At 43.7% G+C, this 115,105-nt stretch overlaps 2 protein-coding genes across 2 annotated transcripts; one reads left to right on the top strand and one right to left on the bottom strand.

Moving 5' to 3' along the window:
- Nucleotides 1–7,226: 7,226 nt before the first annotated feature.
- On the bottom strand, nt 7,227–93,239 carry OTOP2 (otopetrin 2). The gene is made up of 8 exons (XM_054978878.1): nt 93,066–93,239; nt 27,055–27,246; nt 24,502–24,934; nt 22,968–23,104; nt 19,527–19,585; nt 15,418–15,530; nt 12,681–13,570; nt 7,227–9,853 (listed from the first exon to the last, which is right to left on the bottom strand). Exons 3-8 carry the CDS (start codon nt 24,908–24,910, stop codon nt 9,683–9,685), a joined length of 1,779 nt encoding a protein of 592 aa, XP_054834853.1. The 5' UTR covers nt 24,911–24,934; nt 27,055–27,246; nt 93,066–93,239; the 3' UTR covers nt 7,227–9,682.
- Nucleotides 30,787–50,169, top strand: USH1G (USH1 protein network component sans). The gene is made up of 2 exons (XM_054978879.1): nt 30,787–30,950; nt 48,924–50,169. The coding sequence occupies exons 1-2, from the start codon at nt 30,787–30,789 to the stop codon at nt 50,167–50,169; spliced, it is 1,410 nt and encodes a 469-aa protein (XP_054834854.1).
- Nucleotides 93,240–115,105: the final 21,866 nt, after the last annotated feature.

The raw sequence follows: 115,105 nt of genomic DNA, 5'->3' as shown, positions 1-115,105 counted from the left end.
TGCAGTCAGCTCAACTCCCAAATATTTCACCTTACTAGTTACTTCACAGTCCGTTGTTTCCATTAACAATTGTTGTTTCTGCTTAGTCATGTTTTTACAAAGTATCTTTGACTTCTTTTTATTAATGAAGAAACCTGCCAAGTCACCAAACTCCTTAATTTTATCTATCACTTTTGGCATGTTCTCCAATGGATCTTCTACAATTAACATTATGTCATCTGCAAATGCTCTAACCTTGTATGAATAGTCCTTTATTTTTATTCCTCGTATTTCCTCGTCTTGTCGTATTTGTATCATCAGAATCTCCAATACTAATATGAACAACAATGGAGATAACGGGCAACCTTGTCTTGTTCCTTTACTAATCGTCAATTTCTTGGTCAGTTCATCATTCACTACAATTGCTGCAGTCTGGTCCCTATATATTTCTTTAATTGCTCTGATGAATCTTTCTCCCAATTGTAGCTTTTCCATAGTGGCAAACAAAAAATCCCAGTTTAAATTGTCAAACGCTTTTTCAGCGTCTACAAAGAAGAAACCAACCTCTTTATCGCAACGCTTGTCATAGTATTCAATAGCATTGATCACTGTCCTTAAATTGTCTCTTATTTGTCTGTCCGGCAAAAAACCTGCTTGTTCTTCCTCTATAACTTCCGAGAGCCACCCCTTCAGTCTCTCCGCCAATATCTTTGCAAAAATTTTATAATCATTGTTAAGTAATGATATAGGCCTGTAATTTTTCACGCTAGTCAGATCTTGGCCCTCTTTTGGGATCAATGATATATTCGCTTCGCTCCAAGTGTCTGGAATTCTTTGATCCCTAAAAACTCCGTTCATCACCTCTTTTAGGAATGGTGCCAGTTCGTTGGCCATTGTCTTATAAAATTTAGCCGTAAGTCCATCTGGCCCTGGCGCCTTTCCTAGATTTGCGGATTGTATTGCCATACTTATTTCCTCGTCAGTTACTTCACTGTTCAACTTATTTCTCCAAGCTTCCGAAATCTCTGGAAGTTTGGTTTTCTCCAAATATGATGCTATTGATTCTTTGGTTACTTCTTTTTTATTATACAGCTTAGCGTAAAATTTATAAAAGGCTCTGCTAATGGTAGTCTGCTCCAAATACGTTTTGTTTTCTTCACAAATTTTATTTATTGTTTTCTTTTCCCTTTTCTTCTTTAATTGCCATGCCAAATATTTCCCAGGTTTATTAGCACCCTCAAAAACTTTTTGATTCAGTCTTTTAAGGTTCCACTCCAATTCTTTATTACTCATTGCTGTTAACTGTTCTTGAAGAATTTTGATTTCCTGATGTATTTTCTTTTTCCCTGGTCTCTTTTTTAACTGTACTTCTTTGGCCTTTATTTTCTCCTCAATCTCTTGTCTTTTCTCCTCTTTCTTTTTCCTTGCTCTACCATTTAAGTCCATTAGTATGCCCCTTACAACCGCCTTATACGCGTCCCAAACTTTACTGGTTGGTACTTCTTTATTCACGTTGTATTGTATAAAAAACTTAGTCTCTCTTCTCAATGTTTCCATATTCTCACTTTCCTGTAACAAGTCCTCATTTATTCTCCAGGCTTTCCTTTTTCTCCTTTTTCCAAATTTCCACATAATTGGGTTGTGATCTGAGCCTACCATCGGCATTATTTCTACCTCCTTAGTCCATAACGCTAAGTCCTTTGAGGCCCAGATCATATCAATTCTTGATAATGTAAGATGCCTTGCAGAATAAAAAGTAAACTGTCTGGTTTTAGGATATTCTCTCCTCCATACGTCTTCGAGAGTCTCTTGTTGAATCAACTCAAAAAAAAAGCTTTGGCAATAGTCCTCTTTTCTTTTGTGCTTTTGTAGTCTTTTTGTCTAGTTCCAAATCTGTCACTCCATTGAAATCTCCAGCAAGAATTATCTGGTCATATACAAGATCGTCTAAGTGCTTCCTTAAGTCCTCAAAGAAGCTTTCCTTTGCACCGTTAGGTGCATAAAGTCCGACTACCAACACTCTCTTTAAGTTCCAATTACATTCCACTGCTACAAATCTAGCTTCCACATCTCTCATAACAAATTTTGGCTGCAGCTCCTCTTTTATATACAACACCACTCCTCTTTTTTTCTTGTTGGAAGCCGCTACAAATTCTTTGCCCAATTTTCCAGATTTTAAATATTTTACATCCTGTTTTCTAATATGGGTCTCCTGCAAACAAACAATATCACATTTTTGTTTTAGTAGCCAATGAAAAATATTTTTTCTCTTATTCGGTGAGTTTAGTCCATTTACATTCCAAGATAATACTTTACACTCCATATTCATGGTTTTGTTGGTAAGTCTTTTTCATTGTCCTTAATAAATCTCTCCATCTCCCGCTCAGATCTGATACGCTTTTTTGCCCCTCCAAACTCAAAGGACACTCCTTCCGGTAACTCCCATCTGTACCTAATGTTCATGTCCTTCAAAGTCTGAATTAACACTCTATATTTTTTCCTGTCCAGTAACACTGATCTGGGCAATTCCTTCATTATGATAATCGTCTTGCCATCAATCTCCAATGGATCTTGAAATTGTTTTGTCACAATCCTCTCTTTCATATTTCTAGTTGTAAACTGCACGATCACATCCCTTGGTAGTTTCCTCTGGGTTGCAATTCTCGAGTTCACACGATACGCCACATCTAGGATAGCCACAATTTCCTCCTCCTCCTTCCCCAGGTATTCAGCCAACACCTCAGTCATCTGTTCTTGCGCTGACTTCCCTTCAACTTCTGGCAGACCACGAAAACGAAGCTGCTTCTCCATGTGTTTAGTTTCTGCAACTGACATCCTCCCCTTTACCAATCTCATCTCTGTTTGTTGCGTTTCTATTAAATTCTCCATCGCGTCTTCTACTGTTTTGACTCTCTGTTTCGTTCCTTGTAATTCACTGCTAATCGTTTCCACGCCTTTTTTCACTTCTGACAGCTCCGACTTTACTGTCTGTGTAACTTCTTTGACCTCTTTAATAAGCTCCAATTTCGTGTCCCTAAGTTCTTTCATCATGTCTATAAGTTTTTTGTCCAAATTTTCTATTGCCGATTGCCACTCTTTTTTTGACATCGTGGGGCTTGCTTTAGCTCGCTCCCACGAATCTGCTCTCTTCCTCAGCTCCGTGGCGTATAATTAAACGTTTTCCTTTTTTTCAAATGTCCCAATATTTGCCAAAATTAATTTTTTATATCCAAAATGTCGGGCGTCTTTTCTCTATGGTTTCTCTATGTTATTATAATCCAAGATGGCCTACTTCCTCTTCCGCTGAAGCCACGACCCTTCCACTTTCAAAAATGGCGATTCCCCACTTCCTGTCCCTTGGCAAGGGCCGCTTCCCTCCAGCCACTCTATTGTTGTTACGCACTTCCTGTCTCCCGTCTTCCCACAGCAGGTCTCGCGATGGTGTCTTTTTCCCACAGCTCCAAAACCACAGGTATTCAAAACAATAGTCCGATTTTTGTAATAACTTCTTTAAACTTAGTCTCTTTTAAAATACAACTCCTGCCGAGTCTTCACCTCCTTTTTACTAGTCTGTTGCAGTTTAAAAATCTACTTTCTTTCCTCTCTGTTTTTGTCAATCTGTCCCGTTTCAAGAGATAGCGATCTTTACCTTCTCTTCAACTTTCTCGGGTTGTAATCGCTGTTTCGATCTTAAATTCTCCTCTCGACTTCCCTCCCCGATCGAAGCTTGGGTATGTAGGTCTTATGCCAGCCGAATTGGCCCCAAAATTGCCGCAGAGATTATAGCCGACCCGTCGCAAGGTGGGACCTCAAGGATCGGGGGGGGAGACTCCTTGTGTAGAGCCCCCCCTCGTCCGAGATCTAGCTCACCCTAGGGTCTTGAGCGTTCTTTGCCTGCTCCCCGCCTGAGAACAGTCGGCCGCGGGTTATTTTCACCCCTCCGGCCGGTTAAAACGGCAATCCGGTCAGCTCCGCAAATGGAGCTGCGTTAGACCTCCATGAATCCCAAACCGGAAGTCCCGGGAGACGTGATTTTTTTAAAGGGGAATTTGAAATATACATAATACTTTACTACCAAACCTACACTTCTTTTACTCATTTTACAATATAAAATCCATCATTTATAACTTAGCATATAAATATGGCATATTTATAGAATTTAATATTATAAATATCTTCATTTTCTGTAAGAAAATTTGCAATACTCCAGTACTTGAGGAAGAGCTGCAAACTGCTGCACTCTGTTACCATAGAACATGTATCTTTAATTTTTAATTTTTGTCCTCTAAGAGATAGGGAAAAAATAAAGGTAAAGGTTAGACATGGGCATGGTCTGGGAAAAACCCATGGACCATTGGCCTGTGGTCCATCGCATTTCACGGACCATTCATGGACCTGTCCCGGTTCGTGAATCGGTTCATCAGTCCATGGTCTGTCATTTCCGGGGGTCCTGGGACTGCCTTCTTCACACTCAGAGATGCCAAACTCACAGCAGATCTTCAGCAGGCTCTCCTCCTGCCACCCTCCAAATTTGGCCACAATTGCATTTCAGAGGTCCGAGTTACAGACCCCCAAAGCAGCCACCCCCAGGAAATTTTCAGTAGATTGAATAGAAGCCGCAAACGCCAATTGACTTGCATTGGCTTGAAACACCAAAAGGTTGCAATGAAAACATGAGATAGAGTTGGAGAATCTTCCCTTGAGAATGGAATGACGCCCCCTAGACATGGGCTATGACGGTTCCTGGGAGCAGAAAACCTGCTCTGGGACTCGAATGGGGAGGGAGAGAAGCACTCTTTGAGGGGACAGTCAAGGAAGAATATTCTTTTAAAGGACATGAGGACAGAGACAATCTATGAGAGGAGGTTAAATTTGGGGAGAGGGAGTGAATGTTCTGTGCAGAGACAGTAATATCCCTGTACAGGAAAGAACAGAGGCAATCCATGAGGGAAGCTTAATCCTGGGGGGAAGGAGAGTCTCCTTGGGGGAATAGAAATCTCCCCATTGGGCTGGCCGAGGGCAGGCTGGAAGCACCGACTCTGGGAGGGAGAACAATCATCATGAGGAGGCAGACCTGGGCATTGGGAGACTAAAAGACAGAAGGACTCTTGAGGGGGCAGACGTCTTGAGGGAACAGATGTGGAAAGGAGGATGAAAGTGAGGATTGCTTGCATCCAGAGCCTTACTGCAGCTCTGAGACTGGGTTGGGGCAGCGCCCTAGACCACTACCACCCCACAAGCAAATAAGAGGGGGGGGAAATGAAACAGAAGAGCGAGCCCTCAAGGAGCACCAAAAGCTTGCCCCCAGAGCCTTACTGCAGCTCTGAGACTGGGTTGGGGCAGAGCCCTAGCCCACCATACCAAAAACAACTAAGAGGTAGGAAAAAAATCAAACGGAAGAGTGAGCCCTCAGCCAAGGAAAGCTAGTAAGTTTGCACCCAGAGCTTTATTGCAGCACAAGCCCCAAGTCTCCCTCTTGCGACACACAATGCAAAAAAACACCCTCCCCCAACAATCAGTTCCTCACTTGGTAACTGCCAGCTGGAAAGTGAAACTGCAGCTCAGTGATATGTCTTATATACTAAACGCTCACATAGAGCAGAATGGGAGCTCTCTGGTTGGCAGCCAGAGCTGCCTATCAAGGTTTTCAGGGCTAAGATTGGTGTGTTCCAAAGGCAGTAGAAGGTCTGCAGGTGACTCCCCTCTGTTGCCTACGGAACTGATAGCTCGGTGCCGGAATGTTTGCATTCACAGACCAACAGACTGGGCCCTAGACCCCCTTGCCATGGGGACTTAGAGCACGAGAGGGTGCACACAGTGTCAGGTCAAGAGTGTACTGGGGGGACTTGGCAATATCTGGGGGAGTTCTGTGCACTCGCTCAGGGGAAGAGAGTTGAGTCCAGAATGTCTAAGAACTACCACTGAAGTTCCCTTGGTTATCTAACTCCTGAGTTCTGGCTCGGGGAAGGCCAAGGGTGCAACAAGTAAGGAGATGCTGGGGAGGCAGTTGCCCTGGCTCGTTCATTCACACCAGCCGCCCCTCTCCCCTCACCTGCACCCCCCCAATGCTGGCCTCTGCAGTCGAGGATCGCCAGGGGGAAGCAGCCCATGCCTGCCATGGAGGCGGTTGCCTGGAAAGCTGCACTCAACACAGCTGTTTTGGGGGCCTTCCAGCAGCCCATGCTGGGGCTCCGCTCAGACGTTCTCGTCCGGGCTTGTTCTCGTAATTCCCCTGCAATGGTGGCAGCACAACCCCATGTTTGTGTCCCTCCTGCAGAGATTGCGGCCCACCTGTTGACTGCGCCATTTCTTTGCCCTTTGCATGTCTGTCAAGGAGCTGGCACAGCTGTCGGCAGGTGCTGACGGGGTTGTCAGGAGCATGGCAGAGTGGGTGCTCTCAGCGGTGGCCACTGGCCACACCCTGTCAGGCTTGGCTGCCGGTGTCTCTCTCCCACGGAAGTCATTAGGGAGCTGATGAACGGAAACTGCCTACTTCACCTATATGGTTGGCTACTATTAAATACACACAATTCCTGGATACGTTACAATCAACAACCAGCAACTTCAAAGGGCCAGGCTGCCTGATTCACATATTTACAATAGCATTCTATCAACAATTTCCTGGGAGTAAGAAGACCCACTGAATAGATCTGAGTAGCATTCTGAGTAGACCTGCTTAGGATTGCGCTTGGTTTTTTATGGCCCCTGACCTGCAGCAACCTGAAACCTGATTTTTCTTTCTGGGGAACTCAAAAACTTGCACATTCTTGTGTATTATTGGATTGGTCTTCATAAAAATATGACATGACTTGTGTTTCTGCCTTTATAGATTTTACAGCCCTTCTACCCAGCTGTTTCTACTTTAGATTTCTAGTGGAGAATTGCACCCCCTAGTGAAATTCACACCGACATCACAATTTACTACTAGTGAACAGGGCCTGCCAATGAAGATAAAGCATTTCCCAGAAGCGCATTCTTGCTGAGCCACTAGCAAGAACCGTCTATAAATATTATAGCTCTCTTCTCCCGGATTTTCTGCATTCACATCTAATGTTCTAGCCGTTGTGGCATGCTGCTTCTGGTTTTGTGGTTGGACTGCCAGATACTATACCAACTTGGTCCACCTTATCTGATTGCTGATTTTCTTTAGGGGCATAGAATTGTGCCAGTGAGTAAATCCTGTTCAACAAGAGGGTATGAATTTCAAGAGAAGAGAACAAAACCTGCAGGATGATGTGCCATGATTTTCTTTTATTCTTTCATTTGAGATGCTCAAGCTACCATGGGAAACAGTTTTGCAATCTATTGTCATCCCCCCACTCTTGGAATTTTCTAAACAACAAAATGACATTTCTTTCCATTGTACATACAATTTCATAAGAAAAAGCATCCACTAGGAGTGGTAGGGGTGTGATCATTAACTTTCACTTCTCACACCACACAGTCTGTAGAATTTCATTCAGATCTTCCCATGATTTAAACATAGCCCTTGCCGAGCTCTTCCAGATCTTTAAATGCTTTTTAGCCTCTCTCCACTGGAGATGCCACCAGCTATTGCCCAGAATGAACTTGGTGGCCACCTTGTGGTTCTGGTCACAGAATGCACTAGGGACTGTGGAATCCCAGAAGACATATCATGGGTTTGGGAGGGTATACCAAGACTAGAGTTTAATGTGCATGGGCAGAGACTTCCTACATGGTCATAATCCAGTGCTGCCATTCTGCCGTGCCATGTGCAGAAGCTTACATGGTCAGTGAAGCCCCTGAATCTACTACATGCTGTAATAACAGTTTATATTTTGCTATATTCCTTGCTGGAACTGGGACCTTCAAAACTGATACTGGAACAGTTAGAAATTTGGCAGACAACCACAACATATTTTTTTGGAGTGGAGCTGGATGATCCCAACCGTTTTTATCTTCCATCTTAATTTTGCAGCTGTAGTTTCCAACCACAGAACTCCATTATATCTTGCCATAGGATACATTTAAATCATAGCTGCACAGGGCTCTAACTCAACTACCTACAGGTTGACCGTCATCCCAAAATCACTTGAGGTGGAGTGGCCCAAAACACCACAATTCTTTTAAAAGATCAAACCCCTAATCCTTGATTTGTACCCTACCCATTGCATAGCATTTATGAGATAGTATAACAAGACGATCCAACCTAATAATGAAGAGTAGGGTTGCCAGGTTCCCCAATGGGGGCAGGGGATCCCTCGCTTCCACCCTCTGCCCCTAGCTGCCAATCACCCGGCTAGTGGAGGGGGAGGAAGACCCCGGAAAACCTCCCAGGCCAGTGTATGGTGGGCGCGTTCCCCCAGGTGACATCATCTCACCTGCCGGGACAGCACATGTGCTTTGTGTGCATGCAAGAAGATCAGGAAGGTAAGTGCCAGGTTCTCCCCCATTCCTGCGGAGAGGTTAAGGGGACCAGGCCACCCTAATGAAGAGTATCTCGAGACATCAGTGTTGCAAGTTATATTATCCCAAGTTTTGTATTAGCCAAAAAATTGTTGTGTATTTGTGTTTGTGAATACATAAGAGAAGGCTTTTATCTGTGAAGAACAGCTAGGCCTTGTTTGGGCTATCTTATGGGTTAGGGCTGCCCCAGGAGAAAATGAGAGATGGGACCTGGAGCGCTGGCCAGGTGCCAGCCAGTACATGTTCCTTCCCCCCACCAATTTCCTCCCGAGATGTTGGTGGGCAATGAGATGGGTCCTGTGGTGCTAACTACAGACGAGAGAAGATGATGTATTTGCAAAACCTCACACATCATTGGAAAGAGATCCTTCAGAGGTGTTTGAAGGGTTGAGGAGAAAGCTATCCCCATACAACTTCGGAGGTGTAAGTGCCCTCGCATCAGGTAAGGTGTCAACATCCTCTAGTCTCAGCTGCAATTTGAGCATTACCACTGTGCTGAGTTCATTGGTGTCTGCGTTATGGTTCTTTGAGTCAATTTTTTATTGTCATAATGAAAATCAATAAATATTTTTTTTTTTATAAAAATAGGCTCATTTAAAAAAATCATCAAGCTACTTTTAAAAATATATCTTCCATACCCCCTTGATAACAATTATCTATCAGCTTTCACAGTCTACAGGCCCCGATTCAGGACAGAAACTGAGTTCTGCTGAAATCTGTGAGACTTCACGTTTATACTTATGTACACTCAAGAGGATCATGTTCCTGCGTCTTGTGCGAGTCACTGGATTTTGATCTTCCTTAGAAGAAGAGACAAAGGAACTGAACAGGAACATGTGAAGCCATCCGGACTACAGAGGAGTAATGGATGCCCCAGTGGCTTCAATGGTCTTCAACATTTACTCAGTTCTTCTTTCAAGTTGAACTAACTACCCCAGATTGTTTAAACAGAGTCAAAGGGACCCTTAAAGCAATCAAGAATTAGGCCGGCTTCACATCAACATTTTTCAAGAAAAGTCATTGGAGTTGAAGACCCCTTATCAGCTGGATGAAGAAAAGGGGTAACTTGAATAAAACAAAAACACAGAAACAAATAAGCAACAACAGCCCCAAAACAATCTTTTCCTTTTTTTTGTCATGAGTATTATGGAGTAATGCCCACTAATCACTAGGACTTGACACCCCAGTAAATCTCAAATCCCCTCAGTTATTCAGGCTTTCAATCCTGAGAGATGAGAGAAATGTGGGTTCACATAGTAAATTCCTCATCTTCCTCTTAAGACATGACGTAGACCTCCAGCAGGCTGGCCACTGCATGCATCCTGTAGAAGATGCCAAAGGGAAGGCAGATGTCCACAATGGCAGCCCACATAGGGTAGCCATAGAAATTGCGCTCCCGGTCGTTATCAAACTGTGGACGGGCTCCAAAAGCTGGCATGATCCAGAGCTGTTTGGGGGAAAAAGGGAAAAAAGAACACAAGCTCAGCAAGCGGGAAACGATGAGAAAAGCACAATATGATTGTAAAGATTTTTTATGGGAAATAAGTGGGCCCCAATCCACAAAAGTCTTGGTGTGCACTCACATGATACTATCTATATTCACACACCCCAATGTACCAACACGTGTAGCTGAACTCCAGTAAGCTTTAGGCAAACCTGGAACCCAAATGCTCCGATGTGTTTCTACCATCAGAACTTCTTCCTTCTTGAATGTTCCTTGAGTGGCTGTTCTTTTAATCCCCTTTACAAAGTCAAAATTATGCAAAATCCCAATGATTGAATTTGGATTAAATTATTTTAAAAAACAGGCATATGATCTGCTCCTGCACTGAATGCTCTGCTTGCTGCTATCATACCTCTTCATCGTACAGAGGCCTTCACAGTCCACAATCCCCTTTAATGTCCTTTATCTAGTGTGGCTCAGTAAAAAACAATAATGAAAAAAAGCTCTTTAAAGGGTCGAGGGGAGAGGAAATGTGGTGCTTAGTTTCCCCATTTTCACGGTGGTGCTCAGTTTCACCGACTCCCCACGGTGGCTGCAGAGGAGTGTCCAAATGGATGGCTCCACCTGCAGCCACCCCCCAGTTGACCCTCTACTTTGGAGCATAAGAGGTTTACATTTTCTCCAGAGTAAAGGGGGAGAGCCAGGATAGCTACGTTCTAGGTCAAACCACATGAGACAAAATACACTTGAATAACACTTGAATTACACTCAAATACACTCGAGTTACAAAATACAATCGGATTACCCATGTAATTCGAGTGCATTTTGTCTCATGTGGTGAGACCCACATAGATCTGGCACAATGTCATCTCTAGGCTCCCCTTTACTGCAGGGGCTTCCTGCTGTCCAAGCAAGGAAAAATCATCATGTGGAAAAGAGCAAGAGTCCAGTAGCACCGATAAGACTAACAAAATTTGTGGTAGGGCATGAGCTTTTGTGAGCCACAGCTCACTTCTTCAGATACAGCTAGAATGGGAGTCCATCTGTCCTTATATCTTGGAGAGTGGAGTGATTGCAGAAGCTGAACAATAATAGCTGGTGAATGAAAATGGCAGGTGTGACTGAATAGGATAGGGTATGCAGAGTGGTAGTGGGTGTGAAGAAATTAGCATTGTTAGGAGACAGGAAGCCAATATCTCTATTCAATCAGGGCAGCCTCTCACTCATAATGCTTGGGCATTTTTATGCTTTTATAAATTTTCTGAAAGATATTCTCTGAGGTGCAAAGTGTCTAAAGTAGAAAAATAAAACTGGCTTCTCCTCAGATTATATACTAGAGTGCATTCAAACATACATGCAGATCAGCTGCAAATCAACCTCCGCTTCCCCCTCACCTTTACAATGTCAGCCCTGTACACAGGTATACAGGGCAACACAAATACCATGAGAGTGAGTACATTGGACCTATCACCCTCTCGTGACTGAACATGCTAGACCCACTCCATCCCATGCACATTCACCCAGACACATGCACATTGTACATACAAGCTGGACGCCCATAGGCTTTGTGATCAGGGACATGTGATCCCAATGTTCTTCACTACAGAGGGACAGCCAACACACATATAGCCTTTACGTACATACATTCTACTGTGCCCACATATGGCAACTTCACTTCAGAGCCAAGCTACAAGTGAGGAATGACACTTGAATGGCAAGTGAACAGACTCATGTGTATTCCTCCCTGTTCCTCCATGATCAAGTGGAGCGCAAGTGAACAGGGAGGAATACACGTGAGTCTGTTCACTTGCCATTCAAGTGTCGTTCCTCACTTGTAGCTTAGCTCTCAGAGAAGGCAGAGTCAGCATGTGTGTCACAAGTGAGCACCTGGACCTCCTGCAAGCCAGGCAGATGCTCTGCCATTGACCCACAGCCCCTATATGACTTCACATATAAGTACCTCTTTGTTCAAAAAGATTTATTGCCAAATATTATGTATAGTGTTGCATCCTTACAGTGCAGTCCTATGAAATCAATGGCCTTTGAGTGGAGTAATTCTGCACAAGATGGCACTGTTAAGTTGAAGTCCTAAGAATACTTTCTTGGGCATAAGCCTATTGAATCAAATAGGACTTCTTGTAAACCTGCTTTGGATAGCTCCCTTAATCATCAAGTGATACCCAACAGTTAAGAGGTCCGTTCATTTATTCATTCATTCCCACCTTCTGGGGGAAGTAGTTGTGAATTTCCTGTATTGTGCAGGGGGTTGGACTAGATGACCCTAGAGGTACCTTCCAACCGTATGATTCTATGATAGCACACGTATACTCCTCTTCTGCACATTGGCCCTGCACATCAGCATGTTTTGTGTACTAAGTTACATTAAAGAGATCTACTGGTCAGTAATCTAAACACCGAAGCACTAACCTGGCTTATCCTCTTCTTATGTCTGCCTTTTCAAAATGCAGTATGTACATTTATTCAGCTGAATGTATATTCATTCTCTGGGGCCAGGGGAGAGTTAAAGTTTATAAAGTGCTGCAAAACTGCATTAAGAAGAATAGGAAAGGTAGGCTCCATGCACAACGGGAAAGATTCCATTGAAGTTAACACATTCTAGGATGTGAAAATATTTTAGTTCGGTAACACTTTTGAAGCTCTGAATATAACTGAAGCCTTATATATCCTTTCCCCTCTAAGAGGAGTTAAATGCCTCTGCATGCTTTGATGCAAGGTAGTGAAAAAAAGAATACAGGTTATCTTTATAATGGGCCCTTGGCTGAATGATCCAGGGGGCTTAAGCAAGATGCTTTTTGTGTGATGTACTTACAATTATATTACACAGCAGCAGGAACGATGAGATCTCTTTCAGGAATCTCCTCCTCCAGTTCACTTCCTTGGAAAACTTTATGGAATTTATTACTTCAGAAGGTGCTTGAATCGCTATCGTTGGGGATGTGGCAGATGGCAAGGCACTTCCACTGTCAGGGACACGAAGGGATACAGCATTCATATTGACAAACGTGAGCCCGTAGATCTCCTTCTGCTGAGGATCAACTTTGTTTTCCTCTTCTGCAGGCTGCCGATGGAGGCCTTCTATGATAAAAATGTTCTGGAATGTGTGCTGAGCAATCATCAGCAAGGAATAGCTCAAGTTAAGAGCACTGATAGTATCCCTTGACATACTGGCCACTATGGCCACAATAGAGTAATAAGATATAGCATATTGTCCCAAGGCTGCGCCCATCAACAGGGCTACATCCAAAGTCCTAGTTGGATTTTTGTGACGGTCCATGTCTCTCTTGTCAAACCTGTAAACGATGGAGCCCCCAATAGAGGCAAGCGACGTCAGGCCCAGGCAAACAATGTTGAAGATGTAATACATCATGAGTGCCTGCTCCTTTTTCCCGACTGGGTTCTTGTTATTTACCTGAATTTCATAAACAATCAGGACCCCTATCCCAGTCACCAGTACCAAAAGCCCTAGGATGGTGCCCACAAAGAAAGTCTTTTTGAAAAGTTTGAACTTCAGGTGGTGCATAGGGTTTTCATGGTGGTCTATGAGGCGGCCAACATTCTTCCACATAACATAGACCATGGCGGAAGCAAAGAGGCTGTACTCAATGTTGAAGGGATACATCCAAAAATAGCCATCTTGGAAGACACGGCAGAGATTTCCATCGCAGCTACAGCTCTCTGAAGGGCTGCTCCTTATCTCATCTGCAGTGGAGGAAAGAGAATCATGTTGAACTTTCAGCAACCTGCACATTTCTTGACACAAGAGAACGTTGATGAGAAACGTACTCACAACATTTTTGAATGGCATTGAAATGAGGGTTGCTTCTTCTGAATCAACTCTATTCTCTTATACATTTCAGGCCTCTAAGGTTTTTTGAGGGTGTGGAGAATATTTTAGGACCTCATAGGGTTGCCAGCTCCAGATTGCGAAACTCCTGGAGATTTGGAAGTGGGACCTTGGAAACATGGAACTTGGGGAGGGGGAGAACCTCAGCAGGGAATAATGCCCCACAGTCCACCCTCCAAAACAGCCATTTTCTCCACGAGAACTGGTCCTTGTAGTCTGGAGGTTGGCATCCTTAGCTATTTGGCTATTACTAATGAGTTAGAAACTATAGATTTCACCATTATGTTGCCTTACATATTATCTGTTGTTTTAAATATGTCTTCCTGTATCCTACCTGTGCTTTATGTTGTTCAATGTAAGTCCTAGAATTGATTAGGTTCTGTTTCAGCAATTCCTCAACCCCATACTGGATCCTTGCTAATACTATATCTTTGTAAACTTATATTCTTTTACCCCATGACATTGTTTATGGAAATGTTCTTGAAACTGTATGGAAATGCCTGCCCTTGTCCTTGCCACTGATTGTACTAATCTCACACTATGTAATCTGCCCTGAGTCTCAGTGAGAAAGGCGGAATATAAATAAAATAAATAAATAAATAAATAAAGTCCAGGGGAAATATTGGGAGAAGCTACATCTGCAGAAACTCACACACTCTCTTCCCCATCTCTTTATTACAGGGGAAATAGAGAGATGGGACAGGAGAGCCTTCTGCAAAAGCATTCATTTTCCCTGGGACGAAGTAAATCCACTGCTTTAATAACTGGCATTTATTTCTCCCCAGGCTAAGAAAATCCAGAAATGAGAGATTTAAGAGCACGAAGCTGAGGAACATCTACGAACTCCTTAAAAGTATAATCCTGCTTAGGCATGCACACACCTTGAACAGCTATGCAGACATTCTGTTACAGGGCACCTCCCGCTGACAGCTCTGTAGCTAATTAGGATCTATTTGTTTAGACAAACTATTTGCAAAATCCAGGGCAAAATTCAGACTGGCAGCATCAACAAATAAACTAGTGCTTATTCTAGTTTGTCTTTGGGCCTATTTCCTCCAGCTTTAGCAGGAAGCAGCAATGGTTACTGCCAGGGCTTTTTTTCTGGGAAAAGAGGTGGCAGAACTCAGTTGGTTGCCCTTGGAGAAAAAGGTCACATGGCTGGTGGGCCCGCCCCCTGATCTCCAGACAGAGGGGAGTTTAGATTGCTCTCCGCACCGCTCCAGCGGCGCGGAAGGCACTCTAAACTCCCCTCTGTCTGGCGATCAGGGGGCGGGGCCACCAGCCATGTGACCATTTTCAAGAGGTTCCGGAACTCCGTTACCCCGCATTCCCCCTGAAAAAAAGCCCTGGTTACTGCCAGAAAACCAGTGTGTATATTACCCACTCACAGTGCTGGTAAGAAGCATGGTAGTATCAAAGCACACTGCTGAAAATTGTATCAAGGCACACTGCACAGTTGAGCAACAGACCAGAGGAGGAAAAATGGGCTCTCTCCCAGCCTTAAAGATCTTCAAGGAATAAGAAAGATATGGGGCTGATTGAGACTTTCAGCCTCTCTGTGTGGACATTTCCACTGAAATGAGTTCTTGAATAAATTGATCTTTTATATAAGCAAACTTCCATAAAACTGGCTCCCAAGTGAGTGTGGCTATATTAGTTTTTAATGTGATTCTAAATGGATTCTCTTTCATGTGTCACTTACACATTCTGTGTGTGCCATTTGGATTCTTTGTTTGGGCCTTATGCACCGACTCATCTGTTACTGCCGACATCCACACTGCTAAATTGGTGGTCAAGGTGACCATCAAACCACATCTGTAGAAGAGAAAGGAAAATGATGAAATTAAGATAAGGTTGATTACAAAGCAAACTATATTGGTCAACATCACAGGGCTCTTTTTCAGATTACCAAAACAATGTAAGATCTTCAAGTATAAAGATAAAGAAAGCATAAGTTATTCGGCTTGCATTTTCATTTTGTAGAATGCACTTCTGCCACCAGAAGGGATAATTTTGACTAATTCTGCCCCTGGGGAAAGGCAGGGAATGAAGGTAGAGAGAGGAAATCTACCGTCACGTAGACATAGTAAACGGCTGTGTTTAGCAGATCACACACTATATAGGCAGAACAACTAAACTAGCTTTATATGAGTATATGTAGTTATGGATTTAATATTGTGGAATAAGGGATAATCTGTAATATAATGCTTCTCTACTATAATGCTTTACCTTTCTAGAACTGAATCCAAATAGTCAGCAGATCTTGAATTTCTAAAATCTCATTTCTGTGATGATTTGATTTAATTCTACTGACAGTTACATCTGAACTGGCAAATGGTAGTTTGTCCTGCAAACCAGGATTCCAAATCAGGTTTAAGTTACTTTAAAGTCGTTTGGAAACCTGGTTTGCAGGAGAAGCACAAACAACTCTCTTGGCGAATGTGAATGGAGGAGGGAACGGAGAGTCATGTTTGCAGAAGTAAACTTGAAGCCTTTAGGGTTTGTTCCTGTAGTAGAATGTATAATGGAAGCCCAGAGTGCTCCCATCTTTTGGAACATCTTTTTAAATGGCCTACTGTGATCCTTTGGCCAAATACTTTCTGGATAAAATTTGTCATATGCATTCCGACAGAGAGCCAAGCTACAAGTGACGAATGACACTTGCCTGGCAAGTGGAGAGCAAGTGGAGCGCAAGTGAATGGCAAGTGAACAGGGAAGAATACACGTGAGTATGTTCACTTGCCAGGCAAGTGTCATTCGTCACTTGTAGCTTGGCTCTTAGACTCTACATTAGCAGTAGTAGATTGGATGGTCTCAGGTTACTGATTTGTCCGGTTGTGTGGGATACCTTTCAGTTTGTCCATTCTGAATACATGGACAGGATTCGAGGAAGTTTGAGACCTACTACCTGCTTGTATGACCCTTGCTCTTCCCAGCTGCTTAAATCAGTGAGGGGGATGCTGGCAGACTGGGTCCAGGGACAGTAAATGCCTCCCTGAGACAGGGGGTGGTTGCCCCTGCCCTGAAGCAGGCAATGTGCACCCACTCCTAAAGTAACTTACTCTAGACCCAGGAGAGTTGGATAACTACTGCCCACTCTCAAATGTATCATTCCTGAGCAAGATGACTGAACAAGTGGTGGCCGGGAAACTTCAGGGATTCCTGAACAAAGCAGATTGTTTGGATCCATTCCACTCTGTTTTCAGGCCTGGCCATGGGACTGAAATGCCCTTGGTTGTCCTAATGGATGGCATATACAGGGAGATGCAGACGTTACTTCTTCTGGGCCTCTCCATGGCTCTTGATACCATTGATCATGGTATACTTCTGGACTGCCTTTTGGGATTGGGATTGGAAGGCACTGTATTGCAGTTTCGGGAGGTCTCAGGGTGTGGTACTGGGGGACTGTCGCTCCACCCTTTGGCCTCTTGCCTATGGGGTTCCACAAGATGCTAGTTTATCCCCCAAGTTTTTTAAAATCTCTGTAAAGCAGCTGGGAGAAGTCATGTGGAGATTTGGGCTGTGTTGTCACCAATATGAGGTGATGCTTTGCTTTTTCTCACACTTCCAGCAGATCCCAGACAGGCTGTGAAAACCATGAAGAGGTGCCTGGAGGCTGTTTTGGAATGGATGAGGGCTGACAAACTGAAACTTAATCCAGAAAAAGACAGAGACACTACTGGTGGGAGAAAGATTTGATCCATAAATGGGGATATCTCTGGATAGGGTTGCATTCTGCCTAAAGAAGCATTGTAGCTTGGGGGTACTGCTGGACCTGGGTCTCATGTTAGATAAACAGGTGGCAGCAGTAACTCTGGCTGATGAGCCAGCTGCATCCCTTCCTGGGCAGGAAAGTTCTTGCTACTGTGGTACATGCCCTGATAACATCCAGATTATATTACTGTAATGCACTCTATGTGGGGCTGCCCTTGAAGACTGTCCAGAAGTTGAAATTGGTACAGAATGCTATGGCCAGAGTATTGACTGGAGTGGGTCATAAGGACCATATCATTCCAGTCTTGTTCCATTTGCACTGGCTCCCAATTTGCTCTGGGCCCCATTCAAGGTGTTGGTATTGACCTTTAAAATCCTATACGGCTTGGGGCTAGCCTACTTTAAGGACTGCCTTCTCACGTATGAACCTACCCATCAACTCAAGTCATCTTCTGGTGCTTTGCTTTGTGCGCCCCTGCCATCTGAGGCTAGACAGATGGCAACCTGAGAAAGGGCCTTTTTGGTTGTGGCACCAAAACTTTGGAACTTTCTTCCCAGGGACAGTCACCTTTCTCCTTCTGTTACTTTCCACCAGCAGGTGAAGACTTGTTCATTTGGTGTACCCCCAGTAACCTCTTATTGGCTTTCCTCCCTGGCTGTGTGTGTATATGTCTATATTTTTACTGTATTTATTACTGTATCTATATGTTTTTAAAATGTAATTTTAATATTTTAATGATCTGTTGTTTGCTCCTTGGGGATACTGCTTTTAGGTGGAATGATGGCATATAAATATTTTAAATAAAACAAAGAAAAATATATGTTGCAGTTCATGTTTTGATGTCATTGGAGACATTCTATTGAGAAGGAAAGTGATTTTAATAACAACATTCAATTTATATACCACCTTTCAGGACAACTTAATGCCCACTCAGAGCAGTTTACAAAGTATGTTATTATTATCCCCACAGCAACAAACACCCTGTGAGGTGGGTGGGGCTGAGAGAGCTCCAGAGAGCCATGACTAGCCCAAGGTCACCCAGCTGGCTTCAAGCGGAGAAGTGGGGAATCAAACCCAGTTCTCCAGATTAGAGTCCCGCGCTCTTAACCACTACACCAAACTGGTATATAGGCTGAAACCAAGAACATTATCTTTTCTTAACGGATTGTTTATTCTTGCCTAGTGGGTTTCTGCTATTCTATTATTTGATCATCAAAACGAAATATTTAAGTGAAGGTTGATTTTTTTTTAGCATTGCAACTGTCAAAAGTTTTTTTAAAAAATGTTTATGATTTGCTTCGGAATCTGCTGAACTGCTGCACTACATTATTAAAGTATGCTTTCTGGGTACAAAGGCTAATGGGCCAATACAGCTACCTTCATTTTATGTCTATTTGGACAAATTAAAAAGAAAATGCTTCAGATAATTTCCCTCGTAGTCCATGCACGTCAATATGATTAAGAACAGTGTTTATATACGCACTGGCTTGGGCTAGTAAAGCAGAAGCGTAGTAAATTATTTTCTGTGAATGGCTTGTTTTTCTCTATTTAATTTTTATCCTCCCTTTCCTCCATGAAGCTCGTCATAGCATGTATGGCGGCCTCCCCATTTATCCTCACAACAACAAACCTGTGAAGTAGGCTAGGCTGAGAGTATGTACTCATTTATTTAGAATATATCTCTGGTGCCTTTTCAGAGTTCTGTTCAAGGCCGCTTATAATTAAAAACCACAGTATTACCACCCTAAAAAAACCTGCCCCAGGGTTACCGGGCGAGCTTCCGTGGCAGAGTGGGGCTTCAAAGTTGGGTGCCCCAGATCCTAGAACATACCACCTCACCACCTCTTTCCCTTATTGTATACCTTGCATAGAATGAACTCAAAATAATGGATGTGTGGATGAGAGGAAGGAAAAGTTAAAATCCTTATAATACGATCTTCCAGTATTGTAATAATTGCAATTCAGTACTGCTGATATTGCAGCAGATATTAGACTGAGATTTGGATTTGGTTCCTCTTCAGCTGGGCAAAATCAGGCAAAATGGAAGAAAAGTACAGAAAGACTTCCCGTGGTGGTGGTGGTCTCTCGATACTCACCGGGTAACATCCAGGTGCACGTGTACACAGTCTTTGGCAGAAACCCAGAGAAAGTAAGTCTAGAGAAAAACAGAATATTATTGTATAATCTTGTTATAAGAGGGAAGGGAAAAATAATCGCAGAGATTTATATGATGTTGCTTACTGACCATTGGAAATTAAGTTTTTCAGTTCTGTAAAACTCTGGCCGTTTTCACACTACTAACCTGCTTCCGTAACGTTGTGCAACGTTGCGCAAAAACAGCGGAAGATAGCGTCTTCTCGCAAGAGTTTTGCGCAACATTGTGCAAAACTCTCGCGAGAAGATGCTATCTTCCGCGGTTTTTGCACAATGTTGTGGAAGCAGGTTAGTAGTGTGAAAACGGCCTCTATGTGCTGTTTCCTTTGATATGAATAAAAGAAATTTGAAACTAATATATTAAAAATGTCCTTTGGTGCTTTTCTCAAGAAACGTGAAATGAATTAATGGAAGGATAACAGAAGAGAGGCAAGGGGGGGGGGAAGAATTTTGAGGCAATTTCCGCTCTTTCATCCAGTTCACAGTTGGAAATACTTATTCTCCTTCAACTGAAACATTTTGGCAGGCAAACCTTATTGAGGTCTCAAAAGCCTGGCAGGTTTTCCTAGAAGACATCTTGTATCTCCCAGATACAGATTCTACAGATACATTTTTCATCTAGAAGTAGCTCTGTTCCCAGATGTTACATCTAAATCTCTTTTGCAGAACAGTATTGGGTGAAATTCCCCCCCAAATGTTTACTGTACAGCTGATAAAACAATAATATCAGTTTTCCATTGCAGCAAACAAACTAGAAGGCATTTTTAAAAGATAGTTTTCAGAGGCACAATGATTAAAATGCACATCAAAATGTAAATGTTAAGGTTAGGAATACACTTAATAAAGGATTGTCATAACTTTTCTGATTTTTTAAAAAACATTCAACTATCTTTGGAAGGAGAAAACCAAATCTTCTAAGGGCCAAGCTACACATGACGAATGACACTTGAACGGCAAGTGGATTGAGTGGAGGGCAAGTGGGCAGGGAGAAATACACTTGCTGTTCAAGTGTCATTCGTCATGTGTAGCTTGGCCCTGAGATATGTAAATAAAACTCTGTTGCATATGTGAAAAAGTAGAAACATAGTTTTTGAATGGACCAAAACATAAAAAAACCCTTTGAGATAACAAATGTGAGAATAATTTCGACTTTTCATGCATAGTGAGACCCCGTTTGGCTTCCTTCCCACCCATAAGCCACAGCATAGCTTCAGCTCACCTGTGCCTATTCCTTGCTTATGTGCCTGGTGCCTGGGTGCAACTGTAGGACCATCAGAGGTAATGCTTTCAAAGTACGATTCCAGTGAAGAGCAATCCCACCACCAGGATCTAATTCTTAGCTAGCTGCCTGTACAACTAATTTCTAAAGTTGTGTATAGTTGAATATATTACACACTGATGTAATCTATGCACATTTTAAGAGAGCTGTTTCCCTTTTTATTCCTGGCAGACCACATTCTTTTTTTATCTGCATATAAGAATGTTTCTTTAGCTGAGTGTTCATGTATCAGTAGAGGGATATGAACCATAGATTTTACTATGTGTTACTGTTTGATATCTGTTGCTTTTTATATGATCTTACTAGGTAGTTTTAGGTTGTTTTGTGTTGTTTAATGTATCATTCATCCACTGCTAATGTAGATCAAGCAGAGTTGAATCTACTTTTATAGTAACTTTTGTTTCCATGCTACAGGGTTTTTTTACAACCAATATTGGTCTTGAAGTTCTCTTTAATTGTACTGAATGCTCAGAAGTTAGTCCACATAAATTGGGAAAACAGGAACCATAGTGAGATTCAGTGGTTAGAATGTCAGCTATTGATCTGGAAGGACCCAAATTTAAATCCTCTGACTGTCACAAATTTTCATTGGGCTAGTCATAAACTTTTAGCAACCTACCACACAGGGGCCGTTTCCATACAAAGGGACAGCCCACTCACCGAACGCTGGCGGCTTTTCTCACTCACTCTGCACATCTCTGATTTCAAAGCAGAAGCAGGCTGTTTGGCTTCTGTTTTTTCAGCACCTTTTCTGAGAACAATTTCCCACACTTTCCTGCACCTCCGAAAAGATGCCGAAAAAATGGAAGCCAAACAGCTTGCCACCGCTTTGAAATCGGAGACGGGTGTAGTGAGTGAGAAAAGTGTTTGGTGAGTGTACCATCCCTTTAAGAGTGTGTGGAAACGGCCAGGGTTTCTGTGAAGATAAAATGAGGAAGAGACAACCAGATACACCATTCCATGTTCTTTGGAGAAAGAGTGGAGTAAAAAATGTGCTAGGCAGATAAAAAGCTAACTGTAACTGGCTATGATCAAGCGCCTATAGACCATGACCCTGAAGGGCTACAGCGTGATGGACCTCATCAGTGCTGGGTATTTCTGTACTGATCTAGAATTCTCCAGGACCACAAGACTTTCCAAGTCCAAATGCAGTGCCAAAAACAAGAGCAGAGGATTGCAGTAACTACCTAAGGACCAAACTAGACATGATGGTGCCCTTGTATCTGGGGACACCCACCTGCTCTGAGGAGGCCCCCACTATTTTAAAGTGATTTAAGGATGCTGTGAGGGCCCAATCCTGCGGTGCAGTGGGTTGAGGTGCTCTTGTCCCCCCCCCCCGCACATTTTCAAGTGCCAAACAATCTGCTGGGGGTGGGGACAGCCATTCTGGCAACTGATAAGGTGTGTGTGTGGGGGGGGAGGGGGTAAACAATCAGCCCACCATGAATGCAGACCTGATTCTCACAGCATTTTAAAATCACTTTAAAATGGTGGCTGCATCCCTGTGGTGGACATGAGAATGCTGTCACATCTAGTTTGGCCCAAAGTCTGGAAGCTGAGGCCAAATGAAAGAGAAAGGGGTAATCTTAGAAAGTGATTGGATCTCTTCTTAACAGACATGGCCCTTCTGATTCGGAATGAGGACAGATACAGTCCAGGAGCTCAAAGGACCAGCATCAATCTGATCTTCTTCTTCATCTCAGCTAAAAAGGTTTGGTGCGTGTGTGTTTCCACTAAGAAATACGGAACCCAGGTCTCCAGCTATAGTGGGAGATCAAACGGTATCTTCTTTCTTTGCCTGCTGGCATCTAGAGGAGGAAATGGGGCAGTGTACCTGCACTGTGCTGGTGCATTTATGTCACTTCTAGTAAAAAAAAAAAGTGGTAAAACTATGGAGTTTTTGCAAAATGCTACAGCATCCACTGTGTCACTTCTAGAAGTGATGTAAGCACACCGGGATCCATCCTCATCTCCACTGTGGGACTGCTGGCTATGGCCTGGCAACCAAGAAGCCAAAGCGAGGTCAGAAGAACTCCCTGTTGAATACCATTACCCCACAGATTGTTCCTTATATGCCTAGAACAACGAGGAGATCCACACTCACCTGCACGATTACAAATATAGCCTGCACAATTGGATAGATTATTTTGATGGCTGTCAGACACTGAGAGAAACTGGAATAATATCCCGTCTTAAATATATCCATCACCAGTGTGAGGACTGCAAACAAGACCAAACCTCCTGTTTTTGAAAGAAAAGTAATTACATCCTATGGCAAAATGCTCATTCCAGTCTCCAATAGTCACTATTTTTCTATTTATATGCAACATAAAATGTTAAAATTTTTAATAATAAATATAATATTCGATTTATATACCACCCTTAGGACAACTCAATGCCATACTCAGAGTGGTTTACAAAGTGTGTTGTTATTATCCTCACGACAATCACCCTGTGAGGTGGGTGTAGCTGAGAGAGCTGTATATAACATAACAATAAAGGCATTTCTCACCTATACTTACACTAGTTTAATTTCAAGTGCAGCCCAAATTTGAGAATTAATTGCATGGATCCACCTCCATCTCAGAGAAATGGAGTACAGCATTCCACAATCCTGTCTCAAGCATTTTTGGAATCCAATCTCAATTTTGGATTTTCTGAAAATGGAGCTTCAGTAGCCTCATCATGGGTTATATGCTCCGAGTTCAATGCTTTTGGGAAGCTGTATTTTTCCCCCTGCATCATGATATTTTTGTGTGCATCAGGTGGTTCTCCCAGCTTTCCCCCAATATTTCTCAAACCTGCTTTGCTCTGATGTTTTGAGAAAGAATGAAGCCTGGATGGCTGCTATGTGGGTGAGAAAATTCAGATTTTCTGGCCCGCATGGCAGCCATTTTCCCTGTTCCTGTGGCAGACATTTCCTTTCCATGCCACTTGCAGGCTCTTAATTCTCAAGAGGCCGAATTTTGTGGCTCACACTAAATTTTGTTCTTGTGAAATGCAACTGGAAAATTCTGACCTACAACCTCATTCTTCTTCCAAAGGCCACATTCATTTTATCCTTACAAAAACTCTGTGGGTCACTTCAGGCTGAGAAAATAGTAAAGAGTCCAGCAGCACCTTTAAGACTAACCAACTTTATTGTAGCAGAAGCTTTCAAGTACCACAGCTCTCTTCGTCAGAGAGTCATTCAGTGGCCCAAGGACACAAAGAAAGCTTCACAGCCCAAGCAGGACTTCAAGCCCAAGGATCCCTAATCCTATCCTTCTGACACTCCATTTACTATTCCACAGTAACTCTGAGAGCCAAGCTACAAGTGACGCCTGACACTTGTCAGCTTCCCTCAAGTTTTGATGGGAAATGTAGGCGTCCTGGTTTTCCATTACAGCTGCAAGATCAGGATGCCTACATTTCCCATCAAAACTTGAGGTAAGCTGACAAGTGTTCAACCTGTGTAAGGCGTCACTTATAGCTTGGCTCTCATACAGCTCTATAAAAAGAAGGCCTTGAGGTGTGTCTGTCTATCAAGAAGTGATTTTCTTGAAATGTCTCTTTTTCATATGTTTATCTTATGTGAACAGCTAATTGGCCATCTTGCCCTTTGCCCCTCCCATCAACCCACAGAACTAGTTCCTTACCTCTTAGCCAAATGGGTCCCGCATGGGCATCCTTGCAGAGGATGGCATCTCGATGTCTGGCAGTGCGGATGAGGTAGAAGAGCATCCAGATAATGGCTATCAGCATCACAATGGTGAGCATGAAAAAGACATCATAGTCGTGCAGTTTTATATCGTGGAAAGCCCCACCGCTGACCAAGGTGCAGGACAACAGCATCAAATTGATGGCCAGCAGAACAGAGAAGACACGCCCCCCTTTCTTCCAGATTTCCTTGGGGGTGTGTGTCAAGCCAGGTGGGAACTTATGATGGCCAAGAGAAGCGAGCTGCTCTGGTCCCAAGCTGTTCTTGTCGTCCCTATGACCGGAGCCCATGACTGAATCGTCACATCCAATTTCGTTGTCTTTCCAAATGGACACCCCGGTCATCATTTAACAGACACTGATATGTTACTCCTGGTGTAAAAAAAATGAAACAAAATGAACAAAGGATACCACCAGGAGAAAGTGTTTAATGCCAGTGACTCAGGTATTGTTCATACGGTGGAGACTGAAGTGAAAGGAGTGATTATATGAGGCAGACAAAGTAGTAATCAGAATCTTTAAAAAGTTGGGCTTCGAGCTGGGCTTCAGTACTTTTGACATTTTCTATCGAAAATTGGTTTGCTCACCATTTCTCAGGCTATTCTTTTGATGAAATGAGCTTTGATGTTTCCTAGCTGGGTCTTTTAGCATTTTTTGATGAAATCAATACAAGGGCTGATTCCACACACATTGGATGATGCACTTTCAATGCACTTTATCAATCGTTTGAGGTGGATTTTTTGTTCTGCACACAAAAAATCCGTTCCAAATGATCTATAAAGAGGATTGGAAGTGCATTATACAACATGTGCAGAATCACTCAAAGTACTGGCCATCACATATAAAGCCCTTCATGGCTTTGGACCATCATATCTGCAAGATCACCTGTCCTTTGCAGTTTGATGAGTTTCACTCATCTGAGCAGGGCCTTCTGCAGGCACCACCCTGCAAATGGGCAAGACCAACAACTTCCCGTACATGTGCAGCCTCGGTTGTGACCTCCACTTTGTGGAATAGCCCTACCCGAGCAAGTCAAGAAGCCTCCCACACTTCTGTTCTTTTGTAAGCTATATAAAGCTGAATTGTTCAGCATGGCATTTTTATAAAGGTATTTGGGCTACATTATAATGGAATGGTTCAAGAAGATGTTTTTATAAAGGGAAAAGGACTGTGGACTATCTCACCGGATGTTATACATTATCTATTTGCTGTATTATCCTGCTCTCAGTACATGGTTTTCGACTTTTGTAATACTATTTTCAGCACTGTTTGACATACCACATCTAAAAATTTTTGCTAGTTTTAAATTTTTGTAATCCTAGTACGACGGCATTGCTTATTAGATGTCTCCTCCTATTTTACACAGTGTAATCTGTCTTGAGTCTCAGTGAGAAAGGCAGACTATAAACAAAGAAAGATTGTTGTTTCCCATAGCTGGCTATAAGAGAGTAAGCATAGAAATAATAAACCACCTTGGGCACTAAATATGGTGGACAGGCGGCATACATACATACATACATACATACATACATACATACATACATACATACATACATACATACATACATACATACATACATACATACATACATACATACATACAAACAAACAAACAAAGCACCAACATCTTCATACACAGCTGTATACTGAGCCAGTTTAAATCCAATCTCTTAATTTAAAAACATTTCAGCCATTTCATTGACAGGTTCATTTTAGAGTAACTCCTTAGTAATGCCTTTTCTTGAGGGATGTGCTTTGTTTAGGTTCAGTTCTTAAAGCTGTACCCGGCCCGCCCACCTCACAGGCATTGCCAAGCCCTAACTCAGCTTCATCAGTATCTCTCAGACAGCTGTTGACACTGTCCCCAATCATCTGGGATTGTCTTTCAAATCCAAAGGCGGTCACAGTCCAATCCTTATGTCACCTACCAAGTCCAATGTGGCTCACCAGCCATGTGCAGCAACTCAAAAATGTGCTCTGCAAGCCTCCAGGTTTTATTACGTGTGTGAGACAGCAAAGCAAAACAAAAATAACAAAACCCAGCATCCGTGTAGGCGTGTGTTTTGTCAACAGGTAATATGAGTGGAGTAGGTCATAGGTTATGTAGTTATTCTCTAAAACTTGCACACTAAATCCCAGGCAAACAAACATGTTGAGATATCTCCCAATCACTTCTATCTTTGGCTGGACCTACTTCTGGTCTGAATCCCATCTTTAGGTCCTCGCTCTGTGAGATGAGCATTCTGCTAGCATCAATGCGCGCTCTTACATTAAGAAGGCAAAGATCAGTCAAGAGAATAACCCCAAAAGAGACACAACATACTTGGTGGTAATATTCTGCACTCCATACACTTCTCAACCATTTCATTTCCTCTCCCAAGTTCCCAAGAAAATCCACTTTAATCCAATTTGGTTCTTTATTAATCAGCATCTTTCCCTACAACTAGACATGTTTATCATGTAGACAGAAGTACAAAGACCATTCCACCAACCTGCTTTCGGCCAGCAAGCTGAGACTCCGTCCTCACCAATGCGTTTGCACGAGCTTCCTCTTTCTCCAGCTCACAACGGCCAGGGAATTTATATCTGTCCGGATGCCTCCGTGATTTACACCAGTGGTGGGGCTGACAGTGTTGCTTCATAAACTTCTCAGTAAAGCTGACATAATCCATTTTGTATATGAGCTGGTTTTAGGGAAGAAGAGAAGGCAAGAGAGATAGGATCAAGGACTCTTGATAACAAACAGGGGAAGAAGGTAGGACAATATCATAGGCCCACCTAAAGCAGTAGAACAAGGACATTACTTCCTGCTCAGGGCTGACAGGTGGGTTTGAAATACAGTCTCCATAATGTTCTGTTCCCCCAGGATATATGCTTTGTATCTTAGAGCTGCATTACAGGCAGCAATCAACAAGTGCAGCTTTGACTGTGGGCCAAACTACAAGTGACGAATGACACAGGTTGAACACTTGTCAGCTTCCCTCAAGTTTTGGTGGGAAATGTAGGCTGCTTGGCGGAATGTTGGACAAGTGACAGTTGAAAAGTCCATTGGACAGCAGTCGGAGAGCCAAGCTGCAAGACCAGGATGCCTACATTTCCCATCAAAACTTGAGGGAAGCTGACAAATGTCCAACCTGTGTTATTTGTCACTTGTAGCCTGGCCCACTGTGTCTGCTCCATGCAAAGAGAAGGCTTCTCCTTTGTTTCTATATGTTAGATAGCTATTAGGCACAGAATGTCTCCTCATAAAAATGTATCAGTCAGATTTGAGTATCCATCCACTCCAGAAATCCCCACGTCCCTATGACTTCCTATGGAGCTGCCCACCCTAGCACCTGGAATACCAATGAGTGCCCCAGACTGAGCTAATAATTTTTTTCAGGTACCCCTTTTTCAAGTTAACAACTTTCCCTCACATTTCTCCAGCTGGCCCACAAGCACAAGAAGACAACATTAGCAATAATCTAAGCACCCCCAAAAGCCCTCTGAAAAAGAACCATCTTCACCTGGCATCAGAAAACTAGCTGAGTGAACTAGGGTTGTCAACTCTGTGTTGGGAAATTCCTGGTGATGGGTGGGTGGGGGGATGCCTGGAAAAGGCAGGATTTGGAGACAGGAGGGACCTCAGTGAGGTATAATGCCATAGAGTCCACCATCCAAAGCAACCATTTTCTCTGGAGGATCTGATTTCTGTAGCCTGGAGGTCAGTTATAATTTTGAGAGATCTCCAGGCTCCACCTGGAGGCTGGCAGCCATAGAGTGACCCCTTCCTAGATGTTAGCCTGTAAGGGGTCACCGATATTCTGTTTTATTTTGCCTAGAAGGCGCATTCCAGTACCTTATTGCCACTGTAGACAGGGCCCGGTGCCATGTATCCATGAAGACTGAAATTAGAACAGGGTTCCGTCCTGAGGAAGATCTTTTAGTAGAAGAAGGGATCCTGGGCCCAGACTGATGAGCCAAAACAATGCCATCATCTGTCTTTTACATTTTTATCTCACTCTTTCTTCAAGGAACTCAGGATGGCTTATATAGACCTCCCTTCTCCACTGTTTCCTCAGAACAACTCTGTTCGGAGTTTATGCTGAGAGATGGTGACTTGCTCAACGTTAAACAGTGAGTTGAGTGTACACTCAATTAGTTTCATGGCTGAGCGGGGATTCAAAATGAGGTCCTCCTAGCCCAATACTCTAATGTGCAGTAGTAGTCTAGCACACTGACACTATTATTATACTGTAGACATGGAGCAATGGCAATGAGTTGTTGTGAGGCATTTATCTTTTTAAAATGGCAGGAAAACTCACTACGGTCTATTAAACTCAAGTCTGTAATATGCTGTAATTAATTCACAGCATTCATACTCTTGCACTCAAGCAATTAATCTACTGTAGCTGGACAAAAAGAAAAGCCTGATGCAGGGCTGTGTGTGAACTTCATTCTCTGAGCGACAGATGGCACCAAAGGACCACATATTCCGTAGAGAATGGCAGTGGAGGGGGAAGGGGGGAAACGGGGGATGCTCAAGTGAAAGATTCTCCACCCGTTCTCCCACTGTGGATACACATGCACTGCTAGGGAGACGGAGTACACTTGAATATAAGACCATACAGAAAGGAAGTCACTTGGGTGTCCCCATGTAAGATGTCTTGTGTAGAGACAATGTAGATGTTAAGACCTATTCACTCATTGCATTTTAAAGGAACATATAAAATATTAAAGTGTTTACATTAAAATGTAAAGTATGAATGCATCACACAAATTTGGAAGTGCATGCATCATCAAAGGACTATCTTCAGAGAGCCAGGACGGGTTGTGCCTCAATTCATGGCAAACCCAGGTTTGTTGCGGTGTAATATGTGAACCGATCCTGGGGGCAGGGGGAGCACTTCACGCACAACAGGTTTTTAAAAAATGCATATAACTACTATAAGGGGGGAAATGTATGCCAGTGTATATTCTTGCATCAACTTTGGCAGGTAATCACTTGGAAGCTGTGATCGATCGCAGATTCTCAAGAACTATATATCTGTATACACTATACTAACAACTACACATCTGAAATTGCAGCCCGATGCAGATGTCTGCCCAACTTGTATAGTTTCTGACCCACATCACATTGCAGATGCAGGCTTCAGTGCAAACATGACGGTCCAGCATACAGTTGCAGGGAGAATAGCAGCCTCACTGATTGGACAAGAGAAGATTCTGAGAGCCAAGCTACAAGTGACGAATGACACTTGAACACAAGTGAACAGACTCACATGTATTCCTTCCTGTTCACTTGCGCTCCACTTGCCCTCCACTTGTGGAGTGCAAGTGAACAGGGAGGAATACATGTGAGACTGTTCACTTGCTGTTCAAGTGTCATGCGTCACTTGTAGCTTGGCCCTGAGCCACTCACCACACATAGATCCCAGTGTCAATGTAGGCCCTGCCCTCTCCCTTTCCAGTATGTACAGAGTACGGAAAGAAGTCCTTCTGTTTCACTCTCTGTAGTCGAGAGGGGGACAGCTGCTAATCTTCTATAGGAGCCTGCTTTTACTTTGTTGCTTAACATCTGTGTCAATGGAAGTCAAATTTTCAAAAAGCAAAATCTGCAATTTTTGTAAACGGGGTCTCCCCAAAGCTGTCATTCATGGGCTGAAGGCGCCAAATCATTAAGGGAATAAAAGGAAACTCTTCTCACCGAGATAGCTGGCAATAAGGTGCAAGGTTCGTTACCTTGCACAGCAGTTTAGTGGAAGGGGGCTTTGAAGGACTGGAAGGGCATCGTGGTTATTATTGTGAAAGGACTGGGCTTTAAAAGCTTAGGAGGATGAATGTAAAAAGTGATAGGATCTTAATTTCCTTTAAGAATATGTCGATGAAAACAGCATCCTGGACAGCAAACGAAGTCTGATGGCGTTCCCAATACACTTAGTTGCTAGGAAGAGGTTGGCTGCGCTGGTGTCAGCCTGCAAGAGGTTTGTTAGGGTAAGAGCAGAAAGGCATCCTTAGGACCCAGGGGAATCCACAGAAAATCTTCTCATGCATTCAATATGAGGAGTTCCTTCCCTCACTGGTCAGGGATTCTCAGGTGTCCGGGTAACCAAGCTCCCTCCTCCTCCTCCTCCTCTTTTCCTCTCAGGCAGCTGCTTTCCTAGAACTCTCAACCCGCTCAATGTCCATCCTTTTACTATCCCATCTCCCTCCCCAATGAAATGGCCAGGGAATAACCTTCTACCATGAATGACCAATACCACCGAGCAGCCAGAGATGGCTACTTGGATCTGCTAAAGGAAGCTACCAAGAAGGAGCTCAACTCGCCCGATGAAGATGGCATGACCCCCACCCTATGGGCTGCCTACCATGGCAACCTGGACGCTTTAAGGCTGATAGTTAGCAGAGGGTAAGTCTTGCACTGCGTCCTGTTCGCTTTTGCTTTATTTCAGGGCTTGGTGCAGCCCCACACATTGTGTTTTATTTATAGGCCAGGTATGTGCTTATTAGCCGAGCCGGGGCTACAGCAACAGCCTCACAGCAGGGAGTCTGTGTCCTTAGGGAAATGGTTGGGAGATCCTGTACAAATCTGTGCACGTCAGAAATTCTTGATGAAATTTCTTTTCCCATATCGAGGCTTTAAAGCCACGCTGCCTGGCACAGTTTCCACTGCTCCTAATGCACTCTTCAAATCTGATGTGTGAAGTCTCGTCATGTTTCCTTTGTTATCATCCAGCAGCCTTAATCTTACCTATCTCCTTTTATTACTTTTTTGGGAACATCTATTGTTTTATATGGTTGGAGCCAGACAACACTTTAGAGAGTTTAGTTTAAGGGAGCCATTGCTTCTAGTAATGCATATAAACGTTACTTGTGGCTTACTCTTGCCTTTTGCCAAAAAGGAATTGTGCGTTTTTGAAATTACATAAAACCTGCTTACTTGAAGTGAAAGAGGAATCGCAACATCAGCAGAGATCCCTTTTTCAAACCGGTTTTATTTTCCCCACAGTATTATCACCTATTTCAAGCCTTACTCTTCAATAAGATTAGATTCCATGTCCCATTCTGCCTGTGCTAAAAAGATTGGGGATGACCTGCCAAACGGGATGCTGCAAATGCAGTCTGGATTTATTTGCGGACAGGGAGAAAACAAACTCTCTGCCTTCAGAATCACTGATGGTGTTAATTCTAGAAGGAGAGGAACTGCGAGAGGAAGAATCTGAGAGCGAGAGAGGAAACTGAAAGATTGGCTTCCCTTCTTAGATTTATACTGCCCGAGAGTGACCTTCTGTTCCCCACAAAAGCTAAATTATATCGGAGGAGACGAACAGTGATAACTGAGGCACAATCTTCAGAGACTGCTTTATATATTTGATAGCTCTTTCCTTTAGGACTGATACAGCACTCGGTTGCGAACAAAAATGATTTGAAGTGAAATGAGAGCCCATGATTCCTGTTTGAACAGAGGCTGAAAAATCTTGGTTTGCCTTAGGCCACCCGGTGAATCCACAGGACTAGTACCCTGAAAATTGTTCAGCCTCTAAGATGCCGTTGGACTTAAATCCTGTGTTCTATTGCAGACGAACACAGCTACCTACCATAGTAGATACTTTAAAAGCACAGCAGCAGTGCAAGAGTCTAGAATTTCTGGGGCCAGAGGCAGGCCAATACCTGACCCAAGGACTGGCATCGGGGGGTGAGCAAGGCGTAGGGCACAGCAGTGACTAGGCCCACTTGATCCATCCACTTGAACCAAGAAATGGGAGACTGCCCAGAAGCCCCTGCATTGTTTTCTCATTTCTTGATTATAGGTTTCCCAATTTCCAGGTGAGGCCTGGAGATCTACTGGAATTACAACTGATCTCCAGATTATGGAGATCAGTTCTCTTGGAAGAAATGGCTGCCTTGGAGGGTGGACTCTTAGGCTCCACCCCCAATCTCCAGGAATTCCCCACCTAGGGTTACCAGTCCCCCAGTGGTAGCAGGTGATTCCTTATTCCCATTCTCAGCCCTCTGCCACTACTCATCTGGCCAGCGGGAGGGGGAGCTGGGAAGAGGTGCTGGAATATGCTCCTGGGGTGGTGCAATGACATCACTTCCTGGTACTAATGTCATTGCGCTGCCCTGAAAGCGCTCCCATGCTTCACAGCAGGCTGATTTGGGCCCCAAACATACCAAATTGGGCCCATTTGAGGCCCAAATTGCCTGTGTGATGACATTGCCTGGAAGTGACATCACCGGAAGTGATGTCATCATTCAGGTGTGGGAGACACAAAGAAGGTGAGTACCAGGTACTCATCCTCCTGCCAAGAGGGTAACGGGACCTGGCAACCCTATGGAGCGAGCAACCCTACTTGACTGAGAAATGCACATGGGAGAGGCAGTGGACTATGGTTCTCTTGTGCAAGAACTGTGCCCATTTCATCCGATTCTCCCAGCAGGCAATGGGAGATCAACCCAGAGATCCTTATAAGGTCACAGTCTCTGGAGCAATTTCCAAGTTCCTGGTGCGAGACAGCAGAGCAAGAGGTCTCTTGAGCTCCCTTTATTCCTGCTGGCACTTACTGTAGAAAAGGAGGTAGGCAGATAGTGGGTGAGCAAAGCCAGGTGGAGTGAATGAGTGGCCCTGTATTTACTATAGGGGAGGAGGAAGACTGCCCAGTTCCCCCCAAAATCTGGAGCTGGCCCTGCCGATTTGACCCTTTTTCATAAAATCTCTTAAAATACTATTCACGAGACAAGTCATCATAAGGGCTGGCCTTAGACTGGGGCCCCTTGATCTTTATATTTAATAATGAGCACACATTCTTTAAGGTAGATGGTTTCTCCTGTTTCACATTCCATGCTTTTTAAATTCAGGGCAGCTATACCACTTTCTTGTGAGCAAGCTCTATTGAACTCAAGAGAATCTTCCTTCTAGTTAAATGCGCAGAGATCCATAATATCGGGCTGTGTATCACACTTCTTTCAATATGCAACAACTCCGATATGGTGAACTTTGGGCAGGGCTTTTTTTCAGCGGGAATACATAATTCTGCCAAGAGTCCTATAGTTCAAAGGCCCCCTTCAGCACCCACTTTTCTTTTGGGCTCAGACGCCCATAAGGCTTCGGCCACCGCGAAGGAGCTTAAAATGTAGATTTTCTGTTGCAAGGAGCTGTTTTTGATACAGGCAAACTGGAATATATGGTCCCAGCAGAAAATCTTCCTGGCATTCTGCCAAGTGTTTAATGAACTGAAAGATATGTGCTTGCTGTCATCTGGGGCATATAGGACAGACAAATGCTTGTGCCCTTTTGGTGACAAATGCTATTGGGAAAAGATACATGGGGCTGGGGCTATAGGAAGTGTTTTCATCACTCACCACTTTATCAGAGAGGGAAGAAAACTCATAAAGTGCATAATTAAAACAGCACAGAATTTGCAAGATGGGCTAGTTTTATGTACTCCGAGGAGCATCTTTATAGATGTTCAGTATCCGCTGGGATCATTTCATGTATTTGTAATGTCATTTTGTTTTTTAAATTAACTACAGTACAGTTCCTTGTTTTATTATAGCTGATGCTACTTGACTATAGAGATAAAATAGTTGGGGTATATAACGGCACAGAAATGCTCATGCTTTCTTAAAGATATTGATGTTGAAACTCCCACTGCTCAAATATACTGAATGTTCCTAAAAATTGCTGTCATTATGGGATTATTTATTTTGACACAGAACTTGTGCAATCCTTTATCTGGATCCCATTATAAAATATTCCAAACTTTAATTACTGCAGAGTGCTAACTATGTAGTCAGTGCTTAATACATACAAGGCAGTAATACTGAAGTAGCTACCCTCTGCTTTGATCATAAAAGCAGCAAACCAGGTTATACTCAAGTAACACTAAGGGCCAAACTACAAGTGACGCCTGACACAGGTTGGACACTTGTCAGCTTCCCTCAAGTTTTGATGGGAAATGTAGGCAGCTTGGCGGAATGTTGGACAAGTGACAGTTGAAAAGCCCATTGGACAGCAGTTGGAGAGCCAAGCTGCAAGACCAGAACGCCTACATTTCCCATCAAAACTTGAGGGAAGCTGACTAGTGTCCAACCTGTGTCAGGCGTCACTTGTAGCTTGGCTCTAAGAGTCTCTCTACACATTACTGAGTAGTACCTAGGGACACTCAAGTGAACCTCATTTCACGTGTTCCCCCTCCAACCTTCCATGCACTTGCTTGCACAGTTACACTTCAATTTGTTCCCTGTGAGTGCATTCACTTGTTTCATATCAGCCTCCTCAACTGCTGAAAGAATCCCAGTTCCCCCCACACCCATCCATTCATTCAAATGCAGATCTTGACACTTTCTCCCATCTTAAAGAAATGCAAATTGGCAAGTCAAAGGAGCCTACAGTTCTTGTTCTCACAGCGAAAACAGAGTTGAAATGGTACTCTGCACTCCAGAATCACTTGCAGATGCAATCACACAAAGGGAGCTCCCGTGAAAGCAGCATTCATGTGCACTGAGCAAGAACAGCCTGCATGTGTACTGAGGACTACATATACAATCCTGCACTTGAGCATCCCTAAGTACTTAGTAGTATAGAGAGACTCAGAGTAAGTTCACTATTTCAACAGTAAGAGACCTTTTTGTGCTCACTTTTCAGTGGCTTTTTATACAGAACGAAGCCGTGATAAGAATAAAAAACACATGGGATCATGGGCCAGCACAAGTATGCTGGACCCTTCCCAAGATCCAGCTATAGCTGTGGCTCTCCATAGCTAAAATGGGGGTGTTTAGCATGTTCCACCTGGTGTCTCAATGTCATCTGTGAACTGCTGTAGCACAGTGGTTAAGTGGTTCAGCTGCAAATCAGCACTCTTTTGGTTCGAATCCCACTACTGCCATGAGCTCAGTAGGCGGCCTTTGGTAAGCCCCTCCTCTCAGCCCCAGCTCCCCAGCTGTATTGTGGGGATAATAATAACACTAACTTGTTCACCACTCTGGGTGAGGCACTAATCTGTCTAGAAGGGCGGTATATAAGTGCAGTTATTATTATTATTATTATTATTATTATTATTATTATTATTATTATTCTGTCACCAGAAGATCTCGGAATAAGTCACTCCCGTCGCAAATGAGCCCTCATGACCACGAAAGGTCACTGAGGACACTTATACTGGTTCCTTTCATATACATAGCCTTGTTGTTCATAACGCCCACAATTTACAAAAGCTCCTGAGGGTGAGGGTGTGCGGTGTGCATATGTGTGTTTCAAATAAAAAAAACCACAAATGTCTGTATTACATCTCTGGCTCTGTTACAGACTGCATGTGCAATCACAGGCAAGTTGCTTCACCTCTTCACACTTCGGTTTTCCCACATCTGTAATATGGTATTTACCAGACTCTATCTACAGTACATCAAAGAGGTGCTATGATAAATTCATTAAAAGGTATCGGGTACTCAAGCCAATGTGGCCAGGAGTGAGAAAAATATTGGAGTAGGAAGGAGTAGGAATTATGTAGATGACACTGAACAGTATGTATAGAAACATTTGGAAAGTCCTAAGGAAAATTTTATCCTCTCAGAGCCAAGCTACAAGTGACGCCTGACACAGGTTGGACACTTGTCAGCTTCCCTCAAGTTTTGATGGGAAATGTAGGCATCCTGGTCTTGCAGTTGTAATGGAGAGCCAAGCTGTAAAACCAGGATGCCTACATTTCCCATTAAAACTTGAGGGAAGCTGACAAGTGTCCAACCTGTGTCAGGCGTCACTTGTAGCTTGGCTCTCAGTCTACTTGAAGGGAATAATGAAGCAATATTGTTGTCATACATGGAGGATTGTCGTGGATGTACATGCTTCAGTACACACCACATGTGTCTTTCACGCAGCTTGGATGAAGACAGGGTTGAGGGGAGGGCAGAAGGATTCAGTAGTGATCTGCCCCAGGGCTTTTTTTCTGGGAAAAGAGGTGGTGGAACTCAGCAGGTTGCCCTCAGAGAAAATGGTCACATGGCTGGTGGCCCCGCCCCCTGATCTCCAGACAGAGGGGAGTTTAGATTGCCCTCCGCGCCACTCAATGGCGTGGAGGGCAATCTCAACTCCCCTCTGTCTAGAGATCAGGGGGCGGGGCCACCAGCCATGTGACCATTTTCCAGAGGTTCCGGAACTCCGTTCCCCCGCGTTCCCCCTGAAAAAAAGCCCTGATCTGCCCTATTCATTAGTCAGACAGAAAGCCTCTTTCATCCTTCTGGCTGCGCTCTAATGAGGGAAAGGAACACAATTAATGTAACAGCTGAGAAAAGGAGGCAAGTTGGCATTTAGTGCCACAGCCTAAGAGACAATCATTCTTCAGTTGGAGTTTGACAACCCCTTCAGCCTGGGCGCCCAAGACAGGAGGTGGGCCAGTTTACGATTAGCTGGGAAGAACAATGAAAGAGTTCAGGAGATGAGAGGGGGAAAGGGATCTTCTTCTAATAGAGTGGCAGTGTGCTGTTTTGGGGACAATGGTCTCTTGTAAAGAACAGTGATTCTCTTCTCATTGCTTTATTCTTGTGTGGTTGCAAAACATGTAGCCCAGAGGGAACATAATTGAGCATAATCCCATTGCGCCTTCATGGCAGCTTCACTCAGGGTCTCCTGCAGGTGCCCCCCTGCACATCGGCAAAATCAACAGTAGCCTGTACACGGGCTTTCTCCATGGTGGCCCCCACCCTGTGGAATGGCCTGCCTGAGGAGGTCAAAACGGAATTATTCAAAAAGGCTTTTTCCTCAGATAGGAGGGCTGTATTGCAGGGAGGGGATCTCAGATGATCCGCTCATGAGTTAGGAACCACAGACCCCACCACTATGTTTTATTGAATTCCTACTAATGCTATGTCTTTGCGAACTTGTATCTATTTACCGTATGGCATCGTTTATGGAAATGTTCCTGATTTAACTGTACTAATCTCACACTGTGTAATCCTTAGGGTTGCCAGGTTCCCCCGACCTCCCCAGCGGGAGACTGAAGGCCTGGCACCTACCTTTCCTTCTTCCCTTTTGTGCTTGCGTGCACAGTATATGCGTGCTCCCAGGCCTGCACAATGACATCACTTCCAGGAAATGACATCATCACGCAGGCCATGGCCACACAGGGAGCGCTCTTGTGCTCCGTGGGGGGCCTGATCCAGGCCAAATCAGGCCTGAAATGGTTTGGATCAGGCCTGAAACGGCCTGGATCGGGCTGCTGCCAGGCAGGGGAGTGCTCCCCACCTGGCAGCGGCCCAATCCAGGTTGTTTCAGGCCTGAAACAGGCCCCAAATGGCTGAAACGGTCCCATTTAGGGCTGCGGGTGTGTGCGGTGCCACCCGGAGCGTGCTGTGCACCTGGGAGTGCACCCGTGAGGCCTGTGCTTCCCCTGCCGGCCAGGTAAGTGGGGGTGGGGGTAGGAGATGGGAGCGGGGGATCCCTTGCCCCCAGCGGGAGAATGGCAACCCTAGTAATCTGCCTTGAGTCTCAGTGAGAAAAGCAGACTATAAATGACATAAATAAATAATAAATAAATAATAATTCAGGGGCACACTGAACATAGCAAGGAGCTAACGTTAAGATTAACTATACTTCTTTCTCTGAATTTGAATTGCTATGGCTTGGGCTTTGTCCTGCTTTTTTTGTAGGAAACAAAAACTTCATGCCATAGTAACTGCAATTCTGTCTTCTACATCTCAGGGAAAAGGAAGAAGGCATCCATATCCAGATATGCGTGGCATAGTTGTAAGAGGTGCTAAAGGGACTCAAGTAAAAGATACAAATGTAACTTGTGTGCTTAAATCACTCTGTGGAGAGGGAGGATTATAAGAAAGCATCCAGGTGTAGTTAAGACTAATTGGCATGGAAGTTGAACTGCTTTCACATGCGGCATTTCTGCAAATGGGGATAGTCTAGCCGTATTCGCATACATTCCATGGAGACTAAGCACACTTGGATGGGGGGGGGAGTGACATTGCAAGAACAAGTTCCACCCTTGATGCACAAGCTTCATCTGAAGGTGTGTAAAATGCAGTACTGTGTCGAGGTGTTCTTAGTGATTCTGGAGTCCTGGGCAAAGGTTGAGGATGGACTCCTTTTTATTCCCACGCAAACCATTCTGAGCAAGAATACAGGAAGTCCCCAATTTATGAACACACTTGAGTTGTGAGTTGCTTGCTCTTGCTGTGGTGGCAGGTGCGGGACAGTGCAAGGATGGGTGCTGTGCAGGCCATGGGCAAGAAGGAGCATGGGATGCGCTTGCCTGCATGTGCAGCCTTTCCCCCTCGTAGCCTGGCATGCTGGCCAGACAGCGATGGCAGCTGGCTACGGAGATGCGAAACTTCTCTGCTAGCAAAGATGCAGGACTGGGACATAGAGAGCAAGGGGGTGCCACACAACACAGTGCTCCATCTCACTCTGCTCCCTAAGTCAACCCAGTGGTTGTGCAGCAGGGGCAGGGCAGCTGCATGGTAGCTGGGGGGGCAGACTTTGCCCCTCACTTCTGCGGTGGGGGTACTGCAGCTGCGGCAGCAGTAGAAAGGGCAGGGCAGGGACAGCTAGGGCAGCTGCTTAGTCTTGGGGCCTCAGCAGCAGGGAGTCCATGACTGCCCCATAGCTAGGATCACCAGTATGTAATATGTACCAGTTTGTGCAATCAGAACCTTGAGGTTTTCGGATTGTAGGGAAAATAGCTTACGGATATACAGTCAGACAAGTGTGGGACCCTTCTAAGTGCCACCCCCAATGCTACTGCTCTTCTCCCCACATGCATTTAATCTCCATGGAATTATGGGTAAAAAGGGCTTGCGTGAGGTATCATTTTTTTCCTGAAATAACACGTGCTTGATAATAAAATGCAATAAAGTTATGTCTGTGTAGGAAGTGTGGCCCGGTGGCTATAGTGAGAAGGTAGGAGGGGAGACCCAGTTTCAAGGGAGTCTCTCAATCCTGGCTCGCTTGACAGCTGGGAAGACGTCACAAGCTTTCAACTTTAATTCACCATCTGTAAAATGGAATTCTAATGATTGCTTTAGGAATGATATATTCTTGGACGGCCTGTGAGTGCTAAATGAAAGAATAAAGATAATGGCGCCCTTAGTAATAGTTATCATGTATTACTAAGTGTTGCACCAAACACTAGAGAGCCCTATGTGGAAGCGTTGACTAAGGATGGGTAAATTTTTGCATAAATTGACTGACAGCTGATATCGGAGGCAGTGCAGGAAGGTCCACACGTGGTTTTGCAGAACTGCACAAAATTGCTTGATCTCAACCCAACGCACTCTCTTCTTCTACAGCTACAGCTCTTAGGGTTACCAACTCCGGGTTGGGAAATTCCTGGAGATTTGGCTGTGCAGCATGAGGAGGTTGGGGTTTGGGGAAGGGAGGGAGGTATAACGCAGGCTTGCTAAGATCCTGCTGACAGTGAGAGATTCTCCACTATCCGCATGTGCTTCCCAGTCTTAGCTGGCTGCCAGGGGGAGGAAAAGGCAGGACATGGGGGGGCATTAGCAGCACCCCAATGTGCTAATGTGCCCTCTGAAGTAACATCAGCATGTTGCCAGGGGATGCTCTGGTATTGGGGTAAAACATCTTTGGTGACTCAATGGAGCCACTCTTGGGCACACAGAAGAGACACTAGCGCATCACCAGTGATGTAATGGATGTTTCTGGCAAGTCCTCCCAAGCCCCCACCAGTTGCTAGGGTAAACCTGGCAACCTTACTACAATGCCATAGTGTCCCCCCCCCCTCTCCAAAGCAGCAATTTTCTCCAGGATAGATGATCTCTGTAATCTGGAGATCAGTTGTAACTCCAGGAAAATTCCAGTCTCTGCCTGGAGGTTAGCAATACTAACTGTCCCCTTTCCCTAATTTAATTCTATGGTCACTCAGGGCCAAGCTACAAGTGACAAATGACACTTGCCTGGGAAGTGAACAGACTCATGTGTATTCCTCCCTGTTCACTTGCCATTCACTTGCGCTCCACTTGATCAAGTCGAGAGCCAAGCTACAAGTGATGAATTACACTTGCCTGGCAAGTGAACAGACTCATGTGTATTCCTCCCTGTTCACTTGCCATTCACTTGCGCAAGTGAATGGCAAGTGAACAGGGAGGAATACACGTGAGTCTGTTCACTTGCCTGCCAAGTGTCATTCGTCACTTGTAGCTTGGCCCTCAGCTTCTCTCCATGCCTACCTTGTTTGTGTGTACATGTCCTCCCATCACCTGGCCCGTACCACATAATTTCTCTTCCCACCTTCTACTGTTGTACTGCAGGGAGTGTGTAATAGATATCAGATGTCATGAGGCTATATGGTTCCTTAGATGTTCTAAGAAATTTGCTTAGTTCAGCTTGTATATTGGTAGTTGTCTTTGCAAAAGTCAGGCCTAAGATGACTTTTCAGTCCTATGGCAATAATAATGCAGTGATTTAAATTAACTCCATAAAGGCATGTAAGCTGATGGTGGGGATTGCAAACATGCAAATAGGACTGAAAAGAAAGGACTAGTTTTCTGGCTATTGATTTCAAAAAGGTAGTCAACCAGGCATACAAGTTCCTTGTTGGAGGCCATTTTCACATGGCCACGTGCCCGGAAGATCGTGGAAAACTCATGACATAAAAGTGTCTTCCTAGCGCGATTTCCTGGCACGATCCTGTTTAATGGCACTGATGTCATCGGGCCATTAAAAGGGATCGTGCTGGGAGATCATGCTAGGAAGACGCTTAATGCCATGAGTTTGTGCAATCTCCTGGGGCGCATGTGAAAACGGCCAGAGTTTCATCTCCACAGCTCTCTCCTTCATGAAAGGTGGAGGTTTCCCCAAATGTTAGCATTACATCCCCCACATTTTTAGTTTTCTAATTGCACTTTTCCTACCTGGGCTAGCAAAGCAGTTCAGGAGGAAATGTTATATGCACAGAGAGACAAAGACAGAGATGGAGATGCGCCGATAGAAGAATACTGTTTCTTTGCTCCAAAGAAATTTGGTTACTTACAAACGTGCTGGATAGAGTGGATAAAAAAATCAAGGGCATGTAGAAAGGACATACCAACTAAGGCAACCTACTAGTTACATATAACTCACAATACAGCTATGGCTAATTTCCTATAATGTACCACAGTTGTAACACTTACTCATAGGGATGACTGCACAATGGCTCCTGTAGACCTTAATAATCAAATAACTCAAAAGCATCAAAAAACTAATTAAAAGTAAGTCTTTGACATAGTAGGTAATTTTTTTCAGTCACTCCAACAGTCCAAAAGCCTTCTAGAAAGGAAGGTGTTGTGAGGGAGACCCTTAAGTTGCCATCTTTTATTCTGACAGGGATTTTGACAGAAAGGATGTTCTCACACATCATCACCAGTGGACTGGGAAAAACAACACCAACTACATTTCTGCTTGTAATTGTGGCTGCAAAAGCATAGGAGCCCTGTCAGAAAAAGGGGGCAACGCCAAATAAATGTATGCAAATAATTTGGGGCCAAGCTTATTGTTGTTGAGTCACAATCTGTGGCAACAAATGGAAGGGGCGATGAGATAATATGGTGACACAGCATGAGCCGCCACTGGAGTGATGTACTTGTGTTTTAAAATGAGGTGCAATAACACTGTTTACTCAGCAGAGCTGCGAAATGTTTTCAAGTTAGAATGTGAAACAACATGTAGAAATGTATGCAAGAATTATGGTCTGTTAAATTATTATGACTACCTATTATTAATTGGTGTTCTCATTGACTGCAGCTTGCTAGAAACCTGCCCTATGCACTGCCTGTAATGCCAGCCGAAACTGGCATTAGCCAGTAGGTACTTCCATAGGTACTTCCCAAGATTTCCCCAGTACTTGCTGACTCTGGCTTCAGTTAATTTTGCAATTGCAAATAATAATTACATATAACTATGTTTTTCCTGTTTGGATGTGGTTTGTTGAGTTTACCAGATCCTTGCTAGGATCAATGATCTCAGTCCTATCCAGACTAGCCATTTAGTCTGTAATTTCACAATTCACTCCCTCCCTCCCTTTATTTTTTTAAGTGTACAGTCTGGATGACATTCTGCACAACTTGTTACATTTCTATATTTTTAGTGTTGCTCTTCTACGGCTTTTTCCAGAACTGTTTTGTGGTGAAGGGAGTACCTATATAGGGTTTTGTATGGTTAAAGGCTTACTCTTCTGCTATTTCAACTAAGGCGCCAACAGCACTTGTGTTATAGTTGCCTTAAAATCTGGAAGTGTGTTCTAGGATTGCCAGTAGACATGGGTGCGAACCGCATTACGAACCAAAAAACCCCTCCATGGCCAACGAACCAGCATTTGTTGGAAGCCCAGTTCGTTGCGTTCGCCCGTGGTTCGTGAAGCCAGACATCAATCAATTCCCTTGGAAATGGAGCTGGGGGAATGCCTGAATTCTGTCTGTACTCGTTCGGTCACCCTGGAAACCCGAATTGAAGCCCAGCTTACCTTGATTGGCAGGTTTTCCTTTTTCCTTCCAACCATGGAGCTGCAAATTGGTTTCATGGGAGAAGACACCCAGGGGGAGGGAGGGAGAAGGGGGGTGTTCTGTAGCCATGGGCACTCCAATCTCATCCCTGCAAACCCTGATAGGCAGTTCTGACAGCCAACCCCTTGTACACTGGGCCAACGTCAACTGGTGGCTCTAATTGTATCAAGTGGGAGTTTCCTGGGGGCCTTGGATTGGAGAGGGTATAACTCCAAGATCCCTATTGCAATCTTGACCAAACTTGGGTGCTGGCTGGAGGAGAGCCTGCTAAACTCTCCCTGTGAATATGGGCTCTCTAAGTGCAACGGGGGCCATTACGATGCCCACGAACCGTTAACTGATTCGGTAATGGGAAATGTTTGTTATGGGTCATTTGTTCGAGTTCGTCAGCAGCACCGAACCATGAACCGCAGGTTCATTAATTTTTTTTGGTTTATGCCCATGTCTAGTTGCCAGGTTCCCCTGTCCTCCCGCTGGGAGGTGGGGGACCTGGCACCTACCTTCCCTGTTGTCTGTTGCGTGTGCACTCTCAGGCCTGTGACATCATCACATGGGAAGTGACTTCATTGCACGGGCCATGGCGACCCCCAGGAGTGCTCCCTCACTCCACAGGGGGCCAAACCGGCCTGATTCAGTCCTGAATCAGGCTGGATTTGGCTTGAATTGGGCCGCTGTGGAGCACAGCAGTGCTCCCATGCTCTGCAATGTCCCGATCCACTCTCTTGCTTAACTCATTCCTGTTCTCCACCCCCCCGTTTCTCTCATGGCATCCATGAATAAACGGTTACTTATCAGCACTTGGGGGGAGGTTAAATATGTTTAAGCAAGCCACAATCACAGCACATGTTTAAAATTTGTATTGCTTTGGTACAAAGCTGAAAAACGATTCTTAACCCCCCAGCAAGAATTGATAAGTATCCATTTATTTACCAGTGCATGGAGAATAAGGGCCAGGCAGCAGAGATCTGGAAGTAATTAATTCAGATGAATGATGAAGGTTAATGCTGAAAAAGAGAGTAGACCTGGGAAACCTCAATAGCACTTTGACTCTCCACTCAGAACATGCTGGTGGTGCAATTGCGTGTTAAGTTTAGAAACATGGAACACCACAGAAAATACAGAACCACAACCAGTTGACAACAATATCATCTGGATTATCCCCAAATAAATGGCTCACTGAAACAGGTACCTTGGTAGCAACAGACAGACCAGACAGCATAGCCATGAGCCATAACCTGAGAGTGCTTTTGGTACAAATCAGTCTGAAATAAGTTGTTGGCAGCCACATTGGTCTACAGTAAAATCCAAATACAAGAACCCAATTCAATTTTTATTAGGACCAACCAAAACAGTGTGCAAGCTTTTGAATTCCTTGTAAGCTTGCACACCATTTTGTGTCATTTTGGTTTGTCCTAATAAAACGTATTACATAGACCTTGCTGTTGTTTTTGGTAAGAAATCGTTTACTAGGAATAAGCAGGCTTTCAGCAGGAGAAAAAAAAGTTAGTTGCCCTATGTTCCTACTCTCCCTGCTGCACACACAGGCCTGCATGCCCAATTCCAACACGTGTTCATTCAGAACAAACATAAACAATACCTTGCACACCCTCCACTCAGCATCAGCATTTACAGTTTCGTTGGCTCTTTAACCAAACACTATCAATAATTTATTCCTCTCTTGCAATTCATCAAATATTTATCTTTCCCCTGAATTCCCCAGTCCTGATAGGCCAGTATCAAGGTGAAGGGAAAAGGGCTGGGCTAGCTAAGGAGTCAGACTAAACCTGTTGCCAGCTCCTGGAGAGTTCCAAGGCCACAAAGCAAGAGAAAACCTCACTCTGGCTTCTGGCTTACTTTGTCAGCTGACAGGACCATTTTTCGGTGTATGTAGTGGTGGGGAATGCCACTGAAGGTTATGAGTCATCAGGGTTGGTTGCCAGTGGCTTAAAAAACACCACTCAGCCACTTCGGCACTTTGCTATGTTGGGAGATTGTGATAAGTCACGATCTTTTCAATCTTAATTTTTTTTTTAAGTATCTCTTCCCTTTGCTTATATCGACTGAGGTGGTGAACAACTGTTACAAAAACCCCTTTGTACGCTTCAATTTAAAACCAGGTGGTCATGATTCCAATGCCGTCATTGGAATTACTTAAGAGAGAGGATCAGTCATAAGGTTTCCTTTTCTTGATAACTGTCCCTAGCCCTCCTTTGTTAAAGCCTTTCTTGCGTGGAGGACTTGTGAATTGATACTATAGCACCAATATACCCTTTCAGCAAGATACTTTGTAAATTTACCTGCTAGCAAAAGCAAAGGACCTCACAATCCCACAGCCCAACCAGTTTGCACTAATCCCTCTGTTTATTGTACACAAGTAAAAGATATTCTCTAAGATAAACTTGGGAGAAATAAATAGAAGGGGGCCAGTATTGAAAAGTTAAATTTTAAAGGTATTAAAACTACAAGTATAATGTGTGCAAAGATATAATAGGTGTTGTGGAGGAAAATGAAATATGTATTGTTTTCCCCAGGGTTTTTATACTAGAGTTGGTTTTACCAACAATGACCATTATGCAAACAACCAGAAACCCATCGGTGTCCACCCTGCTGGGGAAAGAGTAGACTTCAATACAAATTTAGATAGTGATACTGGCGGAGGCTGTGGCTCCAAGGGAGGAGAGTGAGCTCATGTGTGTTCTTCCAAGAAGCCAGATTCTTGTATGTGCTACTAGTTAACTTGCCCTCGATTCTGGAACTGAAAACCAAATATGGGGTGTGTGGGGTGGGGAAGAACGGCCTCTTATTCACTTGCACAATACTTTCTGTGCTATTGAGAAGCAGGGATTCAGGTTGCTTGTTGTCTGTGTGAAAGATCAAGAATGCAAATGTGGCGTGGTCCAATATCAATGCGTGATAGTGGTTGCAAATAATGATGGCTCATGCTGTATGGCATGTCAGGATGCCACCCCCGTATTGATTACAACCTGGATACTGACACCCCACCCTCTTCTATCTGAATTCTGAACCCACTGGAGGAAATGATGTTGACGCTCAAAATGCCAAGTGGCAATAGGGTACTACACTACAGTCACATTCCAAATCTTAGCACCAGACCCAGGGGGAAACGGCAGCTCGTTGTCTGAGCTGACAAGTATACATCTGAACTCGTTCAAAAGGAGCATTGGTAATTGGGAAAGGGAAAAAAGGCAATGCACCAGAGGTATTCCTTCAGAGACCAGACAAGGGTTTGCTGATAAGAGGTGCTATTATGGGTTCGATCTTTGTCACACTTGACAAATCCCCCCTTCCCTTTCCTTAAGGAATCTGTGGAAAGTTGGGGAAAGAGGCCAATAGAAGCCCTTAACAAAGGCAATATGGTTTTCATCAATCCCCCAAAGCCTTATGATCACAGTCCTTTTTAGAAGCTTTGTCCATATGTATTGGGCTGCTACCAACTGTGCATACTGGCAGTGCACTGCTCCTGATACGCATGGTCACCATGTTGTCTGAAGGGGATATCACATCTTTTGCATATGTGTACAGCTTCAGCATACATGAACTGGATTTTCCAGGGGTCTTGATCATACCAAAGCTGTATGAATGCAAAATCTGCATGGTGCGCCTGCTCAGACAACATGGTGACTGTGTGCTCCTGATATGCATGGCTGTCAGCCTCCTGGCATACATGGGCATAATGTCTGAATAGGGCTCATGTTGTTTCCTTAACCTGATTTAGGTAGGAGACTTTTCTCACTCCATTCCTCAGACTCCTGCAAGCAGAGAAATCAAAAATCATTTTGGAACCATAAGGACTTTGGTTTCACCCCTGTGAGGAGCATATATTCCCTTGATGGAGCCAAGGCAACTTTTCCTTATAGAAGAAAAAGATCACAGAGCCAATACAGGCACATCGCTCAGTTGAGTCTGAACAGAAGAAAAAGGCACTGGGTTATTTGGCCAGTGGAAACTGGAATTTGAATAGACGTATGGTGTTCTGAATAAGGGCAGGGCTTTTTTTCAGCTAGAACATGGTGGAACAGAGTTCCAGCACCTCTTGAAAATGGTCACATGGCCGGTGGCCCTGCCCCCTAATCTCCAGACAGAGGGGAGTTTATCTAAAGAGACAATCTAAACTCCCCTCTGTCTGGAGATCGGGGAGGGGCCACCAGCCATGTGACCATTTTTGCCGAGGGCAATTTAAATTTTAAAAAACTTCCCCCTTGTTCCAGCTGACCCAAAGTGATGTCATTGTGCGGTCCCGAGTTCCACCACTGAATTTCACCACCTCTTTTCCCAGAAAAAAAGCCCTGAATAAGGATATGGTGTTTTGCATGAAGAAGGAACCAAGAAGGAACCAGCAATACAGCTGATTATATATGCAGAAGTCTCATTTCTGTCTCTGTTGGTTTATATATTTTGGCAACGGTAGCAGTATTAAACAGTCGTATGAGATTTTGTTTTTGTGAAACCAGCACTCCTCTTGAGAGTCGGCCCACATAACACACCTAAGACCAACACATGTACGATTTTTAACAATCCCCACTATTATTGATGCTGCTCCACATAACCTGAACTGCTCTGATGAAAGATTGGGAACCGGTGAGAAACACTTGGTATGCCACTCGGAAAAGAGAATCGTACAAAAAGTATATGGTCTCCTCTTCCCAGCAACACACCAGATCAATAAGTTAGTTACAACCCTCTGTTAAGGGCTGGCCATTTGTTAATTCAGCCAGTATTAAGAAAGCGATTTCATAGGTCGTTCCTTATTATTATTACCTGGAGTCCTTAATCCTGTAGTATCAACTGCCCTATCCGTCTAGTCACCAAAGTGTCCCCCTTAATTATATAATCGCTGCAATACGTGTTGCAGAGGAATGGCTATGGCTAAATGACAAACCATGCAGTAATGAAACATGAAGGCATATTGTGACTCTCTGTTTAGGTAATCGAATGCTCTTCAGCTCAGATTATTGTGCAGTGAATGGCAGGCAATGCATGTAAGGAGAGGCCCACAATGGTAGGCTTCATAGAAACAGAAAATCCTATATAGAGATAGAGAGCTGGTGTAGTCAAGTGACTAAAGAGCTGGACTTGACTGGGGAAAACCACCTTGCACAGTCATGAAAATCACCGGGTGACCTTGGTCTAATCACTGTGTTTCATCCTCACTTAAAAGGTAAAGGTAGTCCCCTGTGCAAGCACCGAGTCATTACTGACCCATGGGGGATGTTGCATCACAACATTTTCTTGGCAGACTTTTTACAGGGTGGTTTGCCATTGCCTTCCCCAGTCTTCTACACTTTACCCCTAGGAAACTGGGTACTCATTTTACCAACCTTGGAAGGATGGAAGGCTGAGTCAACCTTGAGCTGGGTATCCGAACCCGGCTTCCGCCAGGATTGAACTCAGGTTGTGAGCAAAGTTTGGGATGCAGTACTGCAGCTTACTACTCTGTGCTAACTTACCTGACAGAATTGTTTTAAAGTGGAGGGTGGGAATCCTGTGTGTGCCACCCTGAGCTATTTAGAGATATAGCTAGAGATAAAAATGGGGTTTATCATATCCGTTTTCCCACTTGATCTCTTCCCTGTGGCCATTGTCACATGTGGCTTGTGTCCACACGGAACCTTTCTCTTGGGAGATCAAAATGGTGCCTCCTTTCACTTTCACATGTCAAAAATGATAATAGGATACAACCTACTGATTTGTAAGCTGGCATTCTTCAAAGCGTGCTTGAGATGAGACCCATATTGAAAGTTCAGGTAGGGGATAGAAAATAAACCAACTGTTTTTTGCTCAAGTCCTGATAAGATTCTTCAGAGGAGAAAAGCAGGTCTTGCTGAACACTAATTCTTTCTTTCGCCGACTGTTTTAGGGGTGATCCAGACAAATGTGATATCTGGGGGAACACGCCTCTTCATCTGGCAGCCGCCAACGGCCATCTGAATTGCCTTTCCTTCTTGGTGTCTTTTGGGGCCAACATTTGGTGCCTGGACAATGATTACCACACGCCGCTGGACATGGCTGCCATGAAGGGCCACATGGAGTGTGTGAGATATTTGGACTCCATTGCTGCCAAGCAGAGCAGCCTCAACCCAAAGCTGGTGGGCAAACTGAAGGACAAGGCCTTCAAAGATGCGGAGAGGCGCATTAAGGACTGTGTGAAACTGCAGAAAAAGCACCACGAGCGGATGGAGAAGAGGTACAAGAAGGAGATGTCCGATCATTCTGACACAATGAGTTTTTCCAGCTATGCCAGCAGCACTTTGAGCAGGAGATTCCAGCACATGTCCATGATGACTTCCTTGCCATATTCTCAGGCCACCATACACGGCACTGCCAAGGGCAAAACAAAAATTCAGAAAAAGCTGGAGAAAAAGAAGCAGGTCGATGGGACATTCAAGATCTATGAGGATGGGAGGAAAAGTGTGAGATCCTTGTCTGGTTTACAGTTGGGCAATGATGTTATGTTTGTGAAGCAGGGCACCTATGCTAGTCCAAAGGAGTGGACCCGGCGCAACATTAGGGACATGTTTCTGACCGATGAAGATACCGTCTCCCGTGCCATAAGTGACCCAGGTTTGCACATGGACTCAGCCCACTCTGAGGTCAGCACTGATTCTGGCCATGATTCCTTATTCAACCGCCCTGGACTTGGCACTATGGTTTTCCGGAGGAACTATGTCAGCAGTGGACTGTTTGGAATCGGTCAGGAGGACCCCGGTATTCTGGGAGAAAATAACATGGATAGATTAGGTGTTAAACTGCACAACCGCCTGCAGCGCTCGCCAAGTTTCAATGACAGCATCGGCAGTGCCAACAGCCTGCAGGAGAGGAATGAAGAGGAGCTACCGTGGGATGATGTAGAATTGGGCTTGGATGATGATATTGAACCCGACACCACCCCTCTGGAAACCTTCCTGGCTTCCTTGCATATGTTTGAATTCATTTCCATCCTCAAGAAAGAAAAAATTGATCTGGAAGCCCTTATGTTGTGTTCAGACAATGATCTGAAGAGCATCAACATTCCACTGGGGCCCAGGAAAAAGATTCTGGATGCTGTCCAGAGAAGAAAACAGACTTTGGAGGACCCTGATGTCATAGAAGACACAGATCTGTAAGCAATAGGGCCCCTTCTTCATATTCAAGGATACATGCAGTTCTTTGGAATGTAATAGCAGAGCTTATTTATAGATACATATTGTGTATATTGTGTATTTGAAGACTAGGAGTCCCTGTAGAATCAGGGTTTCAGGAAAATCTCTAAATATTACAAAAACTTGTTAGTTAATATGATTAATTGACAATAAGAAAGTTATACAAATGTTTCAGTAGTTGCAAGATGGGCTCGTAAGAGTGGACGTGCTCACTTTCTTGATGTAACTTACTGGCAAATTCTTAGATCAGATCTATTATCAGTACCTAGGCTATGGTATTTTGGGTATCATTACAATTCTTGCTTTAGCAGGAGCCCTACTGTTGAAGATGATGGAAGCACTGAACTATTTAAGAGTTCTTGGCCAAACAGACAAAAGCAGAGACTTATGGGACAAACCCCCACATTTCTCCAAAGCATTTCATAGGAAAAGTATTATGATAGTCTCCTATGTTAGTGCCACCCACTCCTTTGACTTTATGCAGGGCTTTTTTTCAGCTGGAACGTGGTGGAACGGAGTTCCGGAACCTCTTAAAAATGGTCACATGGCTGGTGGCCCCGCCCCCTGACCTCTAGACAGAGGGGAGTTGAGATTGCCCTCTGCGCCACTGGAGCGGCGTGGAGGGCAATCTCAACTCCCCTCTGTCTGGAGATCAGGGGGCGGGGCCACCAGCCATGTGACCATTTTTTCCTAGGGCAACCCACTGAGTTCCAGCACCTCTTTTCCCAGAAAAAAAAGCCCTGACTTTATGCAGTATGCTTACTCTCTTCTGCTATCACATTATCAGAAAGCTGTCAACTGTTTTAATACTTCAGACTGCAAGTGGCAACTCATGTAACTGAACGCTCTTCCATACAAAAGATTCCTTGTATGGAGTAAACCAGCTTTTTGGAAAAAGGCTGCGCTACAAATCTTCTCCTTTATGGCTACTTTTCTATATACAGGGCTTTTTATTGGAAGGAGTTATAAAAGCCTCCAGGTGCATGTCATATGGGAGATCACTGGCCAGATCTCCCAACATTAACACTAAAAATCAACTGGCTCCCCTTAAATTGAATGAAGGCCACGATAATGGGGAATTGGTGGGCAGTTAGGGGTGTGAGGTCAGTAATACTGAAACAGCTTTTACCCAGAAAGCCTCCAATGCATCTAGAAAAGGATGGTTTGGAGATAATAAGGGGCTGCCACCACTAAGCAACAGCAGAGAGAGGAGCCCAGCATCTTTACTAGAGGAAGAAGCAACTAAACCAGCAAGGAGGTCTCTGTCAACACCAAGCAGGTGTGGCAGATACTGATAAGCCAGCTGTGTCCTTCATGGTCTGATGACATCAGGTCCCTGTCAACTGTAAGACACCTGCATGATGTTGAGAAAACCACCATTTGGCCTGTCTGCTTCCTTGTCTTTCCCTCTTGCAAATATATTAGTGCCCCCCCCGCCCCGGCTTGCCTATTGCTCAGTTGCAGCAACCTCCTATCCCAAAGTTTGCTGGCTACGTAAAAAGTAGGTAACGCTCAGACCACCTCAGTTACCTCTAGACCAAGGAGTAAAGGAGGTCGCACTAACTTTATAACTAGAGATGGGCACAAACTGAAATACGAACCAAAATTAAGCACGAACCAGGCAGGTTCGTGGTTCGCAAACCATGGTTCATCAGATCCCATTTCTGATGAACCACCATGAACTTTTAGGTTGGTTCATTTGGTTCATTTTTTGATTTGTCACTGCAGACAGCCTGGTGCCAATCAATCATTTTCCTAGGCAACAGGGGATGGACTTCCTGCAGACCTTCTGCTGGCCTGGAGATGATTTTCTGACCTGGATGTGCCATTTTCATGAACCAAATGAACCGGTTCGTGATCTAGGGGCAGGTTCGTGAAAGTTCATGGTTCGTGAAATTTGACGAACCACGAACCACATGGTTCAGTTTTTTTCTTGTTCATGCCCATCTCTATTTATAACCCATCACAAAGTGCCAATATATAGCAGCTTCTGCCTCAATCCACTTGATAGCCTGTTGATGGAGACAGAGGTATCTCACTGTGGCAGGAATATGCATAAGTAACGTGTGTAGGAAGTAAATCTGGCCTTGTATATTGGCTCTTATTCATTTCACTCCTCTACCTGTGACTGTAATCAGACACATTAGCTGGCTAGATGGCAGCATAAGGGCCTTCAGATATTCACACAGCACTGAGACGATCCCTGTAAAACTGGAAGACACAGTTTAAATATTTTAAATCCAGTGCCTCTACTTCAGAATGTTCATGCCTATTATCCAGTTCTTATTCCCAACCTTAGGTTTGATTCAATAGTATAGGTGGGCATTTGTGAAGTGGCTCTGAAAATTAAAATGTATGTCTTTTCTATTATGATGTATGAGAAATTGGAACAGTTATTTTCATAGTTTTGGAAAAAATGACTTTGTGGAATCAGACGCTGGATATGTAATAGAACGTACCTCAGCTTCTCATGTACAATAATTTTGTTGCTTTATGCCTTGGTATCCCTTAACCACCTGCTCAGTATTTGTTCCTTAGTCTTGTTTTATATTAACAACCTTTTTCTTCTCCTTTACAGATAGCAGTTTTAGAGGACCAAACAACAAACAAAAAAAGTTCTAAGTTGCCAGAAAACACCTCCCAGTGACTCTAACAGTGGGAAACCCGAACGCCACAACAAAAACCCAGTTCTAACTCACTTTTCAGCTTCCTTGTTCTGCTTTCCTGCCAGATAGCAACCTGATGCTAAAGATAATTTTAGAGACAAGAGGAGAGCTAGGATACATCCTCAAGAGCCCAGAATGCTGGTTATTTACCCCTTAACATGCCCAAACAACCGTACATGTTAATCAGAAAGTGGTCATCACTCATCAGTAACTTAGATTGGGGTACGCCGTCTGGGGAGGGTGGAGCTTGGGGAGGGGAAAGAGCTCAGAGAGGATATGATGTCATAGCCTCCACCTTCTGATGCTGCCATTTACTTCAGCGGAACTGATCTTTATAGCCTGGAGAACTCTGGAAAAACCCCAGGCTTCACTTGGAGGATGCAACCCTAGAGCAGACCCATTGGTTAAAATTTAAAGCTGGGGAGGAAGCATGATTTCAAATGGAGATGTGGCACTCCTCACCTCCTTCCAACTCCCCCACCCGGCTCCCAGCTGGGCATATTTCTGGCCTCAGAGCTGCACTAAGAGAAAAGTGAGATTGTGGAAAGAAAATCAGTGGGTAGAGGAAGGGTTCTCTGCCACCACCTGCCCTATTTGTACCTTTTTGAGCAGAAATTACCCTCCCTTGCCTGACTTTACATGCCTTTGCTGCAATCTGCATTTGAAGCGATAAGCCTGCTGCCATCAAAGCTATAATTTTTCCTTCAGTTCCCCTTTCTTTGTGTTGCAGTCCATATATTGTGCTGGATTTAATTCTCACAGTTCCTGGCATATCCTTTTCTGGAATAAAAAGGGGACATTCCTCCCTTGTGCATCAGCAGAAAAGATGACAGGATCCAACCTACTATTTCTTATAATACATCTCCTGCAAAACTCAATTGCTAACTGGAGAATATTGCCAGGAATTTGCCAATCACATGGTTAAAAAAAAAAAATCAAGAGCGACAGAAGTGGATTAACCTTTGGGGTTCTCTTCTTTCTGCTTTGGCTCTCTGAAATGTTATGTTTGACCCCAATTTTTCTACAAATGTTAATGGTGAAAAGCATCTGGTTTTGGCTTTTGGGAATGAAAATTTAAGAATGACTGAATTCTGGGTACAATCCACTGGGAACTTCTTCTGTGCAAGCCTTATTGATATGAATGGGAGGTGCCCGGGGCAAGAAAGAGGGTAAAGCTTTTATACCTTTAAAAATTATATTGGCTATATAAAAAAGAGTCCAGTAGCACCTTTAAGACTAACCAACTTTACTGTAGCATAAGATTTCAAGAACCACAGTTCTCTTTGTCAGATGCAAGAGAACTGTGGTTCTCGAAAGCTTATGCTACACTAAAGTTGGTTAGTCTTAAAGGTGCTACTGGACTCTTTTCTATTTTGCTACTGCAGACTAAGAGTCGAACCACACGATACGAATTACACGCAACCGAGCGAGTGTCAGGAATCCTGTCTTACCCCAAATGTCTGTGTCCAGCATTCTATCGATAAGCATGTGTCCTGGTCCAGGCACGCATTCAAAATTTTCTGCTCCAGTGTAGCCGCGACGGTGCGTGTACACGGTCACGATCAGTAAGTCGGCAATGCAGAGCATCCTTATTTCCTATATCTTCTACTTCCTATCTGTGCAAAGTGGAGATGCATGTTGGGATGTCTTGGAAGTACACAGAGAAAACCCGTGCCACCACGAACACGGGTTCGATGGAGGTTCTGCAGTCCTGGCACATGTAGTCGAAAATAACGTTGGAACACATGTAAGTAAGCTTTCGTGTCATTCGCGTGTAATTCGTATCGTGTGGTTCGGCTCTAACACGGCTAACTCCTCTGGACCTATATTGGCTATGGTGTGGCTTATCTCAGCCTGCAGGACTCTGGCTTGACAAACACTATCTGCCAAAATTCCACCTCTTATTCCAGTAGTAATGGTATAGGAAATCTGGTCTATTTTATATGAGATCACCTGATATGTGTATTCCTTTCACCCGTCAAGGAGGGCATTAGATTCATTTCCTCCCTCTACCCAGCATGGTATATACCTGTTATCCAAAACTTCATAGCTCTGTAAATGATCACCAAGAACTACCATGTGAGTGGAATTCCACCAGAATTATTGCTTTTGTCCAGGCTTGTCTACATTATAGATCTATCATGTTTCAAAGTAGAGTTGAAGCTGAGCCAAGCAGCAGCTCACTATAAATCAAATATAATGAAGATTCCTGGCAATCAACGTAGGCTTTATTTGAAGATGGTGTGAACAGTTTTGACTGCACTACTTTAAAGGAAGGCAATACAATGCAATAAGGTACAAACATGTAAGGAGATGAACATTTAGTTAACCCACATCTATCCTCCATGTTTGTTCAGTTTGTGTAGAGCTTGTAGTCAGATACAAGCTCTCCTTTCCTCCCCAGCCTTGTTATGATTTTGGCACTCTCATCTTGTGTAGTTGGAAAGTGCGCTACCCACATTCCTCCCATTTTGTGTGTATAGGGCAACACACATTTTTTTCCAGCGGTGGTGTGCATGATTATATAACCTAAGAAGTCTGGGTTTCTGATTGTGTATCCCAAACCTGAAAACCTCCCACACAATGTCTTGTTTGCACAAAATGGAAACTGTGCATATCAAAAGGGGAGATTTCACTATTCACAATCCTCGCGTGCAGTGGGAGTGCCAAAAATTGTAACAGGCTTCTCCTGTCTTAGATTGTTCCAACAGGAACAAAAATATCACACAAAGCCTGTTTTCTATTGAGTGAATGGATTTATTGGTGGGTGGGTAGTTCCATTCTATTGTACTTTCCTCTCCGATGTTTTTTGCAAGGTTTTTAATAAATGTTGAGAACTGAACAAGTAAAGCCATACCAAAAAAACAGGTGAAGAAAACTGTACTGACAAAATACGGGTACTGCCCTTTTAGCACCAGATATCCCCACTTCCCACTAAACCCATTATCTGGTTATCATTGATAGCATTAAGAGAGAAGAGCAGCATAAAAATGCAGGGCTTGTCTAGGAACCAATGTGGGACAAATATGAACTTTGATAAATTGTGCAGACAAGCTCTTTGTTTATATTAGCCATTAAAATGAGGACTCAGTACTGGGTGAGATTCTCATGCCACTCATATTCAGAGGGCTTGCTCTAGAGTAAGTGCTCTATGGCTTGCAACCATTGTGAAATTGTAGGTCTGCTTCTCTTATGTCTCTCTTGCACCAGGCCATTTCTGCATCACTCGTCTTTCTGTTCTTCAAACATTTATGCACAGAAAACCTCTACCTTTTGCAGATGCTTGTTATATATTCATTGTATGTATGCACATCCTACTTGTAAAAGGACTTTGTCACCGCGCATTTATTAGAATATGTACATTCTCTTACATGCCACTGTCTGACTACAATATTTTTAATGAAAAGAGCTTCCTGTGTTTTCTTTTTTCTTTTAAACTCTGGCTTAATGTATGGTTGTCATGGGAGAAGAGGTTGGTAGCAGGGCCGTTTTCACATGCGCGCGTATCCTCATGGCATGAAGCGTCTTCCTAGTGCGATTTCCCTGCACAGTCCCTAAAGGGATCATCCTCACAGCTCCTTTAAGAAAAATTCTAATAGACCAACATGGCTGCAAAGACTAAGCCGATTAACTTAGTTTTCTTTCTCTGCCCTTTTTCATTGCAAAATCATGAAGTAGCCCCCCCAAAGCCATTTTCTCTTGCAAGTTCACATTCAATAGACGAGATAGCTAGGTAGCTTAACCTTTCTTGTCCCATTGTAGAACACTTTCAGATTTTGATGTGCTAGCTTCTTTCAACTTATTCCAGTCACTGGTAGCATGCAACAGGCTTGCCAGATGCTCACTTAGGGCAGGTAAACTCCCAGCATTTAAAGCCTCTGCCCACTGATTCTCAGCTGATCGGTGGGAGGAGACAGGCTGGAAAATGAAGGGGGCATAATCCTTGTCTCCGCACAATAATGTCACTCCCAGTGTGACCTGGAAATGAAACTATTGTGCCAGGGCTGATTCTTTAGCAGTCGGCTAAAAATATAATGTTAAAACATAGTGTTAAACCATTGGTCCCAGCATGACACCATCACTTCTGGAGCATGCTGGATGTGATGTCATCGTGCAGAGATGAGGATTGCACCCCTTCTCTTCCAGTAAGTTCCTGCCATTACTCACCTCCCATTGATTGCCATGGGACCTGGAACCCTAGTGTACAATAGGGGTTCCATTCCCTCACCCGGGGTGGGGGGATCCCCTGCTCCCACCCTTCCTCCTGCCCCCACTTATTTGGCCCGCACCCATAGCAGCCCAATTCAGGTCGAATCATGCCCCGCAGCAGGCCAATTCAGCCCCTTGATGAATGCGGGAGTGCTCCCAGGCTGCCCTTTGACCCGTATGAAGATGTCACTTCCAGGAAGCGATGTCATTGCACAAGCTGGGAGCATTTCTTTTTGTTCCCTTTCTTTTACCTCTATGTTTCTGGCTGCCTAGTTTGTATTTATATACATCACCAGACGTGGCAGCATGGAGTGTGTCTTTTTGTGACACTATGGGCCAAGCTAGAAGTAGTGATTGAGTGGTATGCAAGTGGAGCGCAAGTGAACAGGGAGGAATACATGTGAGTCTGTTCACTTGCCATTCAAGTGTAACTTGTCACTTCTAGCTTGGCCCTGAGTGAATTAAACACTTATATTTTGAGCCTGCAAATCATAAATTGCCCCCTGTCAGCCAGGGCCATTTCTACACGTCTTACCTTGTTCCAGAAAACAGTGAAATCTTGTGCAAAATCGCGTGAGAAGATGCTGTTATCGCATCTTCTCGCACGATTTCGCGCAATAACAGTGTCTTCTCGCGAGATTTCACTGTTTTCTGGAACAAGGTAAGCCATGTGGAAACGGCCCAGGTGATCAGGGGTGGTGGTGGAGGGTGGGAGTAGAGGATCCCCTGCCCCCCCCCAGGGGGGAGGAATGGCAACTCTACCAGGAGGCCCAGCAGTTCTGAATGTGGCTTAAAATTGCTGCTACAACACTGCTTCTGATTGATTCCAGCAATTTTCATAAGATTTTAACAATAAATACACAGATACAAAGAAATGTTTCTATAAATAAACTCAGACATTATCAACAGCCTATCCTCAATGTTTTCCTCATGGTAATAGGGAAGGGACTGTCGTCTGGGCTGGGTCCTAGTAAAGTGTACCCCCTCTCTCATGTGGAGGCTGTGCTCCTAGAAGAAATCTGTGATTTTATTAAGTATGAGGTTATGGCTGCTTTTAATAATTGCAGCAGTGTGTACACAAATTTTGTAGAATGTCAAGCAATGAATCTGCAGCTGCTAGAGGCAGCTGGGAATCCTGGCTGTTGTATCAGTATGGTAATTTCCAAAGCAAAAGCCTGAAGATAAAGATGGATAAAAAGCAGGAGCCCCCCCACTTCCAATGGCATTAACCTTAGCTACTCTAACGAATACACTACAAATCCCAATCCCTTCCAAAAGCATTCAGACTGCAGTTTCTGCAAACCAGCCAGCCAGCCATTTTTTTTAAAAAAAAGTATATGATAGGGTTGCCAGTTCCAGGTTGGGAAATTCCTGGAGATTTTGGAGGTGGAGCCTGGAGAGGGGCTTTAGTGAGGTATAGTGCCATAGAGTTCACCTGTCATAGCAGCCATTTTCTTCAGGGGAACTGATCTCTGTTGCTTGGAGATCAGTCGTAATTCTGGGAGATCTCCATCTACCACCTGGAGGCTGGCAAGTCTAGTATATGATGAATCACCATTGGTGATAGTTGCTCAAATTCACAATTGTGCATACACAGAATCCCACTGATTGCAAATGAATGTACAAGTGAGAAGCGGATGAAATTTTACAAATGCTGAAACTACAAAGCAAAGCAAAGGGCTTCCCTTCCCCCGAATACTAGAACTGGCCCCAGTTTGAATCTCCTGCATTGTGCAGGGGGTTGGACTCAATGACTCTAGAGGTCCCTTCCAAACTTATGATTCTATACAAGTGGTCTGAGCTAACTGCACTTTCCCCTCCATGCAACACATAGTTATGATGTCTGTGCGTTCAACCAGAAATAAATATGGAGACCTGAAAGTCCAGAGGGGAACGGAAGCCTGGAATGTGATGGGTAGCGGCTTTCCCAGAAAGATTTCATCTACCCTACAAGAAGCTTTCAGCATTGCCCCAAATTCTGGCGTTAAAATCCTTCTTGAGGACTCCAAGGCTTACACATAAACCAACAGATTAAAACACACAAACACACATACTTTGCTTCCCACCTATTATTCTGCTGTTTGCATATCATCGAAGAACATACTCAGTCATCAAGCTTTGCACTAACAGTGTTGTGCTGAAGCCCCTGCTCAATGATTGGACATTGCCACCATTGAGGCCAGACCAGATCAGAGATTCCTCTGTATTTGACTGTGTTCCACTTATACGGTAGCCCCTGAGAAAGCTCATACTGCAAAACAGATTTTGCTAGTGGTTTGTCGGGCAGAAGTATTTGTCACGTACAAACTAACTATCCGGAGTAAGCAATATATTACCAAAGTATCAAACTTTTAATAATCAGTATAAAGCGCAAAAGTGCCCAGTGAAAATAGTCAATATCCCATTTCTGGAGCAGCTCTTGTGGTTGTTGGGCAGAAGTATTTGCCAGCAGCTCCCACGCCCTTTTGGATTTCTGCGTGAAGGACCAGAGGCCACACTACAGATTCTGGTGGTGAGAATAGCTGGCTGGTTTCAGAACTTTGTGGACTATTTTGAATAGACATTGAATAGACATTGTTATTGTGGTACCTTATATTACCATTTTGTGTTATGCAATGCTTGTTTACTATGCATTCTGACTGGACTCTGGTTGTTATTGACTAATCATACAAGATATTTTGGTCTGTCATTTATGGTATATTTACTGACTGATTGTTTTGTATACTTATAGTATTGTTGTAATTAGTATTTAGTGATTATATTTATGACTTACTGCACTTTATTCACTACTTGCACTTTATTAAAACTGTGTAAATCCTTATACTGTAGAGTGATAGTATAGAAGGGAATTGTTGGTTTTTACCCCTGCTCCCCAAGCCAGGCCACTCAAATAAAGAAGACATAGATTAGTAATGCAATTACCCCCCCTACTGGAGAAAAATTAGTCCTCCTAAACGGTGAGGTCCATAGATCGTACATCTCATTTAATAAAATTAAATCTTTACTTTTTCGCTCTAAATGCATTGTTTACAGGTCAAGTGAAACTCCACCTCACTTTCACTGAAGCAACATGCAAATATTCTCATGTCCTGCTCAACAGTAATATAAGAGACGGGCATCTCTTCACACGGCAGATAAGATCTGTAACAGCCAGTGTATCATGTGAAGAATTTGTGAAGGGAGCATCATGCAAGGATATTAATTGACTCACGCCAGGCTTGATCACGAACGCAAGATAACAGAAGGAAAACAAAAGGCTGGATTTGCCAGCATCATGGGTCAAGAACACATGCTGGAAAATATATCATTGATCCGGTACGCCGCAGTATCGTTGAAGATTTTTACATGAACAGAGGCACTCTCCGTAAAGCAATACAGTTGCGTCACCACAAACAGTAATTTGGGAAACAGCATAAAATCAAAGAAGGTGCTGCAAAAAATTGTCAGAATAATCTCCAGGCAAGAATTGGCCTCTTGAATGTTTGCAGTTTCTTGCAGCAAAATATTGCAGAAAATGTAATTTGATATGAACATATTAAACAATGCAGAAACTCCAAGTAGGAGCATATTTACACCAACATCTAGTACCCTAGAGTCTACAGGCCCTGTCCCTTTACTAAGACATCCATCCATCCATCCATCCATCCATCCATCCATCCATCCATCCATCCATCCATCCATCCATCCATCCATCCATCCATCCATCCATCCATCCATCCATCCATCCATCCATCCATCCATCCATCCATCCATCCATCCATCCATCCATCGTTTTTATTCAGTACTGCTGTGAGAACCTGGGATCAAATAAATAGAAAGCATTTTTTGGATACATATCTGCATCTAAGAGAATGAATAATATTAGTTCTTATAGCAAAGCGGATGGCCAATCATTTAAAACCATCAGAGAATCAACATTCAACGTTATTCATGTACAGTGCCATCCTAAGGAAGTCTACTCAGAATGCTACTCAGGTCTACTTAATGAAGCTTACTCCTAGAAAAGCGTCCTTAGGCTTGCACTGTTATTCTGCTGTGAATGTGAGAAAATATACCTGTTACTGTGTTACTTGCTCTGGAAACAGGCCTGGCCCATGGGTTTTGGTGTCTAGGCAGGCCATGACTTTGGTGCCCCCTTCGCCACCATGACTGGGCACACAGAGAGCTGCCAAAGCCCAGGGGCATGCAGAGTCAGGCAGGCAAGGAACCACAGCTACCGCTTTATCTTTCTTGATACAATCGGCATTTGTCAGGATGGCCTATTCAGTCAGGGTTGCCTGTTCCTCCCTCCCTCCTTCAGGGAGGCGAGCACACCCTGTGCCGCTGATCATGTGGTAGACCTGGTTGGTGGTGCTGGGGCTGGTGGCACCAGCAGAGGTGTCCACTTGTGGTTGATCGGGCTCAGTCTAGGACCTGTCCTAAGCCTCTTTCCCCATCTCCCCTGCCTCAATGCCCTAAGCAATACTTTCAGTCTACCTAATAATGTACATGTCTCTCTGGTACAGAAGTTCAGATAGTGCATCTTTGAGGGATGCTTTTTGCTAGATTTGAGAAGGAAGGTTGTCTGCTGCCATCAACTTTGGGAAGACCACATTCATATCTCACCAAAGTCTATTACAGAGCATTCATTTGGAAAAATTCAATGAAAGTACTACCGTTCCTTCTAACAATGTACTCTGACAGTTGGTAGGTTCAATCTACTGGGTCTGATGTACGGTGCAAATGCCCCAGCTCCACAGGTCCTATTCGAACTGTGAAGACAAAGTTGCAAAATGTTCTGCAGTTGTAAGTGCAACGACCTGTATTACACTGAAGTCTGGATGGAGATGGAGAAGCCGTTGTTACAACTGCTGCTTCAATATTTGGCTTGACCCAGTTTCCGATATAAAGTAATGATCAGTCATCTCTCATCTGTGATTCTTGAGTAATGTACAAAATAAATAGAGGGAACAAATCTATTTTGGGATTGTGAATTATAGTTTTTTTGTGCCTTTGACTTGAAATCTGAATAAAGTACATGCTCCTTACTAATTTGTTTGTGTCATCTCAACCTATTCATTATATTTTGCATGTACATTATTTCATGAATGATGTATTTCATTATATTCATTATATTTTGCACGTACATTATTTCATGAATGATGTATTTCATGCTTGAATGACTTAAGTTTGATTTAGGAGTGGTTGTCATAGGCAATGGAAGGAACGATGAAAATATAATCTGAATCCCTCCCTGCTAAAGTTGTCCACCACCTTATCATGTCGAGTTGTATCTTCTGCGATCGATTGCCACCCTCTATCATTATTGAACTAAAACACTTGTGCTTATTCTTATAAGTATACTGGCATTGCATTAATTTGCATCAGGAAGGAGAATTAAATATTTTTGTATCCAAATATCGGTAGCCATTCCTTATTATAATAACTTCAGCTGACTGAAGTACAAATACATATTAAGTTATTCAGTGGAGTGGTTCTTTAGAAGACTCAGAAGTGCACCATTCTTTGTGTCATTCGCTGTGTGCATATTATGAAGCTCCTCCAAGAATCTCTGCTCTTACCAAATTTGTTGCATATTGCCTCTCCCTCTCTGCACCTCTCCCATTCTAAGTTCATACAAGTGAGGTGAAACCAAAACTCAATGTTTACTTACACCCAGTGGGAGTGTCTTCAACTGAGGAAGCTTTTAAAGATCTTAACTGAAAGGCTGGGATAATAAATGGCATAATGAGGTGGTGCTGCTGAACAAAAAGAAACGGTGCCCATTTCACACAGCATTTGTAAAGCTCTGGAGGCGAGAGTGGTTGTTGTCATGAGTCAACTTCTGACACCTAAAAGGGACAGCAGACATTCAGACAGAATTATCTGGAAATCTCTTGTGGTTAACCATCTGCAGGCAAGCGCTGAAATTCCCCTCAAATTACAACTAATTTTAGAGTTGTCAACTCCAGATGGGCAAATTCCTGGAGATTTGGGGGCAGTGCTTGGGGCAGGCAGAGTTCATGGAGGGGAGGGAGCCCAGAATCCATGTGATGCCATAGAGTCCACCCTCAAAAGATGCCATTTCAGGGGAACTTATCTATATAGTTTGGAGATGAGTTGTAATTCCAAGAGTGCTCTAGGCCCCATCTGGAGGCTGACAATGCTAACGGATCTCCAGCCTACAGAAATTAGTTCCTCCTTAGCAGGGGTCATTTTGTAGAAAAAGAGCTAGAGGAACTTATTAGCATAACTCATTAGCACAGCTCATTAGCATATGCCATGTCCCCTGACATCACCTATCCTGGCTGTTTTGGACCCAATCCTGGCCATTCAGGACTGAAATTGGGCCCAAAATGGTCAGGATCGGGCCGCTGCTGAGCGGGAGAGTGATCCACCACCTGTCAGAGGACCGATCTGGGCCGTTTCGGCCCCAATCCAGGCTGAAACGGGCCCAAATGGCTGAGAGTCAGATGGGCAGGGCCACCTGACATGTGACTTCTTTGGGGAATTGCCGGAATTGCATTCCGGCGTGTTCCCCCTCAAAATGAGCCCTGTTCCTTAGAAACTGACATCACTGGAGACTGAACTCATCCCTACTGAGCTCTGCCCCCTCCCCAAAATGCCACCTGCCCCAGACACTGCTGCAAATCTCCAGGAATTTCTCAGGCCAGAGTTGGCAACCTGCATGCTCCTATATGAAACTATCTATCCACTTGGGTCATCTTTGACTGTCTATCCGAGGCAAGATGAGTAGCAGCAACCTGAGAACATACGGGAATATTGCCAGGAGGTAGCAACATACAGCAGATGTAAATATATTCTGCTATCTCAGTTTTGTCGTTTCAGACATCATGATTTCCACATGCTCTGCAAAAGTATCAGTGTTTGTGCTCCTTCTGTAATGAGTCTTATACCACTGGGTAAAAGAAATTCTAGTGACGTACGTGCCTACAAAAGTCAACAGTTATTCTGGAGTACGCTCGATTTCACTGAAGGCGAATCAGTTCTTAGTCATAAAATGCGACTGCATTCTAGACATCTAAATCAGCCCTTTGCCAGGGCCTTTTAAACTGGGCATAATTTAGGGGAGAGGTCCCCAATCTTTTTGAGCCTGCAGGCACCTTTGGAATTCTGATAGAAAAGAGTGGGCAAACCTCCAAAATGCTGCTGTTTTTAAATTTAAAAACGCTTCTAGTGGCATTTAAGTTAAGTCAAAAAGGAAGGGGAGGGGTGTCATACCTACACAAAGCTTCTTGCTAGTTACACAACAAAGATCCTTGCACTGTGGTGGCAGCTACGGCCAAAGCAAAATTTTGAAACTTCTGCACCGCCACTCAGATTTCCAGTAGCCAATCAGAAGTCCTGCTGGGCAAAAGCCACTTCTTCTCACCCATTTTCTAAAAACACTTGGCAGGTACCATGGTGCCCAGCCAATGAGTGCCATCATGTTGAGAACCCCTCAAATCTCCAGGAATTCCCCAAACGGGAATTATTAACTGAACTTTGGGGTTCTGCCCAAATTAAGCAATTCCTACCTGCCTATTTGATTGTCGTTGCAGTTCCACTATAAAATTATTTCCTCAAATGTTGCATAACCTTGCAATGTGTTAACCGAGTTCACTGGTATTCCTTTCCCCAATTTGACTACATATCAATAGTAGGGGAAATTATCCCTGTGTATGCAGATCATTTCTGGGGGGATTTCCTGACTGCAAATGTATTGTGATATTATTAATGGATTAGAACATATAATACACGAATAATATGTTTTAAGCCCTGACAGATGATTAAATTGCCGACATGACAACAGTTTTCAAAAATTGTAATGATTACTATGATAAAGTTGTTCTCTGTCATCACAAGACACGGCTGGTTTGAAATTCAGCTGCACAAATGCAAATACAGGGTACTTTCATGGGTTCAGAGTGCAGAATAGCTTCAACTGGACGGTGTGAAAGTTTAAAATGAGAAGTGTGTGGAACCACTTATCAAGAATGTTCTCAAGGGAAGAGCTGGGCAGCAATTTGCTAGAAGTACTTTAGCTATATGTTATATTTAATAATAACATTCGATTCATAATAACATTCCTCTCAAGGGAAGAGCTGGGCAGCCATTTGCTAGAAGTACTTTAGCTATATGTTATATTTAATAACAACATTTGATTCATAATAACATTTGATTTATATACCGCCCTTCAGGATGACTTAATACCCACTCAGAGTGGTTTACAAAGTATGTCATTATTATCTCCACAACAAAACACCCTGTGAGGTGGGTGGGGCTGATAGAACTAGAAGCTGGGGCTTGCTCCAGGTCACCCAGCTGGCTTCAAGTGGAGGAGTGAGGAATCAAACCCGGTTCTCCAGATTAGAGTCCCGCACTCTTAACCACTACACCTAACTGGCTCTCTTTAGAAGAAAAAGTGTGCATTAGTTTAATGGCTTTCAGACTGCGGTCCCTTGGAAGTTTATTAAGAATTCTTCCTCAATGAAAGAATCAATAACAGTTGATAAGCTTCTCTGAAAGATAATGTATCCACTAGTCTTAATCTTCTGCTGCAAGCAACGTGTAGATGGAGGGGAGAACTGTAAGTGCTCTTCTCCATAGGGGTCAATGTGAAGACCAATAGCCATGGCCTTTACCCAGCAAGTATAACATGCCTCTAAAACATTCCCTACAGAGCTGGGACAGGCAAACCTTTGACCCAAGTGCCCCCCAAATGAAATGTCTACCTGTGCTGGTGTGCTGGCAAACAAAAGGGAAGGAGGAGGAGATGCAGGGTATACTTGGGTGAATATTGTGTGTATGTTCTCTCTACACAGAGATCTATTTTATTTTTGGTTAGGAGTAAGGGACTAGAATAATTAGAAATTTTCATATGAAACACCAGAGGTGTTGCTTTTGACACACACACAAACACTTAAGAACGTGATTGCAATGGAAGAAATCAATACCTGCTGGTCCTAAAATATGCTTTGTGAGCAGGGTTCTACTAGGGCGTGGCAGCACCAGTAGGAGAGTTTATTGTCAGAACTACCAGACAGACTCCAAATTATAATTTTAAACAACTGCTGCTATGTTGGAGGAGCAGGATGCTGCTGGCTTCCAGCCTGCCTTTTCATCTCTCAGCTGTGACTTGAATCCAGGGCCGGATCGAGGGGGGGCAGGGGGGGTAGTCTGCCCCTGGCGCTGCCAGGAAAGGAGCACTGGGAGCAGCTTCCAGCAGCATGTGGGCGGCAGCATGGGCAGCCTCCCAGCTCCCCGCACTGCCTTTTGCCTGCCCTGCAGGACAGGGGGCGGCCAGCCACCCTCTGTCCTGTGGGGAGGCGAATGGTACAGGCAGCTTCCCAGCCCTGCACACTGCCTCTGCCAGTGCACTGTGCAGGTGGCATGCTCCGCCTTGCGTGATGATGTCACAGAAGTGATGTCATCACGCAGTGCCGGGAGCACGTGTGCTGCGTTCACATGCAAGGGGTCAGACTAGGGTTGCCCTGGGCGCCAGCAACCCTAGATCCAGCCCTGCTTGAGTCTGGTCTTGGGTTTCTTCTTTTCCTGACACTCTCCCACTAGGCCTCTCTTTTAGTTGTGTGAAGCCTGGTCAGGAAAGAGGACCAGGAAAGAAGATGAGAAAAGGTTCTAAAAGGGTCCTGCTTTGTGGAGGTTGGGGAAACTGGTCACCTTTTCTCCAGTCGTCCAGCTGAATTGACAGCAACAGCAATGAGCCACAGTGCTTGAGGAATGGCAAACAATCTCCTGGTACCAGGCTGGGTCCAACCATCCCCACCATCTACAGAAGTGGCACAACCTGAGGGAAGGGGAGGGGCTGTAGCCGCAGCTTCTGTTCCTCAGAGAGGCCATAGCATTGAACATGCAACCTTCAATCTGAGAGCGCTAAACAGCAACATTGTGCCGAATGAAGTAAAGCCCCAATCATGGGGGGCTTTACTACATTAGAAGTAAAAAGCCAGTTGATGACATCACTGCTTCAGGTCCAAAAAAAAAGAAGTGTTAGAGTGGGTATCTAACCCGTCCCTCTTAAGCTAAGCCTCTACTTTTGGAGTGGAGCATGGAGCCACCTTGCTAGGCAAAATTATCTGGCTTGCTGCCATTTGGGCTCACAAGCTGGGGATTAGCTATTACTGTCCTAGAGTCCGCTGAAATAAACAGGTGTTCTTTGGCAGATGGATGGATGAGGAAGTGTTTCCTGAGAATAGACAACATACTGTGATCAGATAATCTATTCAGTCTCCTTCCAAAAAACTTATATTTTTCTGAGTAGAATGAACACTCGGAAGCTACAATTATTTTTGTTTTTGTATGCTGTCACTATGGCCTTTTCATTTCAATCCTTGGCATTACTGGTGTTCCAAGTTATGTAATTTATATAATATTGCTGTTATGTAATTTATATGGGATTGCTGCAGAAACAGGCACCGATTTTAACATAACAATTCTACCAAATTCATTAGGGAAACAAAAATGGCTACAGTTTCATCCAAAGTGTGGAGATGAAAGCTATATAAAAACTGGAATATCTGAATTGCAACAGCATGTTAAGGAAATTTGGTACCTTCCACCAACCTATGAGAACTGAAATCTCCTGGGATCCCATACTATTTTAGATAAGCGTAAAAAACATTGAGGGCCACATAAAATACCGGAGAAAGTTCTCATGGTTCCCACCAGGAGAAAGAAGAGCTCTAGATGTTTTTTTATAACATCAGTGTGCCTAACCAGTTTAGAAGAGGGATGAGTCATCACATCTACGTGATAATAAGCTCTTCTGGGGGCAGTGGCTGCTATTTAATTGATTACCTGAAATTGTCTTGCACAATGTGGCAAACATCAAGCTTGTAGGTGCTACTGAACCATCAAGAGTGCAATAATAACTGTGATAAAGGTTCAAGTCCGGTGTACATGTCATTCTCGATGAGCCAGTTTGTTGAAACTGTGTCTATCACGTTGTCTATCTTTGCCTAAGACAAGAGGTAGTGCTTGTAGAGCTGGAGTGCAACCATAAGAAAGGGACGGCATCTATCAAAAAAGCTCAAAGGACTGCGGGAGAAACGAGATCAATAATTTTGCATTATAAAGATGTGGTTTGGAGGGAATCAAAGACTGTATTCCAGAATGATTAAAGAAGTGGAAGGGTGAAAAGAGTTGGAGCTGTATAGAATAGTACAAATGAATTCTAAAGGAGGTAATGTTGCTGCAGTAAGGAGTTCACATATGTGGGCATACATAGGTAGCACATTTTCTAGGAAGCATATGAAATTCACAGAGATACAATTCAAGTGTGGATCTTCATATACGATATTACAACACTTTATTTTTTCAATTTCAATTTGTTTGCTTTCAGCCAACTGAAAACCACTGCCAAGCAGCAACTTATTATCTCTACTACATCATCAGGGGCTTTGGATAACGAGATATAGAGCAGGATATCATCTGCATATTGATGACATATTGATTCCATAGCTACGAATTAGTTCTCCTAAAGGCTTTACATAGAGGTGGTTGAATAATATGGGGGATAAGATTGCACTTTGTGGAACCCCACAAGATAATTCTCACACTGAGGATAACTGGTCTCCAATAACAATCCTTTGAGTCCATCCTACGAGGAATGATTTCAACCAGACCAAGCGGACCCTGATACCTACGTCTGCCTCCAACTGCCTAAACAGGATGGTATGGTCTACTGTATTAAAAGCAGCAGATAGATCCTGGAGAAGCAACAATGAACCATGGACTTCGTCTCCATTCAGAAGTAGGTCATCAACTAGAGCCACCAGGGCTGCCTCTGTCCTTTAACCTGGCCTTAAACCAGACTGAAAAGGGTCTAGGGCATGTGGGTTATCAAAGAAGGCCTGGAGTTGGTCAGCTACTGCTCTCAGCCACTTTGCCCAGAAAGGGTAGGTTAGAGAATGGGTGATAATTGGCTACATCATTTTTGTTTTAGGCTGTGCAATCTGTCACAATTTGATTGAGGCCTAGGGCTGCCAAGGAAGCTACGAAGTCTGGGGCGGACCTGACATGGAGCATTCAGCATGGAGGTTGAAGTCACCCAGAACAATCAGTCTAGGGCCCTTTTCACACTACTTACTTGCTTCCGGAACATCGCGAAATGTAGTGCAAAAACCGCAGAAGATAGCGTCTTCTCGCAAGAGTTTTGCGCGATGTCGTGCAAAACTCTCGTGAGAAGACGCTATCTTCCACGTTTTTTGCGCTACATTTTGCGATGTTCCGGAAGCAAGTAAGTAGTGTGAAAAGGGCCTAGGTGTCTGAGAACACCTCTGCCAGCTGAAAGACAGCACTTGTTGGGGAACTAAGTGGCCAGTAGATTAGCCGAATACCCAATCTATCCTTAATTCCCAGTGTAAGGAGCATATAGTCAATGCCTGCTATACAAGGAGTACAAGGAGTCTGCAGAAGTTCAAAGTCTCATGGAGGACAATAGCAATAACACCTCCCCTGCTGACTGTGTGGTGTTGGAGGAGGACCGCATAATCAGGTGGAGTTAGCTGAGACAGGGAAACCTAGGGAATCTCAGGTCCCCTGATGCGAGTAAGGGATCCCCTGCTCCAGCCCTCTACCCCCACTCACCTGGCCCCCACTCATGTCCACTCACCTGAGGGAAAGGTGCAGGAACGGGCCCCCTGGGTGCACTCCTGATGCAGTGTGACAACATCACTCCTGGGAGCAGCGTCATTGCGATGGCCTGGGAGTGTTCCTGTGCTTCATAGTGATTCAATTTGGGCCCTAAACGGGATGAATTGGGCCTGTTTATGACCTAAATCAGCCTGTTGTGAAGCACGGGAGAACTCCTGGCCCCTCCCGCACTTCGCAGTAGGCTGTTTTCGGCCCCAAATAGGCTGAGATTGGCCCCACTGAGAAGCACAGGAGCACTTCCACCCTACATAATGATGTCACTTCCAGGAGGTGATGTCACTGTGTGGCCCCAGGATTACATGCGCAAAGGTGAGTGCCAGGTCCCCCCTCCCACCGGGAGGGTAAGAGGACGTGGCAACCCTAGGGACACCACATTATTTTATTCCAACTATGTCTCAGTTATGCAAACCAGGTCAATTCCCTCCTCCTGCAGCAATGTGGTCAGGTGGGCAGATTTGTCCCCCACTGATCTGGCATTGCATAGAATTAGAGAGAAGGTGGGGGAAGAATAAGACCTTGCATCATCATTTCTAGGGATGCTGCAGAGGTTGGTCAAGCACTGGGTAACCCGGCCTGATACTGGTCATCTTTAATAAAACCCACTCCTGTAACTGCCAGCTCCCATCTGTAACGGATTTCAGAAACAATTGAAGTTCAAAGTAAAATATGAGCATAAAGGCAATATAATTAGAGGCCTTCTCGTAGGTTAGAAACCAGAAGAAGTCCTCTCGCCACTTTCTAGAGAGAAGTTCTAGAAGAGATGCCTTATTGTTGTTTCAGGCACCATGAGGGTGTTCTTCCTGAACAATTCTAAACAACTCATTGGCCGTCGCGCAAAACTTGCGCGAGAAAAAGCGATATTTCGCGTTTCCCCCGGCACAATCCGAAACATGGCGTGACGTCCCGGGTGCAGGTAAGCCATCTGGAAACAGCCATTGTCCTCCAAGCCAGCCTACAGTATGTCAGAAACATATGGCATGCAGCGATCACATATATTTGATTATCATGTATGCATCCCTTAAGGAAAATTTAATATGGAGTATTTTGCCCAGGAGGTTGGATGAAACAATTGCCTATTTTATTTCAGCTGTGATTCTTTGCTTCTTGTGCTAGGCAACTCCTGTTTCATTGTCTGCAATGACCACTGGCTTAAGACAGTAACATCATTTTTATTCATGGCATTTTTACACACCTTTCTTCCAAAAAGGATTCAAAGCAGGTTACAATATGAATTGAAGTCAATAAAAACAAAACAATACCTTGCCGTACAGCATGAAAACCAACTCAGCACAATAGCTCAAAACTGCAAAAGTGATTGATTAGCAAAATAGTTGATATTATATTTTGTATAAGTAACAGGAGAGGGAAGGAGATTTACCATACAACTAAGTTTTATCAGTTGAATTCAGTTTTAAATGTAGTGCTTGTTCGTTATAATTTAATTACAAAGATATTATCGGGGCCGTTTCCACACAGCTTACCTCATTCTGCAAAATAGCGAAATCTCACGCGAAATCTCGCGAGAAGACGCACGAGATTTCGTGCGGGATTTCGCTATTTTACAGAATAAGGTAAGCCGTGTGGAAATGGCCCTGTTTAAGTTAGTATAAGACTCAAATTAATTTCAACTACTGCCTGTATAAGCTTTATTATGCACTTTCTATTGTTATGTCCAATCTTTTCTTTTAAATAACAATTTCAAAAAAACCCTGCGAAAGTGCAATAGATGGTCCCCCATGCTGGCTTGCAGAAGTGAAGTGAGATATGCAGCAACTAGATGGAGCTTCTATCAGCAATGGAGGTAAAGACCACTGAAAGTGCAAACCCAAGCAATGCATTGCTGGTGGAGGCAGTAACGTACCAATTTGCTTTGGGTGCCACCCAGGAGGAAGGGAAAGGGGCAGCATCACTGAGCAAAGACGTGGGATGGTTGTGGGCAGGGGTCATTTCATAGAAAAAGAGCTGGAGGAACTCATTAGCATAACTCATTAGCATAGCCCATTAGCATATGCCATGCCCCTTGACATCACCAGAAGTGTGTCATTGGCATAACTGATTTGCATACGCCACACCCCCTGACATCACCTATCCTGGCTGTTTTGGACCCAATCCTGGCCATTCAGGGCCGAAATTGGGCCCAAAATGGCAAAAAGGGGCTGAAAATGGCCGAAAAGGGGCCCAAAATGGTCAGGATCGGGCTGCTGCTGAGTGGGAGAGTGATCCACCACCCGTCAGAGATCTGATCCAGGCCTTTTCAGCCCCAATCCAGGCTGAAACGGGCCCAAACTGACCGAGAGTCAGGTGGGTGGGGCCACCTGACATGTGACCTCTTTGGGGAACTGCCAGAACTGCGTTCCTGTGTGTTCCCCCTTGAAATGAGCCCTGGTTGTGGGTCTTTTCCAACTTCCTGGGAGCCTAAAGGAATGAGGCTTGTGATTCTGCTCTTTCACACCCATCCGTAAAATGGTTTTCCAAAATGTGTTTTTAATGCTAAATGTTGTATCATATATGTAGGTTTATCTGAATGGACCTCTTATTTACAGGCATATCACTTACAGTGTATTCCTAAATTACTCCAATCTAACTCTTCTTAGGATTGCATTGTTAGTGCAACTTGTAAAAACATAGACTAGCTTTGCTCCTTAGCTGAATAGAGTGTTCTCTGATGCTGCCATCCTTTTACACCTCAGCTCTGTCCACAGGCACAAGTTACCCACTATGTGATGCCTCTGGCCGTGCCCTTGGATTGGTGGGGTGTGACTCCAGACCTTGCCCGATTTGTGCCTTCCAAGAGACGGCAACCCTAGGAAGGATCTATGCCATAAATGACTTTACAGGAAATAATTAGCTCCTTGAGTTGAACCTGGAAACAAGCAGGCAGCCAATCAAGAGTTCTCGACACAGGTTTAAGATTGCAGCTACTTTCAGATAACAAATGATATGCAACGTTTTGCACCAACTGAAGTTTCTTAGTTGTCTTCAGGAGCCACCCCAAGTGACATGTTAACAATAGTCCACTATTAGTTTATAGTCATACTTTGGCATAGATTAATGTGGTCAGATTGGCTCAGTCCAGGCAGAGGAACAATTTCTCTGTTAGGTGGACGTGGGAAGAAGCACTTTTTGCTATCAAATGGATATGTTTCTCCATCAACAACACAGAATCTAGCACAACTGCTTATTGAATCAGAAGAGACCACCATACCCTCTCCACTGTGGCAAGCACAATGCCCAACAAGACATCAGACGCACCAAGCTGGCATCACCTTTGTCTTCTGTGTTCAGCTTTAGAATAATATGAATGTGGTCAACCTGGATTCCCGGTTTGACAATGATAAGCTAACAATCAGAAAGTAGCCCAACCTTCCCAAGAGCTGCAGTATCACAAATACATGTCTCAACTGGGAGACCAGAGAAATGTTGCAACCAACCCACTGAAAACAGAAGCCCTTTGAAGTAAAGTAAGCAGGAGAAAGCTGTGGCCGGGGTGGGGGGGCAGGGGGTGGGGGGAGTTCCTGGAGGGAAGGCGGGGAGAAAAGCAAGGAAAGGCAGCGATCGCTAAAGTATTCTGGAGCAGGTATCTCAAACTAACTCAACAAGTGAATTGTGTAAGCCAATGTCTACTCTTTTCTGTTATGTTTCATATTCATAAGCTGCCAGAGATTGATGAAACTGCAATGGTGACTTGAATATCTATATAGCGCATTTTGAGAAGATATATTTTCAGAGGTATAGAAGCAGGACAGTTAGCATCCTAGGTTCCTAGCAGCCTGAATGCTACCATGGGGGCTTGTCCCTAGCCAGACTGCATCTTCGTGGAGAAAGTATGTCAAATTGGCCATTTATAGACCAATTGCATGGATAGATCAGAGTCTGTGAACCACAATTTGAGAAAATGCCAGACACGTTTACTGAAAGAATCCCATTTATTTCAGTGGGATTTACTACAAAATAAATGCACATAGGATTACAGCTTTTGGCTCATATTGCAAGGGCAAATTGAATTCCACAGAGGCAGGGCCGGATCGAGGGAGGGCAGGGGGGTATGCCCCCGACACCACCAGGGAGGGGGTGCCGGGAGCAGCTGCCAGCTGCCGGGTGCACACGGGAGCCTCCCACGCTGCCTTTCGCCTGCCCCACAGGACAGGGGGCTGCCAGCTTGCCGCGCACCCCCTGTCCTGCAGGGCAGGCAAAAGGCAGTGCGGCTGCCTGTGTCATTTGTCTGCCCCACAGGACAGGGGGCGGCCAGCCACCCCTGTCCTGCAGGGCAGGCAAAAGGCAGCACGGCCGCCCATGCCATTCGCCTGCCCCGCAGGACAGGGGTGGCTGGGCACCCCCTGTCCTGAGGGGCAGGTGAATGGCGCGGGCAGTCTCGCAGCCCCCCGCGCTGCCTTTTGCCTGCCCTGCAGGACAGGGTGCGAGCGGCAAGCCGGCCACCCCCTGTCCTGCAGAGCAGGCGAAAGGCAGTGCGGGCGGCCCTGCACGGTGCCTCCGCTGCTCTGCCCTGTGTGATGACATCACCAAAATGACATCATCACGCAGCGTTGGGAATGTGCGTGCATGGTCAGACTAGGGTTGCCCTGGCCGCCGGCAACCCTAGATCCGGCTCTGCACAGAGGTAGTGGTTACAGTGTTGGGATAAAATCTGGGAGACCTGTCATATACACACTCAGCCTAACTTACACTACAGCTGTTGTGAAGATAAAATTGGACAGAGGAAAATGATGTCTACTGCATTGGGTCCCCACTGAGAAAAAAAGTGGGATATAACTGAAGCATATAAAATAAAAAATTACTCAGACCTTACTCTTTGTATTTCGAGAGGCTACATAAATTGATATCCACTACTACAAGACCATATTACAATTAAAAGAAATTAGGGCCGTTTCCACACGTCCCAGCATAGCGCTAAACAAAAGCAACGAGGGTGTCTTCCTTCCACGATTTCTGACATCATCACACCACAAAAACAGGATCGTGGTGCGATGATGTCAGAAATCGCGCCAGGAAGACAGCCTCGTTGCGTTTGTTTAGCGCTACGCCGGGACGTGTGGAAATGACCTGGGCCGATTCCAGACGGCCCCCCGCCTCGCGAAATGTCGCACGTCGTCGCGCAGAAAACGCGAAATATTGTGTTTTCTCACGTGAGTTTTGCGCGATGTCGCGCAAAACTCGCGCGAGAAAACGCGATATTTCACGTTTTCTGCACGACGACGCGCGACGTTTCGCGAGGCGGGGGGCCGTCTGGAATCGGCCCTTGTCTCACCCTGATCTGTGACTGGAAAGACACAAAGCTGAATCTCATCACAATTCCACTGGCAGAGGCAGAGCTTCCCCCCGTCTTTCCCTTTCCCAGCAGCTTCCTGTGACATCCCCAAAATATTACAGGGGAAAGGGGGGGCCCTTACAGAGAAAACATCACACAGGTCAAGGTGGCTGCAGCAAGAAGGCAAATAGGACAAGATCATCTGCAGCACACCAGAGAAAAAGAACAACTGTTTATGAGTTTCAGGTAAGAAGCTCTGAGCCTTCTGAGAGGAGCAACATAAAGTGTAATAAGTAAATATATACATAAAGTTATAAAATTGTACAGAGTGAAAGTACTGTATACCTGGCTTTGCAAATCAGGAGTTAAATTTTCATTCTTCTGCAGCACTGGGAGAAAGCCTAAATGTGTTTACTGATGACCAGTGACTAGTTCATTGGGGGCTTTGAGGATATTATCATTGCTTTTAAGAGAGCCATTGACTAAGCTTTCTATTCATTTTCCCTGGGATGAAAGCACAGGTCAGCTTGCCATGACCGGCACAGGAGGAAGTTATAAAACCAGAACTGGATAGCACTCAGCAGTCAGTCTGCAAGAGTCGTAAAATGGACAGCTGAGATCTTTTTCTCCCTTTACTCAAACTAGACAGACCTGTTTTGGAAGAATCAGTCTCTTCAAAATTGGCAGTGGCTCAATGTGCCTCACCTAGAAGCAATACTAGACAGAGGAAGAAGAGTGACTGGGTCTCCAAAAGGCTTCGGTGCAATCAGTTTTTATTCTCCTGCGTAAGTGCAGCCCCCAAGATGGCAAATAATGCCCCCATGTCCAGTTTGGCTTGGGAAAATGGCATGGGGGAGGGGAGAGAAGGCAGAAGCTCTTCTTCCCTCCTGCGTTCCCAAAACAAATGAGATCCTGCAGCAGTTGAAAAAAGAAGTTTCCCCCCAACTGCTGTGGCCATATGTGTTGCACTAACACTGCAATCCTAAAATGAGTTACTCCAGTGTAAGCCCATTAGACTGGAGTACCTCTTCTTAGGATTACCCTGTACGAGTAGTCTCTCAAGCGGCTTTTCATATAAGGAAAACATACAATAATGAACGCGATACTTATGATGGAAATAGGCTACTGCAGTCGCTCGCAAGTCACCTGATGAATTCTAAAGTCACCCAGGGTTAAACTACTACAGGACGAACATAGCCAGGCTTAAGATTTACTAGGTTAAACCTATTTTACTTATTTACAATCTGTTCTAAATTCTTCCCTTCTCAAAAAATGGTAGAGTCAGTCATGGATATCTTGTTTTCCTGTCTAGTTTAGCTTTGACAGATTTACTGTGGTGTAAGATTTGTGAACTACAGCCCATCATCAGATGCACAAAATATACCCTCGACAGGAAAATAATAAAATAAATGTAAATTGGGGAGGGGGGGGACTGCTTCAGCTTTTACAGTCTTTTCTCCATACTCAAGTATGTATATATCTGACCGCTTGAGGATATACGTGATAATGAAACTTGCTAGAAAACATCTTGCTTAAAAGTAAGATTGTGTGGCTTTGCTTGTTCTTTAAGTCTGGATGTTCTTTGTCCCAATCGCAACCCACCAAACACAACAAACTCTTGAGTTCCTCCCCTTCCATTGTTCAAGAGTCTTAGGAGGATACAGAAAGGTTTCCTTTCTTAATCTTACCCTCTCTCCTTTCATAGACCACAGAGAAAATAAAACCCTTTAGGAAAAACTCCAGATGCAGAGGAAATCAAAGCAATCTTATTTTCAGTTCTTTAAAAGGATTCATATTATGGTGATGTGGCTCCTAGAATATATCAGAACAGAACGCTGAGTCATCAGTAGAAAACAGACACAGTGGCAGGTTAACACTCTTTATACCCCACCCAGTAGTGGATTTCTTAAACAGCGGCCATTTTCACTCTAACATCGCGCAAAACTCATGGAATGAGGGCGTCTTCATGGTGCGATTTCTGACGTCATCATGTCATGAAAATGGAATCATGATGGGGTGACACCAGAAATTGTGCCATGAAGACGCCCTCGTTCCGTGAGTTTTGGGTGATGTTAAAGAGTGTGAAAACGGCCAGCATTTACAATTTCTGACTAGAGTTTTTTTACATTCCTCCCTGTAGAGAAGAATTCAAACCTGTTCTTAGGTCTTTTCAGTAGTCACTGCTGTCCTGTTGAATGGCCACCTCAAGTGTGCCAGGTGAGCCCCTTGTTGCTATAACTCCCAGGGGTCCGTAAGGCCAAATCTTTTCAGAGGGCCTTCCACTCTTGTGGAGAGTAGCGGCAGCAGTATGTTGATTTTGGAAGATGAATCCACATATTAGTCTATTGATTGCAGTAATCTGTTATCCTGTTAGGTTACAAGATTTTTAATAATATGTGTAAAATGTGGTTGTGGTTTTTTTTGTCATTTGACACTGTAAGTCACTTTGATTCTACACTGAATGGAGAAAAGTGGATTTAAAACACTATAAATAAGTGGTTTCCCCACAAACTGGACTAGGCTTGCTCTTTCTTGATCTCTCCGTTGTACCTGTACAACAAAAAGGTCAACTCTTTCCTTCATCTTTCAGTCTGCATATTAAAACAACAGCCCTGTTCCTCAGAGTTCATATGCCTGTGTTATAATAAAGAACTAGGATTGTCACCTCGCCATAATTTTCCTAACCCTTTTCTTTTTCCCAGGTCTTTCCCCTAACCTCATTTGGAGGCTGTATGATGTTATCTCAGTTCATAGTTACATTGAACACATATGCATACATCCTGTACATGCATACCTCTGTTAGTAAGAAAGAATCCATCCACTTTGCGAATGAAACCAAGGACCAGAACTTGGGTAAAATGTGGAGTTTGTTGTACATGTGGTGAAAGCAACATGAGAATTACTCAGTGCACATATAAAGAAAACTCAAGCGTACACTGTACGGATTGAATATGTGTTCACTGTAAGTTGTGGACACAGCTAAAAAGTAAGCACACGAATGTGCGTGCATCACGTAAGCACACATGACAGTTGGATAGAACAGATCCCCAATTCCTGTCTCTAGAAACCCTGTTGTTATGTTATAGTGAATGCATGTATATTTGTTTTGTAAGAAAGAGCCTACATGCTTTATAGATGAAATGGGGGGCCAGTACCTGAATGAATGTGGAATTTCAGTCACATGCTCCAGCTGTACATTTGTTGACTTCACTATAACATGAGAATCTGATTGACAATCTGATGGTTGGACACTGGGTGAGGCAAATCTTCCTTCCAAGACAGCCATGCTTCTCTAGTCATCGAGATAAGATTAGATAAAGACCTATCTCCTCTCGGTCGTTTGCCTCAGATAGGATCAGAAACCTTTTTACTGACCCGATACAAATAGAGGAAAGAAGCTGGTCCCAACACCAGTGTGATGGGCATGAATGAAACGGGGGCTTCTCTGCAACAGAGAAGCAGCTATAAAATACATCAACAGACTAATAAAACTAAAACTGGTCATTGAAACATTAAACCTGATATTAAAATGTGGAAGGAGTAAAAACTGAGTGATCCAAAATGACAATCAAAATCAAGTTAGGAATTCAGAAGAGGGGGGAATATAAATCTGAAAACAAATAGTTATTTTAAGCTATTCCTCATTCAGGTACTCATCATATGTAGACCCCTAAACCTACTGTTTTATTTATTTATTTCTTATATAAAGAAAAAAGATGACGCAGTAGACTTGAATATAAAATCTGAGCTTTATACACAGTGTTGATAGTATTATGGTTGATGTAAACGTGTTTGAAATAATGAGAAATATACTATATTTTGTATTTTTCTAATAAAAATTCAGTTCAGCCGACCTTTGCAGACTCAGTTAAGAGCCTGAGAGTTATACTCAGTTCAGTGCTGCTGCTAGAAAAGCAAGTTAATGCAGTTAACTTCACAACCTTGGCCCCTCATATCTATAAGCGCATGTAATCATTTTGTTTAAATGCCTGGGACCTTTATTACAGCTCACATTACCTTAAACTTTTACCTCAGGATGGCCCTAGTCACAACAACCAACACTTTCCCCCCCATACACACAAAGATTCGGGTGTTCTCTACTTTAACCAGGTTTATACTTCAAGAACAACTCTCTGGCATTTGAATCCCACCATTAACACCATCTGTGGCATTTTGCCCTCTTTTTATGACTTAAAAAAAATTATCAAACGGTAAAACATAACAACAACAAAAAACACAAATGTATTATAGATCCACGAATAAGGTGTAGAGGGATCATTATATAAAAACGTATTGAAACTTCCAGCAGCCAGGATTTTCAAAAATGTAGAAGATCTTTGTAAATAACTGTAGGAGGGATTATACTATTCTCTGAGAGATGTTGCAGAATTGGGTACCAGGTGATATGAAATTTAGTGCTCTAGTCACCGTTAGTGAGTTGTATCATGCTGTCCGCTAACTTATCCATCACAAAATGATCCCTGACTTTTTTTATACCACTGCTCTATGCCAGGAGCTTTAGGATTTTTCCAAAAAGCAGCCACCAATAGTTGAGCAGTTGCAATGAGGATGGTAATGGTTTCCACTTTATCTTTCCACAGTTGTAAATCCGGCCAATATGTCAATAGGAATGATTCTGGAAGAAATGGTAGATCTATTCCTGTGATATATAAAATCAGGGAGTGAATCTAGCACCAGAAGGATTCGATCGCTGGACATTCCCACCAACAATGTGAACCAAGGGCACTGCATCCTTTCCAGCAAAGGGTGGAGTTGCACTTACGAGATAGGGGAAATCCATTTTGGTGTAAGATACCATCTCGTATACAGCTTAAAACATTGCATTCTGATAGAGTGTACTTTGGAACAATTGCTTGGGGTTTTCCAAATATCACCTCAATGATTTTCTTCCACCCTGCCAACAGGGCAGGTTGCTGCCTCCCTGATTTCTTCAGTGTTCCCCAAAGAGTTTCAGTTTAACTGGTATTATATAAAGGCTTACTTATAGATGATAGTATGACAGAACGGTCAACATGTAGGGGGTGGCTATGAGGTAAAAAAAAAGGGGGATCTTTTTTGCTTAACCAAAAGTAGAATTAATTTATAAGAAGATGAGCATGATAGTTGCAGAGTCAGAATATTGGTTTCAGAATAGTTCTTATGCTTGGTGGTTTCAAAAATAGTTATATCTTTTTAAGGGTATATTCACAGACCCAGTCACAAAGACTAATTGTCCATGCAGATCCTCACTAGCAGAACAAACACTCATGTCATCCACACAGACATAGAACCAAAGCTTGTCTGACCTAGGCAGAATAACCTCTCTCTGAGATATACACAGACTCAACCAGGCTCACATATATTGCATGACCGAATTACGCAAAACTACACATAGACTCACTGAACGTGGCAGAATGAACAATTTTTCTCAGCACCAATCACAGCACACTCCATTCACCCATTCAGTCCCCGTTCTTTCCTCAGTGGCCTGCCTTTAAACGCACAGTAACAAATATTAAGAACTCCACATTAACAAGCAGAAACAAAACACAAAAACTTATTTACACGCAAAACATTACAGAGCGCCTGTGTTCCTGTGCTCCATTTCAACAACTCTGTCCATCTGAATAGGGCCTTCTGCAGTTGCCACCTGAAAATGGGCAAAATTGACAGCTGCTCATATCTGCACATTCTCTGTATCCCCCCCCCCCCCGACGCCATCTTATAGAATGGGCTGCCTGAAGAGGTCAGGAAAGCTCCGCCTCTCCTGGCTTTCTGAAAACTATGCAAAACTGAATTATTCAGGAGGACTTTCATACACAGGTAATAGGGCTATACTGTAAGGAAATAGAAAAGAGTCCAGTAGCACCTTTTAGACTAACCAACTTTACTGTAGCATAAGCTTTCGAGAACCACAGGTCTCGAGTTCAAGACAAATTGGAACAGTTCTCGAGTTCAAGATGAACTGGAACTATAAGGACATGGTTCAAAGAGATACTTCAATAAAGGCTCATAGATCCAGAGGAGTTAACCGTGTTAGTCTGTAGTAGCAAAATACTAAAGAGTCCAGTAGTATCTTTAAGACTAACCAACTTTACTGTAGCATAAGCTTTCGAGAACCACAGTTCTCTTTGTCAGATGCATCAATATTCAATAAAGGCTATTACTGTCATTTGTTTTGTCTTGGTCAAATTGCTTATGTTTTGTTTCACTGTTGTCTTCAAATTTCTGCAATCTATACCCTATAGTATTGTTTATTGAATGTTCCAGCCATTGATCGTATGTATTAGTCTGTGTAATCTGCCTTGACTCTCAGTGAGAAAAGTGGACCATAAATAATTTAAATAAATAAAATTCTTTAGCAGTATGAAGTAATGCAGTGCAGGTATATATTCCATTGCTCTTCCTAACCTCTTCAAGTCAAGCATTCCTGAAATACAGTGAAGCTAAAAAAGCACGTGGATGATAAGTAATTTAAAGTGCATTGAACTAGTAGTACAGATGAGTTTTTAATTTTGTGACTTAAATTTAACTGGACTGGAAAATTGATCCTTGTGTCTTTTGTAGATGACAGAGTATCTAGTCTCCCACAACCTATACTGGCCTGTGTTTTTTTGAGATTTTCATGCCGCCTCTTCCTGGTTCTCCTCTAGAAGACTTACAAATATAACCATGAACTTTCATAAATTATCAAGAACAGAATAAGCCCTTTAAAATCAAGTCAGGCACATAAGAGGCAGCATAAAAAATATTCATAAAAAGATCTCAGAAAAGAAGTAGACCATGAAACAACTATAAAGATAAAATCTCTTAAAAGCCTGGGTAAAAAAGAAACGTTTGGGCCTGGCCCTTAAAAGATGGTATGTTAGTGTTGCAAATATGTGGATTCTACCTGGTGCGACTAGCCAATAATCACAACAGGCTTGTTGATCCAAGACCAGGCTGTAACTTTATTCATGAAACAGAAGACCAGGGTTCTGTCAGTGGACAAGTCCCCGAACTTAATAGGTTGGTGTAAGAGCAGGATATTTATACACTGGAACCAGGGCTTTTTTTTTCTGGGAAAAGAGGTGGTGGAACTCAGTGGGTTGCCCTCAGAGAAAATGGTCACATGGCTGGTGGCCCCGCCCCCTGATCTCCAGACAGAGGGGAGTTTAGATTGCCCTCTGCGGCACGGAGGGCAAGCTAAACTCCCCTCTGTCTGGAGATCAGGGGGTGGGGCCACCAGCCATGTGACCATTTTCAAGAGGTTCTGGAACTCCGTTCCACCGTGTTCCAGATGAAAAAAAGCCCTGACTGGAACAAACAACTTCTTTAGCATATGCTCACACTGCTTAGTTGGGAGTAATTTTCCACTTCTACTGGACTTCGCAGCTACGTTTGCACTTGCACCAAGCTCCTGCTTTTTACCAGTTTTAACCAGTTCATTCTGCCTTTACGGTTTCTAAGCAAGCTGGGCCGCATCAAGTTTAAGAATGATCTGCCTATGTCCAAATTTGTTGACACTAGAGCAAGGTGAGCCTCAAGGGTTTCATTATTACTGTTTATTTAATTAGGACATTTATATGTCTGCACCTCTCCCAAATAGCAGAGACCTATGGTGGGTGACAACAATAAAAACAATAAAGTCAAAAAAATAACATTAAAACATTTATCAGAAAAACAACAACAACATTCAAGGCACCCATCAAGCAATCATCCTGAGGAACCAAAGGCTCTGCTAAGGGGTTTGATTGTAAATACCCTCCAAAACAGCAAGCAACACCTATCTTCTAAGCTATTTATTTATTATTTATTTATTTACTTAGATTTATAGTCTGCCGTCCCCAACCAAGTGGGCTCAGGGCGGATTACAACAATTTAAAACACAGTACACAATACATCAGCAATAGCCATTTAAAATATAAATAATACAAATCATTCATTTAAAACATTGGCACCATATAAATACAGCTCCTCTGGAAGGCTGTTCCATAACATTTGAGGAGTCGCAGAAAAGCAAGTAATGGGCAGTAGTGAAATATACCCTCCTAGGGGTCAGAAAAACAAGGTAATTTTAGATTGATGAAGAACTTTAGAGTTTATTTGTGGCGCTTGTGCCATGTCTAATAGAAGATACCACCATAAGTTCACTTTTTGTGCCTTGAGTGGAGGTTGTGTTAGAGTGGTTAAGATCATTCTGTTAGCACCAGTGGAGTTCCTGTTGGGTTCAGCTGGTTGTCAAGGAGCCTTATTGGTATGATCTGGGCTTTTTTCCAGCAGGAATGTGGTAGAATGGAGTTCCAGAACCTCTTGAAAATGGTCACATGGACAGAGGGGCGCTGAGCGGCGCAGAGGGCAATCTAAACTCCCCTCTGCCTGGAGATCAGGGGGTGGGGCCACCAGCCATGTGACCATTTTCTCCGAGGGCAACCCACTGAGTTCTACCACCTCTTTTCCCAGAAAAAAAGCCCTGGGTATGATGAACCATCTCACACTGCAGCTGAAGATTACTACTACTTCAAGCTGGGTGACTTGCTCTTTTTATCTCTAGGAAAGTAGAGGAAAAAGACTGTGTGGGGAAAAAAAGAGGGGTTGATGGGCTCTGGAGTTTTTGCAAGCTGTGTGTTATGCTTCTCAATATAGACTGTAGGAATAAGAAGCAAACCTACCTGGTATGATAGACCTTTCTGAAACAGACTCACTGCATAGGGCACATTCATCGCTTCACTGCCTGGTAGCAAATACTGAAAGCCACAGGCACAACAGTCACCTCCTTGGAATTCTACCTGTTACCATCTCACAGGTGGGTGGTTCAGACACAGAGGTGGAGCCCAGAAACTCTGGCTGCATTTCCCGACTTCTTGCCACATTTCCTGTATGGGCTGGCTTGGTTCGTAGTTCTCTTACTTATAAAATGAGTAAGAGGACTAAGAAACACAGAGACAGGTGCTGGTGTGAATCTATCAACTGTCTAGATGTTGCAGTCATAGGAACCAGTGTTGCCACCACCACTGAGCTATTGCTTATGGCACCACTATTTATTGTAAGGGGAGGAATGCCCACATCTCAAAACTGAAGTAAAAGCAAATTCTAGTGGACTGTACTTTTCTTTTGTAGGGCAGTGTAAGCAAGACAGATAGCAGGGCCGGATCTAGGGTTGCCAGTGCCCAGGGCAACCCAAGTCCAGCCCCTTGTGTGTGCGCGCACAGAGCATGTGTGCTCCTGACGCCATGTGATGATGTCACGGAAGTGACATTATCACGCAGGGCAGAGCGTGTCGCCTGCGCAGCAAGCTGAGTGCCCCGGCGCACCGCAGAGTTGGCGAAGGCAGCACGGGGGGCTGGGAAGCCACCCATGCCATTCGCCTGCAAATGGTGCAGGCAGCCTCCCAGCCCCCCTGCGCTGCCTTTTGCCTACCCTGCAGGAAAGGGGGCGCACAGCAAGCCGGCCGCCCCCGTCCTGTGGGGCAGGTGAAAGGCAGCAAGGGGGGCTGGGAGGCTGCCCGTGCTACCACCCGTACACTCCCAGTGGCTGGCAGCTGTGCCTGGCGCCCCCTCCTTCACAGCGCCGGAGGCAGACTACCCCCCTGCCCCCCCTCAATCTGGCCCTGACAGATAGTTATTGTCCTGTGGTAATTTGACTTTATTTATCATACTATTGCTCCTACCTTTTGCCCCCTGCCAGCGAGGGGAAAGACAGAGAACAGGCTTCTCGGGCGTGTTCCTGGGGTCCAGATTGTGCTGCTCCACGAGCGCTCCTGAGCTTTGCAGTGGGCCAGTTTGGGCCTCAATCGGGCTGCCCTGGGAGCCCGTTTGGGGCCCAAATCAGCCCACAGCGAAGCACAGACATGCTCCCCAGCTTTGGGGGGTGAGATCATTGCATCAGTACAAGACTGCATGCAGGCTTTCCTTGTGAGCAAAGAGCTTCCCGGAGAACCAGGAAGGTAAGCACTGGGTCCCTCCTCCTGCCGGGAGGGTAAGGGGACTCAGAAACCCTCGTTTGGACCCTGATGAACACAAAAACATAAAACTGCTTTGTACAGAATCACACCATTGGTCCATCACGGTCAATATCATCTGCTCTGACTGGCAGTGGCTCTTGAAGGTATCAGGTAGAGGTCCTGCACATTGCTTTCTACTTTTTTTTATGTAGAGCAGCAGGGAATTGAAGTGCAGACCTTCCGTGTACAAAATTGTATCCCTGTTTCCCCATGGAATCTCGTCATGTTAGATCATTATTAAGCAGTCCAGTTCCTGGCCGGCATAATGAAAAGGTCACATACAAATGGAATTCTTAGCTCAACAGCAAGTTCTCCAAATCTTGGTGTAAGCATTTGGCAAAGCACCAGGTCACAAACCTCGCTATTTTTGCAACGCCTCCTCCCCAGTTCCTCAAAGAGAATTGCTGGGAGGCTACAGTGGGAAGGCTCCGAAAGGAGTAGTGGCTCAGTGGTAGAACATCTATATCATCATTTCTCAGATCAAATGAAACCTGGGCCCTCTCAATTATTCTCCATCTACACCCTAAAGACACATGAAAGTATGGGCGGAAGGTGGGTCCTTGCCTTTGCTATTTGCAAGTTTGGAATGGCAATTTAAATGGGGGAAGAGGAAAGGGCTAAACATCTTCTCAATGTTAAAATGAGCTACCCATGACTGCTAATTAGCTATTAAAAACTGTGTGGAAGATAATAACGGATTGTTTTGTGGATTGTATCATGTCTCTTTTGACCTTTAAGCATACAGAGGGCTTTCCCATTGCTGTCCTGCAATTATGTAACCCTGTTTCCATGAAATTCCTTGCTCAATCCCAAGCCTGAGTATCTTTTTAAAATAGTGTCAAGCCCCCCCCCCCCAAGATGTATGAAGTGAAGGACTTTACACTGACCGTTTTCTCAGGTTACAGAAGAGGATATACTAGAGAGACAGAGAGGTAGAGAGGACAGGGTATGTGCATCCCATCTTCCTAATCTTCTGGGGCTATCCTTTTGATCTGTAGATTGCTAGTCTCAGGAATTTCCTTCCTTCCACCTTCTTCTCCATCTTGCAACCATGGAGGATGCAGGACTTGCCTCCCACATCCACCAACATTCTAGTTTAGATAGTTTAGACTCTCTCCCGTCTCTTTACTATCTGGAGTTCCTGAATAAAGAACTCTTACTTTCTTTACTAAAGTAAACAGGATCCGTGTGAGTTTGTCTCATCAGCAGGCAGTTCCATGCCTAGCTACGCTGACCGTATGACTGTGCTAACAAATTCCAAGCCTGAATATCTTTTGAAAATAGTGTAACCCCACCCCCTACCCGCCCGCCAAATGAGCTGGCGTTTGATGAGCCAATTTGCACTGAATCCTATGGTTCTATGGTGCAGTTCTGTGGTGGAATTGCTGAATCCACAGGCCTCTGCCTGACCCATTTGTTGATACTGAAACTCAGAGTCAAGCTACAAGTGACGTCTGACACAGGTTGGACACTTGTCAGCTTCCCTCAAGTTTTGATGGGAAATGTAGGCGTCCTGGTCTTGCAGCTTCGCTCTCTGACTGCTGCCCAATGGATTTTTCAACTGTCACTTGTCCAACATTCCACCAAGCTGCCTACATTTCCCATCAAAACTTGAGGGAAGCTGACAAGCGTCCAACCTGTGTCAGGCGTCACTTGTAGTTTGGCTCTTAGAATGTACAGCAAATCATGTCATATTTTTCTCATTGAGGTTATGTTCAATAGAATGGTGATAAAGGTATGGAGTTGATTTGTATGAGAATATTACACATTCCCAGTCCACAAACTCAATGAAAATCTATTTCAGATTTGCATCATGTACAATTAGGGTTGCCAGACCCCTCAACCCTCCCAGTGGGAGGGGGAGACAAGCTGGTACTTAGCAGGAGGATCTGGCTCGAGCTCCCAGCACAGATGTGATGACATCACTCCTGGAAGTGACATTATCGTGTCGTTGGTGGACATGCTTCCACATTTTGCCCTTTGGGGGCAAAAATTGGCCCCCATGAAGAGCGGAAGCATACTCGCCACCAGTGCAATGACGTCACTTGAGGAAGTAATTTTGTCATGCCCTGCTGGGAGCTTGCTTGCAACATGCTTGCCCTGGAGGTTTTTTGCACCTCACCCTCCAGGTGAGAGGTGGCGGAGGCTGGGAGTGGGGGATCCCCCAATCCCACCAGGGGACTAGGATCCCTAGGTACAATCTTTGCCACCTCATTACACTTTGTAACTTACCTTCTTTTTTCAAAGCAGCATTTGCGAGCCATACCATTAAGCAGCAAAAATAAGTATTATATTTTTATTTCACACTTAGGGGATTAAGTGGATTGCCATGCCAAGGTAACGATTAAGGTTGCCAACCTCCAGGGTGAACTGTATGGAAATATCCCACTGAGGTCCTTCTGCTCCTCAAACTCTGCCCTCTCCAGGCTCTACCCCGAAAATCTCCAGGAATTTCCCAACTTGGAGCTGGCAACCTTCGTAACATTTCAGAATGATGCCATAGAACAGAACAGCGCTTGTACCTCCAAACACCTATTGCTCCATGTCATTTGAAAAAAGGTACTCAGATAGATAGAGCATTAGTCTGAAAAACTAATCTCATATAATTGTGGCTTTCCCCAAACTTTATATTCTGTATTCCTCCATCCAGTTGTCATTGTGCCTACGGTGAGATGATCAGATTTTGATAATGGGAGTCAAGCAAACAGCTAGAAGACTTATGATAGATAAGCAGGCTTGATATGTCAACTCTGGGAGTTAACACTAGATGTTCCTAGACCCAAACCCAGATTATAGTATTCTCACAACAGGAGAGATGGGTGAAATTATGACAGATGCTAAATGTATGATGGGGAACAATTTATGCAAGAAATAACTGAGCTGGAAAACACTAGGAAGGGCAACTAGCACATCCTTTTGCCAGTTAAAGTATATATGCTCCAGCTGCCAAGTCTGGAAAACTGTCTACCTTGGCCACCCATGACTCCTTCCGGAGAGACTGAGAGCGGGACCACAAGTGACGCCTGACGCAGGTTGGACACTTGCCAGCTTCCCTCAAGTTTTGATGGGAAATGTAGGCAGCTTGGAGGAATGTTGGACAAGTGACAGTTGAAAAGTCCATTGGACAGCAGTCAGAGAGTCAAGCTGCAAGACCAGAATGCCTACATTTCCCATCAAAACTTGAGGGAAGCTGACTAGTGTCCAACCTGTGTCAGGCATTACTTGTGGTCCCACTCTGAGAGCCAAGCTACAAGTGACGCCTGACACAGGTTGGACACTTGTCAGCTTCCCTCAAGTTTTGATGGGAATGTAGGTGTCCTGGTCTTGCAGTTTGGCTCTCCATTTAATTGAAGTTTACAGAGCGGCAGTCTATGGGAGGAAGAGCATGCAGTCAGGAGGGGAGTGTAGGCGTCAGGCTCTTGCCAGACGCTCCCCTTCCCCTTTGCTGTGTGTGTGTGTGTGTTCTGTAAACTTCAATTAAATGGAACAGGACGCCTACATTTCTCATCAAAACTTGAGATAAGCTGACAAGCGTCCAACCTGTGTCAGGCATCACTTGTAGCTTGGCTCTCAGAGCCAAGCTACAAGAGATGAATTACAAGAGGAGAAGCACATGAAGGGAGTCACGATATTAACTGGGAAGCTGATTGGAAAGCTTTGTCAATTTCTCTACAGAGCTAGGGAGATCTGCTCAGAGGGTTTGTTAATTTCCTTTTTGCCTCTGGCAGGCTCTGTCAGGTTCACCTCCCCTTCTAGGAGGCAAAGAGGAAATTAACAAATCTTCTAAGCAGATCTCCCTGGCTCTGTAGAGAGGGGAAATTGACATCTCTTTTAAAACTCGGGACTCCTGGCTAACATTGCAGCTCCCTTTACGTGCACGTCCTTGTGTAATTTGTCTCTTGTAGTTTGGATCTGACACACTTAAGGCTGCAAACTTAGCCTCTGCTGTTGTTGTTGATCAGCTGCAGCTTGGGTGGCACTGATAGATACATGTCAACTCACTTATACCAGTGAGACTAGAGTGTAAAAAGAGTACAAAAACAAGCCTCAGAACAAACAATACCATTCTGAAGTAATAGCAACTCTGTCCCCTTCAAGGAAACTCAGCTGCCTGAACCATTTAATGCGCTCTTCCCATCCCAGCTGGTGTTACTACATGTGCTCATCCTAGTCATTTCGGTGTTGCCTCCCTCTGATTCAGCCCTCACTGATAGCCAGCAACAGCGAGTGCTACAAGTTAATTACACACAATGCAACTGAAAATATTTGCAGCACGCTGAAGACACTGAAAGAGTTCTTTCGGTCATAAAGAAATTCCGGCATTACTGCAAACCACTCCCCTCCACTTTTGTTCCCAGGCTCAGCTTCACGTGGCAGTCGAGGTGGCGGGAAACTGCTCAGATGCGCTCACACACGCTGAGCTCATAACCTCTTAATTTCCTTTAGTCCTCACTAAGAAATGGGTTGAACTGAAGATGAAGTTGGATAAACCACTTCCCTTCAGCTATCAGAGTAGCTAAATAAGATAGGCTTGGCTTAATTCATTCTAACCTCATAGTGGGAAATTCTATGGAGACCATGGCCGATAACCCTCTGAAGATTCATTCTTGAGATAAGGTAGGTAGAAGAGACTTGATTTCTTTGAGTTTCAATCTAGAATTGCATGCCTGATAAATAGTTAGACATCCTTGTATCCCTGATAAATTGCATGCCCTGAAATAGTCAGATATCCTTGTATCCCTGGCTCTTTTCCAAAATGTGGTAAAACAGGAAATGTACAACACATATCCATACTTTCACCTGTGAGAACAGTGGCAGGAATGGCTACCTTACCACAGGTATTTCTCCTGTTTCCCAGCACAGACTCGGTTTCCTGCTCCTCCTATTTCCCAACACACAGCCAGGACATTCGATATCTGAAAGATATCATTGGGTTTGTCATCCTTGTTATGAGAGGACTAGAGAATATCATACCTCTTGGATCAATCAACTGATGAGAAATTATGCAAGAGGAGGTTAGCCTAAAATATAGCTTTCTTAGAAGACAAATGCTCATAAGAACAAAACCAACAGCCCAGATTTGCAATGTCAACAAATGTCTGGTAGGGATGCCTTGATTTCCTTACAAGGACAGCATGACATACTTTGCTCTTACCTTGGCATTGTAAGCAAACAAAAGTTTAGTATTGTAACTTCATGCCTACATATCAGGATCAAAATTTAAAATCAAATGTTTCGGGTTTGTGTTTGTTCAAGTTTGCTCTCCTTAATGATTGGAAAGCAAAGTTGCTTATCTATCATTCTGTTCTTCAATACAATTGTAATCAAAATCTTATCACCCCAAGACTATATGGTCACTGAAAAGATATCTAGAAATGCCTTGACTTAGTGTTCATAACAAATGTACAGAGTGGATCTAGTTTAAGGTCCTTCCTTATCACTAACAGTGCCATCCTAAGTGGAGTTACACGCTTCTAGGTCCATTGACTGCAACAGTGCAATTCTATACATGTTAACTCAGAAGCAAGTTAATTTGTGTTAAATGGAGACTACTCTCCAAAAAGCACGTATAAGATTGTAGCCTTAGTCTAACTGAAGGCACATTTACTTGGGAGTAAGCTCTTTTGAACACAAAAGGACTTACTTGCAAGTAAACTTGCATAAGATTGCATACCTAAGCACACTTATTGTGCTTAGGTATGCAATCTTTATTGGAGTAAATTCACTACACTCCATAGGGATTACTTTTGAGTGGACAAGCCCAGGACCAAGCTGCAAGCCTATAATCCTCAAAACCTTAGCGGGTAGTTAGGATCAAAGATAACTAGATGAAGACTTGCGGCATTAGTTCTACTTAAATGAAAACCACAGGTCTATGCCCCACTGCCTTTCCAAAAGAATTAGGCTCCTACCTAATCAGATATGTGCCATAAGCAAATAAGACTTACGTTTTGACACAAAAAACATCTAACGCAAAGTTCTGTCCTTAGAATTTCATGACTCTTGCAGCAAGCAAATCCCTTTCACTTACTTAGAGCTGCCCCATCCGACTTTTCTTCAGTAAGAAACTCAACGTGCAGGTCTAGGTGCTATTTAAATATTTTTGTCCTAGATCTATACAGTTTCCAACTTCCCTCATTTTTCTTTCTCTGCAAGAAAAATGAGGTCACCACCACCGCTCCTTTCTAGGCTTCCCTATCACCAATGGTAAAATGTTTCTCTCTTCTTTGGACTCATTGCACTCTTTAGTAACTTGCACATGGCTTTGTTGCTCCTCGATTATCTGTTTTGTAAGGCTCAGACCAATCCACGCATTGCAGAATACATAGGCTGGGTTTGGGGCCCCTACCCTGTGTAACAGTCAGATATCAGTTGACGGTTTCTCTCAGTTCCCATGACTGGCATGCACGGAGAAGGGGTTTTCGCGTTGCCAACAAACTGGAGAAAAAATGCCCTGCCCCTTTAACAGAGACTTAATAAGATGTTATTTACCAGGTGATGTTGTTTAGCTTTGTGCCATGAAAAGCTCCAACTCACAATTTCCACACATTAAGCTTCTTAAGGAGCAAGACATTTTTTTGTCCAAACTGTTGGCAACTCTGTGCTTCAGCCTTCTCTCTGTGGCACTTTTTGTACCCAAATAGTTTGCCAAATAGTGCCCCTGGGGGCTATTTGAGGGCAAGAGGCTGAAGCCCTCTCTCCATACATACTGTGGTCCCAGTTTGAACCAGGCATTGCACGTTGGGGAATTGAGAAGAATTCTCCATTCATATCAGACTCTTACAAAGGGTGGGAACTCCGACCCAGGAAGAAAACATACCGGCGGCAATATTTAAGAATGCTCCTTTTCCATTGCCATAAATGAGTTCTAAAGAAAACTCACAAAACCATAAAAGGTAGAACAAAGAGGAATTAGGCATGCAGATCCAATGGCTGGACTGCAAATACACCACCTTTGATGTCCGTTCTAGAAGAACTTGATACAACTGTGCAATTTATAAAGGAAACAGGAGGGCAAAGGATAGCATCACCTCAGCAACCTTGCCTTGCTGCGTAAACATTGAAAGATTTGTAAATATATCTAGATTAGAATCTGAGAATGACCTAAATTCTACATATGCTTCAGAGATTAACAAAAAGTGGTGGCCGTGGAATCAGTAGCTTTCTGTTTCAAAGAGTATTTCTGTTATTACAAGATGGGATTCTGGCTTGATAGATTTTTCAAGCTGGAGAGAATCAATAGATCTTTTCAAAAGACTGAAGGTGGCATGAAATAGAGCCTTTGTGGATTAATGGCAGTGTACGCATAATTATTTTGTTCCTCTATCATCCTTGGTCAAACAGGCTTAGCAGGTTTTTTTGCAGCACTAAAATCTGCACAACTTGCCTGACCAGAAATAAATAGTGGTATGGTATGTGTGTGTACATACACGTGGACAATAATGGCTCTGTCCTATCATCTTCAACCACCAGCTGATGTTTCAACTTTTCTAAGAAGAAATCAAGCGAGTACCCAATATGTGCGTCTTGAATGTGTCCGACTGCTCCATCGGATACAGCTGGAACCATTTCCAACCCAAAAAGAGACAAGCTCCAGCACACATTCTTGCAAGCTACAAACCAAATCTCTCCATGTGACAAGACAGTTTGATGACTGTTCTGTTGTGTGTCCACCATTAATGCGCATTGATCTTGACTAGTGGCCAGTGCATCATGCCAATCACCTCTAGGGCTCAGAGGGAGAAGGAACAAAGCATGGGGAGTCTTCAAATCAAAAGGACAACAACTGTGAGGAGGAATGTACAGCCACTTTGTCAACAAGGCAAATCCAGACTCTGGAGCTTAACACTTTATCCTTATTCAAAGTCTAGGCTTTCAATCAATCATCAGCCAGATGTAAACCAGGAAAAGCTCCTTAAAAGCACAAGCACTCATACCAATACTGTTATTTAAATTAATCCTTTTAAAATGCTTCCTTCTGTCAGAATGCTAGCCAACGCTCCGTCCTTTACCACTGATCCTGTATATTCCCAGGCTCCATTTTAAGAAAAGGGCTAAAGACGCGTCGCTTTTTTTCACTGACCTTGCTCCATCACTCGCTTCTCCGGTGTGTGGCAACTTGAATGGCTATTATTACTGCAGAAATGGTGCACTGAAATGTATTGCTTGTAGTTGGTTTCTGTCAGACACTCAGAAGTCTGTCTTCATTCCAGGCTGCCTAGAAGATCCAGGAAGCTGCTTGAAGAGTAGTGATGAAGCACCTGGCAGGTTCAACAGAGACACTCAGAGCAGAATGACTCGGGCAGGTGTTTCTATAGCATTCTTGGTCCTCACTACATTCCCTGCCTCCTTCTGAGCTGTGGCCCCACCCCTTCCAGTTGCTGCAGCAGTTCTACTGGCAAACACTACTGCTTTTCAGCTTGGGTTGTGTTGGGTAAGACCTGTAAACTCCTTTTGCCACCTTCATGCAACAGAAATGGCACAAATTCAAACTCATCTCTCTGAGAGTGGTGTGATCAGCTTAGGGCATGATGTCTCTCTTATTAAATGGCCAAGTAAAAATTCTACCCTTAGTTAGGCTAATGAAACTCTGCTGGGCTTTACACTATAAACGAGAGTAGAAATTAGCCCTTAAAAAGACAGAGGCTGTACCAATTTTTGTAGTGAAAGTAGGCAAATGAAAGAGTTGCATCCCAGTAAGGCACAGAAGAAAACCAACATAATGAGATCAAAGCAGATTTAATGTAGAATATGTTGTTAAATATCCCAATGTATTTTGACTTGTAGCTCTTCAGTGGGAGAGAATTCTACAAACTAATTTACAACAACCACGTTGTTACATAGTCTAATAACTACTTACGAGAGAGAAAATGTTTGGAGCCAATGTTAATATTTCTTGCAACATTGATGTTTATTGTATGCTATAGATTAGCACCGCTCCCATGAGATGATTTTGGAATTCAAGCTTGTAAAATTGAAACATTCTTCATTTATCCTATCATGATTAAATCAAAGGTTTCTCTTATACATATTTCAGATAGGAAGGAGGGCAGTCAAACAAAAACGGCCCTTTTCCTCTTGCTCGCAGGGCATACATTTTGAGCAGCAAGTGGCAAAATGCATACCTGGGATACGATAGGGCCATCCCAAGAGCAGTTCCGTTCTCTACTTTGCAATTTATACATAGGGAGCTGGGCAATGCGTTGAATTGGTTTGGGAGGAAGTCCACAAACAGTGCATGACGACAAAAGCCATCGCCTCCCTGCAATTAGGATTAGTAGCACACAACCTCTGAAGATGGAATTTCCATTTAGTTATTGCGGCTACTAACTATTGACCTATCTTCCATGGATTTGGCTACTTCCCTGTTAAAACCATCTAAGTTCACGGCCATCACCACATCTTGAGGCTGCAAGTTAATTACGCCATATGTGTGAAGTTGTAAAATCCATTGAAGGCTTGTTTCCAGGGCTTCCTTGATACTTGCTGGCTCTTACCACTAGAGGTCAGTAGGGAGCTTAATCTGGACCCAGGCTTGCCTCTCCAGCATTTAGCCCCAGAACATGTTTGGAGAACAGGGCTGACTGAGGGCCAAGCTACAAGTGACGAATGACACTTGAATGGCAAGTGGATTGAGTGGAGCGCAAGTGGAGGGCAAGTGAACAGGGAGAAATACACTTGCCATTCAAGTGTCATTCGTCACTTGTAGCTTGGCCCTCAGAGTCTCTCTACCTGAGACAGCTTACACGGGGACGCTCAAGTGTAGGGAGACACAATGTTAGCTGGGAAGCGTAGTTTATGTCGATTTCACCTCTCTACATGACTGTAAAAAGACAGAGCCAGCAGAGATGGATCCTCAGAGGGTTTGTTAATTTCATTTTAGCCTCCCTGCTGCAGGCTGGGTTTTTAAAAAATACCTCTGTAGAAAGGTGAAATCGACAGAGCCTTTGGCTCTTATCTTTTAAAACTATGTTTCCTGGGTAACACTGCATCTCTCTACACTTGAGCGCTCCCCTGTAAGATGTCTCAGGTAGAGAGAGACTTTTCAGAAATAATAAAAAAGCACTCCAGGGTCAGTGTCTGGATGTTCATTCGTCTGCTGGATCCTCTGAGAGTGCTACAGGCTTGTCCCATCTACCACCAGGAAACAGGGCCATATTAATCCATGGCCAGGCCTCTAGGCTTTCAGATATTTTGGGCCCTCTCTGGCACTTCAATCTTTCATCCCACTACAGCTGACAGCCCGACCCTGGTATGGTAGGTACTAGACCACAGTATATAGCCCTATATCCATTTTGAGGGTCTCCTGAAGAATTTTATTCACAATTTTAAAAATATTTTTCTTGCATGAGTAGAACTCTTCAGAAAAGTACATTTGGGGGGGGGGTATAATTGTTCAATACTGTAATATTTTGAAGTGAATAAAATTATTATTTATTAAAAATATATAATTTATGAACAATTGTTTAATATAAGAGGCAATTTGTTTCATTTCAATAAGGAAGCAGTTAATTATCTTATTAATAGAGGTTATATAAGAGAATCAGTTAATTGTAATTTATGTGAGGGTGTGCCTCAGCAAAAAAAAAATTGACGGGCCCCTAGCCCCTGTGGGGCCCCTAGGCTTCGGCCTACTTAGTCTTATGAATAATATGGACCTGCCAGGAAATGCCAACAGATCCCAGGAGATGTGTGTTACAGATCTCACCCCAGATCCCATTAGGTTTTCTGTACAGATTTTTTGTGTGTTACAGATTCCCCCCCAGGCCTCTCTCTATTCTCAATTGGAGGAATGCCTAGGACCCAAGGGGAAGCACAGAGCAGGTTCTCTCATGGTCTGCTGCTGCTAGTCCCTCTCCCAAAGACTCTTACGATATCACATGGACCTGTGGAGTAATCAGTTTCCCAGTGGGAGAAATGATGGCGGAGTGACACTCTTGTACATATGAGGGACCAAGGTCATGAATGGCTTTGTATGTGACAGCCAAAACCTTGAAGTGAACCCGGTAAGTGGCAGCCAATGGAGTGACTGCAGAATGGGAGTCATTTGCATGCTGCTCTGCCTGGCTCTTGATAATAAATGAGCTGTGGGATTCTGTACCAACTGGAGTCTCCGAGTGGACTTTGAGGGAAGACCTATGGGGTGAGCATTACAGTAGCCAAGTCTCAGTGTTAACCATTGGGAAGCAGAGAAAAGAGGTTTGTCTTTCTGCACTACCTTCAGCAAGTTGTGAAATTATACACAGGGAGCTTCAGTTTCTAGAAAACCCCCCACAGAATGGTATGCAAACACAAAGGAGTAGAAGGCTTGTTGTGTGTTCGAAGTGATGCATATACATTATTTTAGACATCCAGCCTTGCGCGAACGAAGTCAGTAGATCTATACTGCAGACAGGAAGGATAAGGCTGAAGGAGCAGGGGTTTCCCTAAGGTCACCTAGTAGGTTCAGGACTGAGGTGAGAATTGAACGGGTAATTTCTCATCTCTCACACTTAGTCATTATGCTACATCATTCTGCTACCTGGAAGTCACAGCTTCTGATTTGGAAATCCACTTCTCCCAGATAAACAAGTACTGGTAGTTACTCACAGGTGAGGGAAAGGTATTCTGTATATGCTTACAGTCACTTTGCTCCGGAGCTGAAAATAAATCTGGGTGTTAAGTCTTGGCTCAAATTAAGCCTTAGGTGTAACAAAATGAATGCTGAATCCAGATAAAAGGAGATGATGCTAGTGGAGATGTCTGTTCTGGAAGGAACAGGCCTTTCTATTTGAGGGCCAAGCTACAAGTGACAAAAGGCACAGGTTGGACACTTGTCAGCTTCCCTCAAGTTTTGATGGGAAAGGTAGGCGCCCTGGTCTTGCAGCTTGGCTCTCCGACTGCTGTCCAATGGACTTTTCAACGGTCACTTGTCCAACATTCCACCAAGCTGCCTACATTTCCCATCAAAACTTGAGGGGAGCTGACAAGTGTCCAACCTGTGTCATTCATCACTTGTAGTTTGGCCCTCAAATAGAGTTTGTATGACCAGGGCCCTTTTCACGCTACATATCTGCTTCCAGAACATTGCGAAATGCAGCGCAAAAAACTTGGAAGATAGTGTCTTCTTGCGCGAATTTTGTGCGACATCGCGCAAAACTCTTGCAAGAAGACGCTACCTTCCACGTTTTTTGCGCTGTGTTTCACAATGTTCTGGAAGCAGATATGTAGTGTGAAAAGGGCCCTTGTCTGATAAAGTTAAAAGCCCAGGAACACGCCTCGATCTAGGTGGGCTTTTTGAGAAGTAGTGGGGCTGTGGTCATCATGAGCATCTTTTCCATTTGCACCTTGTATAAAGGTTTGTTTTCATTCTAGACCCGTCTGACATTGCTACATGACCTACCCATCAGTAACACCCAAGCTTGATTGCTGTGATGCATTCTGCTAGGTGCTGCCTTTGGAGACAATCTGCAGGCTTCATCTGTTGTGGAATGCAGTGCCCTGCCATTTGTCTGACATGATTATACTCAGCTAGTCCTGTGTTATCTGCCCTGACTACCAGTTTGCTTCCAGGCTTAAGTTAATGAATTTAACCTTTAAAACCCCAGGACTTACATTTCAATAGGACTATCTATTCCTGTAAGAATATACCAATGCCAGCTAAGACCTAGCCAACACACTACTGGTGATACTTTCTGTCCTCCAGGTAAGATATAAGAAGGTTTGGGGCTTCATGTGAGTGGCCCTGGTTCTCTGGAATAGCTTTCAGACAGGGTTACCAGCTTCTAGGTGGGGCTGGAGAGCTCCTGGAATTACAGCTGATCTCCAGATTACAGGGACCGGTTCCTCTAGAGAAAATGGGCCGCTGTGGAGGGTGAACTCTATGGCATTATACCCTGCTGAGGTCCGCCCCTCTGCAAACGCGGCTGTCCTCAGGCTCCGCTCACAACTCTCCAGGATATATTGTCGAAGGCTTTCATGGCCGGAGAACGATGGTTGTTGTGGATTTTCCGGTCTGTATCGCCGTTGTCTTGGCATTGTAGATCAGTTGAGAGATCTCTGTCTTTCGGTGCTACACCTCTGAAGATGCCAGTCACAGCTGCTGGCGAAACGTCAGGAACTACAATGCCAAGACCACAGCGATACAGACTGGAAAATCCACAACAACCAACTCTCCCGGAATTTCTCAACCTGGAATTGGCAAACCTACTTCCAGAGGAGGCAATAAAGCAAAATTCTTAATGGGTTTTTATAAGATCTGTCTTTTTCAGTTTGCATTGGGTATGATTCTGAGCTGGTTTTATTGTGATCATTTGTAGTTTTGAACACTGATTCATGGCGAGGGTTGCCAGCTCTGGGATGGGAAATTCCACATACGCGGCCAGGCACAGTCTTGGTAATACCAGCTGTATCGAGATAATTCCATATGTTCTTTTCTATTGTCCTTTTTATGTCAATAATCGTTTTAAACATTTAAGCTCTATTTTAGCTAATCCGACAGGTTTTTCTGATTCCCCCAAGGTTTACTGTCTTTTAAATGATTTCTCCTCTGATATAACTGAGAAGGTAGCAAAAGTTTTTACAACTTGCTATAGAACTTGGTCAAGAGAAGTTTCAGAAATAACTGTTGAGATCACTCAACGGTTTTATATTATATTTTTGGGGGGTGCTCTGTACCATCCTGTTTTGTTTGTTATATGCCAATAAAGGCTGATTGAATTGAATTAAGTAGTTGTATGGTTTTTTATTAAATGTTTTATCCATGATTTTTCCATAGGCTCTTGAAGAAAGGAAAGTAGGATATAGAATTGTTCAAATAAATAAGATAGAACTGGAGACTATACCTATGAGAGTTAGGCAGACCATACTGCAGCAGCAGAGCTTCTCCCTCATCGTTGCTACTGACTAGACATGGGCACAAACAGAAAAAAAAAGAACATGGTGTTCGTTGTTCGTTGCCATCCACGAACAATGAACACTGACAAACATGATCCTGTCACAAACATGTTAGTTGTTTGTTGTTCATGGGGTCCAGCAGGCTCTCCTCCAGCCATCAAGATCCCTACTGCACCACTCCCAGAAACCCTACCTGAGCAGGCAGCAGGAAATGTACCAATAATAAATAATAGCTTGGCCCCAGAGCCTGGCAGCAGCCCTGGAACCTGAAGAGGTAGATCCCTATCCCACCACACACAAAGAAAATTCAAGCTCCAATGCACTCACCCTGTCTCTCTAACAGCAGCTCTCTCTCCCTGAAAGCCGGAGCTGGGAGCCCCCCTCCCCCCTGTTCTTTTCCTCTTGTAACAAATTTGGAGATCCAGTCCACACTTGGAAGGAAGACTTGCCTATCAAGCTAAATTGGGCTTAGATTGGGGTTTCCAGGGTCTTCCTCTTTTCCTACAGCCTTCAACATCTCCTAGCATTATTGACATTCCAGTCAGTCTTGTCTTCTCATGACATGACAAAAGTATGATCGCCTCAGCTTAGTCATTTTAGCTTCTCGGGAGAATTCAGGTTTGATTTGATCTTGAGCCCACTTACTTGTTTTTTTCGCAGCCCATGGTATCCACGAAACTTTCCTCCAGCACCACATTTCAAATGAATCAGTCTTCCTGTCAACTTTCCTGACGGTCTAACTTTAACATCTATATATAGTAATAGGAAATACCATATTTATTTGTTTATTTACATTATTTATAGTCCACGTTCCTCACTGAGACTCAAGGCAGATTACACAGAGTAAGTCAATATGATCAACTGCAGGGACTTTCAATAAACAATGCAACAGGATAGGTGGATGCAAAACAAGCAGATATCTGATACAGAGCTGATGCAGAGCATAAGCAATTCTAAATCTGACATATTAAACAATGCAGAATGTAACTACCCAGTAGGATCATACTTATAGCAACAGACAGTATGTAGTAGTATAGTCTTCAGTCTCTACCCCTTTATCAATACATCTCTTAGAAAACAGTTACTTACAGTACAGCCCTTTTATGTATTAAAAGGAAGAGCCATAAGCTGGCCCCAGAAACCTATTTAAAGGAATTCATAGTTAGGCCTGTAGCAGACTACTATTGATCGCAGAGTAAGCGTGAGTAAGCTAGAGCTTGTGTGTTGGCTGATGTGAGTTTGTGAGAGAAAATAACAAGCTTGCACTTGTTTTATATTTAGAAAGGAAATAAGAGTTCTTTATTGTAGGAGCTCCATACTCCAATAGGAAAGGAGGAGAGATTCCTATCTAACTTGAATTGTTGATATATGCCACTAAAGGCTAATTTGAACTTTAAAAAAACTTGATAGATTCCCATCTACCTATCTAGTCAAATGATGGACATGGATGGCAGGACAAGTCCTGCACCCATGGGTGCAAGATGGAGAGAAAAGAGAAGTGTGACAAAACCAGGAAGAAAAGAAGTCCTGAGAATAGCCATCTACACATCAAAGGGTAGTCAGAGCAGTAAACAGTAAACAGATGCCCTGACCATTCTACCTTTCAAACACTATAGTTTCCTCAGAAACCTGAGGAAAAGGACAGCAACAAGTCCTCCTAACACTATGTATAAAAAAGCCTTCCTGAATAATTTAGTTTTGCGTAGTTTGCAGAAAGCCAGGAGAGCTGGAGTCCTCCTAACCTCATCAGGCAGATTAAGGTGGAAGCCACATGATCGTGGCCTCCAGTGACAATTCTTTACACTTAAGGAACTTTGCTCATTTCCTTCATGGCTGCCCTTCCAAGTGTCAATCTCCAGTTTGGTGTAGTGGTTAAGAGTGTGGGACTCTAATCTGGAGAACTGGGTTTGGTTCCCCACTCCTCCGCCTGAAGCCAGCTAGATGACCATGGGTCAGTCACAGCTTCTAGGAGCTGTATGATAACATACTTTGTAAACCACTCTGAGTGGGTGTTAAGTCATCCTGAAGGGCGGTATATAGATCGAATGTTATTATTATTCTGATTTTTTGGTTGCAGTCTCTTTTTTGGTTGATAATTGAAACAAGGTATAGAAAATCGTTAACAATTTCAGTTTCTTAATTGTCTGCCTTAAAGTCTTGGTAATCCCTTGGCAGTCATTACTTTTGTTTTATGTCCAGATGTGAAATTTTAGAGAAAGATGTAATTTTAGAAATTTCAGTATTTTAGAACTGTAAATATGTTTTTAACTTGTAAAGGCCTATGGCCACATACAAGAAACTTGTCTGTCTGTAATTACTTTTGTTTTCTTGATCTTCAGCTGTAATCCTGCTTTGGCACGTTCTTCTTTAACCTTCATTAGTAGTCATTTCAAGACTTCATTATTTTTCCCCAGAAAAGAATCCATAGGTGCAGGAAAACAAAGAGTTTATTCCACTTTTTATTTCAAAATATTCAACACACATTTTAAAACAATTTACTTTTTAAAAAGATTAATAGGCTTCTTGTCCACTGGAAAGTCCTCAACATCGTGTGCAAGTAAAACCAAAGAAGTTTAAAATCTTATCAATTACGCAATTAAGAATAAATAATTAAAGAATAATAATTAAGTGCTGTCAAATTCCGACTAATTTATAGCAAAATCAAAAAGAGTCCAGTAGCACCTTTAAGACTAACCAATTTTATTGTAGCATAAGCTTTCGAGAATCAAGTTCTCTTCGTCAGATGCATGGTACAGAAACTGGTCAAATATAGAAGAGGAGGGGAGAGGAGGGGAGGAGAGAGAAGATGCAATTAGTGGGGGAGAGGGAGGATGCAACCAAAACATTCCTTTGCTAGTAAATGTAAACATCTCCTTTGGTTTTGCATCAGCCACACTGTTAATCAAATAGACTCAGTCTGCTAATACACAAAAAGAATGCTAATCAAATAGTTTTCTAAGCCCACAAACGAGAAAAAAAGAATTCATAAGAATTTGGGAGTCTGAATGTTGACATATTTGGTGAATGACGCTTACTTACGTGTACAATCTTAAAAGTAGAGTAACTTTGCAGACGATTGCACTGTAAAGGTCAAGAAACCAGTACTTTGGGAGTAAAAAAAGTGCTGGTTTCTTGGTCTTTGAATAACTGGCGCAACAGGATTCAATCTAACCTCCATATTCCAGACAAGTTGGAGTTTCCAGATAGTTTTTACGGGTGACCCCCAAGTACAATGTACTGCAGTGATCTAGTCTGGATTTTATAAATTCATGGGTAGCTGTGGCCAAATTCTTTCTGTCCAGATGCCATAGCTGCTGAAAAGTGCTTCTTGTTGCAACAGATGCCGTTTGAGTCTCCATAGTAAGGACTGGTTCTAATAGCACCTCCCAAGCTATGAACCTGCTCTTTAAGAAGTGCAACATCATCCAGGCGAGGCTGAATATCATCTCCCAGTAACAATATGATCTTGTCTTGATTGAGCATCTCAATCCACCCCATTACTGATTCCAAACACTTATTAGATACTTCGATACCACTCCTGGTTCAGATGTAATGAAGAAGAACTGGGTATCATTATCAGAATACCAGTGGCACTACACACCAGATCACCAGATCACCCAGCCATTCCATGTATATGCCATCCTACAGAAATCTGAAGGATGCCATAGGAAACATAATATACCATAACCTTCTGGATTTTGCCTACCATGGTACGAGTAGAATTAGCAAAGCATGGTGCCTCCTGTCTTCATGCTAGAGAGGCATGGTTGGTGGTATTAAAGTTGCTGAGAGGTCCAGGAGCGTGAGTAGGGTCTTATTGCCCAGGTTTTGTGCATAGTGCGTGCAGTTTCAATACCGAGACTGAGCTAGTGAGAAGCCTGAAAATTGGCCTAGATATTATGTTCAAGCTATGTCTTTGAGCAGAAAAAAAATGGTAGATTAAATTTGACTTCTTTTGGATAATTACTTCAAGACTGTGTATTTAGGCCTAGCTCTCACAAATCACAGATAAGGAAGTAAACCTGTGTCTTGTCTGTGTGTCTTAAGGCTGCAAGTAGGAAAGCACAAAATTCTCCTCTTCTAATCCTTGAACTCAGAAAATTACATGGATGTCAGTGAGCAGCTAGCATTCTTCACCCCCTTTTTGTTTTTTATTATCAGGAATTATAGTTTGCATGGAAGAACCTTGAACCAATAGCACCTCTACGGGCAAGATGAAGTACTACACTCACAAACAAGATTCCTATTCTGCGGTTTGTGGGAACCGCAGATTCCTAATCTGCGGTTTTTGGAAACTAGACCCAAATTCAGTTGCCAGTCACGTCCTCATTCACCATCAGCCACACTGTTAATCAAATAGACTCAGTCTGCTAATCCACAAAAAGAATGCTAATCAAATAGTTTGCTAAGCCCACAAACGAGAAAAAAAGAATTCATAAGAATTTGGGAGTCTGAATGTTGACATATTTGGTGAATGACGTTTACTTACGTGTACAATCTTAAAAGTCATTTCCTAGAAGATAAGCTTAAATAGGCATTTTACCTGTTTTAAATTTTCCTGGAAGATCATAGGTTGAAATAAGCAAATATAGGAGTTTGTTTAAACAGAAAAGTATAACTTTCCCCCTTGCGTCTCTGGATTGTTTCCCCCGTTTTGTGCTTCAAAAAGATTGTTTTCCACAACTTCATGTTGTCCATGGTGGACAGAAAAGAAAAACCATGAAGGATTGAAAATAAATTCCCTAAAGAGATCATATGAACCAGTCTTGGGAAGTTAAAATTTGAAGATGGGGGTTTGAAAGGTTATATGCAACTTTCTGTAAAAATTGAGAAATGTAAAAGTAACTAGATGTGTAGGCTATGAAAGAACGAGAAGAATGAGGAACACGGAATAGAGCAAGGCAAAGAGGGATCTTTTGTCCAGTATCAGTAGAGCACATTTGGGAAATCACACACAAGGAAGATGAGGTGACTACACAGAAAAGAATTCCCCTGATGTGTCGTTAATAATTTCTTCTTTTATTTATCTTCATTCGTAGACAGTGTTCTTTCCTTACATCATTTTCATATAATAAGCAAAGGTGTAAGAGCTAATGACGAATCCAGCATTTATTAAAGACTCCTGAGCTCATATTGGTGTTATGTCATAAGAAACCTTCTCCTATTCATGTTGCCTCAGAGCTAAGTCCCAATGTAGTCAGTGGGACCTACTCTGAGGTAAGTGAAGGAGATGTTTCCTGTCAAAATCTGTGGGATTTAAAAAGTACTCGGTTTTGACTGTATAGATTGAAAGCCTGTGGGATGTCTCATTTTTAATTTTGGATGCTGTCTAGTGCTTTTTACAGGGTTTAGAAAGACAATAAAGGGAGATGCAGTGTTTATTACTAGACATAGGCACGAACTGAAAAAAACCCGAACCACCCGATTTGTGATTTGTTACTATTCCACAAACCAGGAACCACGAACTTCCATGAACTTTTACCAGTTCACGAATCTGTTTGTGATTCGTAGTTCGTGGAATTCAAACACCCCGCACTGGCTTCTGAAGCCAGTGCGGGGTGTTTGAAACTGACAGCCCCCTTCTCCTTTCGCCCCGAAGCAGCAGGAGAAGTCTGTCAGTTTCAAAACACCCCATGCAGGCTTCATCCGATCGAGTGAAGCCAGCGCGGGACATTTGAAACTGACAGCCCTGTTCTCTTGCCCCCCGAGTGGCAGGAGAACAGGGCTGTCAGCATCACTCACCCTGCACCAGCTTCAGCCCATTGGCTGAACCCAGTGTGGGGTGAGTGAAACTGACAGCCCTGTTCTGCCGCCTGAGTGGGAGGAGAATGAGAGCTGTCAGTTTGACAGACCCCACGCCGGATTCAGCCCATGGGCTGAGGCCAGTGTGGGGTCTGTCAAACTGACAGCTCCCATTCTCCTGCCACTCGGGGGACAAGAGAACAGGGCTGTCAGTTTCACTCACCCTGGGCTGGGTTCAGCCCATAGGCTGAAGCAGGCGTGGGGTCTGTCAAACTGACAACCCCTGTTCTCCTGCTGCCCAGGGCAGCTGGAAAGGGGGAGAGTTTGAAGGGAAGAAGGTTCCCTGCGCCGCTTGCAAGCGGCTGAACCTGGTGCAGGGTCTATCAAACTGATAGTCCCCATTCTCCTTCCATCCAGGGCTGTAAAGCAGAGAGATGTTCTATACATGCTGAAGAGATGTAAAGTTTGCAGCTTAAGATTGAATTGTCGGTGGTGGTTCTGACGAGGGACTCCTGATGAAGCAAAGGGAAACAAGTTGGACATCAGCCAGCCCCTTGTTGAGTCCACGCCAGACATGGGCTTTGATATCTTCTCAGCCACCTGAAACATACAACAGGACTTTATGAATAGCCTTGTGTACACCAGCAAAAATTATTAGCCTTGTGTGCACTAGCAAATATTATGCTGCATTCTCTTAGGACCTATACCCCATTGATGAGACTTTTGTACATCGAAGAGGGGAGGTTGAGCTGTTAAAAATATTTAATTTTGGAGCTGTTGCTACTATAGCTGTGTAAGAATTGTTTTTGTGAAAATTACTAATATATGTATTATTCACTGTATGGAATGTAAATTATTGTTCTGCATTTGGGATTAGATTGTTTAATATTTATATTGAGGTTCACTGAGCACAGAATATAAGAACAAAGATTTACTTTATTGTTGTCATTATTTATTTGGACCCTCCGGTGTGGTTTCCACTGTTGGTTTGCTGCTTTAATGGAGGTTGGCTTGTTTACTGTGTAGTCACTTTTTATCCTGGCATATGTATGGCCCTCTGGAGGCCCTGAAGAGGCTATAATGATGATGGAGTAGGCTGGCACAGCAGCACAGCCTTTCAAAAGCCCTGCAGTGGCCACAGAGGTGGCAGGGAGACCTGGCATAGTGGTGCAGCCCTCCCAAGGCCCCACAGCAGCTGTGGAGGCAATGGGGAGGCCTGGCGTGACAGTGGGGCCCTCACAAAGAGCCTCACAGTTTTCTAGAACCCATTGTATTTTTTCATACAACAGGTTTTGTTGCTACTTTCTCATATTGAAGAATATGAATAATAGAAATGTGGAGCACAGTCCTACCAAAATGAAGTACATCTGAGCACCATTAATTTAAGTGCATGCTTCATTATGTGGATTGTGAATATTTTTTAAATATGTCATGGCTATATCCATGTTTTTTTAGATATTTATTGTAGCCTGTATTGCTTACGTTACCGGTTTTTGTATTTTTGTACTGTTTTCTATATTGCTTTTTAGATATATGTATATGGTTTTAACATATAATATATGATGTATTCTTTGTTGTTAGCCGCCCTGAGCCCATGCATGGGGAGGGTGGGGTATAAATCTAATAAAAGAAATAAATCTAGTATGTAATTTAAAACTGTTAATTTACACACCCACACTTAACATTGCATGGAATGTAAACCATAAAAATCCACAGGAGATGCAATCCTTGTAAACAATCATAAGCTAAACGTTTAATGAAATCAGTCAGGCTGTAGTACTTGGAAGAGGTTACTCTACTGGTTGCTTATCAGATGACATTTTCATCAGTATTGCAAATTCAACTGGAAGAAAGCAGAGGAATGTGGAGTGGAGGGAGGGAGTATACATTGTTATGAATGCCTTATTTCTCCAAACAATAATAAATTTCAAGGCTGCCTAGTGTTTGCCCACCACTGGCAGGCACTCCAGAACATACACGGCATGTGCATTACTGGCAGACATGACAACATCACTCAGTTGTCGTGTCAGCCGCAGGAATGCTCCCATGCTTCAATTTGGTGCTGATTTTGGCCCCAAAGGGGCCAATTTTGCAAGAACTGGCCCTGGGTGGAGTATGGGAGGGCACCCATGGGCAATGTGACATGGCGCCGGGAGCGTGCCTGGAAAGCGTACATGAAGAGGAACTTCCTGATAAGTACCGGGTCATCCCCCCGCCGGGAGAGGATAAGGACCTGGGAACCCTAGTGGTGTATAATGCCATAGAATCTACTTTCCAAAACAGTAATTTTCTTCAGAGCAAATGATTTTTATGGCGTGGAGATCAGTTGTAATCCTGGGTATCTCCAGCCATCACTAGGAGGTTCTCTCCCAAAAACGGCACTTGCTGCTATAAATAACAGACAGTTACTATATAATTAACAAAAATTCCTTTCTCTTTAAAGTGCTCAGTGACAAGATGTGCTTTACACAATAATTTACGGAAAATTCAAAATCCAAGTATCAAACATGAATATAACAACGTCCCTTTAAGGTAGTCTCATAGAGCTATCAAAGTCCTTCCATTAGCGTATATTCTTGCTTGAAGAGCTCAAGACTCCCTTAAGTTGATATGCAGTTGATTCAAAATGCAAGTCTAATGAGGCACGGGAACCCGATGTGTACCAGGAGGGTTCCCAAGCAGAAAACTTCTGGTAAGTACGGCGTTGTAGCCAGAAGGAAATTGACTGCTAATGTTAAATTCTTTTTGTCTCCAGATGCAGGTGGAAGTCAAGAAGGAGAAAAGAGGGGAAAACCCCACAGGGGGTTCCCTTGGCCCTACAAGCTGCCGGCTTGTTCTTTCAGCTTGTTTCATGAAATATCCACTTCATCAGGGGGCACTCTTGTACCACCAAAACAGTCACAAAGTTCTACAAGCAAAACGATAATGTCAATTACAAGTTACCAATATTCTTATAAATAAAGGTTTGCTGTTAGAGACTTGCTCTTTGTGTTGTCTTAATCACTCACCCACAATAGGTTCAAAATTATTCATGTGCGAAAATTCGATACACTGTAGAGACAGTCTAGGGGGATCCTCCCCAGTCCCAATAAATACTAACGCGCAACTGCATCACAAATTACTTAAAGGTACAGTGCTCCTGTATCCGACGTTCATAGGTAACCATTCCACATTATACCATAAACAATTAGGCAAATTATTTACAGAAAACAAGACAAATTATTCTTCAGATTCAAATCCCCTGGTTTTAACGAGCCTAGACCATGAATCCATTCAGCCTCCCGCCTTAGTAAATCTCTTTGGATGTTAGATTGACCCTTGAGTGTGGAGACATATAGAACAGAGAAGCTGAACTCATCTTCCGCTGTATGGTGCAGTGTAAAGTGTTCCACCAATGGGGCATCAGGCACGCGATTTTTAATGCGTGACATATGCTCTAAAATTCGAGTGCGGACCAGGCGCGTTGTGCTGCCCACATACAGTTTATTGCATGTACAAACTATAACGTACACCACCGCTTTAGTTTGACCTGTTGAGAAGTGCTTAAGCGTCACTCTCAACGGAGATCGTTCCACCTGAAAGCTATTCCCAGTTAGGACTAGTGGGCAAATCCTGCAACACCCGCATCTAAAATGCCCTTGTGGGTATCGTCTAGTCAGTGTAATAGCTTCAGGACAGCCAAATCGCTTAAGACAGCTCCTTTCTTTCTTTGAATGGGACAATAGCAAGCTGCAATTTTAATCAGGGGAAAAGAGCTATGAATGTGTATGAGTTTACTTCTCCAACATTCATATGAGTAGGCCATTTGTGTAAGTAGTTATTTGTAGAGATTAGTTGGCTGCAGTGTTGTTGGCATCTGTTCCATGACTAATGAGACATTGGTATTTACACTAGTTGGCTGTTTGGAGTAGTTATTGAAAAGCAACAGTCTTACCTGAAGTGAAGTCTCTATAACAGTACTGAAGCTGTTACCACAGATCCTGACACATTCACTTTTGCTGAGTCAGGAAAGGTAAATTCTAATATTACAAAACTGTAATGAAATGCTACACTTAGACTGAAGACAGATTTAAAAGGGGATATCAAGATGCTGTAAGTGTGATGTCAGGTTTTTTTAGGGTTGCTGACCTCCAGGTGGTACCTTCAAATCTCCTGGAATTACAGTGATCTCCAGATGACAGAGATCTGTTCCCCTGGAGAAAATGGCTGCTTTGGAGGGCAGGATCTATGGTATTTTATTTTGCTGAGGTCCCTTCCCTCCTCAGGCTCCACCCCCAAGTATCCAGAAATTTCACAACCGGGAGTTGGCACTGCTAGTACATTTATAGATATTAAACATCTCGGATTTATCAGATGCTGGTATGTCATTCTGGCCTAACCGTAACTGCTTCTCATTCCTCTTTGTCCAACTGGTCAACAGTGTCGTGCCTTTGATCTCTTGTCTCTTGTCTCTTATCTCTTGTCTCACAGACCTAGCACCAGTGATATTAGTAATGACTGGGCAAGGAGATAGAGTGAAGACTGGTTAATAGCGGCATATCAGCATCCAGGTAGTATGCAGACATTAATCGGAAATATGATGTTTATAACTAATCCTTTATTATAATTTGGGGGGAAATAGAATTTACAAGACAAAATGCTGAATCATTTAATACTGGTCTGAATGACTTAAAAGTCCTAATGGGTAGAAATACTAAAAAAAATTAAAAGAGAAGAGCCACCAAAACAGGAAAATGTTTCCATCTGTCTCTTTTTTGATGAGCATGGGGATCAAAATTTTGCAAAATATGTTACACTACTTTGATTCCTTTGACTATATATTGATATCAAAAACCTTTTAAAAAGGTCACACAGACCTGTGACTTTCCTTTTATATTACCTTTGTCTTAAACCATAAGGCCCTAACAACATTCTTTCCCTACTTCCTTTTAAGATTACATCTCCAACAAGCACTACTCCATGTCAAGCAGCGAGCCAAGAATAACGGACTTCTGCTTGAGAGAAAGGGGGAGGGGCAAGAGGGTATAACTGGCTTCCTGGGCTTTGCTCTAGGTTTTCCTGGCAATGGCTCTGTACTGTGCTCTAGAATGGTAGAAATCCTTTAATAAAGACCTTTAACTCAACCATCCTGGCCTGACAGAGTGAAGCAATCTGACAAGACCCCCCTAGCAGAGCCTTGACATTCCAAACCCATTAGATTATAGGTAATATTTGAAGAGCACCATTTAGCTTCTGAATGGCAGCAATTAGGGTTGCCAGCTCCAAGTTGGGAAATTCCTGGAGATCTGGGGGGTGAAACCTGGAGAAACCTGGAGAAAGTGGGGGTTGGGGAGGGGAAGGACCTTGGCATGGCATAATTCCATAGAGTCCACCCCTCAAAGTAGCTGTTCTCTCCAAGTGAACTGATCTCTGTGGCCTGGAGACTACTTGTAATTCCGGGAGATCTCCAGCCACCACCTGGAGGCTGGCAACCCTAGTTTAATGCCATAGAGTCGACCTTCCCAGGCAGCCATTTTCTCCAGGGGAGCTGATCTCTGTCACCTGGAGATCAGTTGTAATTCCGGGAGATCTCTAGCCACCACCTGGAGAATGGGAACTCTAGCAGCAATTATCTTCCCTTGTACCCTCAAAGCTTGACATTTCTGATGCAACCCATCACTTATTAGAGATATACCTCAATTCTACGCTTTTGATTCTTCTGCACTGGTCGGTGTGTCTTTCTTTTCAGCAAGCTACGCCGTCCTCAGGCACCCACTACACATGATGCTTAAATGCATGATACTTTCCCCCAGATTTGTTGTTGTCTGTTTCAAGGCCAGGTAGTGACCTTGGAGGCTACAATCTGGAGCAGGAAGGATTGAAGAAGAATGGATGGGAAGGGGCTGCTTATTCATTTGGCTTCCAGAAATGGTTTGTCTGCTCAGAATAACACACTTGCCAAATTGCTTTCCCATATACACTTATCTTCACAGTTGAAAAAAGGAAAGGGTTAAATGACCCACACGTCCCCTGCTACTGTTCCTGCTCTCCACTGTGACTTCGGAGGATGCTTTTGTGTTTAGAGTGTCACCCTACACATTCTAAGAGCCGAGTTACAAGTAACACCTTACACAGGTTGGACACTTGTCAGCTTCCCTCAAGTTTTGATGGGAAATGTAGGCATCCTGGTTTTACAGCTTGGCTCTCCATTACAGCTGCAAGACCAGGATGCCTACATTTCCCATCAAAACTTGAGGGAAGCTGACAAGTGTCCAACCTGTGTCAGGCGTCACTTGTAGCTTGGCTCTGAGAAGAGCAGCGTGAGACTATAGACTACAGTGATGATTTGCAGAGATTCTACCTTCAGGGAATAATTCTCAGACCCTTCACCAGACCCCTGACAAGCTTCCAAGAAAAATCAGTGGTCTACTGCTTTCTGCGTCTCCTGTAATCAGATCTAATATTAAGCCTAATAATGTGAAGATCTTGGGATCATGTAGGGGGGGGGTGTTCATTTGAGGGGGCATTTTTTTAGTTTTTGCAGTGGAGAAAACAGAAAGTATAGAATATGCTGTCTTAAAATGATGAGTGAAACTCGTCTAAAGGCAAGGATTTAAAGTATTGCTTTGGCTGCCTTCGATTACTTTAAAATGCTTTCTAATAAAGATGCCATTAATAACTATGAATCAATAGGTAATACTGTAAGATAGGAGAAGTACCAAAGAATATGTGCACAGTGTGGGACTCTATGGTAACCTAAGGGCTAATTTCCTGCTCTGAAAGAGATGTGGGAAGCTGTTGTGGGTGGAATTGCTAATTATTCATATTGTGTTCCTACCTGATGACTGTGTTTGCTCTGTGTTGTAAATACTCCCTGTAAACTAGGCCCAGCTTACAGTAGAAGTAATGCCTCTCTTGAACCACTTGCAACTTGGGTTGCCTGGTATCTGGCTTTCACCCAGACAGTCTGGTATTTGGGGAGACTGTCCAGGGAAAATATTTCCTCCAAATCAGATACCTGGTCCTTCCCCCCTCTCCTCCAGCTGCACAGTGTAGCCCAGGAAAGCAGGCAGTCAGCCCAGATGCCCAGGTAGCCTCCTGTGGCTGCACAGCTCTGTCCAGGAGCAGCCATCAGCCTGGTGGCCTGGACAGCCTCCTGCGGCCACACGGAGCCACCTAGGAGTGGTGCCCAGAAGTGGGGGAACAGTGTGATGACATCATTTCCTGTAGCGATGTCATCATGCCATCCCAGGAGTGCTCACACACTGCACGTGTGCACATTTTATCCAAAAAAGTAAGTTCCTTCCCCCACCTCTCCCCAGGGTCCAATATTAGTCTGGACTCCATCTGGCAAACCTACTTGAAATACTATTAAAAATCGAATGTTGGGGGGGGGGTCTAGAACTTGGCAAAAACTCTATGGTTTAATCATAGAGTTTTTGTGAATCCTAGAGTCCCATCCAATGTCATGATATTAGGGTATATTGGTACTATTGCTTTAAAGATGACTCCCGGAAGCCCTCCAAAAGGAGAGATCCTGGTCTTGTGATCATCAGGATTAGAGTAGTAAAGGCCTAGGTTTCGCCTATTCAGTTAGTTGCCTGTGTGTGTTCCGATAATTGTGGTTTTTGCACCCATTGCTGCCTCTGCTACAGATGTCACTTCTGTTTAGGATTACCAGGTTGCCCAGAGCCCAAACTGAGGGATGGAGGGATGGGCGCATGTGCATTGTTAACCAAGCTTGTATAGATACTTTCCAATAGACAAGTTAGGATGAGACTCATGCAAAGTTACATGGGCAAGGTCTTTCTCCACATCAATGTGAAATGTAAATCAGGCTTACGATATGGTCAATGCATGGAGGAGAATGAGGTGATGAAGCAGCTAGTTTGGTGTAGTGGTTAAGAGCGACAGGACTCTAATTTGGAGAACTGGGTTTGATTCCCCACTCCTCCACTTGTGGAAGCTGAGTGACCTTGGGTCAATCACAGCTCTCTGGAGCTCTCTGAGCCCCACCCACCTCACAGGGTGATTGTTGTGGGGATAATAATAACATACTTTGCAAAGTGCTCTGGGTGGATGTTAAGTTGTCCTGAAGGGTGATATATAAATCGAATGTTATTATAACTGTAGAATGTCCAATAAACGCCTTGTTGGCAGCTTTCCTGTTTCAGAAAGCGGAGGAAAGAACAAGAGAACTGGCTGTTCTTGACTTGATCGTAACTAATAAGAAAGATTTGGTTGAAGAGGTACAAGTAGCAGGAGAAACTGACCTCATAATGCAGGAATTCTTATGGAATTATCACGGGAAGCTAAAAATGTAATCAGACAAGTAAGTACCTTGTATTTCAAGGACATTGATTTGAATAAACTTAGATAAATGCTAGGCAGGATTTTATTGCTTGACAATCTTTCAGAGAAAGATGAAAATCACAGGACTGCTGTGACTGTAATATATCTTGATTTCAGCAAAACATTTGACAAACTTCTTTGAGATGTTTTGGTTAGCAAGCTAGTTAAATGTGGGCTAGATAATTGTAGCATTAGATCGATTCATCCCTGGTTGGAGAACTGCACTCAAAGAATGATGAAGTACCACTGATGAGCCAAAAACCAAGGCTGACTGTAGAGTTCCAGTGGGTATCTCCATATTGGGCGAGTGGGCAACAATATGGCAAGTGATGTTCAGTGTTAGGTAAGCATGAGGTGATATATACTGGAACAAAAAACTCCAGCTTTAAGTATATGCTGATGGAGTCTGAACTTGCCGAAACTGAGAGAGAAAGAGACCTTGGGATCATAGTGGACAGCTCAAAGAAAATGTCAACCCAGTGTGCCACAGTAGTGAAAAAAGGCAAACTCTGTGTCTTATTAGGAAAGGGATTGAAAATGAAATGGCCAGTATTATAATACCCTTGTACAGATCTATGGTGTGGCCTCATATGGAACACTGTGTACCGTTTTGGTTGTCGTGTCTCAAAAAGGACTTTGCAGAGCTGGAAAAAAGACCAAAGGGAGCAACTAAGATGACTAAAGGGTTAGAGCACCTTTCCTATGGGGCAAGGCCAGGGCTCATTTCAAGGGGGAATGTGCCGGAACACAGTTCCGGCAGTTCCCCAAAGAGGTCACATGTCAGGTGGCCCCGGCCACCTGACTCTCGGCCATTTTGGGCCCATTTCATTCTGGATTGGGGCTGAAACTGCCTGGATCGGGCCTCTGATGGGTGGTGGATCACTCTCCTGCTCAGCAGTGGCCCCTTTTTGGCCATTTTCAGCCCCCTTTTGCCATTTTGGGCCCAATTTCGGCCCTGAATGGCCAGGATTGGTTCCAAAACAGCCAGGATAGGTGAAGTCAAGGGGTGTGGCATATGCAAATTAGTCATGCCAATGACATATTTCCAGCAATGTCAAGGGGCGTGGCATATGCTATGAGTTTTGCTAATGAGTTATGCTAATGAATTCCTCCCGCTCTTTTTCTACAAAATGATCCCTGGGCAAGGCTAAAGAGTCTTGGACTTTTCACTTTAGAGAAGAGATAACTAAGGAGAATGTGATAGAAGTTTATATCATTATGCATGGGGCAGAGAGAGTGGATAAAGAGGACTTTTTCTCTGTCTCCCCAAATTCTAGAACTCAAGGATGTTCAATGAAGTTGATAGGGAATAGATTCAGGAGGGTCAAAGGAAGTACTTCTTTACCAACCAGTGAGTCAATTGTGGGATTAATTGATTGGCCACTGTGTGAGACTGGATGCTGGACTTAACTAGATGGAACCTGGTTTGATCCAGCAAGGCTCTTCTCATGTTCTTCTTAATCAGGAATGAGGGTTTCTAGTTGGGTCTTAGGATGAATAACAGACACCTTAGAAGTCAAATAAAATGCAAAATGATAGGTTGAAGAAACTAGTCTGAAAGTAACAAAATAAAATTCAACAGAGACAAATTAAAAGACATAAATGGTCGAATAAATGATGCCTTGATAGTAGGAGTAGCAATAACTGTGAAAATGATCCTGAGATCACACATAGGCTTACCATTTGCCTGCTTATGGCTGGCAATCTCTATTGCCCACCACAGCAGTGATAGGAGAAAAACAAATAAAAATAAGGCTTTGGCATAGTCATCAGTACATCATTGCTGGAGTACAGCCTGGAAGTGACAGTAGTAGTTCTAGGAATTACTGAAAACTCTATGGGGAAACTACAGAGTTTTACCATAGAGTTCTGCAATTCCTACAGCTACGCATTGTACCCCACCAGAAGTGATGTGCCCCCCCCCATCCCAATGGTTACAAGGCTTGGCCTGGCCACCCTAATTATACAACACTAGAAATTTCTTGAGTCTCTCTGTTTTTTTCCACAGAGATTTGGGGAATTCCTAGAGTGTCATGTGAAGCTGATTTCTGCAATCCCTGATCCTCCAGTGCTCCCTGGAGAGACCCCCCCCAACACTCTTGGAGGTTGGAAATACTGTAACTTACAAGTGGAAAATGCCTGTATGTGTAGCCTTGGGAAATCACATAGTGTGCT

The sequence above is a fragment of the Eublepharis macularius genome, chromosome 4 (assembly GCF_028583425.1).
Source record: "Eublepharis macularius isolate TG4126 chromosome 4, MPM_Emac_v1.0, whole genome shotgun sequence".
Lineage (NCBI taxonomy): Eukaryota > Metazoa > Chordata > Lepidosauria > Squamata > Eublepharidae > Eublepharis > Eublepharis macularius.
The sequence above is the reverse complement of the archived record's forward strand: the minus strand, read 5'-3'. Positions and strand labels throughout refer to the sequence as shown.

Coding starts and splice junctions, on each gene's coding strand:
- USH1G (XM_054978879.1), top strand. CDS start 30,787: ATGAATGACCAATACCACCGAGCAGCCAGAGATGGCTACTTGGATCTG. Junction 30,951..48,923: donor AGGCTGATAGTTAGCAGAGG/GTAAGTCTTGCA, acceptor CGACTGTTTTAG/GGGTGATCCAGACAAATGTG.
- OTOP2 (XM_054978878.1), bottom strand. CDS start 24,910: ATGATGACCGGGGTGTCCATTTGGAAAGACAACGAAATTGGATGTGAC. Junction 15,531..19,526: donor GTGCACCTGGATGTTACCCG/GTGAGTATCGAG, acceptor TCTCTTCTACAG/ATGTGGTTTGATGGTCACCT. Junction 9,854..12,680: donor TGCTGCTGTGTAATATAATT/GTAAGTACATCA, acceptor TCCCCCAAACAG/CTCTGGATCATGCCAGCTTT.